General features: G+C 44.8%; 2 protein-coding genes across 2 annotated transcripts in view; both read left to right on the top strand.

The window, feature by feature from the left end:
* cachd1 (cache domain containing 1) overlaps nucleotides 1-29,839 on the top strand; it is a gene marked incomplete at its 3' end in the record, with an annotated part of 70,645 nt that extends 40,806 nt beyond the window's left edge. Inside the window, exons 5-27 of the mRNA XM_084472739.1 lie at nucleotides 3,713-3,839; nucleotides 6,806-6,950; nucleotides 7,488-7,755; nucleotides 8,113-8,262; nucleotides 11,848-12,165; nucleotides 12,531-12,680; nucleotides 14,448-14,571; nucleotides 14,788-14,905; nucleotides 15,837-16,005; nucleotides 16,476-16,618; nucleotides 18,139-18,320; nucleotides 18,892-19,002; nucleotides 19,672-19,794; nucleotides 21,151-21,250; nucleotides 22,176-22,292; nucleotides 22,559-22,719; nucleotides 23,005-23,091; nucleotides 23,945-24,061; nucleotides 24,174-24,325; nucleotides 24,593-24,754; nucleotides 25,698-25,775; nucleotides 26,207-26,308; nucleotides 29,589-29,839. Of these exons, the coding sequence (XP_084328865.1) occupies nucleotides 3,713-3,839; nucleotides 6,806-6,950; nucleotides 7,488-7,755; nucleotides 8,113-8,262; nucleotides 11,848-12,165; nucleotides 12,531-12,680; nucleotides 14,448-14,571; nucleotides 14,788-14,905; nucleotides 15,837-16,005; nucleotides 16,476-16,618; nucleotides 18,139-18,320; nucleotides 18,892-19,002; nucleotides 19,672-19,794; nucleotides 21,151-21,250; nucleotides 22,176-22,292; nucleotides 22,559-22,719; nucleotides 23,005-23,091; nucleotides 23,945-24,061; nucleotides 24,174-24,325; nucleotides 24,593-24,754; nucleotides 25,698-25,775; nucleotides 26,207-26,308; nucleotides 29,589-29,839 (3,455 nt within the window). The remainder of the gene's footprint in view (nucleotides 1-3,712; nucleotides 3,840-6,805; nucleotides 6,951-7,487; nucleotides 7,756-8,112; nucleotides 8,263-11,847; nucleotides 12,166-12,530; nucleotides 12,681-14,447; nucleotides 14,572-14,787; nucleotides 14,906-15,836; nucleotides 16,006-16,475; nucleotides 16,619-18,138; nucleotides 18,321-18,891; nucleotides 19,003-19,671; nucleotides 19,795-21,150; nucleotides 21,251-22,175; nucleotides 22,293-22,558; nucleotides 22,720-23,004; nucleotides 23,092-23,944; nucleotides 24,062-24,173; nucleotides 24,326-24,592; nucleotides 24,755-25,697; nucleotides 25,776-26,206; nucleotides 26,309-29,588) is intronic.
* A 7,692-nt stretch (nucleotides 29,840-37,531) lies between these two features.
* On the top strand, nucleotides 37,532-105,753 carry raver2 (ribonucleoprotein, PTB-binding 2; the record flags this gene model as incomplete). The annotated part of the gene is given in 17 exon segments (XM_084472970.1): nucleotides 37,532-37,919; nucleotides 51,120-51,186; nucleotides 71,230-71,510; nucleotides 71,512-71,538; nucleotides 73,616-73,780; nucleotides 82,300-82,491; nucleotides 86,459-86,579; nucleotides 87,925-88,007; nucleotides 88,301-88,399; nucleotides 91,450-91,567; nucleotides 92,380-92,744; nucleotides 94,831-94,936; nucleotides 95,524-95,708; nucleotides 101,973-102,077; nucleotides 102,367-102,468; nucleotides 103,061-103,243; nucleotides 105,613-105,753. Coding segments are annotated over 17 exon segments (2,604 nt in total). The 5' UTR covers nucleotides 37,532-37,655.
* Between the last annotated feature and the right edge of the window lie 613 nt (nucleotides 105,754-106,366).

Here is a 106,366-nt window from a genome sequence, read left to right as displayed (position 1 = left end):
AGGTATATATTGCAAATTAGGTGCTAAACTCAATGAGACTGGCTGTATAAATAAAGTCTTAGTAAAAGAAAAAGATTTCCCTCTAAATTCACACACGCACTTTGAGACTTATTGACTCCTGAACTCCTGCCTCATACATCCTCGCAGTCTCCAAGCAGTCCAAACTAAATGGTGAAGTGTTGCGTGGTGGTACTCAGAGAGAGGGGGAGGGGCGTTTAATGATAAATGTTATGTAAACGTTTAACAAAATCTAGTAAATGTGAGCCCTGGATGTGACATGAGATGGTAGGTTATGAATGCCATTTCTTCCCCAGCCAGACAAACCGTCAGCTCCAGTCAGTCTGTCTGACGGTCACTGTCAGTGTTTATTATATGTTTATTTTACTAACCCTAACCCTAACGACAAAATAAAAAAAGATCTGTGCACTTGAAACGATTGCAGCCTGTTTGACCTTCAGTGTAAAAAGATTAAAAAGGCTCATATGTGCAAGGAATAATGTACAGTGAGCCAAGGGCTGATTCAACACCCCTCTGTGGCTACTTGCAAGAAATCAATAATTGGACAATTATACAATTAAATGTTAAAGATTTTATCGATTCGAAAACTATCTTACGCAAAATATGTAGTGTCTGTTTGAGCCTAATGTTGGAAATGGCGTCATAGCAACGGTGTGTTATTCAGAGGCCTGTCTTACAGAAATAACAGAACGCTGACCATTCACAATGGAGGATTTAACAAAGCTGGGTAAATGTGTGTGTGTATGTGTGTATATATAGATATATCTATACATCTATCTCTTCTCTTGCTCATCATAATGCCGATACCCACACTTAATGAGTTCATCTGAGTCTCTCCTCTGGTCCTCTGATGAAAGACATGCATCATTAAGGGGCTCCGTCGTTGATAAAGCCACATACAGGCCGGGTGCTGATGGTGTGGGTGCGTTGGGTGGGGGGGGGGGTATGTTTGGCTGAGCAGTGGGCTGTCTTTGTTTGATTGGCCGTTGTTTTGGTTCCGTCTCACTTGTTTCTTGATCTCCTTGTCGCTCATCAGTCAAACAAGTCCTCCCTGCTCCTCGCCTCGTCCCGTGTTCCCTCCACCGCCTTGTTGTCTCAGTCGAGCTCCAGAGACGCTCTAGAGACGTGTTTGTTGTTATCTACCAGTTTCCAAAGGAACCTTTTGGTGTGTGGGTGTGTGGGTGTGTGGGTGTGTGGGTGTGTAGGTGTGTGGGTGTGTAGGTGTGTGGGTGTGTAGGTGTGTGGGTGTGTCCTGATTATTCACAGCCCGGCTAAGGTTTCTATCTAATGTCTGGTGAGCTACCTCACGCCCTACGCGTCCGCAGGGCGCGTCAACATACGCAAACCGAGTGTATGGAGCTACGTCACGCCCTGCCCTCCACCTGGTCTCAGAGCGCTGTGCAGTCCACCTGGTCTCAGAGCTGTGCAGTCCACCTGGTCTCAGAGCTGTGCAGTCCACCTGGTCTCAGAGCTGTGCAGTCCACCTGGTCTCAGAGCGCTGTGCAGTCCACCTGGTCTCAGAGCGCTGTGCAGTCCACCTGGTCTCAGAGCTGTGCAGCGTAGAGCAGGTGGTGTGTACACCAGGCCTCTTGGCTGTCATCACAGCCCGGGTGGATCCTGTTTACGTTAGCGGCAGACGGACACGGCGGCTGTACGGGGCGGTGAATGGTGCGCCAGCGTTGCGTGCTAAGGCACGATAACAATCCTGCAGTCCATTTTGAGGAGTAAACGATCTTGATGATGTTTAGGAGTGAAGGGACCATTGGGTCCTGGCCTTCCTGGTGCAGGGTGTTCTCTTTCTCATGTTTCTGCCCCGTTGTCTTTCATTATTTACTTGTCTTTCGTTCCAGACCAAATCTCAATATCGCACAGAAAATTCACAGATGGATTGCAAACAGTTGTGTTATGGTCAGTTTGGTGATCTTTTGCATTTCAAATGAAAGAGATTCCCTGTAATGAGGAGAAGTAAACCCGTATGATTACAAGCCATGCACTGTCTTTTTGGCTTCAAAAGGTCCACTTCCTGTCATCATCAAAAGCCATTTACTGAAGGAGACGGTTTGATGTGCCTTCTGATCTGGTGATAGTCGACCTCAGTCTCTTGAAGCACAGGCGTGATCAAGACTTGCTCAGTGTGTGGCTTTATGTTTTCAAACGTGCAGGTGCCTCTTTTACATTGACCTATAATCAAAGTCGCAAAGTGTTTTATAGTCATAAAGGTTTATATAATGCACTGATCTGTGTTCTCGTAAAGGCATCGTTCTTTTTTTAATACACTGCTTCATAGTCCAACTTAGTTACAGTGAGATGTTATCTTTATCTTATGTAGTATCATACTTTTTTAAATTACCATATCGTCTTCCGTAATATTGTGTATTGTGTATCTATGTAGTGTATATATATATATATATATATATATATATATATATATATAAATGTACATATTATAGATTATTTGACATTCGAATGAATTGGCAGATATAGTTATCCACATAGAACATCATGGAGATATCTTATCCTCCCTCAGTCTCTTCCTATCACACACAGCCTTTCATCTGGGTTCAGGTGTCCACGCTTATATTCAGTCCCCCCCCCCCCCCCCCCCTCATATCCACCAGCGTTGCTGCCTCTTAATCTCCCATGTGAAAGGCTGGGAGGCTCTGAGGAAACAGGAAGCGGCCGGCTTTATGACCAGCTCTCTGTTGACATGCGTTAGAAGCTGGCCCGTTGTCTTTTCACACATACCTCCGCTCACGCCAGCCAGCCCCAGTTTCTCTCCCACTGACTCTGGCCCCGTCCACACGGGCCAAAACTATCTTTTCCCCTCCGTTTTCCTTTGATGCATTTCAGGAATTTCTCCGTAAAGACGGACTCATTGCAAAAACGCATCTAGCTGTAGAAACGCTGTAGTACATGTTCAAGGCCTCTGTGTGGCGCTGGTTCGCCACCAAAAAAAGAAGAAGAGGAGGCGGAGAATGCGTATCAAGCCTGCACGCTGTATACAAACATACAGTCGAGGAGGAGAAAGCAGCTGTTAAACCTTGTAGATTGAGTAATCTACAAGTAATATGATGTACAGTTAGTAATTACATTTACCAAGGGGCTGTATTTAAAGCTACAAAAATAATACAAAACAAATTCAACGGAACTCTGACCCTAACACTGCCGCCTGGTGGGGTGGTGATGACGTCGTCTATTTCATCACTCTCAAAGCCCAACGACACTATCAGGCAGAGCAGTGTCGGGGCCCAAGCAAGCCATTAAAATACCGCTGGTTGATTCTAGGTTACAATAAATGATTGTTTTGCACACATTTAAAGATTATAAAATAACACACATTCAAAGACTATAAAATAACACACATTCCTTCAAATGTATTGTTCCAACCAAGTGTCATCCCACTGAGTCCATATTGTTCTATCATTGTAATTAAAACGGGGTAGTGATGAGATATATGATGTTACTGGATGAAATGGAATGCACACATCGCTTTGGCCTAACGTGTCTTGTGCACACACACACACACACACACACACACACACACACACACACAGAGAACAAGCTGCGATGCGACTGTACTACTGGGTGAAAAATAAAAAAAAACACTACACATCTAAATAAAAGAAACATACAAGTAAACTCCGCCTCTACTCTCTCCGTCTCCCCCCTCCCCCCTCTCGCCCTCTCTCTGCAGTATTGGCAGATAACCTCAAGTCCAACCCGGGGATCAAGTGGCAGTACTTCAGCTCTGAGGAAGGAATTTTCACCGTCTTCCCGGCTCACAAGTTCCAATGCAAAGGAAGCTATGAGCATCGCAGCAGGTACAGTACACCAACATGCACTACTAATGTAATGCATGCTTAATTACATAATTAATTGCGGAATTACATGCTACAATAACAGTATGAAAATTTAACCTCACGGTTATTGTGACCAAAATTATCACGGTTTTCGGTATTATCGCGGTATTTTTATGTGTTCAATATGTTCAAAAAGGCCTACACAAACTGAAATAGTTTCAAAAAGTGTAACAGTGTTTATTATATTTCAAACAAATCGAATTGGATTAGAGTAGTCAACCCCTACACCGCCACCACCCTGCCCACACACACACACTCTGTCTGTACACACACACACACACACACTGTCTGTACACACACACACACTCTGTCTGTACACACACACACACTGCTGTCTGTACACACACACACTCTGTCTGTACACACACGCACACTGCTGTCTGTACACACACGCACACTGCTGTCTGTCCACCACCCTGCCCAAACACACACACTCTGTCTGTACACGCACACACACTGTCTGTACACGCACACACACTGTCTGTACACGCACACACACTGTCTGTACACGCACACACACTGTCTGTACACGCACACACACTGTCTGTACACTCGTAGGAATCTCACACCTCCGACCGCAGCGGCACTCTTTGTTTGCCACATTCTCTCTCTCTCTCTCTCTCTCTCGCTCTCGCTCTCGCTCTCTCTCTCTCTCTCTCTCTCTCTCTCTCTCTCTCTCTCTCTCTCTCTCTCTCTCTCTCAGCTGTCTTATCTTCTTGTCTCCTACATGCCACCATTGTCCCCCCACTGTGCCAGCCAGCCAATCAGCTGGCTTCAAAGTGTCGCCAGAGAAATGCCATCGCCTGTCTTGTTATGAGTTAGATAGGAGGAGTGAGGCATCACATGACTTTCCAAGCTTGTATTATGTTCTCAATATTTCTTTGTAGCACACACATACATTCACAGACACACATTCACACTTCAACCCCCCCCCTCATTTCAATTATAATATTGCCAAGCGGAGATAACAGAGCTTCAAACTAAAGCGCTCTGAGGAAATATGACTTGGGTTTGCTTTGATACCATGTGATAACATTCATAATATATGGCAGCAAAAAACAGCAAAAAATATGGCAACACGTTTTTGTCAGTTATTACTGACGGAGCCGGAGGAAGGAAAGCCAATGAAAAGTGAGTGACACACAGTGTGTGTCCAAGGGCAGCCGTAGGGAGAACACACACAAACAAAGATAGGAAACCTCATTATTTGTATTATTAAAGGGGTAGTTTGGGTAGTTTGGACATCGGACCTCATTTCCAAGTGCGCCAGTGTGTTATTTATCATTGGAGACCGTTTTCAACACGTTTCATTCAGTCCTTCTAGTTGCAGAAATTGCAAGTCGAGGGGAACTGCTAGCCTGCCCATAAAAGGTTTTACCCACTCCACAGTGCACCCGAGGCAAACCAATTATAACGCCAGACTATCTATGTAAATGTCTGTGTTGATAGAATAATGTTGAAATAAAATGAAAATGAAATAAAACTACCCTTGCATCTCATTGCATTTAGTTTATAATCCCTGTAGTTGGAAGCAGGCTACGGCAGCGGCGGACTGATATTACCTGGAGTGCGCTTCCGCCGCTGCTGAGAAAGTAGTCCCTCAAAATGCAATGCAATCATTGCGATACAAGGATAGTTTTATTTCTAACATTATTCTATCAACACAGACATTTACATCGATAGTCTGGCGTTATAATTGGTTTGCCTCGGGTGTACTGTGGAGTGGGTAAAGCTGTTTTTATTGGCAGGCTAGCAGTTCCCCTCGACTTGCGTAGCCTAGCACCAGCGATTTCTGCAACTAGAAGGACTGAATGAAACGTGTTGAAAACGGTCAATGATAAATAACACTCTCAGTGCGTTTACATGACACTCAAGAAAGTCGAATTATTGGGTTAGTCCAACTATGATGGATTACTAAGATGCATGTATACACCTTAGTCAAGCTAAAATTGAATCGAATTGGGTCGAATTGAATCTCATAGTCGAATTAAGACCCCTAGATAATTTGATTCATAGTCGAGTTAATGCAGACTCCTCTGGCTGCTGGCAAACAGTTGTGAGTTAAATTTGTCCATCGGGGAACACGTCAATTCCTCTAATGTTGACGTTTAAAATAAATCGGCACCGATTTACCTTGATCTTCAGCTGTAGCCTTGCTGAACTCCCTGCATCCTCGCTGTCTTTATTCCTTTTCCAGATTCATATGGCGGTCTTATCATGGTGAACTAGCTCATTGTCAGGTGTTTAACAGCGACACGCACTCGGAGACAGTAAAGAAAGACAGGTCCTGTAGCTGCTACGCGCGTTTGATGTGCGGGTGCCAAGCAGTAGGCCTAGTCGGTCTTAACGTTAAAGGGAAAAAGCAAGTTCAAGTTTAACATCGATTTGCGGATACCACTTGGCTGAAGGGTTTTATATGCCTATTCATCACATAATTAGCCTATTTGAAATGTGTGCGGCCTATATATGGGTGCGGCTTATGCACAATTCAGTTTTTTTTAATACATAAATTAAAGAGTCTAGTCTAGAGATATCCAACTAAGGTAAGGAATACGTATATTACAGGTAAAAATGTTAAGAGTGAAATGTTGCTTTACTTTATTTCAACACTTGCTGATTGATACAACCTGTCACCTTTATTCCAATTTCCGATATCTGTATTAGCCTAATTGAGTTAGTTTAAAAAGAGAAAACATTTTGACTAAAAGTAATGACTAAAAGTTGACTAAAATGTAAGGAATTTTGGTTGACTAAAACTAGACTAAAACTACAAAGGAAAACAATGACTGAAATGTGACTTAAACTACTAATAAGCATTTTCGTCTAAAGACTAAGACTAAATCTAAAATAGCTGCCAAAATGAACACTGCAGTGTACCTTTGTTCCTCAAAGCTGCCCTGTCCCCCCTCCCCCCTCCTCTCCCTCAGGCCCGTGTACGTGTCGGCCGTCCGGCCTCAGTCCAAGCACCTGGTGATCATGGTGGACCACGGGGCGTCGGTCACCGACACACAGCTGCAGATCGCCAGGGACTCGGCGCTGGTCATCCTCAACGCCGTGGACGAGCACGACAAGGTCCGTCTACGGTCTGACCTCTCACTGGTCTGACCTCTCACTGGTCTGACCTCTCACTGGTCTGACCTCTCACTGGTCCAGCCCTCTCACTGGTCTGACCTCTTACTGGTCTGACCTCTCACTGGTCTGACCTCTTACTGGTCTGACCTCTCACTGGTCTGACCTCTCACTGGTCTGACCTCTCACTGGTCTGACCTCTCACTGGTCTGACCTCTCACTGGTCTGACCTCTCACTGGTCTGACCTCTTACTGGTCTAGCCCTCTCACCGGTGGGGGAGGGATATTTTGATCAATCCGTGCATTCTTACTGATAATAAAGATGTAGACATTTTCAAAAAACTTTTACAACTTCCTCCCCATCTCCCCCTCCTCCCCATCTCCCCCTCCTCCTCCTCCTCCCTCTCCTCCTCCTCCTCCTCCCCCCTCTCCTCCTCCTCCTCCCCCCCCATCTCCTCCTCCTCCTCCCTCTCCTCCTCCTCCCCCCTCTCCTCCTCGTCCTCCTCCTCCTCCTCCCCCCTCTCCTCCTCCTCCTCCCAGGTGTCGGTCCTCTCGGTGGCGGACGGCGTGCGCTCCTGCTCCCTGGACCAGTGCTACAGGAGCCTGCTGTCGCCGGCCACCAGCGAGACCAAGCGGAAGATGAGCACCTTCATCTCCAACATCAAGGCGTCGGAGGGCGCCACGCAGCACGCGGCGGGCTTCCAGAAGGCCTTCCAGCTGCTCCGCAACACCACCACGCTGGGCCGACACGCCCCCAGTAAGACCAGCCGCCACTGGGGGACGGAGGAGGGGTTTGCCGGGCGATGGGGTGGGTTCAGTGTCTTGTGTCACCTATCAGTGTATCATATTGAGGTCTGTGTGATTCGGATTGACCTGATCTTGATGTTGCATCTAGACATGAGAAGAGATTTTAGGTAGAGGTCATATTTGTAAAAGAATGACAGAATATACAATTTTTGTGGTCATGCTGTGGGTAACTATGTACAAAATTATTATTTGTATTATTTCCAACCCCATTTTCTAATCTAAAGAGTTCAGATTTCACTTTAGATGTTTTTTTCTTTACGATGCTGACACGTCTTCTGGTTCATATCTGTGGGAGCACACGTCTCCGACTCCCGCACTGTTGTCACAGACCTGCCTTCCCCCCCCCCCCCCCCCCCAGCCACGGACATGGTCATCCTCTACCTGTCCTCGGGCGTCACCACGCGGGAGACCTCGGAGCAGGAGAAGCGCGCTACGCTCAGCGTGGTCCGCGAGGAGAACCGCTACCTCAACAACTCTGTCATGATCCTCACCTACGCCCTTATGAACGGTAGGAGCCCTGATATACTGCAGGACCTCACCTACACCCTGATATACTGAAGGACCCCACCTACACCCTGATATACTGCAGGACCCCACCTACACCCTGATATACTGAAGGACCTCACCTACACCCTGATATACTGCAGGACCTCACCTACACCCTGATATACTGCAGGACCTCACCTACACCCTGATATACTGCAGGACCTCACCTACACCCTGATATACTGAAGGACCTCACCTACACCCTGATATACTGAAGGACCTCACCTACACCCTGATATACTGCAGGACCTCACCTACACCCTGATATACTGCAGGACCTCACCTACACCCTGATATACTGCAGGACCCCACCTACACCCTGATATACTGCAGGACCTCACCTACACCCTGATATACTGCAGGACCTCACCTACACCCTGATATACTGCAGGACCTCACCTACACCCTGATATACTGAAGGACCTCACCTACACCCTGCAGGACCCCACCTACACCCTGATATACTGAAGGACCCCACCTACACCCTGCAGGACCCCACCTACACCCTGATATACTGAAGGACCTCACCTACACCCTGCAGGACCCCACCTACACCCTGATATACTGCAGGACCTCACCTACACCCTGCAGGACCCCACCTACACCCTGATATACTGAAGGACCTCACCTACACCCTGATATACTGCAGGACCTCACCTACACCCTGATATACTGCAGGACCTCACCTACACCCTGCAGGACCCCACCTACACCCTGATATACTGCAGGACCTCACCTACACCCTGATATACTGCAGGACCTCACCTACACCCTGCAGGACCCCACCTACACCCTGATATACTGAAGGACCTCACCTACACCCTGATATACTGCAGGACCTCACCTACACCCTGATATACTGCAGGACCTCACCTACACCCTGCAGGACCCCACCTACACCCTGATATACTGAAGGACCTCACCTACACCCTGATATACTGCAGGACCTCACCTACACCCTGATATACTGAAGGACCTCACCTACACCCTGATATACTGCAGGACCTCACCTACACCCTGCAGGACCTCACCTACACCCTGATATACTCTAGGACCTCACCTACACCCTGATATACTGCAGGACCTCACCTACACCCTGATATACTGCAGGACCCCACCTACACCCTGATATACTGCAGGACCCCACCTACACCCTGATATACTGCAGGACCCCACCTACACCCTGATATACTGCAGGACCCCACCTACACCCTGAAGGACCTCACCTACACCCTGATATACTGCAGGACCCCACCTACACCCTGATATACTGCAGGACCTCACCTACACCCTGATATACTGAAGGACCTCACCTACACCCTGATATACTGAAGGACCTCACCTACACCCTGATATACTGCAGGACCTCACCTACACCCTGATATACTGCAGGACCTCACCTACACCCTGATATACTGCAGGACCCCACCTACACCCTGATATACTGCAGGACCTCACCTACACCCTGATATACTGAAGGACCTCACCTACACCCTGATATACTGAAGGACCTCACCTACACCCTGATATACTGAAGGACCTCACCTACACCCTGATATACTGCAGTTTCACGACTTTATACTGTTTGGTCAAAAGTAACACCGCCACCTTCATCAAACGGATGTCAACTCAACGTTTTTTTGGGGGGTTTCTGTGCTTGAGGTTCTCTGATGAGAACATAGCCCTGCCTGTTTCCTCCTCCACCTGTCACACTCTAACATCCGCTTTCACTTGGAATTGGGTCACATCGCTGACGCAAGCTAGCATTTAAGCTGGGATGAAATGTTGTGAATGTTTGCGTCAGTTGACTAGCTTTTCTAAAGAACTTCTTGCCCTTTTTAAGGAAAATAACGGTCTAGGGGATCAAACCATCATAGCCAAATGAGAGACGGCCTCGATGGTTTGATAACACAGACCGTTATTGTCCTTAATATTTAATTTCGGAAACCAAGTCTACCATGCCCTAATTCAAAATTGAATTTGAGATGCCTTACTGATGATCTGTGTACCACACACTGATGAGCTAGAGAAACACAGCCCTCACCAGCTGTCAATCTAATTGTAAGCTAATCTCTTTACCCATGCTAAGATCTGGGCTATATTTAACCTCTGGAACTATCCAAACAGAACGTATTCATGCCTGTATCTGTTGACGCTTCGTAAATCCGTACACCGCAAAACAGTGTTGAATGCTGTGAGCTAATTCTCCTGTTGTTAGACACTCGTGTGTGTGCGTGTGTGTGTGTGTGTGTGTGTGTGTGTGTGTGTGTGTGTGTGTGTGTGTGCGGTTGGGTTTTCGTGTGCTGCTCCTTGCCTCTTTGTAGTCTCCTTGTCATCAGTTTCAACACACACGTCATGCACGCACACACCATAGAAAACATGTGTGTATGCACATACACAATCTAGTATTAATACAAAACATTTTTGCATTAGGGAAATGGAAATGAGAAACATCTAAAAGGCCAAACGACTTCAAAGGGTGGTGTGTGTGTGTGTGTGTGTGTGTGTGTGTGTGTGTGTGTGTGTGTGTGTGTGTGTGTGTGTGTGTGTGTGTGTGTGTGTGTGTGTGTGTGTGTGTGTGTGTCAAGAGACCTGTAATGAAAAGCATAGCGCAATCTGTGGTGCTTCAAGTTTATTTGCATGAGGGATTCATAATTATATATTCGTAACAGGGAAACAGACCACTTTGAGTGTGTTTCAGTTATTTTAGGTCAAGATAAACAGACGTGTCTGTGCGTGTGTGCCTGCCCTATTTCTCATCTCCTTTTACGATGTCAACTTCCTTGTCCAGTAAAATAGCTCACACAATCTGTCTGCCAAGTTTATATATATTTAACAGAATACTCACAGCTTTGTACTATACTTACCCCCTGTTGCATGATGCTTTACATATCCTAGTTGGTGTTTTAAATTACCACACATGTATCCTAATTTAAACATTTTTGTTGCTTGTCATTGTTGTTCGTTGTACAATTGGGATGCCGGCGATAAAACGTCCCCCAAAAAAAAAACCTGTAATGAAATGAGATGGAATGACTTTGAGGTGTGTTGCCTCACAACCGTGATCAACAGTGCAGCGAACCCTGGCTTCACAGCCTGGTTCAACACTAAGCCAACGACTGATTGAATATTGGCAGGCTCTTGTTAATCTCTGGGTCCCGATGGGCTGCAGAACGTTCCAGTTGAACAGCTGCTTAAAGGGGCCAGATGCTCATTCTGTCCCCCGTCCTCTATGATGACCTCTGGGCCCGCAGAGGCCAACTCCCTGCCTGGTACAAAGTTTGGTGATCGCTGTGTTTGAATGATGAACACCATGCAAGGAGTGTTGTACAGGGACAGAAGAGATCTGATCCACCTTTCATTGTCCCATTCTGAGTTAATCCACTTCAATAACAAAACTCAAAACACAACTCAGGGGCAACTTGTACTCATCTGAGCTCTCTCTGTCTCTCTCTCTCTCTCTGTCTCTCTCTCTCTGTCTCTGTCTCTCTGTCCCTGTCTCTCTCTCTGTCTCTCTCTCTCTCTCTCTCTCTCTTCTCTCTCTCAGAGGGTGTAACAGGGCTGAAGGAGTTGGCCTTCCTCAGGGACCTGGCAGAGCAGAACTCCATCAAATACGGGGTGGACCGCGGCGTGGACCGCGGCGTGGACCGCGGCGTGGACCATGGCGTGGACCGCGGGGTGGATCGGGAACGCGAGCGGGACCGCTCCTCCTCCTCGGCGCTGCCGGTGGTGAAGGGCAGCATGATGGTCCTGAACCAGCTCAGCAACCTGGAGACCTCGGTGGGCCGCTTCTACATCAACCTGCCCAACCGCATGATGGACCTGGCCCGCTTCAGCCTGCCCTACGCCGACCCCCTGGGAGACGGTAGGACACGCCTGCGCGGCACCCAGATGTGCCAGAAACGCACCAAACACGTAACATGAGAGAGGGAGCTGACGGCCAGAGCGGTTGTGTCTGGGTGTTGGAAGACGCCGTTGAAATGTTAGCAACCGGCACATGTTTTTCTTCGGAGCTAGATCCAATGTGTCTCTGAGCTGTCAGGCTGTAGGGATAGCGTGATGCTAGTTTGATGTTGTAGATTGCCGGTGACTTGCCTTGTCTTAAACGTGACTCGAACTTGGATGAACGAGCAGGAATGAGCAAAGAAGGAAATGTCACATTTCAGAAAAAGCGTCTCCCAGCTGTGCCTGGAGCGCTGCATGTGACTCATGGCCGTCCTGTGTGTGCAGGGTTCATCATGACCGTGAGCCGGCCCTGCTACTTCGGTAACCTGCTCCTGGGCGTGGTGGGGGTGGACGTCAACCTGGCCTACATCCTGGAGGACGTCACCTACTACCAGGACTCCCTGGCCTCCTACACCTTCCTCATCGACGACAAAGGTCGGACACAAGGATGCATGCCAGCGCACAACCACACACACACACTCAGAAACACGCACACACACACACACTAAACAAGCACACACACGCCTCAGAGCTATCATCAGTGTGGCGTAAAATGGCAGCTTGTTATGGTGCTGCTCTTATTAGTGCAGCAGTGAATAACATCTCCAATTAAAGTCATTAGGGCGACTTTGGAACAGCTTGCTGGTAATTAGCCTTTAGGCAAAGCCAATGTCTTGAGTGTGTGAGTGTTTCTGTATATATGTCTGTGGGAATGGTAGGAGGCTGCAGATTGCTACGACTAGCGTACAGAAGAGCAATCTGAAGAGTGCTTACCCCATTTTCTCTTTCCATTTGGCTGCTTTGTGACACTAATGAATGGACTAACAGCAAGACGCCCTTCATTGCACATCTCATTTCATGTCTATCGCTCTATCTCTCTAGAGATATCTATCTATCGAGATATCTATCTATCAATATATCGAGATATATATATCTAGCTCTATCTCTCTATCTATCTCTCTATCTGGGTAGGAACTGGACTTAAAGGGCCTTTTTGCCTCTGTGTAACACGTTTCAGAAGCATTTTTGATCATTTCCATAGCATTTATATACTTTTTTTTTTTTTTTTGCTATGTTGATTGACTGACCAATATCAATTTTAGGGGCAAAACGCACAGAGCACACCTTCATTTCGAGCCCATATATCATTTTAATCTAATTCTTTTCAATATTCAACATTACCATTTAATATGCTGTTGTCTTAATATGCTGATCATTGATTTTTGAAGGATAGCCAATCACAGTCCAATACCAGTGTCACAGTGTGGTACTGCAGGTGGATGATAGACGGATGAGTGGATAGATGATGCTTTTTAGAGAATGGGAATATATGTTACCCTTAAGTGACACAAACACATACACGCTCATGACACACACACGCTCATGACACACACACACACACATCTATCTCCTGTAGACAAAAGGCTTAGTTGCTGTCTTCAGGGCTATTGGCCGGCCTCGTGCTACACCCTGTTATTGTAACAGTACTGATTGACACCCTGTTATTGACACCCTGTTATTGTAACAGTACTGATTGACCCCTCAGGCTACACCCTGTTATTGTAACAGTACTGATTGACCCCTCAGGCTACACCCTGTTATTGTAACAGTACTGATTGACCCCTCAGGCTACACCCTGTTATTGTAACAGTACTGATTGACCCCTCAGGCTACACCCTGTTATTGTAACAGTACTGATTGACCCCTCAGGCTACACCCTGTTATTGTAACAGTACTGATTGACCCCTCAGGCTACACCCTGTTATTGTAACAGTACTGATTGACCCCTCAGGCTACACCCTGTTATTGTAACAGTACTGATTGACCCCTCAGGCTACACCCTGTTATTGTAACAGTACTGATTGACCCCTCAGGCTACACCCTGTTATTGTAACAGTACTGATTGACCCCTCAGGCTACACCCTGTTATTGTAACAGTACTGATTGACCCCTCAGGCTACACCCTGTTATTGTAACAGTACTGATTGACCCCTCAGGCTACACCCTGTTATTGTAACAGTACTGATTGACCCCTCAGGCTACACCCTGTTATTGTAACAGTACTGATTGACCCCTCAGGCTACACCCTGTTATTGTAACAGTACTGATTGACCCCTCAGGCTACACCCTGTTATTGTAACAGTACTGATTGACCCCTCAGGCTACACCCTGTTATTGTAACAGTACTGATTGACCCCTCAGGCTACACCCTGATGCACCCGTCGCTGGCGCGGCCCTACCTGATGTCTGAGCCCCCGCTGCACACGGACATCATCCACTACGAGAACATCCCGGGCTTCCACGCCGTGCGGCAAAACATCCTCAGGTGAGCTAGCCGTGGGAGAGAGGAACGCTGTAGTCGTCACAGGAACGGGATCCCTTGTTTGCTCGCTCTGCATACCACTCACATTCCCTTAAAACATTTGAGTTTATGGTTGTTTATCATTGGATACAGCAAATATCCAAATATATCTCTACGTCACACCATGCTCATCTGAAGTCGTTGGGGTGGAAAGCCTAACTGTTGTGAACGTGTTCCCAGCCTGCCTCTTGGCAGTCAGGTGATCGCGGTGCCGGTCAACTCGTCTCTGTCCTGGCACACCAGCCGGCTGAGGAACCCCAGGAAGGAGGCCTACAACGTCAGCTACGCATGGAAGCTGGTACGGAGTGGGCTCGGGGGTCCACCATGAGACTAGCTGGCTGGCTGACACAGTGTCACACTGTGGCAGCCAGCGAGCCCAAAGGAAAAAGGTTCTAAGCTAGACGCGGGCACTCTCGTGCAAATAAAAAACTATTCTCGCATGCAGGTGGGCTGTCGTGTGTGCCTCGGGTGTGTGTAGCATATGTGTGTGTAGCACGTCTAGCCTTTGAGTTTCCACTAGCGACAAGACTAACCTGCCTCAAAGTAATAGAGGCCCTATTGTTCCACCACCAAGTACAAGTTCCAAGCTTGGCAAGCCCTAGCTTGTCTCATGTCAGTTGAATTGCAATGGCTCATTAAGCATTACATCTGCTGGTGATCACTGGCGGTGATCTAGTGTCCACCTTTTATTTTCCTCTTACTAAATAGTATTTGTACAACACTGGAGCAAAAGTCTTTGCTTCCCCCAGGTCCATCTCCACCCTGAAACACAACTCTGGCTTTGGTTAAGACCTAACGTGTTCTGTCACACCCAACTGTTAGAAAACCTCCATGACCTGTTTGTCCGGCCACTAGCCCGGACGTTAAGTTTATGAGACAAATGGCAGGTCCTGAATTATTTTTGACATTTCTGTGTTTTGGCACAAGCCTAACTATCACTCTTAATTTAGCTGGTCCACTGTAAGCCAACATGGAAGCGCTTTTGACATTTCATGAGTTCAGCAGCCGTCGTGCTTTCTATTTATATTTTTACGGTACGGCTAGGTAGACCAATGGCGTGATGGAGTTAATTGGTTTCTCTGAGCCGTTTCCCAGGTCCTAAGTGCCAGTGTTCCAAAAGATTTAGTCATGCCAACAAGCTCCAAGCCATATATGGATACTATATAAGATGCAACATTCATACACCCAGAACAATCCGCTCTGACCCGGGTGTGTGTGCCACTCTGCAGGTGCAGGACACGTCGTTCATCCTGTGCATCGTGTACGTTCAGCCGGAGGTCCCCGTCAAGCAGCTGAAGAACCTGAACACGGCCCCCAGCTCCAAGCTGCTCTACCACCGGCTGGACCTGCTGGGCCAGCCCAGCTCCTGCCTGCACTTCAGACAGCTGGCCACCGTCGGTATGACCGCCACAGCCTGCGCACGCACACACATGTATACACACACACACACACACAAACACACACTCACACAGACACACATGCACCAGACGACAGAGCACAAGCAATGGGACAATCTGACAAATCATGAATCTTGCGTTCATTGGGAACGGGCTTCAGTTGTCCCTCTACATGTTGTATCGTAAACCTGGAGTTTTGATGCATTTCAAATATGTTGCCTTTATCCAGATAGCATTAAACACTGGCATGAACACTAGTTCATTCACCTGTTCTCCTGCGCTCTCTCTCTACCAGACATAAACGCACACCCATGCACGCACACACAAACACAGTAACAAGTGCCACGTTGTCATTTCCACCACAGTATTTCCACATTCGTCATATATCCCAATTTGATGCATCACCATCTCATATAAATATACTGTACGTGTCTCACGCTCCCTGTCTCTCCCTCCCTCCCCCGCCCCCAGAGTCTCCTACGGTGATGCTGGCGGCAGGCAGCTTCTCGTCCCCATATGAGCACCTGAGTCAGCCAGAGACCAAGCGCATGGTGGAGCACTACACAGCCTACCTGAGCGACAACACCCGCCTCATAGCCAACCCGGGCCTCAAGGTACGCACGAACGCGCGCACGCACGCATGCACGCACGCATGCACGCACACAGGCAGGCATGCATGCGTGCACACTTCATACAGACGAGAGACATGCACACATGGACAGACCCAAGGCATTCATTCAAACACAGGGTATATATCCAGACACTATAGACGCATGATAACATACAGAGAGTACACACACACACGCCCCATGTCGATTCTTTTGGCAGTCCCAGTGCATTCTCCCTCTTGCCTTGTGTGTCAGCCAGTGGTGGAAGACCCGGTAGGGGCTGGCGTGTTGTGGGCTCTAGGGTCCGTTGAGGCTCCACTATGACCCCCTCCCCCACCGGCTCCTTGCTTTGCTTCCTAGTCTTAGTCCACCGGGAAACCATTTTTGTGTAAAAACGCACAAGTCTTATGTACCACAGTGTTTCTACAGCTAGATGCGTTTTTGCAATGAGTCTTTACGGAGAAATTCCTGAAATGCTGCCAAGGAAAACGGAGGAGAAAAGATTGTTTTGGCCCGTGTGGACAGGGCCTTAATGGAAGCCCCCGCCCCCCTTCCCTCCGTTCCAGTGACCTTCCCACCTCCTTTGAAGGCGCTAAGCCGCTGTGAAAGCAGCCTGCCGGGGAGGTGCAGGGATGAGGACTTTTATTTTCCCATTCTGTCTCTTTGGGTGGACACCTGCTTAATCATGAGTAAACGACCTGCCTGCCACTCACTGCAGCGGTGCCATGACGTCATCATAAAGACATGAGCGTGCAATAAGAGCCGTGCCATTGCTGCACTTCGTTTGTGTTTGACGAAACATCAGCCTGACTTGTAGTGTGACACTTTTGGGAGTAAGAAGGTTTCCATAAGGTTACCATATGCAGTACCAAACTTTCTCCTTAATTTTTTTCTGCTTTTCTTCTTCCCTTCCCCCTCCTCCTCCTCCCCCCCTCCTCCTCCACCCCCTCCTCCTCCTCCTCCACCCCCTCCTCCTCCTCCTCCACCCCCTCCTCCTCCTCCTCCACCCCCTCCCCCTCCTTCTCCTCCCCCTCCTCCTCCTCCCCCCCCTCCTCCTCCTCCACCCCCTCCTCCTCCCTCTCCTCCCCCTCCTCCTCCTCCACCCCCTCCTCCTCCCTCTCCTCCCCCTCCTCCTCCTCCCCCCCCTCCTCCTCCTCCACCCCCTCCTCCTCCCTCTCCTCCCCCTCCTCCTCCTCCTCCTCCCCCTCCTCCTCCTCCACCCCCTCCTCCTCCTCCTCCTCCTCCTCCTCCTCCTTCTCCTCCTCCTCCTCCTCCTCCTTCTCCTCCACCCCCCCCTCTTCCTCCTCCTCCTCCTCCTCCTCCTCCTCCTCCTCCACCCCCTCCTCCTCCCTCTCCTCCCCCTCCTCCTCCTCCTCCTCCCCCTCCTCCTCCTCCACCCCCTCCTCCTCCTCCTCCTCCTCCTCCTCCTCCTTCTCCTCCTCCTCCTCCTCCTCCTTCTCCTCCACCCCCCCCTCCTCCTCCTCCTCCTCCTCCTCCCCCTCCTCCTTCTCCCACGGCGGCTCCAGTCTTCTGTCAGGAACGAGGTGATGGCGACCAGTCACGTGACCGACGAGTGGATGACGCTAATGGAGATGAGCAGCCTCAACTGCTACATTGTGCGGCGTTACATAGCAACACCCAACGGGGTGCTGCGGATCTTCCCCGGGTCCCTGATGGACAAAGCCTTCGACCCCGCCCGGAGACAATGGTGTGTGTGTGTGTGTGTGTGTGTGTGTGTGTGTGTGTGTGTGTGTGTGTGTGTGTGTGTGTGTGTGTGTGTGTGTTGGGGCTACTTTGGGGATCAATGGAAGCAGGAATGCAGAGAATCCTCTGGTTTAGTGTTCGGCCCTCCCTTTGCATCTATCTGCACAGAAAGACTCTTTCCCTGAACAGCAGGCCACCGCTATGTTTTTGTTGTCTGCTTGATGAGGTGTGCTGTTGACCATGACCTTAATGTAATGGTTATAATGGATTAAGTGTTATGTTTCTTGTGTTATCTTTAGTGTTAGCTTTATTCCATATGATTGTAGAATTTAGCTGTTAACCATAACTTTATAGTAATCGTTAAGTGTCGTAAGTAGAATTGTTTCCAAGAATGATTGTCACTTGATACAATCATTTTATTTCCTATATCATTTAGTATAGTATTAGTAGTGATCTGTATGGTGTAGATATAGTATTTCCATTGGCTCTGGCTCTCAACACGTGCCTCAATGGGGAGACGGTGTAACGGATTGCATGTGGAGGACGTCCTGACCACGGAGGGCTTGTGTCTGTAGGTACCAGCACGCTGTGGCCAACCCGGGCCTGGTCACCTTCACAGGGCCCTACCTGGACGTGGGCGGGGCCGGCTACGTGGTCACCATCAGTCACACCATACACGCCTCCAGGTGAGCTAGCACACACACACACACACACACACACACACACACACACACACACACACACACACAGAATACACAGAATACACACACACACACACACACACACACACAGAATACACACACACACAAACTCAATTAAATCAAAACTTTTAAAGTGTTCTTTTTACCCATTGCATTTTGGAGGTGTCACTGGTGAAAACACTGAATTGGATTCACAAGAAAGTAGGAGAATCAGAATAACCTTTATTACATCTTATTTTAAGTACACAAGAGTACAATTCTTAGGCTTGGTTCCTCATACACCTCAACATCACAGCAGCAATACAAGATAAAGTAAATACCATAGTGAAAAATAAAAGTATGGAAAAATAAGCAGCAGAAGTGGTAGTTGTACCAGCCACTGTTGATTGTAGTGCAAAAATGTTCAGATGACAGAAATGACAATGTGCAAATGACAGAAATCTGTATTTGAATAATGTGTTTGTGTAGTGTGTTGGTTTGGGGGTAGTGGATTTCTCCAGGAGCCTGACTGCTTGGGGGACATTTTTGATCATCCCCTGGGTTTTGGCCCTGAGGCTTCGGAGTGCTACATGATGATGATACCGATTTGTTTTCAATCCAGAGCTGTCATGTGTGATAATCACCATATCACGTGACTCCTCTTCCTCTCCTCAGCTCCAACATGGCGTCTGGCTACGCAGTGGCGGTGATGGGCATAGACTTCACCCTGCGATACTTCTACAAGGTCCTTCTGGACCTGCTGCCCATCTGCAACCAGGACAAGGGGAACAAGATTAGGTGGGTGGCCTCTCATCTCTATCCTCCTCCTCCTCCTCTTCCTCATCCTCTTATCTTCCTCTTCTTTTCCTTTTTGTGGGTTAAAGAAGAAATTAAAACAAAGGAAGAAAAGAAGGAGAGGAGGGAGTTGAAGGGGAGTGGAGGAGAAAAGGAGAGGAGGGAGTGAAGGGAGCACTGAGCTTCCTAGCAGAGCTCCATGTTCTAGACTACCCAACCAAACTCCAAGTCCTTTTGAAAACCCGTCTAATCTCCGCTCTCTCATTCATCCTTCTCTCACGCTCTTTTTTTCTTATTTTTTTCTTCAACCCCTCACTGTGTCTTTGTGCGAGTGTCCAGGGGCTGTATTAATCAGGATTAGTGCAGAGAGAGAGTAGTGGGGGTTGGTGGTGGTGGTGAAGTGGGGCGTTTTAGTATTTGGAGGAGTAGAGGCAGAGGATCAGTGTGAACAATAGTTCAGTATTTGGCAGGCGTCTGGGGCAGAGCAGCATGAACGGAGCAGGACTCTGAGTGTTTTGACAGCAGTGGAACCCAGAGTGTTTGTGTATGAGTGTTTGTGTGTGAATATGAGTGTTTGTGTATGAGTGTTTGTGTGTGAATATGAGTGTTGTGATGAATATGAGTCTTGTGATGAATATGAGTGTTGTGATGAATATGAGTCTTGTGATGAATATGAGTGTTTGTGTGTGAATATGAGTGTTGTGATGAATATGAGTGTTGTGATGAATATGAGTCTTGTGATGAATATGAGTGTTTGTGTGTGAATATGAGTGTTGTGATGAATATGAGTGTTTGTGTGTGAATATGAGTGTTTGTGTGTGAATATGAGTGTTGTGATGAATATGAGTGTTGTGATGAATATGAGCGTTGTGATGAATATGAGTGTTTGTGTGTGAATATGAGTGTTGTGATGAATATGAGTGTTTGTGTGTGAATATGAGTGTTGTGATGAATATGAGTGTTTGTGTGTGAATATGAGTGTTTGTGTGTGAATATGAGTGTTGTGATGAATATGAGTGTTGTGATGAATATGAGCGTTGTGATGAATATGAGTGTTTGTGTGTGAATATGAGTGTTGTGATGAATATGAGTGTTTGTGTGTGAATATGAGTGTTGTGATGAATATGAGTGTTTGTGTGTGAATATGAGTGTTTGTGTGTGAATATGAGTGTTGTGATGAATATGAGTGTTTGTGTGTGAATATGAGTGTTGTGATGAATATGAGTGTTGTGATGAATATGAGTGTTGTGATGAATATGAGCGTTGTGATGAATATGAGTGTTTGTGTGTGAATATGTGTGTTGTGATGAATATGAGTGTTGTGATGAATATGTGTGTGTACCTGCTTGCTGCTTGCAGGTGCTTCATCATGGAGGATCGTGGATACCTGGTCGCCCACCCCACCCTTATTGACCCCAAGGGTCACGCTCCGGCCGAGCAGCAGCACATCACTCACAAGGTAGCGCTCTCCGTCTGTCTTCCTCTCTGTCTGTCTTCCTCTCTCTGTCTGTCTTCCTCTCTCTGTCTGTCTTCCTCTCTCTGTCTGTCTTCCTCTCTCTGTCCCAGTCTCTGTCTGCAGAGAGCAAGGTGTCCAAAAGCTCTCGGGCCATCCGTTCAGTCTGGGCTCGCTCTCTCTCTCTGTCCCCCTGTCTCTATCCCTCTTTCTCGTTCCCTTTCCCTTTCTCTTTCTCTTTGTTGGTTTTTCCTTTGTTCATTTTGTTATATGTTTACTTGTATAAGTGAGGTCCTGCTGAATCGGTCACGCAGGGCGTCAGTGCGTGGGTACAGTCTGTAAGTGGTTGTTAATATATTGAGTCATTTGAGTTGTAAACACAGTAAATCCATCATTTCTACGGTCGTTTACACGGAAATACAATTCAACATTTACACAGACAAAAAGTCAACACACACGTGTGCGTATGTTGACTTGACACACACACACACACACACACACACACACACACACACACACACACACACACACACACACACACACACACACACACCATGAGCACAAACACACGCAGGCCCCATTCTCTCATATAGCAATAACTAAACACGAGTGAGGGAATGTCAACACTTAAACAAACACACTTTGTCACAGAAGTTGACGATAACGTTCAATCAGCGGGATAAACAAACACTCTAATTCTTTCAATGCCAGTCTCTCACTCTTTAAATATGGAACAAAGGAAAAACAACAAAATACTACGAAGGCGCTAAAAACTAAGTGAAATCTAGATGATCAGTGAGGGAGTGAAGCAGGACCCTGGACTGGGCGACAGAAGGAGTCTTTACCCGTCTCTATTGTGCAATACAGACGCCCAAAGTAACATCTGGTCAACCTCCCTTGTTCCTTCTCCTCTGTCTGTGTGGCGCTACAGGAGCCGCTGGTGGCTAATGACATCCTCAACCACCCCAACTTCGTCAAGAAAAACCTGTGTAACAGCTTCAGCGACCGCACCGTGCAGCGCTTCTACAAGTTCAACACCAGCATCGTGGTAAACACACGCACGCACGCACACACGCTCACACAGACACACAGACAGACAGACACACAGACATGCACACACTAGTCTGATAGGCACATACCTTCTTATACTATCAACAATTCAACAAATGGAGCAAGTGCTCTGTACTTCTTACAGTGCTATGGCCCCACCTTGTGGCCATTTCCCATCATTACACTACATTATTTTTTTGTATAATTTTCCCTCTCGTACCACGATTTCCCTGGCTCTGTTTTCACTGTCCTGTCTCCCATCAGGGTGACTTGACCAACTTGGTCCACGGCAGCCATTGTTCAAAGTACCGGCTGACCAGAATCCCGGGCACCAACGCCTTTGCCGGCATCGTCAACGAGACGTGCGACTCGCTGGCCTTCTGCGCCTGCAGCACGGTGGACCGCCTCTGTCTGAACTGCCACAGGTCTGCCTCAGGCACACAAACACTCTCAGACTCATTCATACACACACACAAACAAACACACACACATTTATACACACACTCACACACTAAGTTTTCATACAGGCTAAACTTCTAATTTAAATCCCATCCGACACATTTAGAGTTGGCCACTAAAACGGTTGACAGTAAACTAGAGCAAGATGAATGATGTGCATTTTGGTATAATGAATAGCCATTGGAGGCCATGCCCTTTATTTTGTGGTGTATTTTCTGACTCCACCGCCAATGTCTATGTTGCGGCTTTAGGATGGAGCAGAATGAATGCGAGTGCCCGTGTGAGTGCCCCCTGGAGGTCAACGAGTGCACCGGCAACCTCACCTTTGCTGAAAACAGGTCCGTACAGGTCACAGGTCACAGGTCACAACCTGGGGGTGTTTAGTGCTGCAGTGTTCCACCTGCAGTCAAGCTTTCATTATATCACTTGTAGTTCCGACAGAGCAACCATATTGGTCAACTAGACTTTTTAGAAGGTGATCAAAACATCCTGAGGGCATTCTACTTGCTCAACAATACACACTAGCCAAATCTGTCCAAACGCCATGTTTATCCCGGGAAACTGAGATACAGCAAACATTTGAGATTTATTTTGAGAGTTGATATGTATTTTATTTTGATAATATATTGTATTTGTTGGTAACTGTGGTATTTTCACAGTATTACACTTGAGGGTGTGCGTTAACTGTCGTTATTGGCACCATAGCGATGCGGTCCGGAAAGAGGCTTTTGCACTGAGCCACTAAGCAAGCAAAACCAAGCAAGCATCACTGATATTATATCACACCCTCTTGTGTAATATTGCTTGATTTTCTTTCTTTATTCAGAACAGTCTCCATCAATGTTGCCAGTTCAGTTTTTCTCCAGCCGTCGGTCTGTCTTCTCATCACTTTGTCACCCATCTCCCTCATTGTCTTTCCATCTTTCCACATTTGTCATTTCTGACAACAGATTGTCTTTCTGATGAGGACATGTTCTGCGATGGCAGAAGAAGCCCACCATTATCTTCCTTTCATAGACTGAACTCATGCGGCACATTGTTAGGTCTCTTTTGGAGAAGTTTAGTGTCAAACTTTCAATTTTGAATCAAATCAGGTCATTTATTTCTGCTGCGGTTTTGTTGTTCACAATATTGTATACTCACAATATTGTATGTGTGTACGTTTGTGTGTGTGTGTTTGTGTGTCTGCAGGAACCCCAGCTGTGAGATGACACAGGAGCCCCTCAGCATGAGTGTGATCGACCCCGGTCTCCATGACAGCCTCCCTCAGTGCATTAACACCCGCTGTGGCCAGAGATACACTAGCAGGTAACACGCACACACGCATGCATGTATGTATGTATGCATATATACACACACTACCAAATGGATCTCCACAATATCCTTCTGGATCAGATTAGACCGTGGATTTTGTTCCCAGCGACTGTTTTGGAGTGTTGGACTGCGAGTGGTGCACGGTGGACAGCGACGGAAAGACCCACCTGGACAAGCCCTACTGCGCCCTGCAGAAGGAGTGCTTCGGGGGGATCGTCGGGGCCAAGAGTCCCTACGTGGACAGCCTGGGGCTCATGGGTGAGTGGAGGCAGTACGATTGTGAGTGAGGCGTAAACTTGCCTCTGTGACGATTCTTCTCCGACGCCTAGACCCATTCTAATAAACACTCACTGTTCTTTCTGTTTTTATCTCCGTTGCTCTCTCTTGAGCTTTCTTGTTCTCATGTTGTTTTTCTGTGCTGCTTCTCTCTCTCTCTCTCTCTCTCTCTCTCTCTCTCTCTCTCTCTCTCTCTCTCTCTCTCTCTCTCTCTCTCTCTCTCTCTCTCTCTCTCTCTCTCTCTCTCAGACGAGGAGATGAGCTCTCTGAACATGATAAAGAGCGCCCCTGTGGGTCCGGTGGCGGGCGGTATCATGGGCTGCATCATGGTGCTGGTCCTGGCCGTCTACGGCTACCGCCATCAGATCCATCGGCGGTCCCACCAGCACATGTCGCCGCTGGCCGCCCAAGGTGAGCATGGGCTGCTGGGGACCTGCACACACATCCACACACATCCACACCCATGTTTTATCCAGCTGTTTGAGTTTATAATTTAAACCTGCTATATGTATCTGTAAATGTACAAAAGCCAGCTACTAGATGCTGTTAGTGAGAAAACTTACATTGTGCAGGTTTCATTTATTGCCTTTTACAAACCTATGGGTTATATTACCCAAAGACTGAGCTAGAGGGGATAACGGCACACAATTTAGAAAAATTGCAAAGATGTTTAAGTAATATTTTAAATTGTTTCCTTGTTACAAAAATATTCCAAACCGTTATGAAAGCGGCGAGCCACCTTAATACTTTCATCTCACATTGTCCTTGGAATTGATCAAACAAATATTTATAAGAATATTTCAGTCATGCCTCTGGTTCTTTGGTCCGGACTGAAGACACAGAACTGGCAGGCATGGGAGATGGGCAATAGGACAATAACACACGCATATGTTCCTGGAGGCTTGATGTTCTCCCCTAGTCATAGATCAAACATTTATACAATTATAAACAACATATCAAAAATGGAACCCTTTCCACTATACATACGCACTCTTTCTGCACTGTTGATGCCATAATAGTGTTGACTATCACTCTTGCGAACGGGCCCCATTCATTAAATGCTCAATGCTCAATTGCTGTTTAATGGCCTACACCAGTGCGACAGCAAATGGAAGCCCAGATGCAACTCCTGGTTAATGTGTCCAGGGCGGCTTAATGGGATCCAGATTAGGAGAAGAGGTCTCTGGGAGATTCAATAAGATCTGCTCAAATTCCCAGCAATTTCCCAGCACCCTGCTTGACTGCATGGTTAGAGGTCATCCCCTTCTGTAATCAAGTGCTGTGTCATGAGGAGGCGTGTGATGATGTAGGAAATGGCTCACGCCTCTTCTTCTCCCCCCAAAATGTCTCCCAGAAATGTCTGTGAGAATGTCCAACCTAGACAACGAGAGGGATGAGCGCGACGAGGACAGCCATGAAGACCGAGGAATCAGTGAGTAGCGCCGGCACGCACGGTCAAACCGACGGAAAACCAAGAGGCAAGCGTCTGTCCGCGTCACACACCGTGATTTAGAAAGTAGCCAAGCCTTCAGGTCTCCCTCCAAAACCACAAACAAGCGCCTAGCCTTGTGGAAGACTCCTGGCATGCACAATGAGTGCACTCAGGTAGCCGGTAAGGTAGAGAGATAGGTAGGCCATACAATCATCTCATTCGAGCCAAAATCAATAATCGGACGGCTTATTACAGGCCTGCGACAGCCAGATGTCTTAGCCAGTCTCTTTCCTTTTTTATCAGAGCATTTGATTGATTTATTGCTGTAAAGATGATAAAAGAATTTCAGCAAATATGACAAAAGATTCTTCTAGAATCAATGGCCTACGGTGTGTTAGCCGTGGGTTCTGACTCCTCCGTTCCTCTCCCAGTCAGCAACACACGCTTCATGGCGGCGGTCATCGAGAGACACACACACAGCCCGGAGCGCCGGCGGAGGTACTGGGGCCGGTCCGGGACGGAGAGTGACCATGGTAACACACACACACACACACACACACACACACACACACACACACACACACACACACACACACACACACACACACTCTGACCATGGTAACACACTCACGCACATGCATATGTGAAGGCATGTAATGTCCTCCACACCCTTTAAATACATTATGCACTTTTCATTTGAGCAAGCTAGAAGTGCTATACTTTGACCATTACTTGTGTTGTGTTTGTGACACACATGCACTAGAATACACATGGAACCAGACAAAAGAATCACCACCATACCAGAAAGAGGAACTGGTGCAATGGAATTACCATAACGAGCTCAACAAAGAGCTACTTTATAGTGCTGCAAGCTCTTATGGTTGTTTTTCTAAAAGCATTTAATGTTCCACATAATTGTATCCCGGCCAAGAGAGCCTGTTGGTAGATGGCAGCTGACACTGTTAACTCTGTACGTAGGCTGAGGGTCCCCATTACTCTGTTGTATAACTGACGATGACGACGATGATGATGATGATGATGTTCACTGGGGGAGGAGGAGATGTTGGTCTGAGTGGTGACGGCAATTGAGTGAGTAAGTGGAGGGAGAAAGAGAGAGAAAGAACTGGAAGCAGAGTATCTGGTTCACATCAATGTTATTTGGGAAGACAGAGCAGCAAAGCATGAATGTAAAACTGTGTGCAGAATTACCCCATCGTAGTGTTGACCACATAGCAAGTAAACGCACTCTCCCCTCGCATGGACTTAGTCCTCAGTCCCATCGCGGATTTTGCGTCGAAAGGCAAACTGAAACCTATTTCTTGATATTTGCTTGGCGAAATTGCTAGATATTTTTCATCGTACATTTCATACACTTATACACACAATTCCTTGCTTCAGTTTAACATAATTCCCGCATTTCCCTGTTTAAAGCGGCTCAAGTCCTACACCAAAGACACAATGGGCCAAGGCCGTTTAAGCAGCCTAGCTCTGCTGGCCATTGAGAGGACACTGGTCAAGTCAGTGGAAAAGACAGCTAGTTGGTATGACAGGGTCACAGAGCAAGGAACAGAGAGCATCATTTACATATATATATATATATATATAAATTGACAATTTATATGATGTAGGCCGAAAATGAGCTTCCCCTCTTTGAAAGACCAGCAGCCACCACTGCATTACATATATATGAGAAATTGGAGAGAACTGGTGCAAGGAATTTTATCACATATTGCATAACCCATGATATGAGAGAGTGAAAGAGGTGTGATGAAAGTGAAGGGCCGGAGAAGGAGAGGGCAGGTTTTTCCAAGTTGCTGCTCTGCTTGCATCAGTCAATGTCCTCCCACCTCCAGCCAGCACGTATCAAACTGCCCCACACACACACACGCATGCTCACACTGACGTAAGACATGTAGGTGAGTCATTCGGGACAGACACTGAGTGCTGAATGGAGTCCTTTGGTGTGTCCTTGTATGTCGGTTTGCCAAGTTGTCTTTTTGAGCTGTAAACGAGGAACACGCTTCTCAGATCCAGCGTGATGTGGGCTCCTGTAGATTGTGTCTTGCTGTCACATGATGCCAGCATGCGTTCTAATGAAGTGAGAATGGGCTCCGACCCAGCTCATATGCACTTCAGGTGTAGCTTTGTCGCTAATTGTTCACAACGCCGTGCTGCCTGCTGATCTCTCCGGAAGGACTCATTGTTGACTCTTATGCTACACTCTAGTGGAGAGCTGTGTTCCCTCTCTCACCTCCTACATAGCCTTTTAGGATTTTTTCCTTCCTTCTCTTCCTCCCTTTTTTCCTCTCCTTTTGTCCTCCTCAGAACTTGATTGCGGTCTTTCGCAGTTTGTTTCTTCAAGTGAGCATCAAAACCATTGCTGCTTGGAAATAAACGACATATAGCCTGTTCCACCTCTACACACACAGATACACACACACACACACACACAGACACACACACACACACACACACACACACACCTTTCCTCTTCTTTCTGCGTCATCACCATAAGTGTATAGTATAGCCACATGTATTTAAAAGACAGACCGTCACACTCACTTAACTCCCACTTACGCAATCACTACCACATCATTTGGTTTTGCCTCTGGAGATTTTATTCTTAATCTTCAGAAACGCTCTTGATTTTTTCCTGAATATAATTAATGAAGGACTTGAGGCTTAAAAGGTTATTTGCTACATGGTAATTAAGGCTTGATGGAGGATTTCATCCCTCTGCGTATTGCCGTCTTCAAATTTAGAGTTTTTTAAGGAGAGCAGCTGTATAGTGGTAAACTGCTTGGTAGAGTAAAGACCTAAGAATGGCTTTGTTGTCCTTAAAATGGAATTAAAGCCCTGGTCTCCAAAGTCCAGAGCTCCTCACAGTTAATGCCTCAACATGAACTTTTACTGCTCAGATTCGCTGTTTCTCAATTCTTCCCCCGACCTCGTTTCCCATCTGTTCCGATTACAATTGCCTTAACTTACTGCCAACACAAAACAAACACATATGATTAAACGACGTAAGAGACGGGGGACGAACCAAAGACAGAAAGGATTCATCCCAGGTTTATTTAGATTTGGTGCGGCACAAAGGCCTCCTGCTGCATTAGGATCACAACAGAGTGCTCATTATCCAGCCGCATGTTTTCAGTAAGAGAAATCTAGGAGCGTCTGATCTTTTGTCAGCCTCTGGAGACAACAAGTTCTCTGTTGGTCCGGCAACGGGGACGCAGGGGGCGGGGAGATTGAGCTGGCCCAATCGGAACAACGGATAATCTTTTGAAGAACGAGATGCTTGTAATGATTCTGTTGGCGATGTTGTCGTTCACAAAGCCTGTCTTCCGCTTAAAGGCTTTGCCAGACGTTCTGCGTAAAAGAGTGTTAAGAAAGGTAATGGCTGGGGGTGTAACATTCATTGAAATTATGAATGAATTTAACATCCACAGCTCACAATTGAGGAGCCTGATGTCTGAATCAGGGTATATGTTTTGCTTTTTTGCTAACACATTTAAAAAGTTAAATGAAACCCAGGGAGCTATGTTTGTACCACTATTGTGTGGTGTAGTCTGGGCAGACACCTCGGTTGTTTCAAAAGGTGTATACATGCACTGCTTTAATCACATGTAGTGGTCTAAGCACTTGGTGAGTGGTCCCCATCCAGTTGATAATATGTGTAATCCCGACGTAGTTAAATACGTTCACTGGCTGACTTAAGGACCAGATTCAGATTCGTGTTTTTGTGCGTCTTCATGAACTAACTCCCAACTCTTTGTTTTTGTATTTTATTTTTTATTTTTTGCGTCCAATTAGGTTACAGCACGATGAGCCCCCAGGAGGACAGCGAGAACCCGCCCGGCAACAACGACCCGCTGTCGGCCGGCGTGGACGTGGGTAACCACGACGACGACATGGACCTGGACACGCCCCCGCAGACGGCGGCGCTACTCAGCCACAAGTTCCACCCGTACCGCCACGCACACACGCACCACCACCCGCTCCACGCGCACACGCACCACATGCAGGCGGCCGTCACCGTGCACAGCGTGGACGCAGAGTGCTGATCCCCCCCCTCGCTCTGAGAGAAACCTTCAACCTTCAACCACGATTCAATCAAAGACTTGCGTCCGCTCGTGACTGGATGGCAAACGGTGCGCACAACGATAACGACACGTCGGACCAGAAGATGACCTGAGACGAGATGTTCAGACAGCAATGTGTCTGCAGCGCGTTGAGTCCAAGTTCACCTGAGCGGGGGTCATTTAGTTTCTTCTTCTTCGTGTATTTTTCCCCCCCGTCAGAGTTCATTAAATATCGGACAATGGAGTTCCACATGAGTGTCCATGGCCGGGGTCGCCTCACCATGACAGCCGGAGCTTGACACGGATACGGTCCAAAAGGTTAATGGCGGTATTACACTGGGTCATGGTGAAAGCTAAACAGGATAGAACATTTTGAGTTATTTGCCTGAGAAAGACCAGCGACACATGACCATAATGTTACATACCAGCATTGATCAGATCCACATCTCTGCATTTCGCTCTGTGAGCAGTTTCAAACCGCAAACCCCATTTTAGAGGGAGATCTTTTTAAATGTAACATTTCTGGGTCCTGGAAAACGGCCGTCTGTTTATGGATGTACCTGTAAAGCATCTAGCTTGACTACATAACATTTGACATACAAACCTTGAGAGAACAGAAAAAATATTTTTTTACTAGTATTTATTGAAGAGGTGGGTTGTGCGTGGAGCCAACGAGTGGTTGCCACGGTGACCCAGGTTTTTGCTCATGGGCTGGTAACCCTCTCTCAGCACACACACACTCTCAGTCCTGTTGTCCATGTTCCGGTGGATAACCCTACGACACGACCCAGCGGGTTTTCCGCTACGGTCCGGACGTGGGAACTCTTTGTCGACGAGGAGGACGGCGCGCAGTGGGAAAGTTCTCCAGAGACTTGAACCACTCTGGCCTTTATTTTGACTTAATTACCAAGAAAAAAAATCTAAAAACGATGAGGAAGAGCCTGGCTCGGCGGCCCACGTTGTAAAAGCCTGTGTATTTCGGGGACACTGAATATGGATTCAAACCAGTTATATTCCAATTGGGATACAAGATGGAGACCCTGAGCTAAAGAGAAAGAGCAGAGAGAGAGAGAAAGATGTGTTGCTGTAAAGTGGCTTCACCAAGCTACAGGCTCCTCTGTGGTTAACCACTTTAAATGTATTTTCTACCCTTTCCCCTTTGTGTGTGTGTGTGTGTGTGTGTGTGTGTGTGTGTGTGTGTGTGTGTGTGTGTGTGTGTGTGTGTGTGTGTGTGTGTGTGTGTGTGTGTGTGTGTGTGTGTGTGTGTGTGTGTGTGGAGGAAAAGGTAGCATTAGAGAATGGACTTAATCATTTCGCAATCCACTTATGTTTTTTCATATTATCTGTTCATGAGGTGCACTGCAACTCAAGTCATGGCAAAGTAATACCTTTTTATTGGGTTGTAAAGATTCCGGAAATTCACTAGGAACTGTGAATACAGAATCAAATATGGTTGTCACATGTCCTGTACACTCCTTATTTTTCCAAAACAATGGCGTGTGTGTCAAAAAGATGCTCAGAACTTTCTACGTTTTATATTGATTAGTCCGTTCATGGTTTCTCTATAAATGGATACCTTGGATATTGGTTTGCTGAATATAGTTGTATCTTCTGTTTAGGTCCATATTGGATGTAAGTAAGTACTTGGGAAATCAATTCATTCTCTTCAAGGGCACACTTGAGAGGGTTTTTCTAGTATCATATAATCATATTATTTGTTTCCAAAATGCCAACTGTAAGGTCTCCATAAACTAACATGCTACAGAGAGAGGTATTGTATATTTTATTTTGAGTAATGACCATGTAACAAACAATAATTTAGAGTTTTGACGACAGTGGGTACAGTGGGTTACTGTCACTTTGGTCAAATGCTGTTTTTTAATAAAACATGTGTGTACAGTCTCCTAACAGGTTTGCCAACATGACATGCATACAATATTGTCACTCAAAAAATGTACTGTGGGGGGGGGGGGGTGGTGTCGACAGAAACGACAGAATGTTTCATTCTCATGTGGGATACCAACAAAACACAGACCAAATACAACCACCATCATTCACATTCGCTTTGCTTCGAGGTGAAATACATAATAACTTTAAACACTAAACATTCACATTGAACCCTTTCAGAGCTCTGCATGATATGGTCTGGGTCAATAATTGAATCAGCCATAATTCAATGCATCATTTTGGTGTCTAATTGAACAATGGGAAGACTACACAATTTTTTCCATACCATCATTTTTACATTGAAAATTAAATGATTATATATGTACGTATATACATTGTGACCCAGCCATGCGCCATTTGCTCCATACTGTGCCACCTTATAAAGTTTCTCATCGCTATTTTAGTGACTCATCAAAATCATTCCATCTTTAAAATGCTGTAGCGAATTAATTCTCTGTTGCAATATGTTTTATTGTCCTGACAGTTTTTAAATTGGAAGATAATTTGTAGCAGTATTTACCGGCTGTGAACAAGGATATGTGCGAGTACATGGAACAATAGTAAGTGAGTGGTTGTTCTGAAGGAACTAATGTGTGTGTAGATCATCTCCCCCTCCTATTTGTACCATAGAGTTGTCAAAGAAAATGTATTGCAATGTGAATGTGATTAAAAATGAACAAATCCACTGTACTCTATGTTAATATCCTCTGCTGTTTTTTTTCCCCTAAAGTTAAGTTGACCTTAAAAGTGCTGTAGGTACAATTTAAGTACCTACAATTTCATTCTAGAATTTGATTCTAATTTTTGACAAATGCCATAGCCGTCCGTCAGCTAATGGTGAGTGAAATGCTCAGTGAAATCTGTTCTGGTCTGTTCAGGCGTGTGAAATGCAATCACTCCCAAAGGCGGAGAAACTACTTATTATGATGGTGTGGTATCCATCGTTATTGGACTGTGATTTTGTGTTGATTTTATATGGAGCCTCTCCATTAGAAGTATGGGCTTTTGACTGGGTTTAAGATGTACCTTTTCGATCCTGTGGTTTTTTGGTTGCTGGTTTGACTCCCGGCAGAAGAGTTTTAGGTTAAACCCTCAAAAAAGTCTTACTGTATGCATCTTCAAGCCAAATCCCCACCACTCCATGACCCGGCTCTGAAGGTCATTACGGATCTGCTTTGTTCTTGAATATCTTCACCAGCCAGATCGCTAAATAACTCTGAGCTCTGTCTAACAGCCTCAAAACATGAGAAGAGGAACAGGACCGCATCCTGTTACCTGAAGATGTCATTCGTTATTCCTGAAGCTCCATTTCACACAGATGGTGGGATAGAGGAGACGAGGGGCCGTCTCGTGGATGTAAGAGAGGAAGCATTGCAAGTGCATGACAAGGCGCGTCAATTTAAGATCCAATATTTTGTTCAATATTTCATTATAATAATTTTTTAATCATGGCTACGCCTGTGTGAGTTGTTTGTATTTGGTTGCATTTTAATAATAAAATGAAATATAATTGAAATATATGAATAGCATATTTGCAACATGGAACCAGCTTAGCACGACTTATTTTGTGTTGACATTCAAAATTAAGGTTTTAATACTCTAAAATCTCTTTTGTTCATTGTAAATGAGGAACTGTTATGTCATTGTAATTATTTAAATTATAAGTAGGATTAAAGTTCCAGTTGGTGCCTGTCCGCAATGAGAGCGAGAGAGAGAGACAGACAATTTCCCCCCCTCACATGTCTCTTCCAACTCTCATCTTCTCACTACAGTTTTTATGATCTCCTGTCATTGAGTCTGTGGTACAACACATGGTCACACTTGGTCTGTGTTCAAGTACAGTACTCTACCTTCCTTGTTCTGTCTCTGTGTCGCCCATGTGTTCCCCAGCCTTCTGTGTACCAGAGACTCATTCTGAATTAGAGCAGGGTGCATGGTGTCCAAAGCACCCTCGGGCCATCCACTCAGTTCAGTGTGCACCGTCTCTCTCTCTCTCTCTCTCTCTCTGCCAACTGGTTCAGCAGACCGGGACCAGCAGTGTATTTTTGTGCTCTGCGGTCTCAGAAACACCTGACATCCAGACCGTATAAACATCCAGCATATATACCCAGGGCTCTGACAGCTGAGCTGAGGGGGTCTTCAGGTATGTAGAACACTGAATGGTGGAAAGCGGCATTGTGTTACTGAACGATCCATCCCAGAGAGTTGTGATTCATAATACAATTATAGTTAATGCTCCATTCCAAATGTTTTAGTGCTTATTTAATAGTATTTTTGTTGCCTAGAGTTTAGAGATGGCAACGGCATGTTCAGAGTGGGAGATACTTCTGGGCTCTAGAAGCAGACACAATAGTGGCCCAAATCAAATTTGAAGAGATCCGATTCCATGTGATGTATGCTGTTCACACTGCTTTGAAGAAATCGGATCTGGGTCAAATGTAGCCAATAAAAGATTTGGACTTTGGCACTTTGGCACTTTGGAAATGGCCAATCGGTCACCATTAAGGTTCTGGAATATCATTTATACAGAAACACTGGCTGTGACGATAATCCTCATGGTAACATTGAGAAATATGCAAGCAAGCATGCTTGAAGATTTAAAAATGGTTATTATATATATGTATATGCATTCGTTTGTTTACTATGTACAGGAGGTAATGAGAGGCTGGTGGTGATATTTTGTTATGAATATTGGTGATTATACATGCAGCAAGTTGGGCAGAAAAAACATATGGGTCAGAGGTTCCTCATTCTAATTATTCATGTTTTTTTTCTTTTGGCTCTTGGTCAGTTTTTAAAAGGTCTTGCGTCTCTTGATCTGTTCCTCGCTGCATATCATCATCACATATCGGTCGTTTTGCACTTTGTAATTGAATCACTTGAAGTGAAGACTCCTTCCTACATCCCTGTGCAAAAGGGCCCCTCACCAGTATCACCATGTACACACCATTAAGCCAGATGTACACACCATTAAGCCAGATGTACACACCATTAAGCCAGATGTACACACCATTAAGCCAGATGTACACACCATTAAGCCAGATGTACACACCATTAAGCCAGATGTACACACCATTAAGCCAGATGTACACACCATTAAGCCAGATGTACACACCATTAAGCCAGATGTACACACCATTAAGCCAGATGTACACACCATTAAGCCAGATGTGGTTTTAGGCACACGGTTAAAGGATATAGGGTTAAGAGCTTCTTCTTTTCTGTTCAAACACACACACGAGTCCCAGGTGCCTGATCTTCCCCTCGAGACCCTCTCACTCAACCCGCCCACACCCTTCATCAGCACCGCTGTCCCCTACCCCTCCTGCCTGACACTCTTCTCGACGCCTGACACTCTTCTCGACGCCTACCCACTCTAAAGAGCCCATGAATCACACTAAAGTAGGGCTTCATAATCCCCTCTACCCCCATTACAGACATGATGGGGCTCTATACATATGAGAGAGCGAGAGCGAGAGAGAGATAATTTGTGTGTGCTGGGTGCAGTGTACCATACCACCACACAATGCCACCTGAGAATGCCAAAGTAATTGTTCTCTGGTGAAAATGAGCCACTTAGTGAGGTGAATCATGCGTCTCTGGAAGCATCCTGTGTGAATGACAAGTGGTCCTTACTGTCATTCCTTTTAGAGACTTGCCTCCATCTGTCACTGGCTGCAGTTACGTAATGTGTAAAAAACAACAACTCTTACAGATTTGTTGAATCGACTAACAATGGGGGTTTTAGATCAACTATGGTCTGTTTATTACATGGACTCAGTGCGCAACGATGGTCTATAAAACCTAACAAAGCCTGGAATTACAGCCAACCACCATCAGGATTTGGTTTACTGTTTAAAAAAAGTTGTTTAAACCAACTTCCCCCCCGCAATGACATTCTGTCACCTCCCACCCAACCTCCACACTCTCGCCTCCATTGCCTCACGGCCACCTCCACCCCCTCAACTCAACCCCTCACCTCCACCCCCTCAACTCCACCCCTCACCTCCACCCCCTCAACTCCACCCCTCACCTCCACCCCCTCACCTCCACCCCTCAACTCCACCCCTCAACTCACCCCCTCACCTCCACCCCCTCACCTCCACCCCTCACCTCCACCCCTCAACTCCACCCCTCACCTCCACCCCCTCAACTCAACCCCTCACCTCCACCCCTCACCTCCACCCCCTCAACTCCACCCCTCACCTCCACCCCTCAACTCAACCCCTCACCTCAACCCCTCACCTCAACCCCCTCACTTCTATCTCCTCCTCAATCCCCTCACCTGCTTTTGCCACCTCCCCATCACCTCCATCCCCTCATGTGTATCGCCTCACCTCCATCCCCTCAACACCGACCCCTAATCTCCACATCCACCCCTCAACACCACCCTCTCACCTCTACCAGCTCACAACCATGCACTCACCTCCACCCTCTGAACTCTACCCCAACACTTTCACCCTCTCACCTCCACCTGCTGACAACAATCCCCTCACCACCACATCCACCCCCTCACCTCCACCACCCTACCTCTGTCACCGCCAGGCAGAAGAGTCTTCTTCTGATTGATGTCGTCCCACTAAGCTTTCCTCTCGCTGCTGCTCTCTCTGTGATCTACAGCCGCTCACAACTGTGATTGTCTGGCCTCAGCTCTGCCAAAGGAAACCACCCACACACACACACACACACACACACACACAGTGAACAAAGAAAGAACACGAGAAGGAGATGATTTCACTACTTCTTCCTGGCTTGAGTAGAAGAAAAGCACTAAATATAATAATATATAATGTGAAATACATAAGGGTGCCTACTGGCATTATCTGTCGCCAATTGTGAAAAGCACCTCTTCTATTTGTGAGCATATGATTTGTATCTATATATGTGTGTGTGTGTGTGTGTGTGTGTGTGTGTGTGTGTGTGTGTGTGTGTGTGTGTGTGGCCTGAGAGAGAGACAGAGTCTGAGACTGCAGTGTAGCTGCTCAGCCAATGTAGGGACTCAGCATGAGAGCTCTGTACCCCACGAGGCGGCCAACAGGCAGGTTTCCACCCACACAGTTTTCTGGCAGCAGACAGTCAGGCCAGCTAGTTGGCTTGTTGGTTGGCAGAGACGACATCACTAGGACAAAAGAAGGCTTGTCAAGTGAAGGAGAAGAGGATGGGAGAGGGGGGACAGATACCGCCATTCATTTACTGTATTTTTTGCAGATAGATATATCTCCAACAAACTTATTTTGCTGACCAAGACAAATATGTAGGGCGGCTAAACAGACAAAAGTTAGTCCCATGCAGTCTATTCGTTTTATAACTGATGAAAATGGCACAAGGATGTAGAAAACTCCACCTGGGTGCAATTTAGGAAATCTGGTTAACGAACGATGTTTATTATCCAATTATTTTTTATTTGCCTAAAACCAATGAAGTACAGTTTAATGGAATGCATTTTTGTTGTGTGACAGGTGTGTTGATGCCCGTGCTGTGTGTGTGTGTGTGTGTGTGTGTGTGTGTGTGTGTGTGTGTGTGTGTGTGTGTGTGTGTGTGTGTGTGAACTGAAGATCGGTCGTTCAGTGTAGCAGCGCGTCGCTCATCATTCACTTTCAGAAGATCTCAATATTCATGACGCATCGATAATAGCTCGCACCTGTTCGTTCTCCCAACGGTTGGGGTCGCCATCGTCCGAGGTGAAGCCCTACACATGCTGGGAGCGGTGTGTTGAACTGCGTTGCCTTGCTTGTTCCTCTCGGTCCACATTTTTTCCTTCACTCTCTCACATGGGCGCAACAAAACACAGACGCCCACCTATCTCGCACTACCGCTCCGCTCTCTCACTTTTATCCACACAACACTCAAGATGGCGGCAGCCTCGTCCATCCCGCCGCCGACAGTCCACTCTTCTTCAGTCCGAGAAAATTTACTTTTTTCGGAGATGGACGGCCAAGAGACCCGACAGGAGCAGGATGCAGCCGGGTCATCCGACCCCCCGGGAGTCACGCTCCGCGACCTGCTGGATCTGGAGCCGGAGGAGATCGGGAAGAGGCTGGCCAAAACTCGCCAGGAGCTGAGCAACAGGAGGAAGATCCTGATCAAGAACCTACCGCAGGACACCACCAACCAGGTAGGCCTACACCTCCACGCTCTGCTGGCCGCAGGCAGGGGGTTCATTTGGATGAAGTTGTAAAGCACCGACTTCACGCCGACATGCTACTTCGAGTCAATCGATATAACTACAGTAATGACTAATGACTGAAGCAAATAAAACATCCACAATGAACCCTCATTTAATTTCTCTCCCCCCCCCCCCCCCCATTCTATGTTTTTCTTCTTACGCTGTGATAACTTATAGCCTACCTTATAGCCATAGTATTACGCATGTATTAGTGCAGCACATATTCTGAAGGCAATCGGCTAAATAGAAGTGTGCTGCGCCTAACTGCGCATGTCAGCACGCACGCATTCTTGAATGAGAGAAGATAGGGGATAGGGTTCACTGGGCGCATCAGGTAGGATAATGGCACAGAAGCGGACCACCTCCATCAATGCATTCCACACGTCATTGAATGTGGGCTAGGCTAGGCGACACCAGCAAAAGGTACATCCTATTCCGATTTTAAACACTATGAAAAGTTCCTACGCAAAATAATAGTATCACAAATTTTGAATCTCTACCTTTGCTTCATCATGACTATGGGGAGTGGTTTGTTCTAGGCTACATTTTGGTTTTATGGTTTTGGGTTGTTTTGATTTGACCCTAATTTGATTTGACCTCACCATTATGTTTCATAATTTGATAAAAACAACTATGGCAAATATTTCTGGAGTAACTGCTATCTCAAGAGTAGCTGTACTCCTGCTCTTATGGATTCTCATTTTCTTATAGTTCCCTCTTGTAGATGTGGGGATATCCTACTAAGGTATGAGTGGGTTGGTAGCAGCTATGGATATTTAAGGACACAAGCAATTTCCTTTCAGATTAAAAGGGTCAAAGTGTGAATATATATATTACATCCGCAATAAAATACCACAAAGAACTCTCTTGATATACCTTATGTATACTTTATGGCAGTGTGCAGACATTTTGGGGACCAGGGGCTCAAGTGAAAAAAGGGCAGATCTGTAGCTGCTTTCACACATACAGGTAAGTCCTGCTGTTCTCCCGCTGTTCTCCTGATGGGCCATATATGTGAACAACATATTCTGACATTGGTATCCTGAAAATATCCTGAAAAAAGACTACCCCTGAGGAAATGTAAATTACCTATGTGTGAATATCGCTATTTCGCACTTCACGTTAGAAGACGTGTTGACAGCGCTTCGGTCTGCATTTGCATGTCATTGAGTGGCACCCTAAAATCAGCCTGTTGCATTTTGTTCGCTGAATGGTTAAAAAATATTTTAATGTTGGCACTGCTTTTCAGAGTCATTCGTGGTGAACGCTAAAAGATAGGTCTTATCATAACCCTAATAGACAAATAAATTACAATACATGAGTTCACAGCTGCACGAGTATATAGAAAATGTTTTTTTTATTGTTATTATTTACCACAGTTAGCTGAACATTATAGGGTCCCGGCCTTCCACTCCCTGTTTTCTCAGTTAAATACAGAAATCAACTACATTTGTCCCAGTGTTCTTCTATGTGAAATGAAGCAAAAAAATAAACTCTTTCTCTGATAATGCAGTCGTTCGCAATGCCTTTCTTCTTCGTCATTTCTTCTATTTGTCTCTAACTCATGCTCCAATCTTTCATCGATAGTTGTGGATGTTGTGGATGCAACGGAATATATGATGTATTGCTGCAGCAACATTTAAGATGATCGCGATGACTTCTGCCCGTTCTGCCTCTGTGCTGTCTGCGGTCAAACCAAAACAAACTAGTGACAGAGTGACAGCGGCAGCATTATCCCGCCTCTTGCTAACTTAAGGTGTGTTCCAGATGCCTCGTACACCATCTGCACGAGTTGCAAATGGTGAAATCTCCCAGCCTTCGGTGTTGACATCGGCCGACTAATTTTTAAAATTAGGATATTGATGCTGCCACTGGTGCTGTCATTGATTGAGATTATATTCATAAGTATTACACGGTAACGTTAGCCATGTTTTGCTCTGTGCCTCTCTGACATTGACCGGGTCTGCAGGATTGCACTCTGCACAACCCAGTCAGTAAAAAAGTTAATGGTCCGTAGTCAATGCTGTCCAAGCATTGGTGGTGATGGTAACTCTCTGCTAAGGACAGGATCTCACGGTGCGAGCCTGCTGCTTCGCTGTACATTTTCTCCAGCCGCACAGTCATAGTTTGGCGACATGGCACGGTGTAATCTGGCTCGAGAAATGCGATCTGATCGCGCAACCCCTTCCCCTCGACTACGCTTATGGGCAGCTTAACTCCGGCTATCATTTTAGTTGGTTATTTTGAAAACAGAAAGTGGTTACAACATTTTGGACAGGACATTGAAGAAGTTGATATAATAATTTAAAAATATATATGTATTAAAAAAAGATATATACTTCCCACGGATGCAATGGGGCCACTGGTGGACTGTTCCTATTCTCCTGACATGTCATGCACTCCTTCACTAGCGCTTCCACCTCAGCTCATGTTTGGCCACAACATAACTGCGTGCCAATCCTTTCATTCTGGTAATGCCTGGATGGCCTTCGTGAAATTGCTTCAATAGAGCGTAGAGACCTGGTGGAGGGACAATGACTCGTCGTCCTCCCCATAGTATACATCCTTCTTGTGTGCTGAGCTCATCCTGCTGACGGGCATAAGGTGTGAATGCCTCATCTTCGATCTTCCTTCCCGTAGTATGTATTCTCGTACTCTAGCTAGCACCAGATCTTTGTCCGTCCATTTCTTTATCTGCTGTGCATTTACAGGAGGTGCTTCCACATCATCAAACAGCAGTACTCTTTCTTCCTCCTCCGCTGTTTTCTCCTCTTTCCCTTCCAGTGGCAGTCTACTCAGAGCGTCTACGTTAGAGTGGTCTCTGCCTGCCTTGTAGATAATGGTGTATTCATAAGCCCCTAGTGTCACCGTCCACCTGTAGATCCGTGGAGATGACATTTGAGGTATGGCTCTCATTTCACTAAATAGTGAAATTAGTGGCCTATGGTCACAATGGAGAATTGTCTCCCATACAGATTTGTGGAATTTCTTCACTCCGAAAACTCCCAGTCCTTCTTTATCTAGCTGAGAGTAGTTTTTCTCAGCGGCATTGAGAGTTCTTGAAACAAACCCTATGGGTCTGTCCGAGCCATCCACCATTTGATGGGAAAGTACTGCCCCTACCCCATAGGGTGAGGCATCACATGCCAGAATGAGGGGTTTGCTTTCAACGTAGTGAACTAACACACTACAGGATTGAAGCAGCGCTTTTGAGTCTTCAAACGCCTTCTGCTGCTTTGGACCCCGGATCCATTTTTCATCTTTCTTTAGTAGGGTATGTAGCGGTGCCAGTAGTGTGGATAGCTTTGGAAGGAATCTGTGGTAATAATTCAACAACCCCAGGTAAGCTTTTAACTCAATGATTTTTTTTTTTTTTCTGTCAGAGGATGCATTGGCATTTATTTTGTGCCCTAGAAATGCAACCTCTTCCCCCATGAACTCACACTTGCTTCTTTTTAATCTCAGGCCATGCTTCTCCAGTCTGTGGAGCACTTCCTCTAGGTTTTCCAGATGTTTTTGGTCGTTGGGTCCCGAAATCAAGATGTCCAAATAAATGGCAACATTTGGAATGCCACCCAATATGCCCTCCATGGTTCTTTGAAAAATTGCAGGACTTGATGCTACCCCAAAAGGTAGACGGGTATATGTGAACAGACCTTTATGTGTGTTGATGGTGACATACTTCCTGGATTCTTCCGCCAATACCACCTGCTGATAGGCATGACTAGTCTAGTTTTGTAAAATGCTGTCCCCCATTTAATTGCGCAAACAGGTCGTCAACCCTCGGAATTGGATACTGGTCTACTCTGGATTCCCGGTTTACCGTGAGTTTATAATCCCCACATATCCTGATTGACCCGTCTGGTTTCCTTACTGGGACAATGGGCGCTCAGCCTCTGGAGCTCTTCCTCTACTAGTGGCTTTACTGCATATGGCACTGGTCGGGGTTTGCAGAATTTTGGCGGTGCGTCCTGGTCCACATTTATCTTTGCTGTGCTACCTTTAAGTTTCCCAAGCCCTTCTTTACACACTTCAGCATGTCTTTCAAGTACCCCTTTCAACTGTAGTGGAGGTGCTGACTCCACCTTGTTCACCCACTGACCTCCCATGGCTAGCGCCTGTAGCCAGCTTCGCCCTAATAGGTTAGGTCCTTCACCTTCGACTATCACCATGGGTAATGTCTTTAATGGTAAATGGACTGCATTTATATAGCGCATTTTTGGTAATTTTTTGCCACCCAAAGCGCTTTACAATATTGCCTGACATTCACCCATTCATACACACATTCACACACCGACGGCGGCGTCAGCCATGCAAGGCGACAGCCAGCTCGTCGGGAGCAGTTAGGGTTAGGTGCCTTGCTCAGGGACACCTGAACAAGGTGTTTTCTTCCACAGCTGCCTGTATTGCTGATTTCTCACTATTGTCACCCCACAGCCAGTCTGTCTCTTAGCATTTGTGGCAATACCTCCTTGTATTCACAGTGTTGGGCTAATTTCTTCAATTTAGCCACATAGTCTGCTACAGACTCACCACTCTTCCGTATGTGTGAATTAAATTTAAACCGTTAAACACAATTTCACTCCGTTAAACACAATTTCACTCGGCTTCGGGTTAAAATGAGCCTTAAGAATCTCTGTAAGCTCTTCATAACTTTTATCCTTGGGCATTTGGGGGCTAACTAAACAGGATGGGACCGGTAACGAGCACTATATCTCACTGTGTCTGTGGTCCTAGGCCGACGCGGTCTCCACTCACAGCCGGGGTCATCTCATCTGATGGGGGGGAGGGGAAGAGCAAGGGTGACAAGGTGAGGAGTAAAGAAGCAAACGGCGATGAAAGACCAGACAGACAAGGGGCAGTGGAGGCACAGAGGGGGAGAGGATGGAGTTAGAGTGGGAAGGAGAAGAAGAGGTGGCGTTGCAAGCCGAGAAAAGGAAGGAGTGAAGGGGATGAGGAGAACATGTAGCTGATTGAGGATGTAAATGTATTCACGTTTTCATTTTTGTACATGTTAAGTAGGCCTACATGTAACAATGAAAGTGTGCAGTGGGCGGATGAGATGGCTCAAAGTGTAGGCTACATTAGTTGGTGTAGCCTATAGTGTGTGTGTGTGTGTGTGTGTGTGTGTGTGTGTGTGTGTGTGTGTGTGTGTGTGTGTGTGTGTGTGCGTGTCTTTTGCATATATATAAATGTAATGTTTGCAAGCTTTTCTAGCTTTGCCTCCTAGGGCAGAAGGACATCTGCCATCCGTTCAGGTTTTCAATTATTCAGTGCATCCAAGAAATATGCAAAGCCCAAACACACGTTGTGCGTGTGGACACACACACACACACACACACCACATAAACAATACAAACCAGGACATATTTCACACTAGTTGTTTATATCTTGACTAGGCTGTGTTTTCTTCCTTAGGGAAATAAAAAATGCTTATTTTTCTCTCTTTCCTCGTATACGTCGTAACGGACAGGGCTTGTTTGGTCGCAGTGTACAATCAGCCACCCACTGAAACATCGCATGCATATATGCACCTCGCTTTTTGTGCTCAGGTCTGCCCATCATAGCAACTTATATAAATCCTGTTCAGTTTCTGTGTGCGATGGTGGCTCAGTTGTGTTTGTGTTTCTGCCGGAGAACATAAACTCACACAGAACATAAACTCGCCTGATTAGAGGAGTTCACAGTGAAGTCCCGAACCGTGCACCAGCCCCACCAAATCACATGGCCAGTGGAGTCTTTCCACACGGCTGTCACCAGAGCAGGGTAAACACAAGTGTGTGGCATGAATGACGCACCTGTTCCATACACTATGGGATGGTGTAGGGGAGGGAGGCCTCCGCAGGCACAAAGTATTGGTGACCTCACCAGCTCTGACTGCACTCGTGCAATCCACGACTGAGATGGACCCTTAATCAATTTCATGAGCTACACCTGTGTTTTCTTTGCTCCTTGTGTGTGTGTGTGTGTGTGTGTGTGTGTGTGTGTGTGTGTGTGTGTGTGTTTTTGTGGTACAAGCTAATGGCTGCGTGCTAGCATGGGATTAGTTGCATACTGGTGTGTAGCGGGAAGGCCAGCCTTAATGCAGGTTCACAGGGTTGAAGCTCTCCATCTTCTAAGGCAGTCTGTCATGCTTTGCTTAGCTTAGCCGTCTTTTGGAAATGAGCTGAATCCTGTGAGTTCAGAAGAGATACTCAAATTAAATCAGTCAGTTTTATTTTTTTTTACGTGTGTGGGTTGAAGTTGTTTTCTGAAAAGCATTTAGCCAAAATGCACCCAAGGATATAATTCTTGCTTAGACGTTCTTTCTAGGCTTTCAATATGCTGTGTTTTTGACAACATTTTCATAGCAGTGCATTTTTAAGGTCATATCCAGCCTGTAAAGTATTCAATTTCCTTGCTTTTACCATTAGCATCTTCTGAGTGGCTTCCGGTTCCCCAAGACATCACTTTGTACACTAATGAGTATCAGATGATTATATATGTTTGTCTAAACACTGTCATCCTGTATGTCTCACAAAAAATGTATTCATATTTGGGACACAGCAATGCAAAGCACAAACACACATACATTTGATTATTGAGGATGTTGAAATGGGAAACTAAACAAAATGAGAAAAGTATTAGAATAGCGATTCTACTCCACAGTGGAGCTCACCTTTGTCAATGTCCCTAAAACAACCCAGTTCTTTCTGTGAGTCTCTGATGATGATGTATACAGGCTTCAATGACTATGGATGAATGCACGGTGGTGTAGTTAGGTTTGGATTAAATCATCTTCTCATGTGTTGTTACGAAACAAAAGGGAGCAGGATGAATGGGCTGAATGCGGGCTTAAGGAGGTAGTGAACAGGGGGCTGAACGGAGGACAGGGCCAGTGAGCTGACCTAGTGGTCTGCAGCCTCGGCAGCTGGGGGGAGGAGAGGTGAGAGACAGGTTGGCTGTGATGTTGGGCTTGCATGTGAAGACTGGCGTGGAGGGATGAAAAGAGAAGAGTTCAAGAACATCTGAGGGAAAAAAAAGTCAACAATAGTCTTTTTTTTTTTAATGGACTTTTAGTGCCTTAATGGACAAGGCAGTGAACAGTGGGTGGAAGAAGAGAGTGAATGTCCCCCATTTTCCGTTGCAGCATAGCAGGAATTTCTCCATAATGACGGACTCATTGCAAAAGATGCATCAAGCTGTAGAAATGCTGTTGTACAAATTCCAGGCCTATATGTGGCGCAGTTTCTGCTACTGAACTGAAAAAAAAAGAGGAGGAGGCGGAGCATGTGCATCAAGCCTGCACGCTGTCTACAAACATACAGTCGAAGAACAACAAACCAACAGCAGTTGTTAAACCTTGTAGATTGAGCAGAAAATACTTTACTTTAATGTACAATTAGTAATTATATTTACCAAGGGGCTGTATTTAATGCTACAAAAATAATACAAGTCGAATCAAACAAAAACAAATTAGACGGAAATCTAATGTTGCCCACCTGGTGGTTGGGGCGATGACGTCATTGTTTGCGTATCTGGGGTTCTCATGAATCCTAACACGAAGACGGAGGGGGCCGTTTTTCTCTTTTTCACCGTGAGACCAGGTTTCAAAAAAGTGCGTTTGCAGGCACCGAAAACTGTGGGTCCTTCTGGACGGTCGGCCCAAACGTGCAAGACATGCGTTTTTACACAAAAATCGTAGCCGTGTGGACAGGGCCTTAATCCAGCTGGGAGTTGTCAAGCCCAGGAGCGTAGGAATGAGTTTAACACTGGGGGGGACACATATCAGAAACTTGACAGATCTGTTAATGGTTTGAACAGAAATAAATTAACTACAGTGCATAACATTCACAAATATATTTTATTCTACATTTTAAAAATTCTAAAAATGTATTCTAATCATTCTAAAAATGTGTTCAGATTCATAGCCTACACCCTGACAAGCAGAGCCTGGACAAGCTTCACTGCATATACAGACCTACTTTATGGCATTCCACCCACCATTGCTATTTGTGCTATGGGTGTTATTCTGATATTGAGGAAAATCATGATCACTGTCCTATACGGCTACTGCTCACAACAAAGCTGAAGGGGAAAAAAATCTGAAATGTTTTTGGTAGGCCTATATACACATTTAAGAGAAAATATGAAAAGACATTGAATGAGTGTCATATTATATATTTTTATATATATATATTTTTTATATTTTTATGAATTAGCCTGAAGCTTCAGAAAATTTGGAACAGTGTGTGTGTGTGTGCGTGTGTGTGTGTGTGTGTGTGTGTGTGTGTGTGTGTGTGTGTGTGTGTGAAACGTCAACCTCATAGAGCACAGAGACAAACGCTCTTCAAATTAGCCTACACATATTTGTTTGAGGAGTGAATTTGCTAAAAAATCGATTTGTTTGCTGACAGCCTGCTGCTGTGGAATAGCGGACAGGTGTCATCAAAATTGGCCCCTGTAACAAGCAATGGTCATGCGGTTCCTCACATCAGTCCAAGTATTGTTTATTATGGAAAGATCAGCTCAACGGGAGCATTAGTGCCAGGCAGACACACGGCAAACAAATTAGACTTATATTTTTGTACGGAATGTCCTGCTTCTGAAATGCGCGAACATCTCCGCCCAGCGCTCGTCCGCTGGTTTTCCATCAGCATTCCACTGTACGACCATTCCTGTTGCGTATGCCCTCACACATTGTTGAAGTCATGTGCTGGATGCTTTAATGTTTCTATGTGGTTTTTAGTTAATGATCGGGCTATAATAAGACCACGTTGGCTGTGTAATCGTGGACAAGGGGACATTTCATAGTGGTTGGTGGAAACCGGGACAACCCTGCCTTGAAGGCTCTGTTGGGGGCACAAAACACCATTCAGGGGGCCGGTGACAAGACGCTGTGTTGCTCTTTCAAAATAAAATAAAATATTTTTCTCCTCGCGGTATCATTTTTGGGTGCGACAAATGCGCCTGTCTCCAATATTGGAGGGGACACGTCCCCCCCGTCCCCCCGGTTCCTACGCCCTTGGTCAAGCCTCTATCATGCTTTGGTGTGGTCGTGTGCCAGTGTGCATGGAGGAAATCGTTGAATTTGCTGTTTCCCTTCTGTGTTTGTGTGTGTGTGTGTGTGTGTGTGTGCTGTAAGTTTGCTGTTAAAGTTAATGGTGCACATTTTGTAGGGAGTTGTGATCTCTTGCATTGACGTGTTTGGGATACATGCTGTGCATGGCTGGAGCCACCTGTCTCTGTTGGCCAAGGCACCCACCACCCAGCATCCGCTACCCAGAAGCCGTACTGTCACCCTGCATAATACCCAGCCTGTTCTCACGCATCAGAGACTATTTGCATTAGGAACAGATTAGCCACCAATGTGCCTGTAACGGTTATCTCGGTACTAGTTTGTCCAGTTTTCTTGGCCAAAGTGTAGGGAGATATCACGTTTTTGCTGTAAAAAGGTGTTTTGAACAATATACAGGGACATAATGTAGATTGATATCGTATTGCCTTGGTATCAGTTACGTTAGCATTGTGGGCAAAACAATAATAATAGTATTCACAACAGAATACTGTTGTCCATCACGGTTGCTGGCAGAACGAAAATACTGCGTTCATCCTGTGTTATTATTGTTGACTGTATTTATTTAATATTGCTTTGTCCTTTCTTTCAGTTTCATTAATAATCCAATGAGACAAAGAACAATTTTCCACTTCTGTTGTCCAAAAAGAATTGTATTCTATCCCTTTATGAAGTACTGCCACCATGGCAAATAAAAATGTATTGACAATGGATATGTGATATCAGTAATGTTTCAGAGAACAGCTTCACTGCTAACATCTGTGCCTGTTGCTCCAGTCTCAGCCTGGGCTCCCACAGCGGGTCAAGGACAGACCTACTGGTGTAGTTTAAATTTAGATTCAGCCATTACTAGAGGTTTCCCTCTGCTTTTTCACTGCGGGTCATCTTGAAACGGAAAGCATGTTATAATCCTAATGAAAACTAGACCATCTGTCGCTAGATTATGAACGATCAAACTAGTCGTCTAGTTCAGAGATGTGCATGGAGTGGGATTGTCCACCACTTTCTCCCATATATAACTGCATTCGATTCGTCAACACCTCTTTTGGCAGTGTCTGTCTGATAGGAACTTGTACGAGATAACTTCCACGTGCAATTCACCTCAGCCAATCCTAACTGTTAACAGGTCATCTCACTCCAGGCATAGCTTCATGAGACGAGGACCCTTGGGATCGACGTCACTCTGACCCTGACCTTCAGAGTGTATTTGAATGCGTTTTAACCTTATGTTATGCAAATGACTTTCTTTGCTCCAACTGAGGAGATGGAGGCAGTAGTATCGATGGCCGCCTTTGCGTTCAAACAGCACTGATTTCCTATAGAATGAAGACTGCAGTGATCTGGTTCCTCTTCTCTCTGTACTTCCTTAATCCACTCTTTGTGGCTCCTCTCTGGCCACACAGTGACCCTCACCCTCAGCCTGTCCTCAGCCTGGCCTCCCTCATCTCTCCCAGGCACACCGCCTTGCAGAACACTGTGGCCCAATCCTAGAGCCAGCCTGACCTCATCCTACCGTCCCCCTAACCCCACACTAGCTTTGCCCTAACCCCACCCTAGAATTACCTTACTTTACCCCACCATAGCTTCCCCCATACGACCAGCCAAGCTTCACCCAACGGAACTGTGTCGTAGCTTCACCCAACCCCGAGCCTTGTTTACCCTAACCCCACCTTAGCTTCAACCTACATAACCAAACCCCAGCTGTACCCTATGTAACCCCACACCAGCTGTACCCTATGTAACCCCACACCAGCTGTACCCTATGTAACCCCACACCAGCTGTACCCTATGTAACCCCACACCAGCTGTACCCTATGTAACCCCACCCCAGCTGTACCCTATGTAACCCCACACCAGCTGTACCCTATGTAACCCCACACCAGCTGTACCCTATGTAACCCCACACCAGCTGTACCCTATGTAACCCCACACCAGCTGTACCCTATGTAACCCCACCCCAGCTGTACCCTATGTAACCCCACACCAGCTGTACCCTATGTAACCCCACACCAGCTGTACCCTATGTAACCCCACCCCAGCTGTACCCTATGTAACCCCACCCTAGCTCCACATTAGCTTCCATCTATCCCCACTCTAGCATGGACCGGGCCTTTGCCAACTTGGTCATTATTTCCATGAGGATTAAATGTTTGATGATGTGAAGAAAATAAAAATGTCATCATCTCTAATTCATAGAAATGAGTGTCGTCAAAGGGCAGTGCTGCTAGTCCCCGGTGTGTTGTTCAGTCAGATCAGGAGTCAGACACAGAGGGCTCAAAATGGAACAGTTCCACCAGGGAAATACCTCCAGGCCAGCTGACTTTCATATCAGACACACACACACACACACACACACACACACACACACACACACACACACACACACACACACACACACAGGCCCAGGGTGTGCATTTGATGCTTGAGGGCTGACATGGTCTTCTTGGAAATGTCAACATGATATTCTGCTGAGCAGTGTGGTCATCCGTCATTATAAACAAGCTGTAGACCAGAACAGAAATATATACACTGGAAAAGATATCAAGTTAAACCAAATCGGGGCTGGTCAGACGTAACAGTGGTTTCACTCCAAGCTTTTAGTGTGTTTTAAAGACATGGCTGTCCATTGAGAGTTAAACACATATATTGTACATCACATTCATACAATGCCTGTAAGAATTACTAATGATTGAATCAACAGCTTTTTCTTCCTGGTTGAAAACTGAGCGTAGGTTATCTGACCATCGATATATGATATGATATATTCTGTTTGTAGCACCTCAAATACCTGCTTTGTCATTCTCAGTGTGGTTCTAATAGCTAATTTTTAAAATGATAACTTCAACTATTTTCTTCATGTCTGCAGTGCTATAGTTGGCCGCCACACTTGGTAACAAACGATTGGAAGCCTTCCCTCTCTCTTGAATGTGTTGAACATCGTCAGCGTCTGCTGACACGGCCGATGTGCAAGAGTAAATACCAGAGGTCTGGTTCAACTCCCACTGAAACACACCCAGCCTAGGGCTCCTTCTGCACACTGCTGGGGGGAGACACGGCTGAAATAGGGGGATAACGCGGGCTAGGACGTTTCGAAATCTTTAGGGAGGAATCTCTTGTCGTATGAATGGTTTTATAAGAATTTGATTTGCCAAGGAGCTCTTGGAGGGCGAAGCAATAGGGTTTATGAAAATAAGAGTTTGGTGATTGCATCTACGTGTGTATGTGGCTGTGTTCACATCGACACATGTAATACAATTACGAAAATACATGACGTCAGAATGCAATTCTTACGTTATTAGCAACAATGTCTATTATTGTAATACTTTAAACATGTGAGAGACCGATTAACTGGAAAGGGAAACCTGTATTGCTTCTTATATCATTGAAAAAACTAGACCCATTATTCATGGCCCGCTGTACAGCTGTGTGATGCTTGGGAGGTTCTGTAAGCAGCGCCACTCAGGGAACCCCTCGAGCCGTCAGACACTATCCACAGGCTCAACGCCACCGGCAGGCCCCAGTCTCCTCCGTATGTGTGGTGACTCCAAGATCCAGTTCATTCAATGCTCTCTCTCTCTACGTCCTTGCTGCCCCCATGGCAGGTGGACCATGGCAGGTGGACCATGGCAGGTGAACCATGGCATGGGAGGGTGTCTACAGGGAGGGTGTCTACAGGGAGGGGAGGGGTGTCTACAGGGAGGGGAGGGTGTCTACAGGGAGGGTGTCTACAGGGAGGGTGTCTACAGGGAGGGTGTCTACAGGGAGGGGAGGGGTGTCTACAGGGAGGGTGTCTACAGGGAGGGGAGGGGTGTCTACAGGGAGGGTGTCTACAGGGAGGGTGTCTACAGGGAGGGGAGGGGTGTCTACAGGGAGGGGAGGGGTGTCTACAGGGGGGGTGTCTACAGGGGGGGGTGTCTACAGGGAGGGTGTCTACAGGGGAGGTGTCTACAAGGCCTTCAGCCCCTGTAGACACCCCTGTGATGTATTTGGTTAGGGTTCAATATGTCAGAAATGTGTCATTGTTATTCATGTGCATAAGCATATCCCCTGCCATAACCCCTCTTTCTCTCCCACTTTTTGTCTTTTTCTCGCAGGAAGTCCATGAATTTCTGAACGAGTACGAGCTGAAGTACTGCTTTGTGGACCGCAACAAGGGCACCGGTAAGTCCACCACACACCACACTCCAACGTACAGGACCAGACCCACAGTAGCCCTCTACACCAACGTGGGTCCAAGGGGAACACAGCAGCACACACAGACCCAGTGGGCCCTTTGGCCCTGGGGTGGGCCCGCGGTCCCCAGGAAGTCTTAGAGCGCGTCTATATTTAGCGCAGCACGGTCGGCCGGGCCAGGCACCTGAAACAGAACCCTGCCATGGAGGAAGGGGAGCCGTAAACAGCTGAGGTATCAAAGAGGCCAGTGTTGTCCAAGAGATTAACAGCATTCTAACAGCAAAACGAGAGGCTGATGAAAAACAAGGAGCCTCAAAGGGCCTGCGGGAAACAGGAGGTCCTAATAATTTAGCCCTTATCCTAATAAGGGCTCCCCCACTAGGAGGGCCTGGGGCGGCCACGCCTCAGAAGCTCTGCCACACCACACCATATTTTTTTATAAATTATTGAAACAATATTTAGCTCAATTCTAAAGTATGACATTGAAGGGACTCTTTAGAGAGAGAGGGCCAAAAGCTTATTGCAGTGCTCACCGGGCAAAGTATCTATGATAAGTTTTCAGTCTCCTTTTAAACAAGCCATTGGAGCTTGGGCATGTATGTGTATCTACCAGTGGCGATTTCTCTAAGACTGAATAGAAGAATGAAGAATCTTCAGAATGACCATGAAGAATTAAATGGTCAAATATATACTGTTGTGTTAACATTTCATTAATTAAAAATGCGTTAGAACACGTCCATCTCGAAGACGAGTTTGTTCAGAATCAGCTGCTTATCGCAGGTCGACTGACTCGATTTCCTTCTCATACACTCCCGTAGCGTCACAGTGCATTTGCCTGTTGAAGCTCAGCGTCCATCCACTTCAATGGGGCTGCATAGAACAGCTTTTTTTAGTGTGTCGAAAGTCGACCATCATTGGATAATGCTGCGATTATGTCCCTCCCACGGACACTCAGCGTCTCTGGGGGTGAATGGAGGAGTGGGCTGGCCTGGACGCTGGGCTTCTGCGTGATGATTGGAGGGTCTGCGAAAGACTGAGTTGCCGTTTGATTGACAGCGATTTTGAACTATAAAAAGTCGCCGGAGCTGTCTTCATTCCTCAGTCCTATCACGGATTTTGCAAGCGAACTGCAACCTATTTCTTGATATTTGCTTGGCGAAATTGCTAGACAATTTTCATCGTACATTTCATACACTTATTCACACAATTCCTTGCTTCAGTTTAACATAATTCCCATATTTCCTTGTTCAAGTTTAATATCGTTTTGGTAGTTGGCCATCACTTTGATTCAGGGAGCCTGAGGTCTGAACTTGAGTCCTGTATTCAGATCAGGACTTGCAGGGTGACAGGGGAAAGCTGTGTGATTTCTTGGTGTTCCTTAAAGACATGGAGTTGGACAGTGCAATGCCTCAGCTTTACAAACTGTTTTCATTAGTGGAAACAATTAGAGCTACATCTGCAGGTGTAGAAAGGAGCTTCTCCTGTTTAAAGCAGCTCAAGTCCTACACCCAACACAATGGACCAAGGCTGTTTAAGCAGCCTAGCTCTGCTGGCCATTGAGAGGACACTGGTCAAGTCAGTGGAAAAGACAGCTAGTTGGTATGATAGAGCATTTCCTTGAAAAGGAACATAGAGCATAATTTACACATATATATATATATATATGATATCATGATGATATCATATAAATTGTAAATTTATGTGTGTATATATATATATATATATATACATAAATTTACAATTTATATGATGTAGGCCGAAAATGAGCTTCCCCTCTTTGAAAGACCAGCAGCCGCCACTGGTATCTACATAAGACGTGTGAATGTCAATTACCGTCAGACATGTCCTCCACATTTTTTCATCCTATTTACATCAGGAGATTCGACCCTGAGGGTGATTCAGACTTCATGCTTTATATGCAGACATCGCTGTCGCTCAGACATCAGTAGAATATCTGGGGGGTTTAGAGGGGTGGGCTTGCAAGGGGCGGGATATGATGTAGGGTTTCAGTTCGCAAGAGGCGGGATAAATGTGGCCGCTGTCACAACAGTTTGTTTTGGTTTGACCACAGACAGCACGGAGGCAGAACGGGCAGTACTCATCGCGATCATCTTAAATTTTGCATCATATTCGATGCATCATATTCCATTGCATCCACAGCATCTGAATAATCTATGAAAGATTGGAGGAACATGAGTTAGACACAAATAGAAGAAACAAGGAAGTAAGAAGTAAGGTGTCGCAAACGCCTGCATTACCGGGGAAATAGAGAATTGCTGTTTAACCTGCATCGACAGCAGGGAAGGATCTGGGAAGGCTGTTGTAAATAAGTCGGACATGGTTGTTAATAATAATAATAAAAAAATATTTTTCTATATACGCATGCAGCTGTGATATATCTTTTTTAACCATTCAGCGAACAAAAGGCCACAGGCTGATTATCATTTAGGGTGCCACTCAAAGACATGCAAATGCTGACCGATGCGTCATCAACATGCCCAATCAAGTGGTGTGAGAAATACCCACTTTCTACGCCTCATTCACACATAAGGTAATTTACATTTCCTCCGGAGAAAATACTACCCAGGGGTAGTACTTTTTCAGGAGAATTTCAGGGTACAAATGTCAGGATATGCTGTTCAGACATACTGCCCATCAGGTGAATAGCAGGAGAATATCAGGACTAACACGTCTGTCTGAAAGCAGCTATTGTGTCATGGAAGTGTGTGTTTGTATGTGTGTGTGTGTGTGTGTGTGTCTGCAGGCATTTGGCTAGCAGGTTTGTCTTTGCTTGTTATTCCGTATCTCCAAAACAGTGTGTGTGTGTGTGTGTGTGTGTGTGTGTGTGTGTGTGTGTGTGTGTGTGTGTGTGTGTGTGTGTGTGGAACAGCCTTCATGGCAGCTGGGAAGCGTCTCCCCAACCAACTGTTTATATAGTCTATCCAAGTCTCTCTCGCACCATCTCTCACTTTCTCTCTCTCTCGCCCTCTCTCTCTTTACACCAGCTCCTCCATCTTCCTTTCATTCTCCATTTTTTAACACCTAGATTTCTTTCTTCAATCCACATTTGTTTTGCTTCTCTTGAAATGGCAACGCCACCTCAATCTTCAATTCTCCAAACTCAGCCTAAGATCTGTATCCATTTCTCCCACACTCTCCTGTCCTCTCTTTCTCTCTTTCTCATTCTCTCTCTATCGCTCTGTCCCTCTCGCTCTATCACTCTGTCTCTCTGTCTATCAATTCAATTCAATTAAAAAAAGCTTTATTGACATGAGAAATATACATTTGCATTGCCAAAGCAGGTGAACAATAAAATAAAAAGGTGTATCTAATATATATACATATCATATATCATTATACTATAAAAAGTACTATAAAAAGTGAAATAAAAAGTAAAATGTGCGATATTATAAAAATTACAGTATCTCCTATAAACAGATAAATTAAAGATACACTCTAAATACACAGTATTTACAATATGGAGGATGTGAGCAATAGTGCAATTATTATGGAAAGAGTGAGTCCAGGGGGATGAGTCTGTTTATGGGGAGTTTGAGGTCCTTCTCTCATCACAAAAGGTGACGAATCTTGCAGCTGCGATCGCAAATTGTTGTATTTATCCCAACAGGTATGTTAGTTTGTTAGCATCTGGAGTGTCTTTAAAGTCCTTGCATGCATTTGTAATCCGTGGGAAGTGTGTGTTCCTGATGTCTTCGTATGACTGGCAGGAAGTGCAGCTCTGTTTCCAGTTGGTTTTGTGTGCAGTGGGAGCACAGTCTGTCTTCTCCTGGGAGCCAGGTGTGTCTGTGGCGTCGCTTCTCCATGGCCAGGCTGAGTTCTGTATCTGATCAAGGATTTCCTCAGTTTTGGGTCGGTCAGGGTGGTCAGGTATTCTGCCACGGTGTAGTCTCTGTTTAGGGACAAAAAGCAAGGCAATTTATTCTGGTTTTTGGTGGACTCTTTCCAATGTGCCAAATACTTTTCCTTTTGTTTTCTTCTGATTTGGTTTTGCCTGATGTGTTGGTTGTTGTGTGTTGGACAGAGTCCCAGGACAAGCCGGCTAAGGGGACACTTTTCTGGGTGTAACTCTCTGTGGGTAAGAGCCTTGTTGTGGAGTGTGTTGCTGTCGCTTTCCTTAAGGTGGTTATAAAATTTTAGGGCTCTCTTCTGAATTTTAATGATTGGATATCGTCCTAATTCTGCTCTACATGCATTATTTGGTGTCTTTCTTTGGACTTTTAGTATTGATTTGCAGAATTCTGCATGAAGAGTTTCAATTTGATGTTTGTCCCATTTTATAAAATCTTGGTGAGTGGGCCCCAGACCTCACAGCCGTAGAGCGCAATGGGCTCTATCACTGCCTATTTATTTTCATCTATCTCTATCCCTCTGTCTCGCTGTACCTCTCTCTCCCTTCTCACTCTCCTGTCCTCTCTGTCACTCTGTCTTTTTCTCTGTCTCTCGCTCTCCCTCTATCGCTCTGTCTCTCTGTCTTTCTCTCTCGCTCTCTGTCTCTGCCTCTGCCTCTCTCTCTCTCTTGTTCTGTCTCTTTCTCTATTGGCCTGTATCTCTCTCTCTCTCTCTCTCTCTCTGTCTGTCTGTTCCTCACGTAAACACCAAGCTCACTAGCCGATATCTGATCCCAGATGTTCCTGTCTGGTGTGTTTATGGAGACCTCTCCCCCTCCGCCCGGCGGCGGTGTGCTTGTGTTCGCTGAGTCGCCGGTCACTGCCCGCATGCCGACCAAACAGTGCGTCCCTTCATGTTTCCAAAGCAAGGCGCTCCTGCCACGCATCGCCACGCGGTCGTTGAAGCTCATGCTCATGCTGTCACTTCCCTTAAAGGGTCAGGCTTTTTCTTATGGACACCCTTGAGAGATCATTTTTGCAGGTGGCAATGTCTGCTGCCGCCTCCGCGCTCACTTCCTTCCACTGATGTGTCCTTTCTCAGGCCGCCTCTCCTCCTGCTCTTTCTGAACAAGGGCGGTAATGGCAGAGAGGGAAATATTTGTCACATCAATTACTGTTCTTTGTGCTCGTGACTTTTTTCTTGCCCTCTGGGGGGGCTGGGGGGGTCACAAAATACTTGGCAAATGAAACATACTTGTTTGGAGTGACCTACTTCTCTTTCTTGATTTTTACTTCGATAAATATGATCTGTGAAAGCAGCGCTTTGTTAATACTACTGCTATTTCTAATACTAGGCTTACTGCTACTGCTACTACTATTACTACTACTACCATTACTATTACTACTACTACTACTACTACAACCGCTACTACTACTAATACTACTACTTCTAATAATATTACTTACTTACTCATTATTAATTAATATAATTAATAGTAATAATACTAATAATAGCCTAACATACAGGTGCATGTCAATACATTAGAATATTGTGGAAAATGTACTTTCTACATTTCTATTATTCAATTCAAAAAGTGAAACTCGTATATTATATAGATTCATTACACCCAAAGTGAAATATTTCAAGCCTTTTTTGTATTAATCTTGATGAATATGGCTTACAGCTCAGAAAATCAGAATATCGTGAAAAAGTTCAATATTATATACTCAAGGTGTCACACTCTAATCAGCTAATTACCTCAAAATATCTGCAAATGTTTCCTGAGTCTGTTTGTGGTCTCTCTGGTCTGGTGCAGAATGCTTCACAATCACGGGAAGGCTGCTGACTTGACAGTTGTGCAGAGGACAGGGTCACCCTCCACAAGGAGGCTAAGCCCCAAAAGGCTAAAGAAGAGTGCTGCATCCAAGCACATTCAGAAGAAGTTGAGTAGAAGGAGAACGTGTGGCAGAACAAGGGGCACCAGCAACAGGGATAACCGCTGCCCTGAGAGGATTGAGGACTATTTTTTTGTAAATATTATACAAAAGGATAAACTAATCTAAACTTAATTCACTCTGTGTAAAGACCAGGCTGCAGGGCAACAGTCTGACAGCCTGCATGAAAATAAGCATAAATGGTCCACCTGTATAAAAGGGTTGCAAATATTGGAAATATTTCACTGTTGGTTGAATTAATCTATATAATATATGAGTTTCAATTTTTAATAATGATGTTAGGTTCCACCGTCTACTGAGAGACTGAACAGAGACGAGGCCAAACGTTCTGCTGCTGCTGCATGGGAGGTTCTTTAAGTACTCAGGTGGAGACAGCCTGATCGATGGCCTCAATGTCTGTCTGTCCAATTCAGTAGAATGGATGGAGAAACTTGATTGCTGTGCATATTACATTTCTGTCCATCAGAAATGTAACACTAACACACACAGGAAATTCAAGAATCCATCCTTCCAGCCAACCATCCATCCATCCAACTACAAACCAGTATCCCATTGACCCATCCATCCATGCATCCACATACCCCTCCACCTAACCATCCATCATGCCACCAAACATGCACGGTTCCCTCCAGCCACCTCTGGTCCTCAGTGTAGCATGTGGCCCCAGGCGTGTGGCTGCTAATTCGCCAGCGCTGCGGAACTGGTACTGTGAATACAAAAGCGAGGTTTATCCCGGGAATCCCGTCCATTCACACTGAGGGGCCCTTCCTAGCTCACGTGTCCGGTAATGAAGCCAGGTGTGTGCATGTGTGCGTGTGTGTATTTATTGGTTCACTGCATCAAGCCCTGACTCAAATAGTGGAAGATACAGAAGAAAACCATTGTTAAAGAAACCGTTATTACTGCCGCATAGTTGTTTACACACAAACTCATTTTTTGGAGCCCCCATCACCACCAGCAGGAACACAACCATCACCACCACCACCCCCTCCACCACCACCACCTCCATCACCACCCCCTCCACCACCACCACCCCCTCCACCTCCACCACCACCACCTCCACCACCCCCTCCACCACCACCACCCCCTCCACCACCACCACCCCCTCCACCTCCACCCCCTCCACCACCACCACCCCCTCCACCTCCACCACCACCACCTCCACCACCCCCTCCACCACCACCACCCCCTCCACCTCCACCACCACCACCCCCTCCACCACCACCTCCTCCACCTCTGCTCTGACTGCACATTAAGAGCTGTTCCACGGCTCCGTGTACGAGCCAGACTACCAAAGTGCCGAGGCTCCATAGTGTCTGTTCAGTAGGCTGCGTTGAGTGTGTGTCTTTGTGTGTTGTTGTGGTTGTGGTTGTGTTGCGTCCTAGGAAAGTGAAATAAGATAATTGCAGTAATGTTATTATTGATAGTAAAGAGTCCCTTCAATGGTATACTTATTAATTTAGCTAAATATTGTTTAAATATTTTTGCTAATTAATATTTAAAATGTGTAACGATGACTTTTAATTTACAGATAATTGGGTTTATTTGTCTTTATATTGCTATAACATATCAAAATATATAAAAAATAAGCAAGATCAGGGTGGTTTTGGAAGGTGTGTGTGTGTGTGTGTGTCTCTCTCTCTGTATAGCTGCTTTCCTAAGTCCTGATATTCTCCTGCTATTCTCTTGATGGGCCGTATGTGGGAACAACATATCCTGACATGTGTACCCTGAAAATCTCCTGATAAAAATACTACCCCTGGGGTAGTATTTTCTCCGTAGGAAATGTAATTTACCTTATATGTGAATGAGGAATAGAAACAAAATAAAACAAAATAAAATGTACAAAAGATCTTTGTGTAATGATTTACTTTTTTTTTTTGAGTGGGCATGTTGATGATGCTTCGGTCTGCACATGTCATTGAGTGGCGCCCTAAATGATAATCAGCCTGTTGCCTTTTGTTTGCTGAATGGTTAAAAAATATTAAAATGTTGGCACTGCTTTTCAGAGTCATTGGTGAACGCTGAAAGATAGGTCTTATCATAACCCTCAAAGTACACATCATACAATAAATTACAATACATGAGTTCACAGCTGCACACGTATATAGAAAATGTTTTATTATTATTATTATTTACAACCGTCAGCTGAACATTATAGACACACACACACACACACACACACACACAAAGCACATAAAGAAAGAGATGACACCAAAAATAAACTTACCAAGCGTGTGTTCACGTTTCTACCTCCAAAAGTGGATGGGGTTTCAAAATAAGCACGCTGAGCTGTGATTAGCTGTGCCTATTTTCCAGTACTCCTCCGTTGGGGTAGGCCTGGGCAATAAAACAATAAATTATCGTATTGTGATAGACTTTTGATCAATATCAATATAAAACATGTTCAATATGTAAGGGATAAGGTATAGAACACCGGGTCATTATCTAAAATAAGCCCCTTCAGGGCTTATTTTAGATAATGACCGGCGACGTTCTATACATTATCCCGCTTACACAGCTACTTGCCAAAATGAAAAAATAACTTCACACGTTGTGTCTCTCTACAATTACCATTCGTAGTGTTGATCAGCAGAGAAATAGTCCGCCAAAGACGTTGACATCGCTTAGCAACTAAATACGCTGGGGTTGATAAGTTACCGGACTACTTGCGGAGTGATACGAAAGACGTGAATCACTCCACTTTCCTTGACAGTGGTCATTATATGCTTGGCAACGGTTATTATTGAAAAATAATTCACCACCGGCACCACCGCCCATGCAAGTGAACGGAGCGTTCCACTGAAAAGAGCCGTGTAATAAATATCGATAAGCTACCGGACCACTGAATCAGCTGGGTTTGTTACACAAACACGGTTCCATACTTATTTACAATATTGGAGTGTTTTTCATCGTTGTGTCGACATTGGAGTATTTATCAATGAAGAACAGTGGAAGGTCATATTAAGTGTTAAACAGAAGTGTTTAAATCCAGCATGGTAATTCCTAGTCTTTTTAGGTCATTAAAATTATCAATAGTTATCGATATCGATCAATATGATCGAGTTATATTGTGATATGTCTTCCGGCCATATCGCCCAGGCCTACGTTGGGGTACCAAGTGGTCTGAAAGGGTGCCGAAAAGTTGGACCTATACACGCCCACCGTTGATTGGTCGACAGAATCGTCACTTCCGTGTGACACAGGGATAATAACAAATAAACACAGTACCCGCAAGGTACGGTGAAAGCTTTGTTCGCAGTACCTAACCACGCCTAATCGTACCACACCTAACCACGCCTAATCGTACCACTCCTAACCTCGCCTAATCGTACCACTCCTAACCTCGCCTAATCGTACCACTCCTAACCACGCCTAATCGTACCACTCCTAACCACTCCTAACCACTCCTAACCACGCCTAATCGTACCACACCTAATCACACCTAACCACTCCTAACCACTCCTAACCTCGCCTAATCGTACCACTCCTAACCAATCCTAACCACTCCTAACCACTCCTAATCGTACCACTCCTAACCACACCTAATCACACCTAATCACACCTAACCACACCTAACCTCGCCTAATCGTACCACTCCTAACCTTGCCTAATCGTACCACACCTAACTGCACCGCTCGGTGGAAACGCGCCATATGTGAATGAGGACGAGTCCACGTGTCGCCATGGTGCCGCTGTATCTATAGCCACAGTCAGATTTGGTTTGGTAGCCGACAAGTGTGTAAAAGTGTGAATGGTACACACACGACCAACCCCCTCCCCCGACCCTTGAGGAGAGGGGAGGGGGTGAGACAAGAGGGGAGACTAGGAGAAAAAGAAAGGAGTCATGTCTGGCCACCTTAGGGTTGGTAAGTAAGTAAGTAAGTAAGTAAATCTTTATTTACTGTATATAGCACCTTTCATACAGGGATTGCAGTTCAAAGTCCTTTACATGGCATCAGAAAGAAAAGGAGGTTTGTGCATTTTAAGTACATCTGAACCTATCGATCTGATAGGCATAGTACCTGGCTTACAGTAAAAACAGTTTATGAGTTAAAATTTCAAGTAATATAACACAGTAAAAAACAATAAGCAAGTGCAATATATGGATTAAAAAAACAAGAGAGAATAACACATTTTAAAATAGATAATAAATAACATAAAACAGCAGTGGTAAAATTCATGCAAGTAAAAACATAAAACAAGAATGGTGCAAGATACTGTGTAAGCGCAGTGCATTCAGAGGGTATTATTGTCTGATCTCAATTAAAAGCTTTAATAAAAAGATAAATTCCTCTAAATTCCTTCCACATTTACATCAAAATGAAACCCCCAATATGTGTAAGGTCCGAGAGGGTAAATTGGGGTGCGAAATCAAGCCGGTAAATTACCTCAGTCAGTGTAAATGCGCGGACCATGCCGGGAAAAAGGCGGGCATAAGACGGGCATATTTGGCAGTGTAAAAACGTGTTAATGTGCCTATAGCCGCTATATCGCCGTGAACTGTGCAAGCACGTGCCTACGGTTCACAAAGCGTGCCGGAACAGTCCGCACACAGACTATGAAGTCCTCTTAAAGGGTTCAGTGTTTTTATCAGCGCACAGGAGGACCTCTATGTTTGTCTGTCATCTCAGGAGCTCGTTCAGCACCTCCGTAGCACTCTGCCTAATGTATTCATGCTGTGAAATTTAGCAGTGTGAACGACAAGTGTGCTTCACACTGATGCGCTTCGTTTAGTCTCATTTCCCCTGCGCTTTGTTCTTCATGTTTAGTTGAATTGGTGTCATATTAGATGTCGGGTAGGCACTGAGCATGTGGTGATGCAAACATCACTGGTATAAGTGCAGGACGTCCATACAAAGAGCATGTTTGCTTGGTTTTAGCCTCTCACTGGTTAGAGACGGCTGTTTCACTCGCTCTTTGTCACTTTGGAGGTTTGTTACTCACTTGAGTAATGAGTGATGATTGAAATAATAAGATATGATGATATAGATGAGTTATAATAATAATATGAATTATTATTATTAATGACTAGTAATACAATACAAGTGATTGATACTCTGGGAATCCGCTTTATTACAGGTTATGGACATGGAGTTTTCAGTGTGTGTGTGTGTGTGTGTGTGTGTGTGTGTGTATAATGTAGCCTATACAAAACGTTCTAATAAACCTAAGACCAATGTGACTGTAGAGCGTAAGGATATGAATACGTGCTGACGCAGAAGTGCCACGGATCTGTTGATGTGGAAGGGTGAGAATCTAGGAGCGAAAGGACGAGTGATACTGCTGTGTGCTAAAGACTGGTCAGCAGGCACGTCAAAGACAACATGAATTGAATTGCTGAACTAGAGGTGAAATACAAACAGGAAAACAGATATGACCTGATATCTCATACATCTCACGATGCTATCGGACCTAATCAAACAAACAGCAGAATTAGACAGATTGTATTAATTGCTGATATAATGGAAGGGACACGTTATTGTTTCATTTTGAAACGATGAGGGAACAGAAGTCTGGCTGGTGTCAATAAGTGGGTGGCTGAGAGAGAGGGAGAGAGAGAGAGAGAGAGAGAGAGAGACGGTGGATGTATGAGGTGGTGGCTGAGAGAGAGGGAGAGAGAGAGAGAGAGAGACATCGAACATTTTACTTTTTTATAGTACTTATAGTATATTATACTATACTATATTATACTATTATACTACTTATAGTATAATATTTGATATATATATATATATTTTGTACGTTTTATACTTATATTATATATTATACTAGATACCTGACCTTTTTACCTCTTTATTTTATTTTCTAACCCTTTTTATTTTATTGTTCACCTGCTTTGGTAATGCAAATGTATATTTCTCATGCCAATAAAGCTTTTTTTGAATTGAATTGAATTGAGAGAGAGACAAAGAGAGAAGAAGAAAGAGAGAGGGCGAGAGGGAGTTTGTGGGTGTATGAGTGGGTGGCTGAGAGAGAGAGAGGGAGAGAGAGAGAGAGAGGGAGATAGAGAGAGAGGGGGGAGAGGGAGTCTGTGGGTGTATGAGTGGGTGGCTGAGAGAGAGAGGGAGATAGAGAGAGAGAGGGGGAGAGGGAGTCTGTGGGTGTATGAGTGGGCTGAGAGAGAGAGGGAGATAGAGAGAGAGAGGGGGAGAGGGACACTGTCTAAATTATTAGATGGCTGAGAGTGCGAGAGAGAGAGCGAGGGGGAGAAGGAGACTGTGGGTGTGTGAGTGGGTGGTGAGAGAGGGAGAGAGGAAGAGGGAGATTGGCTGATTGAGTAGGTGGCTGAGAGAGGGGAGGGTTGGCCCAGAGAGAGAGAGGGGGGGGGAGTCAGTGGGCGGATGAATGGTTGGCTGAGAGAAGAGAAAGAGGGGGATAAGTGCTCCACTCCAGTATTGGCTTCCCAAAAGACTGTAAAATAAATAATACTATTCTTATAATTATTATGTATTTATTATTATTGATTTTATTACTTGGCTTAATTTATATTATTTGACCTTCTAATACGAGTAATATGGGTATCGATTATTATATGTATGATTGTTTGGATTTGACATTACACAAGCAAGGGAGGTGCGTGCGTGCGTGCTGCAGTCAGTCTACAGATACAAATGTTAACTGCCATAACACCTGAATTGGAGCGAGGAAGGGAGCTAGCAAGGGGCATTGATACAAAGGCTTATTAAATAGTAGTAAGTAATAGTAATAACAAGTAATAAAGTAACTGATTAAACATTATAGATATATAATTATTAGGATAACCTTTTCCACGACATGTATTACGATGTGCTTTAAATAGGCAGGAGCTCTTTTGGAGCACAAACAAGTGATATGCACAATCACAAGAAATACAAAACACAAATGTCTGGCATGCAGGAAATGTGTGTCCTTTGTAATGAAATGCCCTTTTTAATGGTGTGTCTGGTCTTCCCTCTGCAGTGGCTGTTACGTACTGTCAGATGGTCCAGCCTTTAGAGGATACTTCTCTGTCTTGCTATGTAGGCCACTTCAGTACTGGAGGCCAAGTGGCAGCTATTTCTATTTTGTTTCTTCGATAATAAGGTGCATTTAGACAGTAGAACTCACACACACAACTTCAGTGTGTGCAAGTGGTTGTGTGCTGTGCTGCTATTTGTCTCCCTTGTGTTTGGTCTTTAATCACTCCTAGAACCTTCCCCCGCGGAATTCAAAGGAATTCAGACGCGACATCACCGTGCTATTTTTTGTTTGCGACAGTGTATGGACCTTGTGTGTGTGAAAGAGTGCTGAGGGATGAATGCAAGGACAGGTTAGGTGAGCACATTTGAAAAGGAACCCGGCAGAGCTGGTCTTCATGTTGGACTCAGGTAGTCCCAGGGTCAGGAGTGGTACAGGAGGAAACGGGTCAGAAAGTATCCTTGTGGGGAGATGCATTGGGTTTCTTGCAGGTAGTGTTGTTTTTGGCGGCCTGTTTTACTTTTAGTTTTAGTCTAGTCTTTGTGTCACGCTAGCATTTGAGTTTTTATTAGTTTTAGTCACGTTCATACTCCTTTTAGTCGTGTCAAGTTTCAGTCGACTAAAAGTCTGAGCATTTTAGTCTTATTTTAGTCAGAATTGTCCATGACTATTTTAGTCTAGTCTTAGTCTACGAAAACTGATGAGATTTTAGTCTAGTTTTAGTCAAAGATTGTATTTAGCCAAACCCATTTTACAATTCAAACAAGGTTATCTTAATATTATATTATTGTTACCTTATAGACTCAACAATACATCCATTCCAGACACAGAAGACGCTCTGATTTGAATTTACAACATATTTATTTTACCAACCAAATATCCTAGAAGTACACACACATTAGGGCTGTATGGTATGGACAAAAATTTATATCACGGTATGATTTGAGGCATAGACGGTAACGGTATTATATCACGGTATGTTCATTTTATATTCTAATTTCGATATAAATACTTCTGAAGGGGTAAAATACTGGTTAGGCAGCTATTACTGAATTTTTGTATTACTAGGAAATATTTCACATAGTACAGAAGTATTTATTCTGTACATTTATTGAGCAAAACTGCAATAGAAAAAAATGCTAAATCTTTAGTTACTTTCAGTATGGATTTCTTTCTCCACTTGGTCGCGGACCTTGCCGTATAGTTTTGGCATCTCAATTTGGCTGAAGTGTGTGCAGGCAGGTAACGCGTACCTGGGATCGAGTGTTTTGACCATCTCTTTAGTATGCTGACAGTATGACTCCATGACCCACAGTATGACCATATGACTGACAGTATGACCGTATGACCCACAGTATGACCGTATGACCCACAGTATGACCGTATGACCCACAGTATGACCGTATGACCCACAGTATGACCGTATGACCGACAGTATGACCGTATGGCCCACAGTATGACCGTATGACCCACAGTATGACCGTATGACCCACAGTATGACCGTATGACCCACAGTATGACCGTATGACCCACAGTATGACCGTATGACCCACAGTATGACCGTATGACCCACAGTATGACCGTATGACCGACACTCAGTACGTTTACATGCACAGCTTAATTAGATTAAAGCCATAGCTCGACTATGCTCCTCAATTGGACAACTGCAATTGTCCGGTTATACATGGCGGTGAGTAAATCGATTCATTGGACGAAGTGTGTCATGCCCCGGTACGATAGGTGGCGCTGTACGCATTTCAACTAGTGGTAATAGAGCCACCGGCTGACCTCTTTACATCACCAGCAACAACAAACTCAGGCGGCATTCGAGAAAGATGTTTTCAGTGGAGGAGTCCGCAGTCCGCATACGACCGAGAGGTCGTAACAATGGAGCGTCGGAGAAATGAGATGGACCTGAAGTGAACTGACAGCTGTCTGCTGAACATCGCTTTCTCCTCCATGTCGCGTTTCAATCTGGACTTCAGAGAGTCAAAGCCAAAGTTAATTTCCCCCAATTCCTTCTCCACCATGACGAGATAACCCCCACTAGGAGTCTTTACTTGTTGTGGAAGTACCCAAGAGTGGGAGAACCCGACACAGTCTGTAAGATTCACAATATCAGAGAATACTAGGGATGTGAATAACTCAAATTTTTCATGGTCGAATAATCAGTGGGTGGTATGAACAAATAATCGATTATTCGATGTGTGCCGACATTCACAAAGGCAGCCATGATCATCGGCAAGAAATCACTTCTTAATCTTAAACGCAAAAAACAAACTTTAACAGTAATCAGTGTTTGTGTTGTATATATTAATATTTATGCTTGTGTATTGTGTATATTGTTTTTCTGTACATGATTAATAATAAAGAAAACTAATAGTGCTACAGAACCAACATTAGTTCTGTCCGTTAATTCTTGTTTATTTGAATGGGGAAAAAATGTTAACGGTCCAAATGTTAAAAATCGGCTTTGACCCTCGGGAACGAATAATCGAATAATCAAATATTCTGACCCATCCCTAGAGAATACCCCCGTCAGTTCGGCCGCGGCGCAATGATTGAATAAAGATCGTAGTTACTACTTTACAACCTCGTTGATGAGCAACATTTAGAAAAACATGTACTTTTAATTCAGAATTGGGTTAAATCGAAGCGTAGTGTGTACTGAATGCATGTTGATGATGATACACTCAGGGGGTAACTACATTGGCACGACACCGGCTTCCTCCATCTTCTGCACCAGCTTTTTAAATAAATCGCCGACACGAGGTGAATTGAAAGCTGTCTACTGAAAACATCTTTCTCCTGCCGGAGAAGCCCCTCCACCGCCCGTCCGTATACGGCATTCCCCCAATTCCTTCTACCCCATGGGCGAGATAACCTCCACTAAGTCTCTTTAGTCTCCTCCACTAACTCTTTACTTGTTGTGGAAGTATCAGTCTTTAAGATTCATAATATCAGAGAATATCCCCGTCAGTTCGGCCGCGGCGCAATGAATGAATAAAGATCGTAAACACTCGTCGGGAGAAAAAAACATTTCAAAGTTACTACTATACAACCTCGTTGATGACCCACATTTAGAAAAACATGTACTTCTAATTCAGCCTTGGGTGAAATCGAAGCGTAGTGTCTGTGTGCTTCCACCTTTACTGAATGCATGCCATGCGCACTCCCGCGGCCAGGGATACGGTTCTTATAGGGGCTAACTACATTCACCGGCTTCCTCCATTTTCTGCACCACCTTTTTAAATAAATCGCTGTTTCTCGTTTTCCGACGGCGAAAACAACACGACTATCGTCTCCTTCTACTTCCGGCTCACGGCCCCGGGAAAAGATCTCGAGCATGCACAGAACGTATAATCCAATCCCATATTTGCGAAATAACGTGTGTACCGCTTTAAGGCCCAGCCTGCAGTGTAGAGAGGCCACGGTTCAGAAAGGCAACTTCAAACAAATGCATCAATTGTAGCCCGACAGCCGAGCCTACGTGTTTTTGACGCGATGTTAGAGCTGTTTAAACATTGGAGATATGCATGTATTTCACTTTAAAATGTATATCTCTGCCGTCTTTAGCCTTATTGCTATGAATTTCACACCATATAATGCCACAGTCACCTAGTACATGTGTGCCGAGTTTGCAGCTTTTACCACTTCCGGCACCAAAGCAGTTCATGTGTGGGTGTTTGGTCGAGTTGTAGCCATTGCATTAAGTCTAAATGATCTGACCGTATGGGTCAAACCCTGAATGTAGTTCATGAATAATGGTGCATGTATGTTTCATGAATAACGATCACAATAGGGTTCCTACGGTTTCGTAGGACCCCTAATAACTCTACTAAGGAGCCTTGTTTACTTGCCTGCAAAGGGCTTTGGCATGGGACCAGTGGTCCCCGGAGCCAGGATGAACCGGTGGGCCCCGACACGGGAGGCGTGCGCTCGACTTCACGTTGTTACGATACGTTGCCAGCTGTAATCCACCCCCCTCTGCTTTTTAATTAGCACTTTCAAACGGCCAAACTGACAGCAGAACTGCTTTCTCTGAGCTGATTTCAGCTGCATATTTAGTTTCCCCTTTCCTGTTTGCCAACGTACACTTGATGGCCATGGAGGGATCCGGAACGTTCCCCAACACAGGCCCATAATTAAGCCTGCCTGAGCTTCTTTTGTTCTTTTGTTCTTTATTTTTTTCCTCTTTCGTTCGCTCTTTCTATCTTTCTTTCTTAGTATTGTTTTTGGTATTCAGTGGCGATTTCGCTAAGAATGCAAGGGAAGCTCAGCTTCACCTGAAATTGCAAAAATTAAATGGTCAAATATATACTGTTGTGTTAACATTTGATTGACTAAAAATGTGTTAGAACACGTCCATCTCGAAGACGAGTTAGTTCAGAATCAGCTGCTTATCGCAGGTCGACTGACTCGATTTCCTTCTCATACACTCCCGTAGCGTCACAGTGCATTTGCCTGTTGAAGCTCAGCGTCCATCCACTTCAATGGGGCTGCATAGAACAGCTTTTTTTAGTGCGTCGAAAGTCAACAGTCATTGGATAATGCTGCGATTATGTCCCTCCCATGGACACTCAGCGTCTCTGGGGGTGAATGGAGGAGTGGGCTGGCCTGGACGCTGGGCTGGCCTGGACGCTGGGCTTCTGCGTGATGATTGGAGGGTCTGCGAAAGACTGAGTTGCCGTTTGATTGACAGCGATTTTGAACTATAAAAAGTCGCCGGAGCTGTCTTCATTCCTCAGTCCCATCGCAGATTTTGCAAGCGAGTCGAAAGATGAACTGCAACCTATTTCTTGATATTTGCTTTGCAAAATTGCTAGACAATCTTCATTGTACATTTTATACACTTTGCTTGCTTCAGTTTAACATAATTCCCACATTTGCTTGTTCAAGTTTAATATCGTTTTGGTAGTTGGCCATCACTTTGATTCAGGGAGCCTGAGGTCTGAACTTCAAGTCCTGTATTCAGATCAGGGCTTGCAGGGTGACAGGGGAAAGCTGTGTGATTTCTTGGTGTTCCTTAAAGACATGGAGTTGGACAGTGCAATGCCTCAGCTTTGCAAACTGTTCTCATTAGTGGCAACAATTGGAGCTACATCTGCAGGTGTAGAAAGGAGCTTATCCTGTTTAAAGCAGCTCAAGTCCTACACCCAACACAATGGACCAAGGCAGTTTAAGCAGCCTAGCTCTGCTGGCCATTGAGAGGTCTAGTCAGTGGAAAAGACAGCTAGTTGGTATGATAGAGCATTTCCTTGAAAAGGAACAGAGAGCATAATTTACATATGTATATATATATATATATATATATATATATATACATAAATTGACAATTTATATGATGTAGGCTGAAAATGAGCTTCCCCTCTTTGAAAGACCAGCAGTCACCACTGGTGTGTGTGTGTGTGTGTGTGTGTGTGTGTGCGTGCGTGCGTGCGTGCGTGCGTGCGTGCGTGCGTGCGTGCGTACATTGACTTGTTTATAGAAAGAAACAAGACAATGTTGTCGGTAATGGGATTGAGGTGCAAAAGCTCCAACACACCTCTGGCTTTGTGCAATTTTCAGGGGAGGAATTAGCTAACAGTTGATGACTTTCCATAGCCGGTCATCCCGGGAAGTGATGTGAAAGGCTTTATTACTGTAAGGGTTTGTGCTGGTGTATTTGGCAGAGGTGGAATGGTACTGAAAAAAGCTAATCTCTCAAATCTCTAATCAGGGTTAACTTTGAACAATGATTTTGAGCAATTTGACATCCTGTCATAGCAATTTTACATCCTGTCATAAGATAACTCTTGAAAACGTATCTTGAATATATTGGTTATTATTGCTTAATTAGCTTTTTTCAAACCCACCAAAACATACATTAAGGCCTTCTATTTTAGTCTATAGCCTACTTTGACTTGAAGGAGTGTCATGACACTATATGCTTGACATCTGTTATATTAAACCTCCTCTTATCTCTGAATCATTTGTTCAATAGCCTACACAAAACGACTAAAACTATTTCAAGTCCATAACTGAAGTTTAATTTTGAAGCTTGACATAACAACAGTCAGCCATTATCCATTCAGCCTACCGACTACACCCGTGCGTGCGTGCGTGCGTGCGTGCGTGCGTGCATGCGTGCGTGCGTGTGTGTAATTGGGCCTGACAGAAACAGGATTCCCCGGTCTGGTAATCAGTGTTGGCAATGCGAAAGCATAACACGAAGCTATCATGAGTCAATTTAGCGCCTCTGTGTCAGTGGATCATTTGACACTAAACAAGATTCAGCAGGCGTCCGTATGACCCTTTGCAAAAGCTATCATCTCTGGCGTTATCATCAATACACAACTGAGAGATCTGTCAGTTGCTTTTAAATGAGCTAAATTGAGCCTTTTCTGTGTGTATATCAATGTGGATTACATTCTGTTGCAGTGTTTCTCAAATGGGGATACTCATACCCAGAAGGGGAGCTCAAAGGGTTGCAGGGGGTACATTGACTTGTTTATAGAAAGAAACAAGACAATGTTGTCGGTAATGGGATTGAGGTGCAAAAGCTCCAACACACCTCTGGCTTTGTGCAATTTTCAGGGGAGGAATTAGCTAACAGTTGATGACTTTCCATAGCTGGTCATCCCGGGAAGTGATGTGAAAGGCTTTATTACTGTAAGGGTTTGTGCTGGTGTAAAGGGTTCTATATCTCAATAAAACTGTTTGAGAAACACTGCTCTAGACAGCGGTGAGACCTGTCAGTATCTTTTAAATGCGATAAGTTGTGCGTTATCTTCTTGCGTATCTGTGTGTATATCAATGTGGATTACATTCTAGACAGTGGCTCCCTACAATTGAGCTAATGTCTTGTCTTTCTCTCTATGTATACGTCTGTGTGTGTTTGTCTGTCTGTCCACCGGCATCTCTATTTGTGTCTCTGTCTCTGTGCTTTGATTATCTCTTTGTTACTGTCTTTATTTCCATACACGCCACCTTCCACTCCTTGCTTCGGAATGTTTTTTTCTGTGCATCCCAACATGTGCCTCCTTGTTTTTCTGTTTTGCTGTTTTTTCCCCCTGTCCCCTTTTTTATCCACCCTCTTCTCTTTGTCCTTGTCCCATTGTCTCCTCCATCCTGCGTCCTTTGTCCTCGTCTCCTCCCATCTCCGTGTCCTCATGTCCTTGGTTCCTCCGCCCTTCGCTCTACGTCCTCGTCTCCTCCGTCCTCGTCTTCCCATCTCCGTCCTTGCCTCCTCGCCTCCCTCGTCCTCGTCTACTTGTCCCCTTCCACACTTCGTCCTCGTCTCCTCCAGCCTTTGTGACTTTGCTGAATGGAGCCCAGGCTCAGGATGCCATCCGCTCCCTCCACCACAGCACGGTGCGCGGCCGCTGCATCAGCGTGGCGCTGCAGCCCACCGACTCGCTGCTGTGCCTGGCCAACCTGCCGCACGCCTTCACCGCCCAGCAGTTCGAGGAGCTGGTGCGCACCTACGGCAACATCGAGCGCTGCTTCCTGGTGTACAGCGAGCTGACGGGGCACTCCAAGGGCTACGGCTTCGTGGAGTACATGAAGAAGGACTCGGCGTCGCGCGCAGCGCTCCGAGCTGCTGGGCCGGCCGCAGGTACCGCCCTGGCACTGAGCTGTGGGGAGGGGGGGGTGAGTGGTGACGAGGTCAGAGTGACAGCCGAGTCCTATACAAAACCTTATTTAATACAACTTATTTAGTAAAACTTCACCCACAGGTTCTTCTTATCTTGTTGTCTGCGCACTCATATGACTCCCAGCAGTAATTGTTGTCTGTCCATTGGTATATTTATAGGCCTCGTCTAATGCCATACTTGAACTGGCATCTTGTGTATTTGGCAGAGGTGGAATGGTACTGAAAAAAGCTACTCAAGTAAAAGTACAGTTACGTCACTAAGTATTGCAGTCAAAAAGTACAAAGTACTCTTTTCAAAACCTACTCAGAATACTAGTTACTTTTTTACTGGTCATTTTTAATGCCTCACCACTCATAACTGGTGAGGCATAACAAGACAGTCAGCCATAACAAGACAGCCATTATCCATTCAGCCTACCGACTACACTAGTCTGACTGCACTGACGGCTAAAGGTAGGCTTGTTGCTAGGTGAACTCAGAAATTCATTCATTCTCTACATACTTGCCTGCAATTTTTTACTCAGTAACTTGTGTGGTTTAATATGTAACTAAGTACAATACAAAAAAAAAGTACCATTTTTAAAAACTACTGAAAAAATACTAAATACCAAAAAAATCTACTGAATCCATTTTCTTGAGTAAACGTAATTAGTTACTTTCCACCTTTGGTATGTGGGTGCTTTCTAAATCAAATTAGAAACGAGATGTTAGAAATGAGATGAGGACAGCAGGGTGGAATCAGGATGGTTGCAACTATTGTTTGGTTTGGTTTAATTACATGAAGATGTTCAACAAGCTGGTGACGTAAAGAGTGTTAGTGAGAGAGGGCAGACTAACAGAGTATTAGTGAGAGAGGGCAGACTAACAGAGTATTAGTGAGAGAGGGCAGACTAACAGAGTATTAGTGAGAAAGAGGGAAGAGCACCCTGGAGGCCTGAAATTTTGTTTTTATAAATTTTATAAAAACAATCTCAGCAGAAGAAGAAGAAGTAGTAAAGAAGAAATACTAGTAAAATAAAAGTAAAGTAAAATACTAGAGGTGTTAAACAAATACATGATACATGATACAAGACATGGGTGTCATGAACTCTTGGATGCAAATGAAAATACATAGTAGATAGATAGATATAAATAGATAGTATTTAGGAGGACTTTGATGCAGCTGCAATTCAGTCAATATTCCTGGCAATACTTGACCAAAAAACTCTTGTGCTTGCACAGAAGTATTTATATAGTCCTTGCTAAAGGCATTCTATGTTAACCATGTTGATAATCTGTCTGCGTCTGTCAATTGTCAATCGTCAAGCCATGTGTTGCCAGAACTTGCAAGGAAACAAAGGTCTAAATCAATAGTGGAACGGCCCAGTGTACAGACTCACTGCCAGATCCCTGAGGTGTGAAGACACAGAGGCATGCAGCCTGTCTGTAGAGGGCCTACATTTAGAGCCAGCATGTAATTCACATTACCATAAGGGATTGAGTCTAGGTACAAAAACGCTGATCTGTAGGAGGTGAATGGTAATATTAATAACCGTATTACTAGGGTACTGTCCACCACAACCATACGATACGACCAAGATCAAAGGTCAGACTTATGATGATGGTCCCAATGGAACCCAAAGCGACCAGCTGAGTGGTGGTTGTGTGTGCAGGGAGACAGGTCTCTGATGGTTGTGTGTGCAGGGAGACAGGTCTCTGATGGTTGTGTGTGCAGGGAGACAGGTCTCTGGTGGTTGTGTGTGCAGGGAGACAGGTCTCTGGTGGTTGTGTGTGCAGGGAGATAGGTCTCTGGTGGTTGTGTGTGCAGGGAGACAGGTCTCTGGTGGTTGTGTGTGCAGGGAGACAGGTCTCTGGTGATTGTGTGTGCAGGGAGACAGGTCTCTGGTGGTTGTGTGTGCAGGGAGACAGGTCTCTGGTGGTTGTGTGTGCAGGGAGACAGGTCTCTGGTGATTGTGTGTTGTGTGTGCAGGGAGACAGGTCTCTGGTGGTTGTGTGTGCAGGGAGACAGGTCTCTGGTGATTGTGTGTTGTGTGTGCAGGGAGACAGGTCTCTGATGGTGCAGTGGATGGACGTGAACCAGCTGATCCAGGAACAGCAGCTCCACTCCCGCTGTCTGTGTGTGGACAAGCTCCCTCTGGACCTGTGCGCCTCTGAGGAACTGGCCCAGCTCTTCTCCGAAACCTACAAACCCGTCTTCTGCCAGGTGAGTGTGGTGTGTGTGTGTGTGTGTAGGACACTTTGTAAATCACATCCGTATACAATAACGTCGTCATGGCTGTGTCCGCGCTTGCACCCTCCTGACTCGCTGCCCTTTAGCCCAGCGCTGCTCTCCGTTGTGTCCCCTTCTGTCTTCTTTTGTAATATTTCCAACCGGTGTGTTTCCAACGCTTTCCCCTTCAACCCTCACTCCACTCCATCGCTCCATCCACCCACACACGCCCGCCGGGCAATCACTCTCTCGCCATCAGTCATCTACTGCCATTCCCGTTTTAGCCCAACCTCTCTGCCCCACTCCCACACACAAATCAATAGACTCACATCTGCCAGCTCCCATGATGCACTGTGGGCGTATAACTCATGCTGCTTTGCTGTTGCGGAGCTCCGCACTCTTTAGCCTATGGCTCAACGTTACGTGTGTGTGCGTGTGTGTGCGTTTGCGTGCGCGCGTGTGTGTGTGTGTGTGTGTTCTCTGGCTGCAGGTACAGGGCTGCCGAGGCGGCCTCAGCCCACACCACCCAGCCAGCGCTCTCAGTGTTCATAACAAGCGGAGAGCGTCCGCCAGGCTGTTAGTCAGCCATGATATCACTAGCGGTGGCCCCTGCTCCTCTTCTTCATAGCGTGTCTCTTATGTAAACCTACTTTACACATCGACGCATCGCAAGAGACCCCTTTCATTCCATTGCAAGGGCCCCGGGGCCTCTCTCCTCTAGCAGAGAGGGCCGTAACCGCTGATCTGTAGTGGACTCACCGGTGTGTGGGTGTGTGGTGTGGGGGGGGGAGGTGAGGGGTTAAGAACACCACCCATCATCATCATCATCAGAGAGAGAGAGAGAGAGAGAGATGGAGGATAGAGAGAGCTTCACCCATGTTGTTGATTTAGGTAGTGGGGGATGAACTCCACCACAAGGAAGCAGTTTAAGAATGTCAAACAAGGCAGAGGTAGACAGATATGTGACGATGGAGGGATGGATGAAAGGTGGATGTGTAGAGTGGAAGGATGGATGTGTGGATGAATGGCTGGGTAAATGGATGACTGAATTATGAAAGGATGTGTGCATGGATAAATACACACTCAGGCCTTTTTCGCTCATTCTGATTCCTGTCCCCAGATATCAGTCTTGTCGGTTTGACGGCTCAAGTGTACCTTTCCTCTGTGACAGGCCCGATATGACCTGATATTATCCATGAAGTGAGCTCACTAAATGTATGATATTATCCATGAAGTGAGCTCACTAAATGTATGATATTATCCATGAAGTGAGCTCACTAAATGTATGATATTATCCATGAAGTGAGCTCACTAAATGTATGATATTATCCATGAAGTGAGCTCACTAAATGTATGATATTATCCATGCAGTGAGCTCACTAAATGTATGATATTATCCATGAAGTGAGCTCACTAAATGTATGATATTATCCATGAAGTGAGCTCACTAAATGTATGATATTATCCATGAAGTGAGCTCACTAAATGTATGATATTATCCATGCAGTGAGCTGTATTGAAATCCCCAGCCAGCCTGATCGCTCGAAAATCCCACCCAATCATATTGCTCGAAAACCCCAGCCAATCATATCGCTCGAAAACCCCAGATCACTACACTAAAGAAAAAAATGTTTTATTGAGAAATGTAAAAAAATAATAATAATAATCTTGTGTTCTTTCTTTCAACTCAAAAAAAGACTTCCATCACGTGAATGACGGTTGTTCAAAACATGCCCATAGGTTTATATTTGGATCCTAGAACAGATATCCCAGAAATCCATATGCCTTTGACGGATAAAAGCTTAGTAGGGCCCTTAATGACCTGCTCTGTCAACTTGCCATATCTTATGACCAGGAAAAGCTTTTGACGTTGCCCACGTTAATAAGCTTACTTCCAAAATGACTGCGGGCTGATCGGAAAACTAGGACACCTTAAAAATCAGTGTATCAGCATCCCGCCGCTAATGCGCTGTGGGCTTGGCGGGGGAGCGTGTGAGGAGGGTCATTTGTATGAGACTCCCGCTCGCTGCCGGAGAGTTGGCAGCTCTGCTTAACGTTTGCTGGTATCCATACAGTGAGCTAACTTAAGGTATGCTGTACATAGCGCTGACATACACTAGGTCAGCTCACTGCGTGGATAAAACAGTGAGCTGACGTAATGTATGCTGATAAAAACGAGCACCGCCTATCAACCTCCCATCACTCTTATTCCCCTCTCTCCAGTGTTGTACCTCCCCCTCTGTCACTGACCCATCTGTTCTGCCGTAGGAGAACAGTGTGAGCACGGCGCGTGGGAGGACCAAGGGGAAGGAAGTGCAGTGTTGCTAGGAGCGATTAGTGTGTGGTTGGACTTGTTCACCATTGTGGTGTTATTTCTTTATTTTCAACACATGAGTTAGTGTTTCCCCATTTTTACACTACAGGGATAAAAAAAGAATAATTACAAACCGTTTAGTGGCCGCGTTGGTAAGTAGTCCTAGTGTAAGTCGAGTTAAGCTGCATAGGGACAGACCCAGCATAATGTTTTTGAATAGAGTTGAACAAGCAAAGAAATACGGCCCCTGCTACCTTCACACTCCACACTTGGGGTTGCACTACGAATATGAGGCAAAGTCCACGCTCCGTGTGCTTTGGCCTTAAAGGTCCCATGGCATGAACATTTCACTTTATGAGGTTTTCTAACGTTAACATGAGTTCCCCCAGCCTGCCTATGGTCCCCCAGTGGCTAGAAATGGCGTTAGGTGTAAAACGAGCAGTAGGTATCTTGCTCCGCCTTTGAAAAAATGAAAGCTCAGACGCGCTGATTTGGGATCCGGCCCCATATGTCGTCATATGGGGCCAGGTTACCTCCCCTTTCTCTGCTTGGCCCGCACAGAGAATTTGGCCCGACAATGAGACAATGAGCTAGGACCGTGCGAGCGCCACATGTGTGTGTGTGTGTGTGTGTGTGTGAATACACACACTGTAAAGCAAGTGTTGTACACTTCTTTGTTATTTGGATAACCGTTCTGCTGTTGGTGTTATGGCGCATAACACGTAAAGCTCCTAGCACACAAAAGCTGTGTGCGACTCCGGATGATATTATGAATCCGAGCCATTGCGATACATCCACTATAAACACTAGAGCATGGTACCATGGCCGCAAGCTGCTCAGGGCTCCGCCCCCACCCTCCACCTTTACCCGCCTCTCTCCTCCTCATTAGCATTTAAAGATACAGACACAGAAATGGCACGTTTGTGGAGAGCTCATTGTGGGACTGGCTCGTAGTGGCTGTAATTCTGCATCAAGGCTGCATTTCTTGAACGTCTTCAAATACTGTATCAGGGGCCCACTAACACCTATATTAAAGCATCCATAAAGTATCCATAAAGTAGCAGCTATGGGACCTTTAAGGTAGTTCTTCTGACCTACTTAGCTGTGACTGATTTCGCCAGGGGTTGAAAGGTCGAGTATCAAAGCGACCTCTTGTAGTGTTTGTGGATAACGTGGGAATTTAGCTCTGCTGGCTGCATGTCAGCGTTTAGCTTTATTATGTTCCAGTCATTAGCATAAATGTTACCCATTAGCTCTAGACTATTAAGCTAACTGCATTATTCATTCTGCTCTTAGCTTAACCAATAGCACCACATTGATGAATAAAACTTAGCACCGGATGGAGTGTTTTACGGTGTCAGCTGAAATATTCCTCTCTGTCTCTGTTAGTGTTTATATACATTCATAAACACATCAATAGTTTTCCCATTACCCGCGTGGCCTTTGGCCATATATTATATTTCAGCTTTTGAAGTCAAGCAGCAGTTATACATGAAGTATAATAGAATATATAATAGAATAATAAAAAGCTATTCAAATTAAAAAATCTAAATGTATTGTCCAGTTAGACTAGAGTTAGATCGGTTTTGATGTCAGAAAATATGTAGTGTATTGCAATGATTTGTCCATGTTTGCCCAGTGTGTGCGTGTGTATGAGTGCATGGGTGTGTGTGTGTGTGTGTGTGTGTGTGTGTGTGTGTGTGCTTGTGTATGAGTGCATGGGTGTGTGTGTGTGTGTGTGTGTGTGTGTGTGTGTGTGTGTGTGTGTGTGTGTGGTGTGTAAGTGGATGTACACACACAGTGTGTGTGTATGTGTGTGTTAGTGTATGTCAAAGTATACTTTATTATCCCAGAGTTGGGAAATTTGTTTGGTCAAAGTGCAGCACATTTAAGTAGGTAACCCCCACACACAACAACAACATTTAGGAATAAATAGTTAGGTATGAATACAACTCACAACCTTCCCCCACTTACACTTCAGTCAATCAGTAGCAGGCTTGAAGCACATAGGCCTAAAACAACATTCCAAATTAAATGTAAAACAATAAAAGAAAAACACAGTGTTGCAAGAGTGTACAATACAGTTCATTTATCCTGACCTGTGTCTTTCATTAAAAAGTCTAATAGCAGAGGGGACACATGACACACTCAACCTTCTGGTCCTCATTGCCCTGCAGCAGCCCCTGAGTGTGGACCTCCTGTACAAGGGCTGGATAGGACCACTGTGTGTCTGGATAGGACCACTGTGTGTCTGGATAGGACCACTAAGTGTCTGGATAGGACCACTAAGTGTCTGGATAGGACCACTAAGTGTCTGGATAGGACCACTAAGTGTCTGGATAGGACCACTGTGTGTCTGGATAGGACCACTAAGTGTCTGGATAGGACCACTAAGTGTCTGGATAGGACCACTGTGTGTCTGGATAGGACCACTAAGTGTCTGGATAGGACCACTAAGTGTCTGGATAGGACCACTAAGTGTCTGCTCAGCTTTATTCACAATAACATCTGACCGTTGCTGGGTGACGTCTGACTACATCCAATCATTTTGCTCGCTCTCTTTACCAAATGCTGCAATCTATCGTGGTCTTTTTTGCACATGTTCCCAAATACACAGACTAAGCCAAAGGACAATACGCGCTGAAGGACTGTTTTGTAAAATAATAGTCCACCTGAAAGTAGTTAAGCTTACGTAAAAAAAACATCCGCTGTTGTAATTTTTTCATCATTTTTTCATGTCATTAAAAAAGCTGGGATCTCACTTTTATGACGTCTAAAATCTATTACCATTTCTTTTGTTTTTTTGCATTAACAGCCAGGAAGTTGTCTTACACCATTTGGGGAAGTTACTCACCTCTTCCTCAAAGCTGGTTAGTGCTGAGCAGTGTTGGGACTAACGCGTTATTAAGTAACGCGTTACAGTAACTACGTTACTTTTGCGGTAACGAGCACTGTAACTAATTACTTTGTCAAAATCAGTAACGCGTTTATCATTACTGCGATTGAAACAGGCTCGTTATTCGTTACTTCACGTTGTTATGTGTTCAAATGGCAGCAAAGGCAGGCAGAGAGTCATGGAGAAGTTTCATATATTTATCTGATAAACTTCAAAATTAAGGTTTTCATAATTCACGATATTACACAACTTTTCCCCTCTTCCCTTAACACAAAAGTTCACATTCAGAATAATGTCCATTAAGGTCTATCGCAACCACGGAGCGTCGGAGAGTGAAGAGTGAAGTGAAGTGTGTGTACAAACGATCCAACGATCAAGCGTCCAACCAATAAGGCGTCCGCGAGAGCGGAGAGAGTCAGCATCCAGCCGATCACGCATCTGCGGGCGCGGAGAGAGTCATCGTCCATCCGATCAGGCCTCCTCGGGCGCGGACAATCATCAAATTTTACAGTTTTGTCGAACACTAGGCCACATCAAAATAATTTGTGCATTTGTAGAGGGTTGGAAACAATGGGAATATTTCATACATTTGCATTCACACTAGGTGGCGCATTGCGCTTGTGGTAGGGTGGGACTTACATGTAAGCAAGCCAGAGAGGACTGGCAAAGTTACTTTCCCTAGTAACTAGTTACCTTGAGAGTAACTAGTAACTTAAAGTAACTGAGTTACTTTTGAAAGAAGTAACTAGTAACTGTAACTAAGTTACTAATTTAAAGTAACTTGCCCAACACTGGTGCTGAGCTATCTGGTTTCAAATACCCCACAATATCAGCCCCCTATTTGAAGAAAGTGTGTGTGGATGTGCTAGCTCGACACTCATTAGTATAGATTGATTGATTTTATTTTATTTGAAAGGGACCATGTGCAATTAAAAACATAAATGTAAACATTTGATGCATTGCACCAGAGTTAGCCTTAGGCTAATTTGCATCTGCAGTCCCCAGGCACAAATAAATACAGCACAGATAAAAACATCAAACATTATTCAAAGATATGTAACATATAGCAATAGATCACACATGAAGTGGCCCTCATAGGCACACACACACACACACACACACACACACACACACACACACACACACACACACACACACACACACACACACACACTATGATCAGAGGGTGTGGCAGCATGCACAGCATACAGCACTACACCCACACACATACACACCTTCTCAGCCCCATGGGAAGGTGAAAGTGACTGAAAAAAAGTAATGTTGGTCACTAGCAAGTTAGTGGGTGCATTGTTGTGAGAGTTTTAAGTGTTTTTTTATATTAGCTTTAAAGGCACCAATCAAGTCAGAGTTTTTTATGTTGTCTGGAATTGTGTTCCATTGTGTGACAGCTCTAACAGAGAAGGCTGCCTGTCCAAATGCTGAATAGCGAAAGGGTACAGTGCAGCTATGTACAGAAGCTATTCTAGTGGACCTTACCGAGACACGGTAACAGACAAACTCGCTCAAACAGGTGGGGGCCAAGCCTTTTAGGATTTCATTTTTTAGATCAGGGGTCGGCCACTCTAGGCACGCGTGCCACCACTGGCACGTGGCAGCATAATCATTTGCACACATGGAGAAAAAAGCTAACATAATCTTATTATATATCTTATATTATTTTTCTATCATCATTATCATTATTACATTTTTTCACCGCTACAATGCGGCAGCATAATCATTACTACAGATTTTGCACTTTATTCTGTTTTGGGCATTTCCTCCCAGTACAAATATGTTTAAATGAGTTACTGAAAGCAGTGTTCTGAAATGGGATCAATTAATAGTTTTTAAACCTATGTTGTGAGTAACAGAGAAGAAAATATTTAAAATCTTGTTGCAAGTGGCCTGTATGCATGGCCTTCACATGTTTTTGTAAAGCTGTACATGTCTTAAAGATATTGATGTGGATGTGTCCAACATTCTCACATAATGTCTGTTTATTACATTTCTCACAGTGCAAATATGTTTTTGAATGAGTTTCTGAAAGCAGTGTTTTGAGATGGGATATATGTAATTATAATTAGTAATCCCATGTTGCAAATGGTCGCTGTGTCATAATTCAGCCTAATATTTAATATATTGTTGCTTAAGGCACACTCATTAACGAGAAAATGTAAAACTGGCACTGCATGTTGAAAAGGTTGCTGAGCCCTGGTATAGAGTGTGTAGAGGGGACAGAACACAGCCCTGAGGGGCCTGGAGGTGGAGGTGACTGAATTAAACTTAACCTGTTGTGTCCTGTTTGTTAAACTGTTGATCCAGATGATGAGCTTTTGGTTAACCCCTAGCCCTGCTGTTTATCCACCAACAGGTGGGGCTGTATGGTGTTAAATACACTGCTGAAATCAATGAAGACAACCTTAACAAAGGTACTAGGCCTTTCTACACGTTCCAATATACTGTTGGTCATTGTCAGCAGTGCATCATCCACCCCTCTTCTTGGTTGGTAAGCGAACCGGTGTGGGTCAAGACATGATGAAACGTCAGTTAGCAGGTGGTACAACAATCTCCAGACACTTCATATGAACTGAAGTTGATGCAACTGGTCTAAGGTCCTTAATTTCTTTAGGCCTATTGTGTTTAGGTACTGGTATAATTAGGGACAGCTTCCACTAGTCTGGTATCAGTCCCGTATCCACTGAAACAGCCTCTGAAATGGGGGTGCCAGTGAGTCAGCGCATGCCTGCAAGACCTTGCAGCTGATCCCATCTGGCCCTTGTGATTTCCTGGTATGGAGCTGAGAAAATTGTTTCCTAACATCGTCAGTTAAATCTTTTATTCCATCTATTGCCTTTGTCTGCTGTTCAGAATAATTAACCTCATCAAAGCGGCAATAAAATGTGTTTAAATCCATAGAAAATCCATAGTCATCTGCCACATTTAAAGAATGCATTTTAGGTTTATACCCATTCATGATTTGTAGGCCTTGCCAGGCTCTCCTTGCACCATGACTATAAATTGACTGCACTTTATTTTCATAAGATGCTTTACGTTCCATGATTTTCTTTCTAATTGTATACTGCACTGCTTTAATATCTGCTTTGGTACCTCCTAATTGAATTATTTTTAGGATTCAACAGTTCTTTCAGTTCTGGGGTAACCCATGGCTTATTGTTTGGATAGAGTTTGATGTGTGTGTGCACTGGAAGTGCAGGCGCGTGTCCATGCATCTAAGTGTGTGTGTGTGTGTGTGTGTGTGTGTGTGTGTGTGTGTGTGTGTGTGTGTGTGTGTGTCTGCACTAGCTGGCCCAGGACGAGGGCAGCCCGGTGCGGGGCTTCGGGGTGGTGGAGTACGAGAGTGCGGAGCAGGCGGAGGTGGTGCTGCTGGAGATGGACCGCACCATGCTGGGCGGCCAGGAGATCCGCCTGTCGCTCTGCACCCCCGGCGCCTCGGGACGCAGCACCCTGGCCGCGCTCATCGCCGCCCAGGGCGTGGTGAGTCCCACTGGGGGAGCGGGGTATTTGATGTCTTTCCATTTGTGTAAGGCATTTGCTTGATGAATTTAATAAATAAAATCTAAATCAAATTGTTTAATACAAATAAAATAATAAAAACTACTGTATCGACTTAAAAACTGAGGTACGTACCGAATCGTGACTTTTGTGTATCTTTACACCCCGAGGGAGATGTCAAGTTCACATTAGAACCAGATTAGGACTAATGGAACTCTCTTTATTCTGGGTGCACTGGTTAAAACAGGTTAAAACAGGTTAAAACAGGTTAAAACAGGTTAAAACAGGTTAAAACAGGCTGTATGGATGGACATTAAATGGACTGGTTAAAACAGGTTAAAACAGGTTAAAACAGGTTAAAACAGGCTGTATGGATGGACATTAAATGGACAGGTTAAAACAGGTTAAAACAGGCTGTATGGATGGACATTAAATGGACAGGTTAAAACAGGTTAAAACAGGTTAAAACAGGTTAAAACAGGCTGTATGTCCCCAAACTCAAGAGGAAGCTGTTGGCCAATCAAGACCAGTTTCTTGTTAAGAGTGATCTGATGTTGCCTGAGACACACACACTCACACACATAGACACACGTGGACACACACACATGGACATACACACGTTGACACACACACGCCGACACCCACAAACACACATGCAGACAAACAAACCGACCTGAATCCATTCAGCGGAGCAGTTGGCCCGGGGTACCACCCTGTTGAGGAGCGCTGCGGGACAGAGGCCTAAACACAGAGACCCTCCCCCGGGGCCCCCAGGGCGGCACGGGGCCCCAAGGGCGGTACGGGGCCCCCGGGGCGACACGGGGCCCCAAGGGCGGTACGGGGCCCCCAGGGCGGTACGGGGCCCCCGGGGCGACACGGGCCCCAAGGGCGACACGGGGCCCCAGGGCGGTACGGGGCCCCCGGGGCGACACGGGGCCCCCGGGGCGACACGGGGCCCCAGGGCGGTACGGGGCCCCCGGGGCGACACGGGCCCCAAGGGCGACACGGGGCCCCAGGGCGGTACGGGCCCCCAGGGCGACACGGGGCCCCCGGGGCGACACGGGGCCCCAGGGCGGTACGGGGCCCCCGGGGCGACACGGGGCCCCAGGGCGGTACGGGGCCCCCGGGGCGGTACGGGGCCCCAGGGCGGCACGGGGCCCCAGGGCGGCACGGGGCCCCAGGGCGGCACGGGGCCCCCGGGGCGGTACGGGGCCCCAGGGCGGTACGGGGCCCCCGGGGCGGCACGGGGCCCCAGGGCGGCACGGGGCCCCAGGGCGGCACGGGGCCCCCGGGGCGGTACGGGGCCCCAGGGCGGTACGGGGCCCCCGGGGCGGCACGGGGCCCCAGGGCGGTACGGGGCCGCGGCACGATCACAGCTCTGCAGACGGAACGGGCTCCTCTCTGTCTATATATGTATATATATTTATATGTATGTATGTGTATATGTATATATATATATATGTATATATGTGTATATATATGTATGTATATATATATGTATGTATGTATGTGTATATGTATATATGTATGTATATATATATATGTATGTATATATGTGTATATGTATATATGTATGTATATATATATATGTATGTATATATGTGTATATGTATATATGTGTATATATTTATATGTATATGTATATATGTGTATATACAGTATATATGTATGTATGTATGTATATACAGTATATATGTATGTATATATATATATGTATGTATATGTATATTTATAAAACGGGTGGCTTAAATCAAGCGATCTGATTGGTTCCCAACCGTTGTATATTGAGCGTATACACACAGCTATGACGCCCGTTCAGTTTACAGAGTCCAGTATCACTCTGCGCCTAACTTGAACTGTTGTTTATGTATATATAAAAGCAATAGCATAGTTCACTGAAGCCTAAAAACATGTTGATTGCTGGAGAGGGTGGAAATGTTGTATAGCAATAGGCACACGGTGAGTGAACTCCATAGTAGGCTAAATTGCCGGCGAACCGAGCTACCGTCTCTAGCCTTCTCTCTGAAGGACGCTACCGTGTATTGCATAGCAACCGCCGTACACTTTGCCGGCAGCCAGGAGGGACTACTTTTTTGTATTCGTTAAAAAAAAATGCTTTTCCGACTTTCTAGCTTTTTCAAAATTGAGGGTGTCTATGACTTTCATTTCGCCATACTTACGTAACCGTTTTATAAAACGGTTACGTAAGTAACAGTGAAGGGGGTCGCCGCCCCTCCGCTGCGCGTCGGGACGGACAACGGCCCTTAACTGTGGTATAATGACCGTATACCACAGCCTGTCGTGATCTATTGCTTAAATATATATGTATGTGTGTGTATATAACTATACAGTATATGTATGTGTGTGTATATATGTATGTGTGTATGATCACAGAACGTGTGACTGAAAGAGACAGGACGAGGGACGTGCACATGAACACGCATACATGAGCAGCGCTATTGACACGGAGCAGTAGGTGTGGAACAAAGGGCAGCTCTGGCAGACTGAGGGGTTCTGTGGCTGAGCCCAGGAGCCCACACACACGATCTCCTGAACCAACACCACCCATTAAAAGCAGTAGAATTAAAAAGGATAAAGACCTTGTCTTCTCTGAGGCTCAAAAGAGCCCCTAGCAAAGAAATAGTAAAATAATTCATTATAGAGCTAATGATGGGGAATTGCTGCTGGATTCTGACTCACATTACCCGCCTGCCAGACTGCTTATAAGTTCACATTTCGAATGGACAGACATTTTGGGTCTTCATTTATATAGACTTTTATATAGGCCGGTGGTTTCCAACGTTTACTTCCTTTAGTGTACCACTAAATTGTCATGAAGTCCTTTCAAGGACAACCTCATGCAGACGGTAACGGCTAAGTTCACATGCAGTGGCTGAGTGGCACTACCTTTATACACAATTATTAGTGCATTAGGCCAGTGGGGAACAGTGACCAATGCTCCCAGTTGTATAAAGCAACACTATGTGTGCGTATGCAACACTACGTATGCAACAGTGTATGGCTTGTTCATTTTAAAATAGCAAGCCATATTGAAATTTGTCTATTTCAAGAATAAAATCCCCAATACCAACTGCAGTGCCCTCGTCTCCCAAAACATCCACTTACCACAGGTGGACAAACACTGAGGGCCTTTCTTGAGTACGCCGAGTTCAGACTTTGGTACTTGGTATTTAGGACTTTGGTACTTGGTATTTAGGACTTTGGTACTTGGTATTTAGGACTTTGGTACTTGGTATTTAGGACTTGGCAAGTTCGCCTCAGCAGTACAAACTCCTTGTTGTTGCGAAATGCCTTCTGGGATACTTAGACACACACACATTATGCACAAGCACACACATACTTTACTCAGCCTCAAGTGGAAGGTCTGCCCCGATTTGGGCTTTTAAAATGTGTATAATTATAAAGCTTATTTGCACCAGGGAGCAATAGGGACAAGTTAACCTTGTTAGGGAGATGGTGGGGATCTGATGGGACTCGAATCAGATCACTTAGTATAATGACCACCAGGGAGAGGGGGCTGGGCACCACCTGCCCACCAGCATCACACTGAAAAATATGACGACTGAGATTCTGGAAACCAGAAGCTGAGAGGGGAGCCTTGCTTGTGTTTTGTGACGGAGATATTCTAAAAACTGGAAAACTCACTCAGAAAAGTGGATAGAGCTTTCAAAAACCGTTTAATTAGTGCATTTCTGAAGTGGTCTACTTGATTTTAATCGTTAACAAAACCTTTTTTCAGTTCACTACTGCTGTCCACCTCCAGCAACATGATTTGATCAAAACAAACATTTGAGCTAGTCTGCGATCAGTCTTGTTCGAGAGACTATACTGTGTGTGTGTGTGTGTGTGTGTGTGTGTGTGTGTGTGTGTGTGTGTGTGTGTGTGTGTGTGTGTGTGTGTGTGTGTGTTCACGTGTGTATCCAAGCAGATGCTGGGTAATAAGAAAGGTCTGCTTCCGGAGCCCAACCTGGCCCAGCTGTTGACGAGCATCACAAACCCTACGGCCCTGCATGTCCTCCTCAGACCCTACCACTCCGGGAAGAGAGGAGGTACGGCCCACTGGTCCACAGTAGCCTGTGTAATGATCTCTAAGGTGTGATGGTGATGAAGAGGAGGTACGGCCCACTGGTCCACAGTAGCCTGTGTAATGATCTCTAAGGTGTGATGGTGATGAAGAGGAGGTACGGCCCACTGGTCCACAGTAGCCTGTGTAATGATCTCTAAGGTGTGATGGTGATGAAGAGGAGGTACGGCCCACTGGTCCACAGTAGCCTGTGTAATGATCTCTAAGGTGTGATGGTGATGATGTGGTTTGTTGATTTGTTAGTGTTGTACATTCAACATGTACTGCAGAAATATTTATATATTATATATATATATATACTATTTAATAGCTTTTTTTTTAAATACATGATTTAGATTTTATTGTCTATTCTCTCTCTCTCTCTCTCTCTCTTGTAATTAAATAATAACTGATTTGCATTGTCCACAATGGAACTATATACTAGTATTTGGTTCACAATGGTATCAAACACTAGTATTTTAACGATGGAGCTAAATACTTATTTTTTGTTCCAAACCGAACTAAATACTCGTACTTGGTTCGTAATGGAGCAAAATACTAGTGCACCGGGACTTCACTAGGAGGTAAAAAGGAGAAACAGCAATCAAGAGCTCCTGCTTGGAGATGAAAGTGGAACGTGTTGTCTCCACGCCACCACGGGGATTGTAACCCCAGGAACAGTCCAGATCTCTCTCCTGACGACCGCCTGGTGAGGTGACAGTAAGACGGCGAGACCTGTCGCTGAGAGGAATGAGAACAGGATTGGGAGAACCGGGGGGCATGGGGGAGGGGGGTTAAGGCAGGGAGAGTCGTGAGAGGAGGGGGTGCTCTTTAAGGAGAAGATCCTGCACAATTAAAGTCTAAATTTAGGAGTGGTGATTAAATGTTAAAGCGTTGACTTCCTATTCGGGGGGGGGGGGGGGGGACTAGTATTAGCATCGACGTTGACGCATGAATCTATGATGAGGCGGCCACGGGATCAGAGGGAGCAGAGCGGTGATGGGAGTGGACTCTAACAAACAATGAAGACGGGCGGTCTCAGTGGAACGCTGCCCTCACACATCTGAGCTAGGTTAAAGGATTTGGTCGTTATCTTAATTGTTGACATTGTGGAGATGTAAATCAGCTGTTATAATTGACGTCTATTATATTCCAAACGAGGGTTAAGCAGCTCTAGCTGTGTCTTTCTTTGGTTCAGGTAAGTGCGTACAAACTGCCCTTGCAGCTTGACTTTAGTCCAGTAGAAGTGTTAAGGTGTGAGACGCGAGGAGGGCTCTGTGAAGCAGAGCGTTGAGGTACTAACCCGGGTGCGTTTGGTGTGTTTTTTCCAGGGAAGTACGGCCGCCACCACAGCCTTCCCTTCCTGCGCCCCCCCATCACCTCGGCACTGCTCACCCTAGGGAAAGCTCACCAGGTCCCCACTTCACTGTGTGTGTGTGTGTATGTGTGTGTGTGTGTGTGTGTTTGTGTGTGTGCATGCATTTGTCTCTCGTAGGCTTATCGAAATGATTTTAAAATGTCGTTGGAATGGTCCAAACAACCTTTAACCAGGTATTAAGCTGCTCATAATCCAACCCACACTTAGCCAAGCACCCGGCTTGTGGGGAGAGTTAGTTTGAATAAACGTCTGGATGTTGACACATGTGTGCTTGTCTCCTGCAGCGTGTTGTTTGTGTTGATGTAGCGCGTGTCATATCTGCCCTACAGAGCGCTATGCTGGGAAACGGACTAGTGCTCCAGAACCTTCTACACATGCAGCTGGCCCAGCAACAGCTCATGCACATCAAAGAGAAGCGGATCAGCAATGTAAATCCTGTGTGTGTGTGTGTGTGTGCGTGCGTGCGTGCGTGCGTGCGTGCGTGCGTGCGTGCGTGCGTGCGTGCGCGCGTGCGTGTGTGCGTGCGTATGGCATGTCTATTCTAATTTGTTTAAGATTTGTGCATCCACAATCTTATCTTTCTTATATACTCAATACGTTATGAACCAATCAAACGCCTCCTGACTCAAATCAAATTACAGGGGGGTGTGTGTGTCCGTTTTATGCAAATGTTTGCTTGGCGACAAAGGCTCCCGGGTGATTGGTTGATTCTGTCGTCATGAAGCCTGTTTTTAATGTGTACTTCCCTTGTTTCTCTGGGTAGGGATCTCACAATACGATATTATAACAATTTCTGAGTGCCGATACGATATGTATTGCGATTCTGTACATTTGTGATACTGTAAATATTGCGATACGATATTACAATTCTATAGTGCTATTTTATATTTGGTGTGGTTATAATGAACATAACAGAACACAGTGGATACAAACGGACTACTGGCCAATAGACTAAATCCACCTCTGTAGGACGCTACCATTATTTAACATTGACGTTTGTGGCTTACCTTATTGTTACTTAAGAAAGGATTTTGGAGTTGGCCCGACGATAGTATTACGATAGTATTAGTATTAGTATTATGATAGTATTAGTATTACGATAGTATTAGTATTAGTATTACGATAGTATTAGTATTAGTATTACGATAGTATTAGTATTAGTATTATGATAGTATTAGTATTACGATAGTATTAGTATTACGATAGTATTAGTATTAGTATTATGATAGTATTAGTATTATGATAGTATTAGTATTACGATAGTATTAGTATTAGTATTACGATAGTATTAGTATTAGTACTACGATAGTATTAGTATTAGGATAGTATTAGTATTATGATAGTATTAGTATTAGGATAGTATTAGTATTAGTATTACGATAGTATTAGTATTACAATAGTATTAGTATTACGATAGTATTAGTATTACAATAGTATTAGTATTACGATAGTATTAGTATTAGGCTAGTATTAGTATTAGGATAGTATTAGTATTAGTATTACAATAGTATTAGTATTAGGATTAGTATTAGTATTACGATAGTATTAGTATTAGGATAGTATTAGTATTAGGATAGTATTAGTATTAGGATAGTATTAGTATTAATATAGTATTAGTATTAGGATAGTATTAGTATTACGATAGTATTAGTATTAGGATAGTATTAGTATTAGGATAGTATTAGTATTAGTATTACGATAGTATTAGTATTACGATAGTATTAGTATTAGTATTAGGCTAGTATTAGTATTAGGATAGTATTAGTATTACGATAGTATTAGTATTAGGATAGTATTAGTATTACGATAGTATTAGTATTGGTATTAGGCTAGTATTAGTATTAGGATAGTATTAGTATTACGATAGTATTAGTATTACGATAGTATTAGTATTAGGCTAGTATTAGTATTACGATAGTATTAGTATTACGATAGTATTAGTATTAGGATAGTATTAGTATTAGGCTAGTATTAGTATTAGGATAGTATTAGTATTAGTATTAGGATAGTATTAGTATTACGATAGTATTAGTATTAGTATTAGGATAGTATTAGTATTACGATAGTATTAGGATAGTATTAGTATTAGTATTAGGATAGTATTAGTATTAGGATAGTATTAGTATTAGGCTAGTATTAGTATTAGGATAGTATTAGTATTAGTATTAGGATAGTATTAGTATTAGGATAGTATTAGTATTAGGATAGTATTAGTATTAGGATAGTATTAGTATTAGTATTAGGATAGTATTAGTATTAGGATAGTATTAGTATTACGATAGTATTAGTATTAGGATAGTATTAGTATTAGGATAGTATTAGTATTAGGATAGTATTAGTATTATGATAGTATTAGTATATTAGGATAGTATTAGTATTAGGATAGTATTAGTATTAGGCTAGTATTAGTATTAGGATAGTATTAGTATTAGTATTAGGATAGTATTAGTATTACGATAGTATTAGTATTAGTATTAGGATAGTATTAGTATTACGATAGTATTAGGATAGTATTAGTATTAGTATTATGATAGTATTAGTATATTAGGATAGTATTAGTATTTCGGCAGCAAATGTCCCGGTGATCCCGGTAGTGCGTCTGATGTCCTCCTCCGCTCCCCTCCAGGTGGCCGGTATTATTAGTAGTATTAGTATTATTAGTATTAGTAGTATTATTAGTATTAGTAGTATTAGGTATTAGTAGTATTATTAGTATTAGTAGTATTATTAGTATTAGTAGTATTAGGTATTAGTAGTATTATTAGTATTATTAGTATTAGTAGTATTAGGTATTAGTAGTATTATTAGTATTATTAGTATTAGTAGTATTATTAGTATTAGTAGTATTAGTAGTATTAGTAGTATTAGGTATTAGTAGTATTATTAGTATTAGTAGTATTAGGTATTAGTAGTATTATTAGTATTATTAGTATTAGTAGTATTATTAGTATTAGTAGTATTAGGTATTAGTAGTATTATTAGTATTATTAGTATTAGTAGTATTAGGTATTAGTAGTATTATTAGTATTAGTAGTATTAGTATTATTAGTAGTATTAGGTATTAGTAGTATTATTAGTATTAGGTATTAGTAGTATTATTAGTATTATTAGTATTAGTATTAGTAGTATTAGGTATTAGTAGTATTATTAGTATTATTAGTATTATTAGTATTAGTATTAGTAGTATTAGGTATTAGTAGTATTATTAGTATTAGTAGTATTAGGTATTAGTAGTATTAGTATTAGGATCCCGGTAGTAGTATTAGTAGTATTAGTAGTATTATTACTATTAGTAGTATTAGTATTATTAGTATTAGTAGTATTAGGTATTAGTAGTATTAGTACTAGGATCCCGTCTGACGTCCTCCCCCTCCCCTCCAGGTGGCTGGTATTATTATTAGTATTAGTAGTATTAGGTATTAGTAGTATTAGTAGTAGGATCCCGGTAGTGCGTCTGACGTCCTCCCCCTCCCTCCAGGTGGCTGGTCTGCTGGGGGACCCCTCGCGGCTGCTGCTCCACAAGGCCTTGTCTCTGAGGGCCCTTCCCCAGGGGCCCCTGGCCCTGGGGAAGGGCCTGCTGGGGGACTCGCCCACAGGTGAGGAGTCCAAATTCAACCTCACTAATCAACATTGAAAGGACACACTTCCAGAAATGTTCAGAATGTGTTCCAGCAAAACAACAGCCTTGTTTTGTGTAAGCCGATTAACGTAGGCTTTCTTTTGGATAAAGATATGAACCGTTAACCAATCCAACACATGTAGAAGGAGAGGTCCAAGTCCTTTCTGACGTACTACACAGCACAGCACACAGGCCGCACAAAACTCTTTACATGGAAATGATGTGTGCCAGTAATAGTGTTTTAGTGTGTATTAAAATGTGTGTGGATTTTATTGGGATTTTATTTTGGGCATGTTTTTGTTTGGATTTGAATGTGACCGTTAGGTTTGTTATCCCAAGACCTGCTGGAGCTTCATCCTTAAGACACGACACGCTGGTCATTTGTCACACACAAATTGGATTCATGATAAGCTGGTTGGGCGCTTGCTACGTGTGTGTGTGTGTGTGTGTGTGTGTTATTAAACCCTGGGGTAATGAATGAGGCCCAGGGATTGAGCAATAAGGCTGCTAGAATGTGATGCATGAGCAGCAGCTTCATTCCATCAAATGAACCCCCTGCTCTTCTCTCTTTGAGGAGAGAACGGATCACAGTAGATGAGAACATCTGCTTTTATGTCCTTCACTCATATCTCATCCTTGCTCTCTTATTTTCTGTACTCTCACCTCCTCCTCTTGGTTGCTCTCTTTTCCGGTCCTCACACCTCTCATCTCGACCACCCTCCCTGATCTACGTTTGTCTCATCCCTTCCTCCGCTCATCTCCTGCCCTCTTTGCTCTCCCCGTCTTCAGAGTTCATCCAGGAGTCGGCCCCTGTGCCTGCCCACGGTGGTGCAGCAGCGGTGTCCGCAGCCTCCATCATGCCCTACAAGCCAGGCCGCGCCTCCGCCGGCCCGGAGCACAACGGCTTCCACTCTGCGTCTGCCGCCTACTCCTCCTCCTCCTCCTCCTCCTCCTCCGCATCCTCTGTCATCACCTTCTCGGCCTCCCACAGGCAGCCGGCTCCCCCGGGGGCCGTGTTGAGCGTCCACCCCCACGGGCAGGGCTACTCCCTGGGCAGCAACTGTGGCCTCGCCCCCCACCCACCGCCCAAAGACCCTGCGGCCCTGCAGGTGCTGCAGCACCACAGCTGTGACGGTTACCCCCTGCCAGGCACGGTACGCGAGGCGGGCACACACATACACACACACAGGCTATACGCATACACACAACCACGCGCGCGCACACACACAGACACACACACACACACACACACACACACACACACACACACACAGGCGGAATGTGTCACTGTGAGACACACTCTCATTCCCACCTTGGTATTTCCCACGCGCGTTGTATCCCCTTTTGGTCTGCTTCCATTTCATGTTAATTAAACTCTCACACATACATTCTTTCTCTCTTGCGCCCTTTTTCTTACATTCTTTTGCCCTCTTTCTCGCTCGACTTTTCTCCCACCCTCCCTCTCGGTCTCTCTCTCCTTCGCTCTCTGTTTGTGACCAGAGTGATGTATTCCTTTAGCCCCATCACTCATCCCAATCATCTAGAAGACACATGGCAAAACACCAACGGGCTTACACACTCCCATAGCAACCCATACCCCTCATGCACACACACCCACTGGCCAACTCTCTCTCTCACACACACACACACACACACACACACACACACACACACACACACACACACACAGTACACAAGTTTCACACACTCTCGCGCCAATCAAGACATGGCCAGCAACACTCCCTCATGATAACCTCCCACTGAAAATACCCACAATGCACCTCCCCAACCTGCCTACCCACTTAACACATGTCTCGCTATTTGTCTTCTCGTCTAAACTGTCTGTTGGCCACGCTGAGCTGAGCCTTCAGCCTGTGAGGCTCTGTGAGGCTCTGTGAGGCTCTGTGAGGCTCTGTGAGGCTCTGTGAGGCTCTGTGAGGCTCTGTGAGGCTCTGTGGCTGTGAGGCTCTGTGAGGCTCTGTGGCTGTGAGGCTCTGTGGCTGTGAGGCTGTGAGGCTCTGTGAGGCTCTGTGAGGCTCTGTGGCTGTGAGGCTCTGTGAGGCTCTGTGAGGCTCTGTGGCTCTGAGGCTCTGTGAGGCTCTGTGAGGCTCTGTGGCTGTGAGGCTCTGTGGCTGTGAGGCTGTAAGGCTCTGTGAGGCTCTGTGAGGCTCTGTGGCTGTGAGGCTCTGTGGCTGTGAGGCTCTGTGAGGCTCTGTGAGGCTCTGTGGCTGTGAGGCTCTGTGGCTGTGAGGCTCTGTGAGGCTCTGTGAGGCTCTGTGGCTGTGAGGCTCTGTGGCTGTGAGGCTGTAAGGCTCTGTGAGGCTCTGTGAGGCTCTGTGGCTGTGAGGCTCTGTGGCTGTGAGGCTCTGTGGCTGTGAGGCTCTGTGGCTGTGGTCCTCAGCACAGTGCTCTCTGTGAGGCGCTGTGGCTGTGGTCTGTCTGCCTGTCGCTTCTGCTGGTGCAGATAATTACTATGACAGAACCCCCAGAGGGGTAATCATAGGGCTGCTTATAGGAGCAGAGGGGAGCAGAGGGGAGGAGGGAGGAGGAGAGAGGAGGAGAGAGGAGGAGAGGGGAGGAGAGGGGAGCAGAGAGGAGGAGAGGGGAGCAGAGAGGAGGAGAGAGGAGGAGAGGGGAGGAGAGGGGAGGAGAGGGGAGGAGGGAGGAGGAGAGAGGAGGAGAGGGGAGGAGAGAGGAGCAGAGAGGAGGAGAGGGGAGCAGAGAGGAGGAGAGGGGAGCAGAGAGGAGGAGAGGGGAGCAGAGAGGAGGAGAGAGGAGCAGAGAGGAGGAGAGAGGAGGAGAGGGGAGGAGAGGGGAGCAGAGAGGAGGAGAGAGGAGGAGAGGGGAGGAGAGGGGAGCAGAGAGCATTGCCTCTGTGGTCCTCCTCCTCCTCATCCTGAGTCACCAGGGACCACCAGGGAAGATACACCACACTAATAGTACAACTATAAAATTGACATAATTTTTCTCACAATTATAATTTACTATAATTGTAAACATACAGTTATATATATATATATATATATATATATATATATATCTCATAATACAGTATAAGACCCTTATACATGCATAATTGTCTAACAACTGAGTGAACTGACTTAGTTGTCTCTTTCCCTCCCTATGTTTGTGTGCGTCCCTCTCTCTCTCTCTCTCTCTCTCTCTCTCTCTCTCTCTCTCCTGCTCTCTCTCTCTCTCTCTCTCTCTCTCTCTCTCTCTCTCTCTCTCTCTCTCTCTCAGGCCAGCGGTCAGGGCTCTCTGTTGGGTGAACCACCTAAAGAGGTGAAGCTTCCCTCTAACCCCTATCTCAACCTGGCCAGCGTGATGCCAGGCATGGTGCTGCAAGGTACACGCACACACACACACACACACACACACGCACACACACAAAACACACACACACACGCCACACACATACACACACACACACACACAGACATACACACACACACACACACACACACACACACACACAGACATACACACACACACACACACACACACACACACACACACACACACACCACACACACATACACACACACACACGCACACACACATACACACTCACAGACACACCACACACACATACACACTCACAGACACACACACACACACACACACACATACACAATCACAGACACACACACACACACACACACACATACACACACACACACACACACACACACATACACAATCACAGACACACACACACACACACACACACACACACACATACACACTCACAGACACACACACACATACACACTCACAGACACACACACACACACACACACACATACACACTCACAGACACACACACACATACACACTCACAGACACACACACACACACCTTTCTAGGATATCCCCCAGGTTGATGGGACTATAAATATAACCATCACACTCATGGCTATGTTGCTCCGCCCAGGGCCGGTGGGGAGTAAAGCCCAGGCAGGGCCGCCCGGACCGGGGCTGTACAGCAGCTCCCTGGGGGCTCCGGCCCCCCAGGGCCCCAGCTCTCTGTCCCACAGCACCGTGGTGGCGCCCGCCCCAGCCCAGTACACCACGGACACCTACGCCGACTACAGCCAGTACAGCCAGGTGTACACACAGGTAACGCACACACACACACACACACACACACATGTGCGACACATTTAGAGCACTTGTTTCTGCACATGAAAGTGTAGAGGACACATTTGGATGGTGTGTCAAGGTCACACCGCCATAGCCACACTAACAGAGCTACAGCGGGGCTAGAGACAGGCATAATATACTAATATATATGTATACCTATATTAGTCTATTAGTATATTATTAGGCCTGGGCGATATGGCTGAAAGACATATCACAATATAACTTGATCATATTGATCGATATCGATAACTATTGATAACTTTAATGAGCTAAAAAGACGATGAATTACCATGCTGGATTTAAACACTTGTGTTTAACACTTAATATGACCTTCCACTGTTCTTCATTGATCAATACTCCAATGTCGATACAACAATGAAAAACTAACAAAAAAAAATATTGTAAATAAGTATGGAACCGTGTTTGTGTAACAAACCCAGCTGCTAGATTCAGTGGTCCAGTCTCTTATCGATATATATTGAACATGTTTTATATTGATATTGATCAAAAGTCTATCACAATATGATAATTTATTGTTTTATTGCCCAGGCCAATACTAATATATCTAATATACTGTGGATGGATGTGGTGGTACTGTGGTGAATGTTTCATAGATGGACCGTTGAATTAGAGTAGCGCAATAAACTATGTGGACGGATTAATCTGTGATGCAAGATAGACTGGGGATGGTTTGAGAGATGAATGAGTGACTGAAATGTTGGATGGATGGTTAGAAAGATGGTGGACAGACTGAGTGTGAGAGGAGGTGTCAGGCAGTGTGTGTGTGTGTGTGTGTGTGTGTGTGTGTGTGTGTGTGTGTGTGTGTGTGTGCGTCCATCTGTCCCTTCTTCCGCTCTCTCCTCTTAACACTCAGAAAATGTCAAAAGGCCCTGTAGAATCTGATAATGTAATAAATTCCCGATAATGTACTAACCCCAATAATGTAATAAAAATCTGCACTTGAGTCCATTGAAAATGTAATAAAACCTGATAATATGATGTAATAACTTCCTGATAATGTAATAAAGTACATTTCCCAATAATGTAATAATCTCTGTACCAATAATGTAATAAAGTGTTACATTAACGGGAGGTTATTACTTTATCAGGTTAGCCTTCATTTCGCAGAACCTGATAATGTAATAATTCCCCAATGTTGTAATAATTTAACAGCAGACCACCCATTACTTGGGTCCAAGTGGTGATACTGTGTAGGCAACTCTAGGTCAAGAGCTCTAGCGCCACCAACAAGTCTAAGTTGGACATGCATTAATGTTATTAACTTTTGACCCGTTCATCCGTTTTTCACAAACGAGTTCAACACATCCTATGACGTCATTTTCCACCATATTGAATTTTCCGCCATGTTGGATTTGATCAAAAACCTTTAAAAGGCCTCTCTTGTCACAAGTTTTGTCTAATCTTCCCGAAACGTTGCCCAGATGATCTTCAGACCATGACACACGAATATATTCAACAGCTTCTGGAAATTCAAAAATGTTTGGCCGTGACAACCAATCAAACTTGCTGGCTAAGTCGCCAAACAGGAAGAGTAAGCCCATTTCTCAGCAACCCTTTAATATATAGCATACCCTTAACCAAACTTGGTATATATGGTGTCATGACATCATCCTGGGGACACCCAAAACATTTGGTGACCTTTGACATCTAGGGGGCGGTGCAATTATCGTAAATGGGTTTTAACTCCTATCTCTTTATAGCCTGGAAATCCAGACCCACATCTAGAAAGCTGTAGGGTCTGGCAACGAGTGATGAAAATGGCCCAACTCAAGGGGCGGCACCAAGCATGCAATTGAAAATATCACTGCACGCAATTGGATAACACTACGACCAATCAGAAGAATACAAGGGGTGACGTATCCAGACCAGCGGAGCTAACCAATAGATCTTGCCGTATCCGGTCGGTAAAACAGCAACGCTTTTGGCCCGCCTATATCAGATACACGGATGTGATTGGTTAATGTTCTGGGCCAGGGGAATCGGGGAGTGAGTATATTGCTCGTTCCCAGAGTGACTCGCTGAGCAAATTCAAATTGTGCTCTCACGAGAACTCTGGATTTCCAGGGTAATCTCTTCACATAAGTGGATTGCAAACTTATTTTTCAATGTCTGGTGATATTGCCAGACCTCCCCAAATAGCTCCAAATCAATTTTTCACATCAGAATTTGGCTGCCATTTTGAAAGATGTCAAAATCAATAGACCACATATTCTGTCCAATCTTCATGAAACTTGGCATATATGATCTTCAGACTAAGCTGAACAAATGTGTCAAACAGCTTTTTCAAATTTGTTTGAAAAAAAACGTTTGACTGTGACAGCCATCCAAATACGACGGCGAGGCTGAAAAACAGGAAGTAAGCCCATTTCTCAGCTACCCTTTAACATATCATAACCACACATGGTACATAGATTCATGACATCATCCTGGGGATACCAAAAAATGGTGACCTTTGACCTCTGGGGGGCGCTGTGTTTAAACTGCTTTCTCTTCACATGTGTGGATTTCATTATTTTCAATGTCTGGTTATACTGTCAGACCTCCCCATACAGCTTATAAACGATAACTCATGAAAACATCAGAATTTGGCAGCCATTTTGAAAGTTGTCAAAATCACATCGTACATTTTCACAGGCCACAAATTCTGTCCAATATTTTTTTATGTGAAACTTGTTTCACATAAAAAAAAGTGAAAAGTGCTGACGGCCATGTGTCTGACGTAGTTCTATCTTGTTGCCGTGGCTACTCTGGCCTATTGCTGCTTGGCCCCTTCAATGCTACTTGCAGCTATATTACTATTATTATTACTATTATAATGGTAATAAGAGTTTAAGTTTACTATTATTATTACTATTATAATGGTAATAAGAGTCTAAGTTTACTATTATTATTACTATTATAATGGTAATAAGAGTTTAAGTTTACTATTATTATTACTATTATAATGGTAATAAGAGTTTAAGTTTACTATTATAATGGTAATAAGAGTCTAAGTTTACTATTATTATTACTATTATAATGGTAATAAGAGTTTAAGTTTACTATTATTGTTACTATTATAATGGTAATAAGAGTTTAAGTTTACTATTATTATTACTATTATAATGGTAATAAGAGTTTAAGTTTACTATTATTATTACTATTATAATGGTAATAAGAGTTTAAGTTTACTATTATTATTACTATTATAATGGTAATAAGAGTCTAAGTTTACTATTATTATTACTATTATAATGGTAATAAGAGTCTAAGTTTAACACCAGGATGCTCAAAGATCGGACATGAATCTTTGTGAAAAGAATAATCATACTTTCATCAGGTTAATGTGTCTACCTTCTGACCCTTTTACTAAAAGCTGCCATAGACTACAATGGCAGAATAAATGGAGATGATTAAAGTCAATAATAGTAGTAATAATAATAACTAGAAATGTAATTACAAGAGAAGATGCAATCTGCTGGCTAGGATGTTGCTGGGCTCACTGAGCTAGCCGCTTAGTTTGAAACACGTGCATTGAGGACATATAAGGAGAGCCCTCATCATCAAATCATTCATCTTTAAGTCCCTAAAACACTCAAATGTCAAGAACTTGCGCCATTGCATTTCAGGGATATTGTACTCAAGGTCATCATGGCTGTCAATTTGAATTTGAATTTGAAAAAGCTGTTTGACACATTTGTTCAGCTTGGTCTGAAGATCATATGCCAAGTTTCATGAAGATTGGACAGAATATGTGGCCTCCTAGAGGTCAAAGGTCACCAGTACTACCTCCGTCGAGGTTCCAAGCGAGCTGAGCTGGTACTTTTGTGTGACGTAAACAGGCCGCTGGCCACTGATTGGCCAGCGGCTGTAAATGGGAATAATCACTCAAAGTTAAGTTGTGTCCGGCGTGGCTGGAGTCCACGAACCCGCTCCCGAGGGGGACACTAATCAGCGTTTCGCCGTGTGTGTCGCTCCTTTCCCGGGGCTAGAGTTAGGCTGCGCGTCGTTGTGTGTGTCCGGCGTGGTTGTGTGTGTCCGCCGTGGTTGTGTGTGTCCGGCGTGGTTGTGTGTGTCCGCCGTGGTTGTGTGTGTCTGGTGTGGTTGTGTGTGTCTGGTGTGGTTGTGTGTGTCCAGCGTGGCTGGAGTCCACGGACCCGCTCCCGAGGGGGACACGGATCAGAGTTTCTCTGTTTCGTTTTAGTGTCGTTCCTTTCCCAGGGCTCGAGTTTCGCCTCTATCAACGTTACCGTATGAGAACAATAGACGCGCAGTCATTGCGCTTTTTATTTTATTTTATTTTATTTCACATCATAACCTTTCCCGGGAATCAGGAAATAGTCTTGGTCAGATTCAGATTTCCCGGGAATTGCGTCTCCCGTGATTAAAACCTAATGACGACCCACCCATGTTGGAGAGGTTCTTTTCTACGACCCGCCCACGTTGAAGAGGTACTTTTTTAGATGGAAACGCGACGTGCCTTGAACCAAACCGAGTCGAGTCGAGCTGATACTGTCGGTGGAAAAGCGGCATATGTTCCAAGTTTGGTTAAGATATGTTAAAGGTCACCAAACTTCCTGTTTGGTGACCTCACCATCAAGTTTGATTGCGTGTCACAGCCAAGCGCCTTTGAATTTCAAGATATTGAATGCATTCGTGTGTCATGGTCTGGAGATCATCTGGGCAAAGTAGGAGGCATTTGAAAGGTTTTTGATCAAATCAAAGATGGCGGAAAATCAAGTATGGTGGAAAAAGACATCATAGGATGTGTTGAACTCAGCTTGGCCCAAGGGTTCCAAAGATACCTCGTTTGTGGAAAAACGGATGAACGGGTCAAAAGTTAATAACATTAATGCATGTCCAACTTAGACCTGTTGTTTTATTACATTATCGGTACAGAGATTATTACATTATTGGGAAATGCACTTTATTACATTATCAGGAAGTTATTACATTATCAGGAAGTTATTACATTATCAGGTTTTATAACATTTTCAATGGACTCAAGTGCAGATTTTTATTACATTATTGGGGTTATTACATTATCGGGAATTTATTACATTATCAGGTTCTAGAGGTCCCCCTGCTGTCACTGGAGACAATGGCTTCATTTTTTCCTTCCTCTCATTATATCAGACTTTATAAAACAGGTGGCTTAATTCAAGCAATATGATTGGTTCCTAACTGTTGTATAATGAGCGTATACATAAATGCTATGACGTCCAATCAATGTTCCATATCACGCCGTGCCTAACTTGAACTGTTTATTTATTTATAAAAGCAATAGCATGGTTCACTGAAGTCTAAAAATGTTGATTGATGGAGAGGGTGGAAATGTTGTTTTTCCGAGAGTGAGCAAGGCGATTGAGAGAGGTTCAGGTTATGCTAACATAAGCAATAGGCACACGGTGAGTGAACTCGATAGTAGGCTAAATTGAGGCGAACCGAGCTACCGTCTCTAGCCTTCTCTCTGAAGGACGCTACAGTGTGTTGCATAGCAACCGCCGTACACTTTGCAGGCAGCCAGGAGGGACTACTTTTTGGTTTTCGTTTAAAAAAATGCTTTTTTGACTTGTTTTTTCAAAATTAAGTGTCTATGACTTTCATTTCGCCATACTTAAATAACCGTTTTATAAAAGCAATAGATCACTTCAGTCAGTGAAATGTTCTCATTATATGAGTACATTATATATACATATATATATATGTGCTCATTATATGAGTACATTATATATACATATATATATATATGTGCTCATTATATGAGTACATTATATATACATATATATATATATGCTCATTATATGAGTACATTATATATACATATATATATATGTGCTCATTATATGAGTACATTATATATACATATATATATATATGCTCATTATACCGTCACTGCGCGTCGGGACGGACAGCGCCCCTCAACTTATAATGAGAACATTCCACAGCCTGTGGTGAGCTATTGCATCATTCATTCATTCATGTATTGTCTTTCATTCTTTTGTTCTTTCTTGCTTTTATTCATTCATTCATTCTTTCTGTCATTCATCGTTTGTTTGTCCGTCTTCTTTTCAGTCAGTCTGTGTTTCTTTGTTTCCTCAACGTTGATGATGAACTCTAGACAGACTGAGGCAAGCTGCACAGCGGACAGAGGGAGTCACTCAACAATAATGCTCTCACATACTGATGTATTCACATTTTTAATGGGTCTCTTGCCTACGTGTGTGTTTGTGTGTACAGGAAGCCATGCAACAATGGTATCATCAGTACCAAGCCGCACAAGTCCAGAACTACAACACCGCTGTCACGCCAGACAGCCTGGTCCCAGACTACAGCAAGGAGCAGGTCTCACACACACACACACACACACACACACACACACACACACACAGGTGCACAAACACACACACACACACACACACACACAGGTGCACAAACACACACACACACAGGGGCACAAACACACACAGGCACGCACGCACAGACAAGAACCTACACTCACTCATGCACGCAGACACACACACAGACACACACATACACGCACACACAGGAACACAGACACACAAACACACAGGCATGCGCACACATACATTATCTACCTGTCCATGAATGAGTGTTTCCTGGTGTGTTCCAGTCTCCTGCTGTGTCGTCCTACGGAGAATATGGCTCCTACATGCAGGCAGTCACCCAGTACTACACACAGCCTTCCCCAGCCAGCCAGGCCTACACCAGCAAGGTACACACACACACACACACACACACACACACTGTCGCCTGGACAGGCTGAGCCAAAAGTGTGTGAAATGAACATATGGGTCTTGTTATATTGATGATTGATTGCTGTCCATCCTCAGGTGTGATTGACTGAACCAATACTTACAATACTAACACACACATTTACAGTGTGTAAATGTGTGTGTTAGTAACTTGCTGGCTTAGTAGGTCTGCCATTCTTGCTGTATACTCCAAGGTGTTATGTGTCTGCTTGTCATACACAGTTTGCATACACAACTTTAAAGCAGTCAGCAAAACCTCATGCGAAAAATAAGTGATTGTGGCGAGAAACGCACGCAAACCTTGCCAAACAAAATTTCCAACATTTTGTAACTCTCCGAAATCTGCACAGCAATGCGAACATTGCGTGTGATTAGTCAGAAAAGCAGGGCGGGTGTGATTTATTTTGAGCTGATGTGCCCGTCTCCATGGAGACTCCACTGGTCTGCACAAACGGAGCGTTCAGTGTCCAAACCAAACGCTGATTGAGTATAGAACCCGTTTGTCTTCAGAGCCTCTGTCTCTCCGTCCTCTCGTCTCTCGTCCTTCGACAGGAAGTCTCCCTCCACGCCGTGGGCCCCGCCCCCCCGCCCGCCGTTCTGCCTGCCAGCGCCGTGCTGCCGCCGTACGGCGCCCTGCCCCTGATGCCCGGCTTCCTGGGGGCGGCCCACCCCGCCGGGCCCCCGCCGGGCCACGTGGCGCAGGCCGCCGCCACCGACTGGAGCGCCTACTACTATGTGAGTGTTGGGCGGCGCCACGGCGCCGTGTGGCTGCTCACGTCAGAGGGGCTTTGGTCACGTCAGAGGGGCTGTGTGGTCAGAGGGGCTTTGGTCACGTCAGAGGGGCTTTGGTCACGTCAGAGGGGCTTTGGTCACGTCAGAGGGGCTTTGGTCACGTCAGAGGGGCTTTGGTCACGTCAGAGGGGCTTTGGTCACGTCAGAGGGGCTTTGGTCACGTCAGAGGGGCTTTGGTCACGTCAGAGGGGCTTTGTGGTCAGAGGGGCTTTGTGGTCAGAGGGGCTTTGTGGTCAGAGGGGCTTTGTGGTCAGAGGGGCTTTGTGGTCAGAGGGGCTTTGTGGTCAGAGGGGCTTTGGTCACGTCAGAGGGGCTTTGTGGTCAGAGGGGCTTTGTGGTCAGAGGGGCTTTGTGGTCACGTCGTGACGTCGGTCATCATGGTGCTAATTCATTAATTAATGCCCCAAAAATGCAAAATCTTAATTTTAGTTTTTTCATTTAAATTTTGTAAATAAAAAAGACTGAGCTGAGTGAATCGTTGACCCCTACTGTTCATCCAGGCCTTTTTATTGTTGCGTGTGAATCTTCAAGACAATGCCGCCAGTGTGTGTGTGTGTGTGTGTGTGTGTGTGTGTGTGTGTGTGTGTGTGTGACTGTAGGAGGTCTCTGTAATATTGCTGATGAAACTAATAAAAGATGTAAAAAACATATGGCTCAAATAGTGAAATGAGCGCCATGGCCTTTATAGTCGCCGTCTGGCAGTAACATCGCTGAGGGAAGTCTGCTCCCTCGAAATGTCAGCGGTTCACCAAACGGCCAAATGGACAGTTTGGGCTGTGATGGTTTAACTGTAATGGTTTAACTGTAATGGTTTAACTGTAATGGTTTAACTAATGGTTTAACTGTAATGGTTTAACTGTAATGGTTTAACTGTAATGGTTTAACTGTAAATGAGGTTTAACTGTAATGGTTTAACTAATGGTTTAACTGTGATGGTTTAACTGTAAATGAGGTTTAACTGTAATGGTTTAACTGTAAATGAGGTTTAACTGTAATGGTTTAACTAATGGTTTAACTGTGATGGTTTAACTGTAAATGAGGTTTAACTGTAATGGTTTAACTGTAAATGAGGTTTAACTGTAATGGTTTAACTGTAATGGTTTAACTGTAATGGTTTAACTAATGGTTTAACTGTAATGGTTTAACTGTAATGGTTTAACTGTAATGGTTTAACTGTAAATGAGGTTTAACTGTAATGGTTTAACTAATGGTTTAACTGTGATGGTTTAACTGTAAATGAGGTTTAACTGTAATGGTTTAACTGTAAATGAGGTTTAACTGTAATGGTTTAACTAATGGTTTAACTGTGATGGTTTAACTGTAAATGAGGTTTAACTGTAATGGTTTAACTGTAAATGAGGTTTAACTGTAATGGTTTAACTGTAATGGTTTAACTGTAATGGTTTAACTGTAATGGTTTAACTAATGGTTTAACTGTAATGGTTTAACTGTAATGGTTTAACTGTAATGGTTTAACTAATGGTTTAACTAATGGTTTAACTGTAATGGTTTAACTGTAATGGTTTAACTAATGGTTTAACTGTAATGGTTTAACTGTAATGGTTTAACTAATGGTTTAACTGTAATGGTTTAACTAATGGTTTAACTGTAATGGTTTAACTAATGGTTTAACTGTAATGGTTTAACTGTAATGGTTTAACTAATGGTTTAACTGTAATGGTTTAACTGTAATGGTTTAACTAATGGTTTAACTGTAATGGTTTAACTGTAATGGTTTAACTAATGGTTTAACTGTAATGGTTTAACTGTAATGGTTAACTGTAATGGTTTAACTGTAAATGAGGTTTAACTGTAATGGTTTAACTGTAATGGTTTAACTAATGGTTTAACTGTAATGGTTTAACTGTAATGGTTTAACTAATGGTTTAACTGTAATGGTTTAACTGTAATGGTTTAACTGTAATGGTTTAACTGTAAATGAGGTTTAACTGTAATGGTTTAACTGTAATGGTTTAACTGTAATGGTTTAACTAATGGTTTAACTGTAATGGTTTAACTAATGGTTTAACTGTAATGGTTTAACTGTAATGGTTTAACTGTAATGGTTTAACTGTAAATGAGGTTTAACTGTAATGGTTTAACTAATGGTTTAACTGTAATGGTTTAACTAATGGTTTAACTGTAATGGTTTAACTGTAATGGTTTAAGCCGCCCTCTTTTCATGTGCAGGTATTAGACTCATCATGTGATTATAAAAGCATCAACATTATATTTATACAACAACAGCAACTATTATAACAAGACGTCTTTTTGTCCACTGAACCCCGTTCCCATGCCAACCCTCACCACAGAACCAGGCCAGGGGCCAAAAGAGGGAGTACCCCCAGTTGGCGGTGCAGGAAGTGACCTCATCAGAAGGGGCCTACATCGGACAGCACTCCCAGGGCCTGGGGGGCCAGTACGCAGACTACTTCAAGAGGAAGAGGCTTTAGTGGGCGGGGCCACCAGCCTCCGGCCACCAGCCTCCGGCCCCGTCTCTGCTGTACTGCTGCCTTCACGATGTCATAGACCCCCCCCCCCCTCCTCACCCCCCCCCCCTCCTCACACACTCCCCCCCCCTCCTCACCCCCCCCCCCTCCTCACACACTCCCCCCCTCCTCACACCCCCCCCCCCTCCTCACACACTTCCCCCCCCCCCTCCTCACACTCACCCCCCCCTCCTCACCCTCCCCCCCCTCACACACTCCCCCCCCCTCCTCACACACTCCCCCCCCACAGCGGATCTCGTGTGAGACACAAAATGGCAAATCAACGTGGCTTAGGTTAAAACAAGCCTTATACACACACACACACACACACACACACACACACACACACACACACACACACACACACACACATACACAGAGTTGCTTTCGTCCTCTTGAAGCCTTAACTCTTTAACTTAATTGACCTTCTTCTCAGTCGATGTGTGAATGTTTTTTTTTACTTACTACAAACATATTTTTAACGTGCCGTGATCTTAATGCGTATACTCTGCTTTTGTATTTGAACTGCCTAACTGTCTGCCTTCTGATGTGATCTAAAGACTGTTTCCAGTCAGGC

The sequence above is a fragment of the Micromesistius poutassou genome (genome assembly GCF_964030765.1).
Source record: "Micromesistius poutassou genome assembly, chromosome: 9".
NCBI classification, from domain to species: Eukaryota; Metazoa; Chordata; class Actinopteri; order Gadiformes; family Gadidae; genus Micromesistius; species Micromesistius poutassou.
This window is presented reverse-complemented; position numbering and strand designations above follow the sequence as displayed.